This window comes from Semicossyphus pulcher, unplaced genomic scaffold (genome assembly GCF_022749685.1).
Source record: "Semicossyphus pulcher isolate SPU_LCO1_2020_fin unplaced genomic scaffold, fSemPul1.0.p SCAF_6, whole genome shotgun sequence".
NCBI lineage: Eukaryota > Metazoa > Chordata > Actinopteri > Labriformes > Labridae > Semicossyphus > Semicossyphus pulcher.
The window spans coordinates 25,648,842-25,790,570 of record NW_027211737.1 but is presented as its reverse complement, the minus strand read 5'-3'; the positions used below and the strand labels follow the sequence as shown (position 1 = coordinate 25,790,570).

At 43.2% G+C, this 141,729-nt stretch overlaps 6 protein-coding genes across 10 annotated transcripts in view; 3 read left to right on the top strand and 3 right to left on the bottom strand.

The window, feature by feature from the left end:
• The window catches only part of dock5 (dedicator of cytokinesis 5), a 40,218-nt gene extending 1,044 nt beyond the window's left edge, over window positions 1-39,174 (bottom strand). Inside the window, exons 1-51 of one of the 3 annotated variants that reach the window (XM_069682515.1) lie at window positions 39,052-39,174; window positions 30,365-30,448; window positions 30,107-30,147; window positions 29,967-30,022; window positions 29,619-29,715; window positions 29,338-29,486; window positions 29,083-29,218; window positions 28,822-28,979; window positions 28,421-28,502; window positions 27,753-27,882; window positions 27,051-27,123; window positions 24,250-24,392; window positions 23,964-24,089; window positions 23,703-23,827; window positions 21,267-21,365; window positions 20,951-21,023; window positions 20,756-20,859; window positions 20,351-20,528; window positions 19,428-19,525; window positions 19,242-19,331; window positions 17,863-17,963; window positions 17,586-17,720; window positions 17,383-17,494; window positions 16,962-17,032; window positions 16,621-16,727; window positions 16,312-16,448; window positions 14,422-14,517; window positions 14,109-14,207; window positions 13,647-13,817; window positions 13,422-13,522; window positions 13,283-13,341; window positions 12,878-13,032; window positions 12,644-12,729; window positions 12,160-12,316; window positions 11,980-12,020; window positions 11,809-11,899; window positions 11,584-11,703; window positions 11,179-11,268; window positions 10,556-10,660; window positions 10,139-10,280; window positions 8,231-8,312; window positions 8,035-8,119; window positions 6,170-6,256; window positions 5,878-6,054; window positions 3,977-4,060; window positions 3,752-3,889; window positions 3,348-3,520; window positions 3,006-3,150; window positions 1,788-1,917; window positions 1,472-1,590; window positions 1-1,348 (exon numbers count right to left, since the gene is read on the bottom strand). The exon at window positions 1-1,348 is cut by the window's left edge and continues 1,044 nt beyond it. In XM_069682515.1, coding sequence (XP_069538616.1) covers window positions 1,265-1,348; window positions 1,472-1,590; window positions 1,788-1,917; window positions 3,006-3,150; window positions 3,348-3,520; window positions 3,752-3,889; window positions 3,977-4,060; window positions 5,878-6,054; window positions 6,170-6,256; window positions 8,035-8,119; window positions 8,231-8,312; window positions 10,139-10,280; window positions 10,556-10,660; window positions 11,179-11,268; window positions 11,584-11,703; window positions 11,809-11,899; window positions 11,980-12,020; window positions 12,160-12,316; window positions 12,644-12,729; window positions 12,878-13,032; window positions 13,283-13,341; window positions 13,422-13,522; window positions 13,647-13,817; window positions 14,109-14,207; window positions 14,422-14,517; window positions 16,312-16,448; window positions 16,621-16,727; window positions 16,962-17,032; window positions 17,383-17,494; window positions 17,586-17,720; window positions 17,863-17,963; window positions 19,242-19,331; window positions 19,428-19,525; window positions 20,351-20,528; window positions 20,756-20,859; window positions 20,951-21,023; window positions 21,267-21,365; window positions 23,703-23,827; window positions 23,964-24,089; window positions 24,250-24,392; window positions 27,051-27,123; window positions 27,753-27,882; window positions 28,421-28,502; window positions 28,822-28,979; window positions 29,083-29,218; window positions 29,338-29,486; window positions 29,619-29,715; window positions 29,967-30,022; window positions 30,107-30,147; window positions 30,365-30,448; window positions 39,052-39,094 — 5,565 coding nt within the window. In that variant the 5' untranslated portion in view covers window positions 39,095-39,174 and the 3' untranslated portion in view covers window positions 1-1,264. Of the gene's footprint in view, window positions 1,349-1,471; window positions 1,591-1,787; window positions 1,918-3,005; window positions 3,151-3,347; window positions 3,521-3,751; window positions 3,890-3,976; window positions 4,061-5,877; window positions 6,055-6,169; window positions 6,257-8,034; window positions 8,120-8,230; window positions 8,313-10,138; window positions 10,281-10,555; window positions 10,661-11,178; window positions 11,269-11,583; window positions 11,704-11,808; window positions 11,900-11,979; window positions 12,021-12,159; window positions 12,317-12,643; window positions 12,730-12,877; window positions 13,033-13,282; window positions 13,342-13,421; window positions 13,523-13,646; window positions 13,818-14,108; window positions 14,208-14,421; window positions 14,518-16,311; window positions 16,449-16,620; window positions 16,728-16,961; window positions 17,033-17,382; window positions 17,495-17,585; window positions 17,721-17,862; window positions 17,964-19,241; window positions 19,332-19,427; window positions 19,526-20,350; window positions 20,529-20,755; window positions 20,860-20,950; window positions 21,024-21,266; window positions 21,366-23,702; window positions 23,828-23,963; window positions 24,090-24,249; window positions 24,393-27,050; window positions 27,124-27,752; window positions 27,883-28,420; window positions 28,503-28,821; window positions 28,980-29,082; window positions 29,219-29,337; window positions 29,487-29,618; window positions 29,716-29,966; window positions 30,023-30,106; window positions 30,148-30,364; window positions 30,449-39,051 lie in introns of those variants that run through there. The other 2 variants (XM_069682516.1, XM_069682517.1) reach the window with 2 other exon arrangements.
• Window positions 39,175-46,200: 7,026 nt separating this feature from the next.
• neflb (neurofilament light chain b) lies at window positions 46,201-48,644 on the bottom strand. Its single transcript, XM_069683667.1, has 4 exons — window positions 47,574-48,644; window positions 47,321-47,445; window positions 46,778-47,208; window positions 46,201-46,652 (listed from the first exon to the last, which is right to left on the bottom strand). Exons 1-4 carry the CDS (start codon window positions 48,642-48,644, stop codon window positions 46,489-46,491), a joined length of 1,791 nt encoding a protein of 596 aa, XP_069539768.1. The 3' UTR covers window positions 46,201-46,488.
• A 1,683-nt stretch (window positions 48,645-50,327) lies between these two features.
• On the top strand, window positions 50,328-94,850 carry cabin1 (calcineurin binding protein 1). Its single transcript, XM_069682545.1, has 39 exons — window positions 50,328-50,411; window positions 51,038-51,096; window positions 51,247-51,339; window positions 51,450-51,563; window positions 52,205-52,339; window positions 52,525-52,705; window positions 52,804-52,933; window positions 53,027-53,176; window positions 53,367-53,674; window positions 53,808-53,985; window positions 54,069-54,202; window positions 54,291-54,508; window positions 54,833-54,905; window positions 55,656-55,843; window positions 55,954-56,091; window positions 56,315-56,503; window positions 56,598-56,840; window positions 56,952-57,105; window positions 57,203-57,318; window positions 57,539-57,700; window positions 59,914-60,120; window positions 60,251-60,396; window positions 60,903-61,164; window positions 61,415-61,585; window positions 62,215-62,304; window positions 63,081-63,241; window positions 63,333-63,544; window positions 66,247-66,312; window positions 67,001-67,180; window positions 68,581-68,975; window positions 70,255-70,368; window positions 80,739-80,902; window positions 80,990-81,086; window positions 81,193-81,876; window positions 85,891-85,965; window positions 90,335-90,593; window positions 92,652-92,819; window positions 92,948-93,150; window positions 93,245-94,850. Exons 2-39 carry the CDS (start codon window positions 51,094-51,096, stop codon window positions 93,392-93,394), a joined length of 6,711 nt encoding a protein of 2,236 aa, XP_069538646.1. The 5' UTR covers window positions 50,328-50,411; window positions 51,038-51,093; the 3' UTR covers window positions 93,395-94,850.
• Window positions 94,851-94,915: 65 nt separating this feature from the next.
• On the top strand, window positions 94,916-103,302 carry tbx16 (T-box transcription factor 16). The gene is made up of 10 exons (XM_069682544.1): window positions 94,916-95,034; window positions 100,029-100,505; window positions 100,612-100,768; window positions 100,875-100,977; window positions 101,319-101,483; window positions 101,673-101,819; window positions 101,909-101,979; window positions 102,136-102,224; window positions 102,316-102,529; window positions 102,617-103,302. Exons 2-10 carry the CDS (start codon window positions 100,490-100,492, stop codon window positions 103,053-103,055), a joined length of 1,401 nt encoding a protein of 466 aa, XP_069538645.1. The 5' UTR covers window positions 94,916-95,034; window positions 100,029-100,489; the 3' UTR covers window positions 103,056-103,302.
• Window positions 103,303-109,025: 5,723 nt separating this feature from the next.
• Window positions 109,026-118,768, bottom strand: klhl22 (kelch-like family member 22). 3 transcript variants are annotated; one of them, XM_069682849.1, is made up of 8 exons: window positions 118,735-118,768; window positions 117,968-118,245; window positions 116,239-116,404; window positions 115,829-116,152; window positions 113,027-113,436; window positions 112,506-112,698; window positions 112,147-112,380; window positions 109,026-110,823 (listed from the first exon to the last, which is right to left on the bottom strand). In XM_069682849.1, exons 2-8 carry the CDS (start codon window positions 118,213-118,215, stop codon window positions 110,482-110,484), a joined length of 1,917 nt encoding a protein of 638 aa, XP_069538950.1. In that variant the 5' UTR covers window positions 118,216-118,245; window positions 118,735-118,768; the 3' UTR covers window positions 109,026-110,481. The 3 variants fall into 3 exon arrangements, with proteins under 3 accessions (XP_069538950.1, XP_069538949.1, XP_069538951.1); XM_069682848.1 differs by having other exon boundaries at window positions 117,968-118,762; XM_069682850.1 differs by having other exon boundaries at window positions 109,027-110,823; window positions 115,841-116,152; window positions 117,968-118,762.
• Window positions 118,769-135,090: 16,322 nt separating this feature from the next.
• Window positions 135,091-141,323, top strand: npy8br (neuropeptide Y receptor Y8b). Its single transcript, XM_069682899.1, has 2 exons — window positions 135,091-135,159; window positions 139,192-141,323. Exon 2 carries the CDS (start codon window positions 139,350-139,352, stop codon window positions 140,451-140,453), a length of 1,104 nt encoding a protein of 367 aa, XP_069539000.1. The 5' UTR covers window positions 135,091-135,159; window positions 139,192-139,349; the 3' UTR covers window positions 140,454-141,323.
• Window positions 141,324-141,729: the final 406 nt, after the last annotated feature.

Below are 141,729 nucleotides of genomic sequence, written 5' to 3'. Positions count from 1 at the left end.
GTTATGGTAGGAAAAAAAATGCTATTTCGCTCCGTGCCTTTGGAGGACACTATCCGCTTCTCCAATGGGCCCTGGAAAACCTCCGACAGACTATGTAAAACACGTCATCTGGTGGAGGCCAGGGAGCTTGCTAAACTACACTTCCTAAATCTACAACACCCGCCTCCGAAGTCATGACTCGTTCAAAATCGTCATCGTCGTATATTCTCGTTGTATTTCAGATTCTGAACCGCTCTGACCCATTGCCTGCAGCGATCAATGTCCTTGACTGGAAAAGTATTCCACTCCAGCGTCTCTCGCTGGGCCATTCCTTTCAAACGGAAGGGCGCAATGCACGCTGGGTGTTGTAGGAATATAGAATGGCGCCAATTTCCAATATAATTGCTTCTATCGATTACAGAGAACACCACAGGGGCCAATCGCTCCTCTAAGACATGAGAGTTGGATCGACCTTCTCAACTAACTCTCTGCAAAACACCATCGTTCCCAAAATGTTGAACTGTTCTTTAAAGGAAAAACTTGCTTCCACTGAACACCACCATCAATGTGATGCAGTTTGGAAGCATCAGTGACAGTATTCAGTTCATCCTCTACACATTCATTACTGCCATCCAGTGTCTCTAAAACATTGCTTAGTATAAAATTGGTTTGATCATTGTATCGTACGTAAAAACAGTTACATTCTGTACATTGTATTCCCTGCTCATAATCAAGTTTGTTGTGTATCTCATGCAGCTTGTTCTGTATAAAAATGTCGTTTGGAATGCCAGTCAACAGCTAAAAGGAAAATAAGTCATCCAGTGTCACTCCATCACATAAAAGCTAAAAATAACATTGCAGCATTGGTCATTTCTTTTCCCTGCGAGTGATAAAGTCTGTACAAAAACTTTTCAAGTAATGAAGCACCTAATGACTGTTTCATTACGGTTTAAAAAGGCACACTGGATCTGAGGCTGTAGTGACCTTATGTACCCAGACTCATACATTATTTCTGCAGTAGTACCCTCTTACAAAGAGAACGCCGCCCGGACTCTTCCTCACGGCTTTAAAAACAAAACAACAGCTAAAACTTGAAAACAAAAGACTGCTTGGAATTATTGGTGACTTGCATCAGAAAGATTGTTTTTTTTTGCAGAACATCCCACGTAGATGGTCCTGCATCTGTACCCAGCGGTGGCGTTTCCACAGTGCCACAATTAAAACTGAGGATTACTGAGAGTTTTAAGTCCTGTGTGTAGGTGCTACCTTAGTGCGGCGAGTGCTCCTATGCAGGGAACATTGACTTCCGCGTTTTTGGAGGCGGCGGCGGAGGCTTACTCTCGATTTTCATGGGTAAAGGAGGAGTGAACTGTGGGAGAAAAAGAAGAAAGCTCAGGGCTTCAACTGCAATAAAAAACAGAATATTTTAACGTTTACACGACATTAAATATGCATTAGTGAGGGGGTGCTTATTTTGTTGGAGCAGACGTACCTCTGAAGAGAACCCAGGGTTGTCAATCTCATGCGGGTGCTTCTTCGGAGGCATGGGTGGGGGGGTCCCTGGGGTGTCGACGGTATTGACATCATTGTCACTGAGGAGCGATGAATAGCCTACCACAGGGGAGAGAAAATAAGAGCTTTTCAGACCGCGAGCGTCAGTGAATAAGCGCGTGTGTGCGTGTGTGACCTCATTAGGTCTGTAAACGGGATGTGCTCTCACAAGGCTGGCATGTTATTCAACCTCGTCTGTGTGTAAGGAAGATTTTAGGGGATGACATGCAGAGCTGAAGAAGTTTTACGCTACATACTGGAGCTGCGTGGCGTGCGCGGCGTGTGTGGAGAGGCAGGTAGCTGAGATGAAACACCCTGGAACAGAGAGAGGGTGAGCCGCCGGTCTATTTGTAAACTCACGGGCCTCGGCTGCTTCTCTGGAGGAGTCTGGAATGAAAAACAGAGAACAGAAACATAAGCCTCCATGTAAAACACTTCGACAAAATAGAAAAAGTCCCAATTCACAGCTGAATAACAGAAACTTAATATCCGGATGATACAAGCTTGGAAACAGGTTGTATAATCTCAGCAACAGCGTTATGTAGAGGGAAAGGAAATAAAACATCTATATATTATCCATTTGTGTCCGGGCTCATACAGTGAAGACTTTGAAGATATTTAATAAAAGGTATTAAGTATATTTCTTGGCGAAACGTGGATGCTTCACACACAAACATCTTCAACCCGGCAGCACAGAAGATCTATACCATCACCACAGTTTCAAAGTGGGCACCAAAGATTCACTAATCACTAATTCAGTATCTGACCAAATGTGAATTATGATCACAGTCTCCCCTTCTGTTCTTCTGAGTCATGGCGTTGAATAAAGGCCAGAAAGGTGTTTTTGCAGAACATCATGTTGTCACAGTGAAGTTGACCCTTGACCTTTTGGGCATAAAATGTCATCACTTTTTCATCTTTATCCTATATTGTCATACAGTAATTAGCGTATGAATTCTTAAGTTATGGCCAAAGACGTGTTATGTGTAGTCACAGTGACCTTGACCTTTGATCTTTAACTACCAAAAACTAATCAGTTCATCCTTGAGTCGAAGTGGACGTTTGTGCCAAATTAGAAAAAATTCCTTCAAGGCGTTCCTAAGATATTGCGTCCAGAATGGGGTGGACGTGAGGTCACAGTGAACTTTGACCTTTGCCACCAAAATCTAATCAGATCATTCTTGAGTCCAAGAGGACGTTTGTGCCAACTTTTATCATAATTAGCGTAGAAATTCTTGAGAAATAACCCAAAACGTGTTTTGTGAGGTCACAGTGACCTTGACCTTTGGCCACCAAAATCTAATCAGTTCACCCTTGAGTCCGAGTGGACAGTTGTGCCAAATTAGAAGAAATTCCCTCAAGGCGTTTCTGAGATATTGTTTTCACAAGAATGGGACGTACAGACGTACACAATACAGCGTAACGTCCGGTCACGCCTGTCGCCGGCGCGGAGGCATAAAAACATCTGATCGTACCTCATCTGCATCTGACTGAGTCTCCAGCAGGACCTGGGATTTGCTCACGCTCCACTCCTTCCTGTTCTTCCGAGCGATCCTGTTGTCCTCTTCTGAGCGGGACAAAACGGAGGCCCTGCGATCACTGGGACGGGACAACAAGGAACTGCTTGTGAATAAACAGAGGCAGAGAAAAAAGAAGCAGAGATGTACAATCATAAAAACAAAGTGCTTTTTGATTTGAGCAAATACAACAATTAGAGTTGGATGAAAGCAGTCTCTGTCTTTTTCTATTGCCAGCGTCACAATATCAGCCAGGGGAAAGGTAGAGGAAGGAAGCAGGGAGAGGATGTAGGGACTGACTCGTGGGAGGAAATGCAGGATGGTCCATCTGAGGATGTGGAGCCGCTGGAGAGGCCTGAGGAGGCGTTGGAGAGGGTTGAGACAGTGGACATGCGTCGCAGGGTGGAGGACAGGATGTAGGGCATCACCATGGAGCCCACGCGACTCTTCTTCCTCTCAGTGAGAGAGCACGGCTGGGACACACAAATGGGATTAAGCATCATCGGGGGAATCTTGGCAGGGGAGGAGCACAATGACAAGCAAAACTCCAGGTTGCAATGGACTGGCTAAAGGAAGATTTATGGTCCTGCGCTAATATAATGTACACTGCTTTGAATGAGAAGCGTTTGATAGGAAGGCAAGAGGGCCAATAGCTTAAGTTGGCACCCTCTTACATTAAATTGAGTTTGCAGTTGGCAACTCACCAAGGTTATGACGCCATAATGCTTCTCCACTTTCTCCCGAAGGTCTTGGAAGCAAGTAACCATACGGTTGTGTAAGGGCTTCAGCTGCTCTGTCGTCTTCTCCCCGTGGATGCGAATCCCATCTGCCAACAGAGGGATCTGCAGGGGAAGAGGGACACTTAAGTGTAACAATACATGTTCTCCTCTGAGGCCAGAGTCAATGACAATAATGGTGAAGGGATGTACCTGCAGGGCGATGAGCTGTTTAAGGACCTCGATGCGCTCGTGGTCCTCTGGGTGCTCTTGGATGTAGGTGTCTGTAAAGAACGCCTGTGAAAGGATGAAAACAGGATAAATGCAGGGCAGTTTTTTAAACACACAAGCTGAAAATATAGCTGCGAGCAACAATGAACAGGTGTCCACAGCATGACAAAGAGGCCACAGCGGCTCTCTTATGAATTCAACTTTGCAGCTTATAAAGAGCTGGAGGCCAGGAGGACCACGCGATTTATCTGTTATTGGTGTAGTTTGGTGATGTTTGATAGCGGTGTATTCTTTTGCAAATCAGTTACTCTGGAGCCAACTGTGCACACTGCCTCAACCTGATCAAGCAAACAGCTCAAATCTAACAAATACAGTCAGTCTGTACGCAGTGGGACAATGACATGTTTTTGTGGGGCTCTGTAATCTTGCAAATTGGATTTGAGGCGTTTTTTTAGCACTTATTTCCATCCATACCAGCGTTATGGCTGTTTAGATGGCAATCATGCTCTGTTGGTCCAAGGCCGGATCTAGCCAAATTGGTGCCCAAGGCGGGATTATAATTCGGTGCCCCACTTCCCCACTACTTACCAGTAATTCAACATGCCTCTAAGTATGATCTGAATAGCAGCATTTCTGCTGCCCAGCATCATTTTTTATTTATTACATGTCATTTTGCAACACAGTAAGCCTGTACAGACCTCAGTTATTGATATGACACTTAAATATACATCAAGCTGCACATATCTGAAAAAAGGGACAATGAGAGAACTTTTTGTTCTGTGATATTTGTTGCGATATAAAAGAAAATACAGGAAATTATGCCAGATCAATGCAGTGTGTTTTTATGAAAAAGTACACATACATTTAATGATCATACCTTTTAACATTTAGGTTAGGGTTATCATCTGGTCTATTTTCTTTAAACAAAACAGAACCCTCTGAGACTCTGACACCCGCATGAAAAGTTAAGAAAGTTCAGGTGGAGCGACACGTTTCTTTATAAAATAAATACAAACAGACTTGTGGGCTGCTGGTGCGTTATTGATACGGTATGTCATCTACCATTTCTAACGATGTTCAAATGTACTATGTGTAATCAGCAGTACTCACTGTCTCCTGCTTCCTGTCGGCACACGCAACCTCACGCCGTGTGTGTGCTGCAGGTGCAGCCAAAAAAGTAAACCCTCCGCGGCACTGACTCACCAGCGTTAACGAACACCGGTATGAGTGCCGCTGATAACAGCAATACACACACTGAGAAGCCGCCACGCTTAACTAAAAGCTGCCTCGATCATCCCGCTAGCATGATCTGTGACGGCAGCAGTGTCGCGTGCATGTTTACAGTTTACAGTCAGGTGACGCACAGTCTCTGCAGCTCAGCGGACAGTTCAGTCTGTGCTCTAATGAAGCTCTCTCTCATGTCTCTGTGTGTTTCCTGTAAAGTGGTATTGACACACTATTAAGTTAAATTGTTTGTTTAGATGTTCCTTAAAAGGTATAATCTCTAATATTTCATTGTAAATAAATGAATGAATGAGGTAACACAATGGTGATTGAGCCTATGGCCCACTGATGAAAGCCTTTGCATTTGCAGTATTACAGACTGGGTGTCTGCGGCGACTTTCGCGGAGAAAATCACACAAGCAGCGCCCAGTTAGTGACATGTTTTCCATCAGCCAGCAGTGGTTGGTCTGCCAGAGAGGGTAGGCGGAGCTAAGCGTCTCTGCTGTCCTATCTAATAAAGGCAAAAAAGCCAGAAAATAATCTTCAAAAAAACAAACAAAAAAAACTTTAAGATCTCGGCACAAAAAGATAAACCAGCTAAATGATGCTGCCTATTTGTCCACATTTAATTGAAAGTCTCATTTAACAAAAAGTCAAACCTTCTCATAGTTGGAGAAGCCGCCCATGACAGCAGGGTCCACGATGCCACTAAGCATCATGGACAGCGGGTTGATGGACAGCGAGCGATCACAGGCCTGCTGCTGCACCAGGTTACTCAGCTTTTCATTGGCCATCTCCATCGTCTCCACAGCGTTCGCCAGAGGGCTGATCTCCTCCTGTCCAAAAGAAGGACATGAAGAAGGTAAATTTGATGAATTTATGAACCAAAAGAAGCTATGAAAAACATGAAAAAAATCTATTTTAGCATCAACTTGTTGACTTGTTTCTTACCACAGAGACAGACTTGACTTCAAACCACTTCAGGATCCCTGGGAAGTGATATGCAGAGATGTATGTTGTTCTCTCGATCCACATTGTCTATAGGGCAGAAAATAAAATATTAAAGAAATAAATGTGAGTAAATCTTGGCCAAAGTTCAACTAAGACGTCATCATGGATGTTAGGGAAGAACTGCATCGCAGCAGGAGTCCTGTTTATGCCTTTGAAATATGCTGTTTGGTGCATGAAGCCTTAAACCCGCACTCCCAAAAGCTCGAATGCGTGTTCATGATGCTCCGGGAGGGATCAATAACAACTTTTAGGACATTTTGATTTCAAAGTAGGGCAGGCCGTGCATTTTAAAAGCAGTCTCTTTACATCCTGACAGCAGTCAACAAACAAAATGCTCTGACAACATTAGTATTTGTAGTCTATGTGGGTTAATGTGTTTGGGGAGTTGCTTTAGCATTTTTTGGCTGATCGCCAGGGTCAGCCACACGGGTCTGTCTGTGACTGACTGACTGACTGACTGACTGACTGATGGTACTTTCAGAGCCATATAGAGAGAGAGTTGCGACATCACAATGGTGGATCATGGAGCATATTGGAGCTCCACTGACGCGACTCTCTGTCTATACGGCTCTGGCACTTAATACACAAGTGTGTTTGTTGTGTTAGCTCCGCCTATCCTCTCTGGTCCATTTCTCAAAAATTGTGCAGTGGTGTTCCATGGGTCGGGACTAAATGAAAACATATACAGACCAGGTGACAGTGCTGTCTCTCTTCTCTGCTCTATGTATGTCTGCAACAGACGCAACTGTTGCCTCTTTATTAGACGCCAAAAAGGACTTAACAAAATGCTGGTATTTGCCGACCTGTGAGTGTGAGCAGTAAAAGAGCTCCAGGTGTGCTGGAGGGCGGAGCAGACAGACACACACAGTCGACAGGATGAAGCACGACTTCGGCTGCAGACAAACTAAACTCTGTACCTTCCTGCGGGGTGAGCGAGTTAGTCGTTTAGAGTGTCTTATATTTTTCCATTTCACAGCTTTGTTTTCATTAACGGCGCTCGCTCTCTTCCCTTTCTGTCTATGTCACTCGACCACAGCTGCTCTCTCTCTTTGCTAGTGGCAGTTTTGGGTTGAAAATCTGACTACAGATCTGTTATCGCTTTAAAGCTTCGGTACCATTCGGTACTATCGAACGTAAAAATAACGGAGATTGTATCGTTTTAAACACGTGGCATCGAAAAAGTAGAGAAAATTTTGACAACCTCAGACCAGGAAGTCGGCCACTATTTCAAACTGGTTTGAAGGCCCGGCGCGCTTCCTAGTAGCTTCATCTTCATGCTCACTTCCTCTCTCTCTGTCTTCCTGCTCCAAACTTACTCACATTGGGGGTTTCACTTGTCATTTTACCCAATAACATTTCGCTGCGACCCTTGAGAGCCAATCATCTTATTGCTGTGAAAGTTTAAAGCTGTTCCTCTCTGCGCGCCTGTCACTTGCTATTTTAGGCGAATCAATGCAGCTCTTCTCCTCTCCGTTCATCTCCAATCCTCATCACCGTCAGCCTCGTCAGATGTTCTGCTCCACATTCATTCTCAAGCATTACCCTTCACCCCTTCATCAGCAGCAACGTCTAGACTCAGCAGAACATATTCTTTTTCATCTCGAGCATCTCTTCCCCCTTTTGATAAAAAATTATGTCTCGATAGCTTTACTGTGGTGTAAAGTCTTAACCAGCTGAAATGTCATTATTAATCTTCTGAGTTAAACACGTCAAAGTTTGGCTTGTTTTTCTTTATTTTAGAATTCATGGCTGTGGGCTGATGCATATTATTTTAGTGCTGAATAATAAATTCAAAAAGTGCTCACTGCAAATTCATTGTCTGGGTCCTTTTCACCTTTCCTGAAGGGCCGGGAATACTGGAACTGCTCCACTTCATTGGTCCTGTAATAGCTGCAAAAGCACAGGGAAGGACAGCGGTGAGTTAGTGGTTTGACCAGAGAACCATAAATCTCGGGGTATTCACGACAAAATAAATCAGCCTTTAAGTGTTCGCTTACGCACTTTAATATCTGCTCTGGAACCCCCTTGTCTTTAAACTGCTGCGGCACGGTAAGAACAGGCTTGACCGTAAAGCTCTGGATGTCTAGGAAGTTCAGCTAAGGATAAGACCAGGAACAGGTGTGGAGGTGCAGAAAAAGCAAAGTTGTACTGAATCAGTTTTTTTTGGCTGACAGCCGGGGTCAGCCCTACACACAGGTCTGTATGCGAGTAACTGACTGACTGACTGAGTGACGGTGCTTTCACAGCCGTAGAGAGAGGGAGAGTTGCGACATCGCAATGGTGGATCATGGAGCCCATTGGACCTCCACTGACGTGACTCTCTGTCTAAAGGGCTCTGGACACTTAATTCGGGGAGTAGGCGGGGCTGCTCCTCTGCTGCTCGTCCGCTGTCCTCACCTACGTCCGCAGAGCGCACCTGCTTTCAAACACGTTGCCATCGACCTCATAAGGACAGTCCTTGTAACACACTGCCCACAAAGGCGCACATTGACCTGATGTTAACAAAGTCAAACAGTTTACAGTCATGCCAGCAGCATGTACAGCTGTTAAGGCCTTCGAGCAAACAGCTTATGTTAAATGCTTACGTGCTCTCACTTAAAATGCTAACATGCTTATGTTAAGCAGGTATGTTTACTATGTTTACCATTTGAGTGCAGCTTATTAGCATGCAAATTTTTGCAAATTAGCATTAACAAAAAGTACTGCTGAAGCTAGAATAAATTAGCTTTGCAAGATTGAGTCATAAACAAAAGTATTTTACAAATTAACATACAGGCCTGTTGGTGTCCTTAAAAGGTTATGGAATAACAAGAGTTTGTAGAAGTTCATCCTAAAGGGGGATGTATCGTAACCGATTGTTGTCGAGTTCTGTCACTTCAAACTACAAATGTCTTCTTGTTAGAGCCATCCAGGCTTGGGGAGTAATTAAATACAGGTAACGGCATCACGTAATTACGATACCAAAAAAAAAAGGCAACTGTATTCTGTTACAGAAAAAAAGACTATTTATTAAAAATGGGGATTACTAGCAGGATCACAATTTTAAAACCTCTGCAGATGATCCAGAACGCAGCAGCACGACTGCTCTTCAATCAACCCAAAACAGCACATGTCACTCCACTGTTCATATCCCTCCACTGACTCGCATCAAATAAAAACCCTGTTGTAACATTGTAAAACACATTTTAAAATGAAGACAATAAAAAACCAAAGATGTTCTATAACATCTGCCGTCTCATCTCTAAACCGTCCATCCGACCGTCTCTGATAATATTAGCAGGACCTCCGCACACACCTTACAACACTTCACAACGCACAAGTCTCACAACAGCACTCCTCAAAGTTGCTATCAACAGTCTCTGGTTGCCGTGGCCTGTGGTGACAAAAATGCTTTCACTGGGTGGAAATGTGGCCTTCATTTAGTCTTCAAAGGAGAAAATGTGAGCAACATCGCAGAACAGTGCAAGTTCTGCCTTCCAGCTGTCGTTATCCAAGGACTCCACATCTAATTAAAAGAAACATTTGCAGGTAAAACCAACTGCTTACGCTAGCTGCACAGAATTCTGGTTAAAATGTTAGCTAACCTGTCGTCTTCTACTACTGCTGAAAAATAGTTTGTGACTCTGGTGATGGCCGCGGACGGGATGGTGTGAGTAAAAACACAAGCTCCAGACTGGAATGAGTTTATAGTGATTTTGTATTGAAGTAATCCAAAAGTAACTGAAAGTAATCAGTCACTTTAAAATTGTGATAAGGTTGGATTAGGTTACTGATTAGATTGTTTAACAGGTGATTAGTAACTGTATCAGAATGCATGTTTAAAGTAACACTCCCAACCCTGGAGCCATCCTGCTAACATGGCTAAAAATGTCGTTAACAAACAGCTGATGGCTTATAGAACAAGGATACACTGTCCAGCGGAGTTGCTGATGTTGTCTCCAGGGGGCGCTGTGCTGGTCATCCGTACTGCGTTTGGAAACTGAGAGAGCAGCTTTAAGCTGAAGTCTTCGAGCCACTCGTACTCTTTGCCTCGGTAGATAAACATTTTGTTCTGCAGGAGGAAAGTTCAGTTAGCAACAGAACAAATGAAACAATAAAAAGCTGCAGTTATGATCAGGCTGCTTTTCATAATTAATGAGCGCTGCGCTGATGACTGGACTCTTTTCATTTCCACATTATTTTGTATCATCAAAAAGCCAGCAACCTTTATCGACATTACTGCACACCGCCCCGAGAAATGTTTAAAAAAGTAAACTCATTTCATAAGCACGGTGCATGACGGTTTTACTAAATCTCTATTAATTGAACAGGTAATCATCATCTCACCCTGAGGAAGGAGGGGAATCCAAGGCCGTAATATCCCACAGCGAAATACTCTGGCTGCGGTCGCATGGCATGCATGATGTGTTCATAGAACTGGGCTTGTTTTTTCTGTAACAGAGGACAGAGAGGAGGGTAAACATGCAGAACATGCACAATCTGTCTGTTAGGGGACACAAAATCTAATCCGTTAAATCAGACTAATGCAGTTTTCCAATAACATCTTCAGTAAAAGAATGCGGCTACTCGCATTTTCTCTTACGAAATTATGAGAAAGATTATTGGAGCACAATCACACTAAACTACCAGGCTGAGAGACTTCATAAATTCTTTATAACACATTAAAACTCCGCTGCATCAGCAGACACTATCTGGGCTGAAATGAGTAACAGTAAACAGGTTAACACACAATTATCTCTCCCTCGCCTCTTGAAGTTGTTTTTCCAACCAACTGCACGCAGACTTGTAGGAACTGCACCGAATTCTAACCGACTATTACTCTTCAGACTTATGTCAATAGTCTTAATGAGGCAGTAACAATATTATTTATAGAGCTGCCTTTAAAAGAGGTTTTAGGAGTGATCGTGTTTTGTTTGCACGGCTGACTTAAAATGCATGGGTCCTCTCACCAGCAGCTGGCTCAGCTCCATGAAGTCGAACATGTGGCTCTCGTGCATCTTGGCGAGCTGCTTACCCAGCTCAATGGCTTTCTCCCACATCTGAGGAGACATGTGCGTTGTTCGGTTAAAAGAGGACATAACGCATAAAAACACAAGCGCACGAGTTAGCCATCTGGCTGTCACTGCTGCGCCCCACCTCACGGCTTCGAGGCAGAACAGTTGTTATGTAGCTGCTGGAAATCTAAACACAACAAAGAAACCTGTGGCTGCTGTGTGATTTCAAGTAACTTCCCCTTTAGTGTCACAACACAGAGAGCAGATTTCAGACGTTTGTTTGGGTAATTTGCGAAAAGAAAAAAAAGAAACAAACGGTACTTTTAACACCAGCCCACATGCAGAGCAGCTAATACTCACCTTGCCCTTGTCCAAGTAGCAGATGATCTCCTGGAAGAGCCTCTCTTTCAGCTCCTGCTGCGTCCACACATGATCCCCATCTCTAGGTATGAGATGAGGTGCGCAGGGCTTGTCAGACCACTGGGGAAGCAAATTACCGTGACATTTAGGTAAAGAAGCAGGGTCATGTGGGCAAAGTTATACAGCTCAGACATTAAAAATGTTATCTTGTTTAAGCTGCCAGACCTCCAGTAATTCAGCATGTAGCAGCAGGGTGTAGGCTGCCTCTGTGTAGTTCTCACAGTCCAGATGCAAATCTCGCAGCTTGTACAAGTACCTGGTAACAAGAGCACATCGATTAGACACAGTTATCTCCTTGGTCCAATACTAGAGGAGTCATGGGTGTGTGTGACTCACCGGATGTAAATGTCCTCCCTCTTTTTTTCTTTGTAGAAATTCTGTAAGAGAAGAATCGTTACGACATTTTCTCTGATTTCCTCTCAGGCAATTAGCAGAACAACACCGGCTTTGTTGTCTTGCTTTATGTACACGCACAAACAGAGCTAACCCTTTAGTAAACATAGGCTCGGGGCGTACCAGCACATTGACGGTGCAGCTCATGCGATGCTCGGGACTCTCGTCGTGTGTGATGGTGCGGTATGCCAGGAGATTCTCCAGCAGGCTGCTCAGCAGCAGAGCCAGCTCCTCTCCGGACTGTGACAGGTATCTGTGGCGTCTGCAGTGCTCCAGCAAACTGCACACACAAACAAATGTTCTTCACAGAGCGCTCGAAAGTGGTAAATGCCTATCAACAGTTTTCATCGCTCTTTCCTCCTGACGAGCATATTAAAATGTGTTTTTGTGATTGCTGTCAGTCCCCGAGGCCTTTCTATTGATTAGCGGTTACTTACAATTCTTACAGACTATCTTGTCCTTCTGGCTCCTTGAGGACTTTTTCAAAAAAACAAATCACTAAGGTCTTTGTTGTATCTTAGCAGCAACCCTGTGTGAATTCCCTATCACACAGAATTGAAGGATTTTTTAAGTTTTCAGAGAAAATGTGTCGTTTGATCTGCCTTACGTTTTCTCCAGCAGGACTTTGTACTGCTCATCCCCTCGGCCTCCTTCTACCTCTTGATCCAATTTTGTTATCAGTTCGTTCTCAAACTGCGAAGATAAGAGGTGAATTAAAAAACACACCACCACACGTAGCACAAATGTCATATTTAGCCAGGAGCAGATTCACTTCAAATTAAACAAAAAAAACCCATCAAAGCGCTGAACTTCTGAGGTCGCTCTTTTTTTTTTTTTTTACCGTTTCAAAGGTGCGACCGGGGTTGAAGTTGTGCTCGCACTGCATCATATCAAAGAAGATGGGGATGGTGGCTTTCCTCAGTTCGGGCTCAGGCACCAGTGTGACCTCCAGAATGGGCCCGACCATGGCGGGGATGAACTTCATTTTGTGTGGGCCTGAGGGACAACAAAACATTACCACACAGAAATATCATAGTATGATTTTAGAAGGCAATAAGCTGCACCTTCATTTCTCCACAAACAGAAGACAAATCTAATAATGTGGTAAACAAAACAACACACTGTGAAACCGGACAATAAAAAATATTGTCTTGTTGTTCCCCTTGAATTACTTGCAAGCGCTGGATAAACAATCCCTCAAACTCTGTGATAATAGCAGCTTTATCAGGCAGTGCAAGCGACTCACCCAGATTGTACCACATGTCTCTGATCTTAAAGCCAATCGTCTTCCTCATGTCTCCGTATCTGTGGAAGTTTTAAATCACACTGTTAAATGAAGTTCTCTTTATTTCAATCATCTTTTGATGAACTTTAAATGATCTCACTTGTTCAGTATCTTATTCCGTTTCTCTTGAGAGAACGATTCCAGCTGCAGTGTCGTGTGGGTGAGGAACGCCACCGTCAAATGAAAGTAGTTATTCCACAGCTGCGAGGGGAGTGAGGTTTTCAAATATTAATACCATAATTACCTTCTCATAACTCCGGCTTTTGATTTTGACTTTAATAAGAAATGTGACCTCTACAAAAGCAGGGGGAGGGGAGGGACACACCTGTAGTTCGAAATACGCCGGGTCCAGGAAGTACATGTTGAGGACATCTGAGTACTGGTTGATGGCTCTGAGGAAGACCTGCATCTGCACCAGGTTCATGATCATCCAGTCAGCGGGGAACACGTTTCCCATGAGGTCTTTAAACATGATGAACGTCTCCATGAGGAAGTCCTGCGGGCAGCAGAAGTATCAAATCTTTACTGTCGCTTTAAAGAAATACAATACCAGGCAAATCCAGAGCGGCAGTACATGCAACGACAACACTCTGCTTCATGTAATGCCCCCGTGGCTTAATGGATGCCCGCTGACATCCTCATCATGTCGGCCCAATCCATTGCATGAAATGTCTACAATCAATATTCTCTTAAGGAGCAGTAAGTGGCCAGGGTGGTTTAATGCCTGTTATTGATGATACGTTTCAAGACAAGATGTAGCCAACGGGGGAGGGACCAGGACACTTACAATGATATCCTGTCTTGTCTTGAAGGTGCCGATGTAGTGGGCGTAATGCATGTCATCCATTTGCTTCAGGATGGCCGTCATGCAGGCGAGATAGTGGCCCTGATGCAGAGGAGTTAACGGTTACTCACATGATTTCACATATTTGCATGCACATTTGTGAATGTTGTATTCGTGTTGTTGTGTCATGTTGTGGCTGTATGTTCAGGCCGTGCTCGTGTGTGTTGTTGCCGTCAGTGTGATTCATAATGAAAGAAACGCTGAGGAAGCAGCCTTCAAGGACATATTTCAGCAGTGACATTAGAGTGTGTCTTACAATGAGAGGGGAGGATCTGTCCATGCTGATGACAGTGCGATTAACCCTGCGAAGAAGCCGCTCCATTATCAGCTGAACGTGGCCTCTGGTGGGACCCTGCGCAGACAGAACAGCCTCAGGTACAAGCACAAACACGGAGACACAGACACGCTAGGGTCGGTTCACCCCAATTACAAAAAACAAGGGAGGAAAAAAACAGATTTCTGAAGATCATTTTGGTTTTATGTTTTAGAAACTTGTCTTTTTGATTTATCTCTCTCCCCTTTTTCTTTCTTGCTGCTCACAGTATTGAAAAATACATTAAAAAAATCCAGCAGCAGAGACACTCCTCCAGTTAAGATGCATAATCCTCTGTGTCACTCACTCAGTTTCTTTATGACTTCTTCAGTAAAAGGAAGAAACAAGCAGCTGACAAAGAGATGAAATAATTGGTCAATAAATCAGCTGCTTAAAGGGCCAGTTCGCTGATTTTCAACCTCAGTCCTATCGTGCCATTATGGTAGGAAAAAAATGCTCTTTGGCTCTGTGCCTTTGGAGGACGCTATCCACTTCTCCAATGGGCCCTGGGAAACCTCCACAAAACTACGTAAAACCTGTCTTCTGGCGGAGGCCAGGGAGCTCGCTAAACTACACTTCCTCAACCTAGGACGCCCGCCTCCAATGTCATGTCTCGTTCAGAATCGTCAGGTTTGAAATGTAAACTGCAGACCTGAAGGTTTTTTAGACGACCCACCGGTATATTTTGGATTCTGTACCGCTCTGAGCCGTTGCCTGCAGCGAAAACGGTGGCATTTCCCTCTAGCGTCTCTCGCTGGGCCGTTCCTTTCAGAGGGAGGGGTGCAATGCACGCTGGGTGTTGTAGGAATGTAGAATGGGCAAAATCACAAGCTGTTTGTACAAGTTTCTCCACAGCTATGGCGCCAATTTTAAGATATTATTGCTTTTATCGATTACAGAGAACACCAGCTTTGACTGGCTTTTTCCAGGGGTGAACTGCTCCTTTAAGTGACTGAAAATGAAAATACAACTACTCTGGTAGAAAGCAAGAAAAGCAAAACATTTCATGCATCCAGCCTCCAAACAGGAAGGCTTTTCTACTTTTCGTCATCCTAAAATATAGTCACCTAAATATATTCTTGTTTTGGATTGCTGCTCCAAAAAAATAAAGATTTCCTTTTGATGGAAATCACTTTTTTCTGATGTTTGAAAATGAAAAGTGTTGTCAGTTTTGAGGTTTACGGACTATTCACAGTAACTGGGACATCCCCTGTGAAAAGCCGTGTTGCTGCCATTCATTCAATGCTTTGAGCGTCACAAATGAAATCCACTGTATTGAGGTGTTGGCAGAAATCTCACAGACAGATATCTCAAACCCTTGGCAAATGAAAACCCAGACTGCCTGCGTGACCAGATGTTCTGACTCCATCCATTTATTTTACAGCACTTGTCTGGGTTCAGGTCACAGATGCGGCATGCTAAGCAGGGTGGCTCAGACGCTCCTCTCTTTAGCTCTCCAGCTCCTCCAGGGGGACAACGCTGATGCTAACAGGCCAGATGGGATATGTAATCCCTCCAGCATGCTCTGGGTCCGCCCTGAGGCTTCCTTTCAGTCGGCCATGCCCAGAAAACCTCTAAAGAGAGGCCCGAATCACCTCAACTGGCTCCTTTCGATGCAAAACAGCAGCGGCTTTAATCAGAGGTCCCCACAGATGTCTGAGCTCTTCACCCCTAACTCTCAGGTTGATCCCAGCTGCACCGTGGTGGAAACTCATTTCGTCTGCTTATATCCTCAATCTCATTCTGACTAGATGTCCCTTCCTGTAATTTGTGTGTACCGACCCTTTGAACCTTTAATCTCAGCGTGTTTAAAAGTGAATTCTGCCTCCTCACCACGTCCTTGCGGTCCAGGTTGTCCAGCACGGTGCTGAGCAGTTGGGCGCAGGCCTCATGGTCGGGTTTACTGGAGTGGTCGTCCAGCTGCCCACTTAGCTGGTCGGTAACGAGAGGCAGGAGCACGTCTCGACAATCTGCAGCGACAGAGCAGAGCTAAAATGTTCTCATTGGATCACACAGCACATTTCCTTTTAACGGAGCTGACCTGAAAAAACTCGTATGTTGGTGTAATGCAGAGCTTTTTTTTCCCCTCTTCGTTTTGTGTGAAAAGTCATTATGTGGTTTTTGAGCCCGGAGCACTCCTACCTGGCTGTCTGAAAAGGTCACTCTCCACCATTTTACACATGCAGCCCAGCTTCTGACGCACGAGCTGCGAGTCGGGTATGCTCTCAATGAACTTCGCTAAGAGGACGCTGAAAAGAGATTGAAAGGGAAAGGCCCAAAAGAGCAACAACATTAATGCTTTTCACATTTCACATCTTTTAATTATTGTCACCGAGGGTTAATGAGCAGCACACATGACGGGCTGATCTTACAGCAGCAAGAAGTGAGGATATCACCTCGTTTACACAGAAGTAAATATGATAATTTGCACTGAGACAAGGCAATTATCTCTTTCCTGCTGAACAAACCCTCAGGAGGGTTACCTGAGCTCCACGGGATCAAACACAGTCTGGATGTCATTAATGATGCTCGGCAGGTATTTCAATATCGCTCCCTGAAAAAGCAAAGAATCGGGTCTCATCAGACTGAAGTGTGGAGGTGGTTTTTGTTCTCTTTAAAACAAGCTTTTTATCAGAGCTTTTCTTTACCTTAGACTGAGACTACCCAACCGGGAGCCCACGTTTATTTTGCAGTTAATTTGCTCAACTTTTCAAATGTCCATAACAGAGAAACACAATTTAACAGCTGGACGACTGCAGGAATTTTACATGCAACACAATGAGCTAGAAAATTACAAATTGGTGTTATTTTAAAACATTCCTGATTGCTTCCAGTTCTATAACACAAAAACCACTAATACCACAAAACAGGAAACAAACAAAAACATCAAGTCATCTTCTTTACCTTTATCTTCACTCCCTCATCCAGCGGTCGGTCCATGAGCGTGTTGAAAGACAGGAAAAGGGTGCGAATGGAGTTAAAGAAAGCGTCCCCATCCTCACTGTTCCCGTAGAATCTGTGAATAAGGCCAGACATACCTTCATAAGTATCCATCCTTATAATTAAGGAGTGAAGAGTGGATTCTTGTGTGGAAGCGGCGCTTATACCTGAGATAGAGGACTCGGGACTGTACAATAAACCTGAACAGGTACTTGAGAGCTTTGAGTGCGGCGTAGAGCCTCTCAGTCAGGGCGGGCTCCTCGGCGTGGCCCACGTAGTAGTTAAGGACCCTGGTTAGCTTCCTGAGAAAGTGAAAGAGTCGGGCTTCATCAACTGATGGTAATTTGGGTGTGGGTGGAGAAGAAGAGCAAAAGAAGTGCTAAAAATAGCCCGTGTGAAGGGGCGGAAGCAATCAAAGGTGGTAAATACAGAATGGAGACTCACATATAAGCCAAAGTGGCACTGAAGTGCTTGTTGATGTAAGTTTCCAGGACTGGATTGAAGTGCTGGAATTTGATGTCGCCAATAAGTGTGATTATAAATACCTGGTTAGAAGAAAGAGGAAACGAGATCAGAACCGTGTCCAAGTAGACTCACAAACTTTTTCATTTCTATGCCATGAATTGAAGTTATAATCCTTCACATTTACATGAAATTAAAGCCTTATTTTGACACTATTTATGGTGTGCATGTTAATCTGCAAAAAGAAGTCAATATATAATGTTATGCAACTACTTCCCCTGTCCTAATGGTGTATTCAGAGCTGTGTAAAGTTTACTGCTAATGCAAACCGAACATAACACTGATGCCGCTTCACATAAAGCCAAGAAAGAACTAGTTCCTGCGATGTGTTGTCTGACCATGAGCAGAAGCAAGAGTATTCAAAGGTGTTGTGAGCAAATGCACCCGAAGGCCTAGTTAAAAGCCTCTCCTGGAAAGCGCTGATGTTGTTGCAGACATTTTTTTTTTTTTTAAAGGAAATGTGTGTAAAGAATGAAAACCAAGAAAAACCTGGCTTAGTTTCTCACCTCCGCACACCTGGCCAGATACAGTGGAAAGTGAGCGTTAATGTTGCATGTCTGGTTTGGAAAGTTACATAAATTCTGGGACCATGCAGCCCAAACTATGAAGTTAGAAAGGTGTCAGAGGAAGGAGTTTCCAAAGCTATTGTACATACACTGATAAGCCATAACATTATGACCACCTGGCTAATATTTTGTATGCCCCCCTTTGGCCACCAAAACAGCCCTGACCCATCGAGGCATGGACTCCGCTAGATCTCTGAAGGTGTGCTGAGGTATCTGGCGCCATGACGTTAGCAGCAGATTCTTTAAGTGCTGTAAGTTGCGAGGTGGGGCCTCTGTTGATCGGACTTGTTTGTCCAGCACATCCCACAGATGCTCGACTGGATTGAGATCTGGGGAATTTGGAGGCCAAGTCAACACCTCCTCACTGTGTTCCTCAAACCATTCCTGAACCATGTCTGCAGTGTGGCAGGGCGCATTATCCTGCTGAAAGAGGCCACTGCCATTAGGGAATACTGTTTCCATTAAGGCACTTGGTCTGCCTGTTGCCAGTTCACAGATTTTCCTTCCTTGGACCACTATTGGTAGGGCCTGCCCATTTTTTCTGCTTCCAATACATCAACTTTAAGGACAAATCATTTGTCATTTGCTGCCTAACATATCCCACTCACTGACAGGTGCCACTGTAGCGAGATAATCAATGTTATTCACTCGTCCTGTCAGTGCTTATGCACCGAAACTTCTGCACTGTATGGTAAAAGTCATCACCCACTGACAAACAACAACAAACAAACTAACCAGGGCGTTGAACACCGGGGTATCATATGTTTCCTTTTCTGACGTCTCCATCATGATGCTGAACAGGGCATCAAGAGTGTCCTGGAGAAACTGTGCAAAAAGAAACAGAAATTTTTTATAAAAATGTGTTAAAAAGGACGTTACACAACACCTATAACAACATGTATTTAATGCAGGGGAGCTCACTTTGACAATCTCCCCTCCCTCGACCTCCATCAGCCTCTGCAGATTCTGCTCCAGCGCTTCAGGGTTAGACCTCCAGTTCAACAGGCCAAGTAGATCCACTGGAAAAAACATAAACACACAAGAAAACACTCAGCAGGGGCAACAACTCCTCTGTTACAACATCAGATAATTCTGTTAAAATTCTCATTCAAACCTAATTAGATCTACATCACTCAACATCAACACATCAGCTAAATATTAGCGACACAGATGAGCCAAATTTCAACAAGCCACTGTCAGTCAAAGCTGGTGTTCTCTGTAATCCATAGAAGCAATAATATTTGAAATTGGCGCCATAGCTGTGGAGAAAGTTGTACTAACAGCTCGTGGTTTCGCCCATTCTACATTCCTACAACACCCAGCATGCATTGCGCTCCTCCCTCTGACAGGAACGGCCCAACAAGAGATGCTGGAGTGAGTACAGAATCTGAGATATACCGGTGGGTCGTCTAAAAATCTTCAGGTCTGCAGTCTACATTTAAAAACTGACGATTTTGAAAGAGTCATGACATCGGAGGCGGGCATCCTAGACTGAGGGAGTGTAGTTTAGCGAGCTCCCTGGCCTCCGCCAGATGAGGCGTTTTACGTAGTCTGGCGGAGGTCTTTCCAGGGCTCACTGGAGAAGCGGATAGCGCCCTCCAAAGGCACAGAGCGAAATTGTATTTTTTCCTACCATAATGGCATTAGCTCCCCATGACAGCATGATAGGACTGAGGTTGAAAATCGGCGAACTGGCCCTTTAAAGCAATTTGGGATGAAGACATGAAGGTGGCACTGCACCTCTATCCACTGAGTCACTTCTTAAAGAGGACTATAGACATGACTTTCTTTCATCTTATAATTATCGCAGAGTTTGGAAAAATAGAAAGTTTGCCCTGAGGTACCGTTCTGAGTGAGTTTAGTGGAGCAGGTGAGTGTGGCGAGCTGGAAGCTGTCTTTAGTCACAGGAATCACTGAATGGTGGAACTGCTTCCCCGTCTGCTTCTCCTTTTCCTCCACTTCATCCAAGGCTGCTGGCAAGGTGAGATAAACCTTTGCATCCTCTGCCTTTTTCACGTCAACCTAAAGGAATTCATAAAGTAGGGAATGCATCATAAAGCGTATTGATCGACAGGGATCTAATTTCATCTGTATTGATTGAGCTGAGATTCATGAATAATCCATCTACCAACTGTCAGATATTCAAGAGACCTGTTTTGGTGTTATTAGATAAAAGCTATCTTCTGCTTATTTCAAAGATAAGTGCTGTAAATTCAATACACACACAATAAATAATACAAAAACACTACCTTATAGACGATAAGTTCATGCCTGCCATCTTTCAGTGTGGTCCCATCCACCCTCATGAGCCGGACGAAGGCCATACCGAAGGGCTTCTCCGATTTGTCCCGAGCTGAAGGGTACAAAGGAGCATAAGCCGCATTTAACATGGTGGCAGGATTACACGCTGGTGTTTGTCATACAAATGAGGCACAGTCACTCACAGTCCTGAGAAGACCTGTGTCGAAACATCACCCTCAGGTGACAGCGACCGACGTCTTCAATGGGAATTGTCACCTTGTGGGAAGGAGAGAAAAGTCAGGGGAATTAAGGAGACTGTGAATAAAAGATTACACATATAGAATGGATGATATCTGGTGGGAGATTTGTATGAATAGTACATCCTGGGACCGTATTTTACTTGAAGATTACTTCATTGTACTGAGCTTAAGTAAATCCATTTGAAACACTAATTAGAGGACATGGGAGATTGCATTTGAAGCGCGGAGCCGCACATGTGGTCGTTGACATTAAGCTTACCTTGACTGTTTCATTCCAACAGGGCTGCTTCACCTGGTAGTAGATGACAGACTTGTACTCCGTGATACCATCATAACCGGCCCCGGGAAATATCGCTTTCTATGGAAATTGAAGGAGATCCGGTGACATAATAGGAACAATATAAGTTAGCTCTTTGATGCGTTGGCAGTCAGCTTTCACAAAAAGTACCAAAGTTACAACAGACGCATATCTTTGTTCCCACTTTCCTTTCTTAAGTTCGCAGGCTGAAATCCTCTCAATGTAACACATTAAGGAGACCTTTTAAAGGGCTGCATGTTTTTTTCTGTACACAAGATGTTCATTGTATGCTCTCCTTGTTCAATATATTGAAGCGACCCACCTACAGATATCAAATCATTATTCCTTTAAAACCTACGACCCTCAGATTTGCAGGCACAACAGTTTTTCTTTACTCTAATATTGATATCTCAACATTCAGGCTGAGCAGATTTTTACTATTCAAACTGAATTTGAAACCCTCATCTCCCTTTGTTCTTTTGAAATGTAAAGATCAAAGACAGCCCTCATCAATCTCCTACAGTGCTAGTGAAATAAAACTAGGAAAGACCCTGAAACAGCAATACTAATACTGAGAGTGTCAATCACACACATTTGTAAAGACTGACAGACAGAGAGAAACAGAACTAAATCTTAATAGCAGCTGTTTGAGGAGGGACTGTCCAAATGCTAAAGGTGACTGCACACTGCCCAGACCATGTCCAAGTCACCCCAACATTCTAAGGTCCAGTGTCCACATAGCGCCTTTTTCTCAGCGCTGGCGTCTTTTTTCAGTTGTACCAAATGAGGACAGAGCGTATGAGACTGCCTAGAGGAAGAGTGCCCTGCCTTTTTTGCGCGGCCGCTCTGAGGTTGAAATCTCTGAACTTTTCAGAAAGACGCCACCGCCTCTTTTTTCAGGCAACCAACCAAAAGGGGCACCACTCGTCACCCTGGTAACCATGGAGGAGCAAACTGTTTTAGTCGTTTCTGTCGGACTTGTACATATGACAAACAAACAGTATCACAACAGAGACCGAAAAGCCCGTTTGTGGGAGCAGATCGGCCGGACACTAAATGTTACTGATAAGTGTTGTGCTTTTCTCGCCCAACACGTTGTAAGCTTGTTGTTAGCTGTGTAGTATGTTACATGTATTGTTGTCATAGAAACAAAGCCGGCGTGCGCTATGTGGACACAGGGGCCTTAGGCTTGTGCGGTGAGAGGGTTTTGTTTCTATGACATTGTGATACCTTTTGTTTGCCATATCGTACGACAGAAACGGCCAAGACAAGTTGTTCCTCCATGTTTGGTGGTAACCAGGGTGACGAGTGTGGCCCCATCTGATTGGTTGCCTGATAAAAGCGGCGGTGTCGACACCAGTGCCTTTCTGAAAAGTTTGGATATTTTCAACTCAAAGCGCTCAGAGCTGCTGCACAAAAAAGGCAGAGCAGTCTAAAAAAAAGACGCTGGGTGCAGCGCTTTTTCTCTGGGCGGCCTCATATGCTCTGTCCTCATTGGGTACAACTGAAAAAAGACACTTGCGCTCAGAGAAAGACACTATGTGGACTGGGGGCCTAAATTTGGCAGTTGCTGGTCGCAGTCTTTAAAAGTTTCCAAAAACCAACTGCCAGCTCCACGCTGCCCAGACACGAGCTGACAGGACAGACTTTTGTCCTAACTTTGCCATCACTGGTCCGACTTTCCAAAACTGCACCAAACCCAACTGGACCTTTCAAACTCGAACAACTCCATCCGACAAACACCGAAAACACACTGACCCGACAGTTGGTGTTGGTTGGAGTTGGTCGGCGTTTGTCTGGGCAGTGTGCAGCCACCTTAACACTAGCATACTAATCTACTTATAATGACAACATCCAGATATAATAGCATGTTATATGCTAGCATGCTAACATTTTCTAATTAGCAGTAAACATACAACTGAGGCTGATGGGCATGTCATTAGTTTTGCAGGCTTTTAGCAATGAACTGAAGTATTAAGTAGCAATATTTTGCTTATTAAGTTGATATTTTCACCGGCTTAAAAAAAAAATCAGCAGATCATTACTCTTTTCACAATCCAGAGGGGCACGAATATGTGTCAAAAATGTTACCCATCCAAACGTTGATGAGATATTTTAATTAGAACCACAAAATTCGACCTTGGGGGAAAGCTACAGGAAAAGTTGGAAGGATCAGCAAAGTCAGAGAGATCCAAAATCTGAGAACATGAATGTCTGTAATATATCATAGGGCCAAAGAAGGGGACAGACCACCCTGCATTGTTATCTATTGTGAGCACAGCTAAAAAAGTACAATATTGACAGCAGATTAAAAAGATCATACAAGAAGATTGTATTACAGTGCGTCACACACAGCTTAATTAAGAGACCATTTGTTGCATCAGCAGATCTATTTACCTCCATGGGATTGCCTTCATTATCATGCACACTCAGTATAACCTCCACATTTTTCGGGGTCTTCTTTTTACCACGGTCAAACTCTCCCTGCAGCAAGGTTACGTAAATATCGTTCCTGACGTTTCCTGGAGAAAGGACAACAGACAATCAGGTGGATGTGCCAAGAATTTATGCAGCTTCCTCACGGCTTTGTAAGCAATTAAAATGAACATGACCACGGCATATGTAGAGCAAAGCCGTGCAACAAAGACTTCGACCCACCTGGGAGGATGATTTCTGGAAAGCCCATCTTCCTGACGATAGCCGTGCTGCGGTCCACAAAGTGGGGGTAGTCTTTCCTGACCTGGGCCAGATCCCCTGGGAGGAGCTTCAGGGTCACAAACAGCCCTGCCAGCAGACATGTAAAGAAATTCAATGAGGCAGACACCCAAAGCACACACCTCGTAGACCCCTCACACCTCATTTATTCACTTCAAAACAAAAAGTTCAATTTAGAGTGACCCTGAAATCACAGGGGAACACAGTGTCTGTGCGCACTTCACTTTACCCTGGCCTTTGTGATTGACCTCCCGCGTGGCAATCACTTTGTTGAAGACAGCGGTGAGCGGCTCGTTCTCTCCGATGACTCTAGAAGGGATGAGCGGAGACATGATGAGCTGCCTCTGACGGATGTAGGTTTCCATAGCTATCCTGGGAGAGAGGCATCAGAGTGAGTATAAGAAAAATCAGCTGCCAGCATCTCTGACAGCTGACAAACAAATGGACAGAGGAGCTGCAGAGGCAGCGTGAAGCCTTCTGGATCTCTTGACAAGATGCACCATTATCCCTCCACACACCACTCTTACCCCAAGTAGCGACCACAGAGAGAAAAAACAAGGTACTAGAACCATACAGAGCTTTATACAGTACAAGGCTAGTACTCTCCAAACACTGTGCAATACATAATTCCCTATTGTGTGTTCTTACAACAGCATATGAATTGTTGCTTTCATACTGAATTTAATGCACAGTGTAAGTGAGGATAACTTACATTGATCCAGTCTGTGGGCCTGCTAAAGGCTCTGTGAGGCTGTATTTTCAGCTAAATGCTAATGTTGGCATGGTAACATCCTGACACTACTAAAGTATTAACCACAGTCTACGTTTGGTGTGTTAGCATGCTAACATTTGCCAATTGCACTTACTGTAACATCATTATAATCCTAAATTTGTTAAGCAACTACTCAGGTTTTCTAATTTAGTTTACTGGGACAATTTGTGAAATGTCAAAGGAGCAATTCTCCCCTGGAAAAAGCCACTGTCAGTCAAAGCTGGTGTTCTCTGTAATCGATAGAAGCAATAATATTTGAAATTGGCGCCATAGCTGTGGAGAAACTTAGCTTGCTTTAAATGTAGTAATTAGTCGTAGTAACGTTAACTTTAGTAGTCAGCGGTGAGTTTGCAAAAATGACGATGACGGTTACAGCTGGCTCGCGCATCGCCAGAGTTGTTGCCATAGGTTACACATAATAAGCTTCACCCATCCATTAACGGGATTGGCTCCTTAGGTTTGTGATGTCTCAAACCTGCCAGTCTGAAAACGTGTTATTCAGCCTGTCCTTGGTACACTGCAGTTTAAAAGCAGACAGGCCCAGCCGTGGAGATGACTGCTCATGTTGTCCCTGATATGTCTTGTTGCACATGAAGAACACCACATGGAGATGTTTACAAGGTTAAACACTTGATTTTCACTGAAGGGGGTCTTTAAGTTTAGTGTGCTAGCATGCTAACATTTGCCAATTGCACTAACTCTAAGATTAATCTAATCCTAAACTTGTTAACTGCTCCTGTCTTCTAATTCAGTTTACTGGTACAATTTGGGAAATGTTAAAGAAATGATGCTCCATTTAGCTGTTTGGCACTCTTACTGAGTCTTGACGACAAAAAGCATCATCAAGGTACAACAAGTCACTTATAAGGAACTCTATGTAAAGTGTCGTGGTTAATTGGAGAGAGAGTGAGACAATACGGGAGGACAGAGGAGGAATATAGTTTACATTTTGCCTGTATGGATGTAACAGCAGAGATGTGAGGGGAAGGTTTCCCCGCACCAAAAGGGTTGTCTGTCTTCTACAGGCAAAATCAGATGTGAGGTGATTGAAATGAGAGTATCTGAAAAAGAGTATCTGATTAGCATAGAGATGTTGTACTGTTATAACTTCTTTACTGTGCCTGTTTTATTAGCTATCTTACATTACGGCTTCTTAGTATAGAGTTGCAGACAATCTCTTGGAGCTGGCATGTGATTAACATTAGCTATAAAAAGTGCAAGTAATTAATTTCCTAGTGATGAGCTCGCTGATGATGTTATTTACGTCTGATTGTTTGGATGGCCTTTAGCAGGTTAAATGAAGTTCACTGTATGCAGTGATGCGTTAATTACCCTTCATGTGCAGAGAACTGCTACAATGTTTGAGAAAAATGCTTCTGCAACTGAAAAAAAGTGTTAGGATGTTATTTCAATCCTTGCTATATGTATATTTCATAGGAAATTAATTTAGTATGACCTTTTTGTGATGAATGTGTAATCCTCCACTTCATGATTACCAGTGGCAAATAACTAAGTCAGGGTTAATTAATTATAAATGCATTTGTCAAGACTGAGAAGCTGAACAACTTCTGTGGTTAAGTTTGGTTTTTATCACGAACACGGTTGGGAAACGAGCATTTTTCAAGGACCAAAAAAATCACACGGGACGACTTTCTTCACTTGTAATGGGGGGGCAATACTCATGTGCAAAGAGAGACTATGCTGAAGTCTGGATTAGCATATAGCCTTCGGGTAAAATATGCAAAAGACTGTCATAAGATCAACATTTATTCTTTAAAAATATTCAACGACAACTATTTAATCCTACAGAAACAGTTTTTCTCTGTACCTCCTGGAAAAGACAGTGAACTGTGACACCTTAAAAAGAGACAAATGGAGGTTAAACCTCAGAAAAATTTGGTTTAGATGTTGAGAATCAGTCAAGATATTTTTAGGGCGCCTCCATCTAGGATCCCTGTGAACACATCATTGCCTCATCCGCTCATTGTGCAGGTGCTGTGAAAACGTGGCCTTGAAGTGTGTCTTTGAGGGGAGCTAACACATTCGGGATTACAAGAACTTTTTTGTTTTTGTCCTTGAAATGCAACATAGCAGAAATTGAACTGCAAAGTTAAACGAGATTTGATGAAACACAGTAAGCAAATTTAACTCCAGTCCTATTCTGATTCTTTTCCATTATTTGTGTTGAATTGTGCGACGCTGCCAAACAAGGTTGAGCCTGTTAGCGGTGTAGAAGTGTGACAAAACAAATGACTCACTGCTGAAAAGGGATGAAATGCTGTTTGTCCTCGTCGTCTGTTTTGCCGTGAGCGATATCTGTAACGTCCATCACTGCAATGACAAAGGCAACATCACAGTCAGCACAATGCTGTCAAGGATAAACTAATTTCCCAGATGCAATGTTTTCCACTGTTTTGTTCTTAAAGTTAATTCCCTCACTATAACTGCAAACTGCATTTTCTACTTTTAAAACAGAAGCTCTGTCAGGTGTTGGATATCATCACCTGTTGCGGGGCGGGGCAGACAGCCAGCCCACTGAAACAGATTGAGGGTTCTTGATCTCAGGCTTGCAAATGCCTCTGAAATGTTCATTCCACCCGGGCCGTTCTCTAAAGTGTTTTTCTTTCTCCTGGCTAAGAATGATGTTATTTCTTTCTCTCTCTGGTTTCAGTCCATTTGCTGGAACCGCAGAGGAAAGCATTTCTCATCAAATCCACTAATCATCTGGCCAAAAACAAAAAGACGATTGCTAAACCAATTTCCACCGGCTCCTTTGCCAAGGAGGGGTGGAGGAATTTTCTAGGTCAGGAAGCAGGTGTTCCCATTTCATTCAGCAGATGGATCCCTCATTTTTTACACCTCTGTGGAAATATTTGTGCAACCACAAAGGGGTGGAATTTTTCTTGATGGACTCAAAACAAATATTACAAATATAAGCAAATTTAGAGACGCAAACCCACCAGCCACACCGAACGGCCTCCTCAGTCCTCCGGTGTGTTTCTTGCCCTCTTTGAGCTCCATGCTGCCCACTCTGATGATCTGACACACCAGGAAGAGCCGCGGCCTCATCAAGTCACTGCTGCTCAGGTCCTGAACAACCACAGACATGTTTTAGTATGGCATACTGAGTGATGAGGGTAGTTGTACTCAATGTACTCATCACCAGCCAGTCTCTGTTTGCATTCATACGGCTGGAGCTGCTGACCAGATGGCAAGTGTTACAGGATGAAAGCATGCAGTAAAATCCTCAAACATATCGTCTTCCTGGCATCTTTATGTGTTTATGTTTCAGCTTTGAGGAAGTGACAAATAATGTTAAACTTTCAGCTCTTTGTTTTGATGAATGAGCTTTTATAAAGCTCTGGAGACACACGTGCGGGTGAACACATCGACCTGTTTGCGGGGACTGATGTCTGTTTCATTAGCAAAACCAGCAGGAAAATAATGGAGGCAAATGTATTCAAATTTTCAGAGATATGCCGTGAATGTGAGGCATTCAGGGAAACTTTGGGTAAATTAGGAGCGATCCAGGAGCAAATTGTCTCTTTTGTCACAGATTTCAGGCAGCGTTTTGAGTGTGTAAATCCGAAGCATTGGGAATACAGCCGGTGGGCTGGGATTCAGTTACCGTGAACAGCGCTGGCAAGTTGTTGAGCTTTTCAATTTCTTTAGGCATCCCCATACTGTCCCAGCGCACCAGGAAGTTCTCGCTGCATGGGTTTGAATAAAAATCACAGTTAGATGTCACATTGTCTCAGGCATCAGGAGAGATTTTAACAGTATCTAATGTAAAAGCTCTGCACTTCTGTTTCTGTTTTCTCAGAGTCAAAACCAGAGTTAAAAAATCTGACAAATTTCTTGTCACAACAAGAGTCTATTGATCCCAAAAGACCTTCACACTGCAGCATCCTCACTTGCCAAACACTTATTGTAAAAGTTCAAACTTCTATTTTTGTGCCCTTCAACTCCTCAAAGAGTTTCAAACCAGCAGAAAAACGTGTGGAATAAAGAGAAAAGATGAACTCAAACCTTATGAACTCAGACTGGTCAGGGTCGTACAGCGACATGAGTAGCTCAGCATCCTCCCCGATGTTACACACAAAGTTCTTCAGGTTCATGAGCAAACTGTACGTGTGCACCGTGCTGAACAGGGTCTGACGCCTCATTTCAAGGTTTTGTTGCCTCGTCTGTAGAAAAGCAAAGCCACCAGCAGTACATGGACACAGATATTATTTGAAATGGACAGGTAATGTGGAAAAAAGTGATATTATGAGCAACTCGAAATCATGCCTTCTCTTCTTGTATCCTGTCATCGACGCTGCGGGAGGCGGTCTCGTGTGCCCGGAAAAGACTGACCGTACTGGTGTGGGCAGGGTCCAGCGTGTTCCCTGCTTCATCTCGCACCACCAGGTCGAGTCCCAGAATCCTGAGCGGCACAGATGATCAAAGAGCACATGAGTTTAATCTCACAGCTATGACTCATGCAAATAAAAGTTTACAGCAGCTGTTATGTCACAAGGAGATTCATTGCAGCACGATTCATACCTGTTCCCATAATCAATCTTTGCTGTGACTTTCTTTTTGAGCTCCACAAGGTCGTCCTTAGGCAGCGTTCCCGACACTATCTGAGATCGATACTCGATGAGGCTGTAGGCCATCTGCTGAAGACTCCTGAATCGGGTTGTCTTGTTCGCCTGTCAGATAAACACTTTTAACAACAAATCCTGACGTCAAAGTGTTCAGTACGTCAGTGAATCAGAAAGCTGTAATGGACTGCGTGTACTCGAAACAGAGAGGCCGATAAGAGAGAGGGGATCTATACGTACCACGTAGAGCTTGTGCCATATCTGCGCCCATTCCCTCAGAGTTGCCCCGAGCTCCTGCACCAGGGGTAAATCTGCTGGAATAATTATTTCCTGCTGGCTGCCAGCCAAAAGGAAAGAAGAATAAGATATTGGGAAAGTGGTTCATAACTCACTGATCATGCCATATCATTTAAAGGGACTAGAGTGCATTTCTATACATGATAAATAGAGATGTTTTCCCTGCACAGCCAAGAACAGTATTACCAAGTCCTCACTTATGCTAATTACAAGTGCACTGCTATGTTATTGGCGCACCGAACGCAGAGAGGACGTCATCATGATGCCTTGTTTACTGATATGTGATCTCACCCTATTCCCTCAACTGTAGCCTCCTTTAAGTGGATGAAGGATGCTGGGAAAATGCCCTAAGGAGACAATGAGGTAAGATTAGTATATATATACATCAAGGCATAAGTTTCAGGGTGAGAAAGTGCTGATGCTGCCCTTACCTTCTGCGATTTCTTGCGTAGCGTGTAGCCCCGATACCAGCCTGGAGAGAGGAATAAAGACAGGGACACGTTACAGAGAGCGAGAGACAAGAGTGATGACAGTCCAGCCTGTCAGGAGGACAATGTGGTAAGACTCATTTACATGATTATGCGCAGCAGATTGAGTTCAACATTGTGTTTAAGTGCCTGTGCCAGCTTGCTTCAGAGATGGAAAAAGAGAGACGTGTCTGGGCCTGTTCCGTGTTCAGGCTCACTCACCTTCCAATTTCTCAAGTATGTGCACCGTGTCCCCCACCTGCAGACACAGCTCCTGCTCTCCACTCGGATCATAATTGTAGATTGCTGAAGGACAGAGAGGGGACGTCTCATTAGTAGGAACACGGACAACATTGGTAGATAAGTGTAAACAAAGAGAAGATTTCTGCAGACAGTGACAAACAAACAAGTTTTGTTCCTCCTCGAGGACCAGTGGATTAGAAAGACCCAAATCCCTTTTCAAATCACAGCTCTGTTTATAAGAAAGTTCTGGATCAGAGGCTGGCACTTTCTCCCAGGAAAAGGAAACCATTTCGCCCCTCTTGTCTCAGAACTTGAACTCAAATCCACTGAGGATCTTGATCTTTGATTTATTCCTCATCTTTCCAACAGCAGGCTGTGTGTGTTTGTGCAGCAGAACAGTGTGACTGAACCCTTTAGAGCATTCTGACGATTCTTAATTGGAACGAATGCCCTGAGGCCGTGTTTAACGTTGCAATAAATGGGACTGTGCCGCAGCAGGGAGCTTCAGTGTCAAAAGTCAGGGGCAGAGCCAGGAAGGAGATGGCATCACACCCTCTATTTTTCTGACATTATCTTAGCACTGTGGTCTTTGGTCAGTAGTTACACTCTGCAGGGTGTCCTTCCTGCCAGCTGGCTCACCTGTCAGCCCTGGCCCTGCCTACGCTCAGTTTATTAACCTAACAGCTTTCCTGGAGGAGACTCCTGTCTGTCCTTTGTAACTCTCTAACCAGGACACGTATGGGAGGGATCACACAAGAATACGTCTGTATTCACACACACGTCCGCACACACACCAAACCAGACAGTGGTTTCAAAAGAGAAACCTTGGCAAACAATACTGTAGCTGAGGACTTTGTCATGACTTGAGGGAGCTGCAATAGCGCACAGCCACTCATTCTCTTAGGGAAATAGAGGAAGTATGAGCAGAGCTCTGCCCTGACTTGCATGGTGATAATGCTTGTTGCTGGAGGCTAGATTTCACAGCACGCTTCAACTGGCTCAGCTTATCACACCTCAGTCTGAATACCAAAACTTGACTTGACTGAATGCGACTACCCTTCTCTCTCCATGACTTCCTCCTCGCTGATAGATTCTTCCAGCTTTCCATAAAAAAACATTTGCCCAGACAAAACATCTCCACAGGGAATCGCTTTTTATTCTTAGACGGTGTTTGTGTAACCAGCCCGTGGGCTTTTTTAAATATTAAGTTAGACCCACGCTGGTTAGTGTTGTCGGGATATCACCTGCGCAGGTTCATGTAAATGATGCCTTACTGCGAGATCATCCGGACCTCAGAAAGAAAAGCAAATACTGAAACCAAGACAAAACACTTCCTGAGTCTCTTTTTACCCTTTAAAGTTACATCTATAATCAGTCCCTTCAGGATTTCACAGGCTGCTTTGTGACTGTTGAGGCCTAAGATGGCTGATCTCAAAGCAACTTTTAAGTTGCGATCTTAAGAGGCTTTTTTGTGTGTAAAACGTGACACATCCACTGTGAGCAAACACTTCAGTAAAACCATTCACTGGCTGAGCGAGCTGTTTGTCTTCTGACCAAGGGTGTAACAAAGGTAAATTCCTCATCATGTTGCTTCACTATGTTATGTTTTGTCTGCAGTATTTTTATTTATAGATGCTCTTCATGTAATTTTGCATGCAACATAGGTCTACCCACCAGCAGACAAAAAAATTCAACCCGCAGCAACAATTCAAAAGGAGCCCTATTCCGAGGGAAATCTGCAAACCTGGCAACCGTGCACAGACCGGAGCGCTTCTTTGGCGAACATACTGGTGTGTGTTGGCTTTATTTGGCCGCAAGCAACACTGTACACTTGGGAGGGGTGTCACACACTTGTGTTTTCCTTAACAAATGGAAATAAACAGGAAATAAACAGTTGACAGTAACAGGGTGCAGACATGAGGACATATCTTCTACTGTAAATAACGTTATCCCTGTAAGCAACAGGAGATCTATACGTCACTTATGACATTTAGGATCGTCTACTTGTTTTTTCAGCTGCTGTGCTAAGATACATTGACTGATGAGAGAATGGAGGCATTACTATCTAATAGTACAATGACCCTTTGAGATCAGTGCTTACACACATCTGTAACAAAGCCTGTGGTTGGTGGAAAGTTAAGAACACAGCCTCTGATTGGTCTACAGACTCCACACAAGGCAGCAGGAAGTGGCTAAGTGGACGACTAACAGTTTTTAGCACAGAAACACGGATAGATAATTAGAAGAAGACATTAAGTGATGGATTTATAGATATGGATTCAGTGTATAAAAGACTCCAACAAGACACTGTAGTTTGAGGGCAGGTTTAAAAGCTCCTGAAAGAGAGACAACCGTACTTCTTTACAGCAAAGAGGAAAGATAGAAAGATATTATAGATACTAAGGGGATTACAGCTTTGAACATCAGAAAAGTGAAGAGGAAAAAGTTGTGGTGATTGGATGAAATTGCGAGGTCGCACAGAACGCACAGGGATCTGTCGGAGTCCTGACCTTCTTGATAGTCTGTTAGAATATTCTCACATCACCGCATCCCTTCTTCACAAACCTCAAGATGCGAACAGCACTTTCAGCCTTTTGGAACCAGCAAAGAAACACGCTGTGTTGTTTTATTGTTAAAAGAAACGACTGACACACTGAGTTCTGTTTTCAAAGACTGTTTGTCTTCACCAGGAAGTTGTTTATGCAGCCACAACAATATCGCATAAAACATGCACTGAAGAAATGACATCTGCCTCTGGTCACGCCGAGAGTGACAATGGTCCATTTACTAACTTGACACAGTGTGCGGCCCTGGCAACAGCATGGCAATTTGCCAATGGCAGGAGCCCAGTTGAGCGCGCTGTGATGCCACACTGTCCAAACTAAAGGCAACAGTCAGGCCTTGGCAGCACGGCTCATCTGTAACTCTGAGACACAATATCTCCTCTCCTCTTCAACACTCTCCGCCTGTAGCTTAATGTTGGAAATTCCAAGAAAGCCTCTATCTGCGAGGGTTCACGTTAGTGCGCATACTAATTCTAAATCAAAGTCAGCTTGATTCACTCTAAATGATTTATCATAGAAGTGGATTAGCCAACAATTAAAGAACAGCACGGCTGAACAGTTCGAGCAGCTGCTGGCAGCTCATCAAACTTAACGCTATTAAATGTGAATCTATTGTTCTCGTCGCTGACAGCAAAGCATAAACAACTCTTACAAGTTACAGCCAGGATATAACTCTCACACACGCGCAAAAATGATGCAACATACAAGCCACAAATCCTTGAACGCACAATGTTACAGAAAGACTGTTCCACTGAAATCTCGGCAGGAATTACTTTCAATCTAACACACGAGAGACATGAAATAATAAAGCTAGCATCGTGTCAGACATATACCGAGCTGTACAGAGGAGCGTTACATAAAGAGCGATTTGTTATGAATTTGTAAAGATCTTCAATAAGACATCATTCACTGAGGTATCATTTATCACCTCTTATGTAACTTGTCTTCAAGCACACTCATACTAAGAGGTAAAGCAGGGAGAGGTACAGTACCTCCACACAAAGTCATTAGGTAAAAGCAGGTCTATTAATGTCTGTTTTCCAGCCAACTCTCCTCAGGCAGGACGTTTCAGAAAGGCCTCCAGCAGAAAAAAGCCCTTTGCCTCCCGCCGGCCGTCTAGACAGCCAGAAACGATCTGTGGCTCTTAAACGGCGCTCCAGCTAATAAGTCCTTATAGGTTATCCATAAATCAAAAAGTTAATCCTCAAGTTCAAAGCTAATAGCGCAAAAAGGGATAGAATTAGGTCCAGAGAGGGTTCATCTTTTAAGTCTGGTTAAAGACCCTGCTGCAACATTTAACAGACAGAAATGACTACTGCCTTATCTTAAGGAGAAAAATGTCTTTCTACAGGTTTGTGAGGAATTCCTCTGACGGGTCAGTCGTCTGGTCAGTCCAACAAAAACCGAGAAGAAGGTCAGCATCTCACAGGAGGCAATCAGGTTTGACTTTGCAAGATAAACAAACAGGGCGAGCTGATTGTGATCTACGGAGGCTGCAGATTATAACCGCATTAGATTTATTTTGCAAATGAGACACACCCACAGAATATACAACACATGCAGAGCCGACAGCTCTAAGCTCCTCACTTTGTTGTGGGAAACTTTGCTGTCATTTATTGCACAATATCCAGAAGAGGAAGTTGTGGCAGAATAGTGAAACACTTCTCAGATGACCACAGAGAGTACACACATTAGGCAGCCTTTATGACTTCAGCGGCATGAATGGCAGAAAGTCGTTACAGAAAGTAATACAGCAGCGATGCTTGTAAGCAATTGTAAGGGGTCCTAATCATTGTGATTACATTGTATAGAGTAATCAATACAGTTACAACATGTAAACTCCAGAGGTTTGCGGCGGTTAATTAAATGAAGTAACGATTAAAGTCTGTGCAGACGCTGTGTGTTTTCACATTCATCTGATGTAGTGGGAAAGTGCGAGCATGATTTGTGACTTCTTAAAAAGCAAGTCATGACCCAATGTGTGACTTACACAAGCGTGATGTGGACACCTGCGCCTCCACTGCACATACAGTTAGAGTGTACCGCATATTCAACATTAATGGAGTTTCAGAACTGCTGTTTTCTGGACGTTTTGTGGGTGAAAAAAACCTTTCAGACGGTTAATATTTTGACAAAACAGTAGCTGCATGATAATTCTCCCACTTAGCCCTACCCCTCTGTTTTAAGTGCTCCCGCAAAGGATAGGGTGTCCTGTCAAGAGGTATTGGTGTTCTAACCCTCTAAATGGCCCTCCCAGTAGAGTGCTTTCAGATGCTGACTCGAAATGCAATGGTAGAAGGAAATTCCCATAATGCTTTGAGAACAGAGTCAGTGTAACATAGAAAGTGGTCACAGGTGCAGGGAAAGAATCAAGCTGGAGTTTTAAAAACTGTTGGAATATTTTTGTTTCATGTTGATGCAAAAAAAGTGGTGATCAGACTGTACTTATATAGAGCTTTTCTTGTCTTCAGACCACTCAAAGCTAGGGCTGATAAAACAATAACGATAATTATTGCGGTATAATTTTTCTCGATAGAGATGCAACAAATGTTTATTCAAACCTGTAATTACACCACCCAAACGCTAGTTGCCACCCACCATTTAAGAGAAGCAGAAGAAGACAGCCAGCCAAACATGTCGCAGGGATAGAGGTGCGTAAGCTCACAGACTTCTGGATCGGAATGAAAATACAGCCGAAATGAGTGACGGCAACACTGAAGAAAACGCAGTGCCTACCAGCTCAAAGCAGGGCGAAAACATCATCGACAAGAACAGCCGCTCAACTTCTGGAGTTTGGAGAAGTTTTGGCTCGCGCAGTCAAGGTGTTCACACCGGGTGCATGTCGGCTGCGGCTTCAGCTGGGCTGACAGCCCTGTCAGCCGTCTTTCTACATGAGTTTTACTCATAAACTGGAAATGTAACAAATGAAGTTTAAAGTTTACGGCCCTGGAAACACTTCAAAATCAAAGCATTGTGTATAAATGAGGGGAGTCAGAATGCCAGATCAGGCTTTTACTTTCATCATACCGGAGGTGTTGACGTGCTTTACTTTACATCCTCCTGACATATTCTACAGGAGGAGATGTTAATATTCCTGTCAGAGATCAATTGGACTGATCACATTTAATTTTCACTAGAACAGGAGGGAACATGTGACCTGTCACAGAGCAGCTTTGAAACCTGAGACTGTAGACAGACTTTTCTTTCTGGTCGGGTAATGGCCTTCATTGTTTTTTGACATTTTGACAGTTGACATTTTTCTTTAGTCTTTTATTTTGTTTACATTTTCAGACAGCTAAACACTTAAAAAATATAAGATTTGTTTGTCTAGTTATTGTTTTATTTAACATTATGTGGGTTGTTGAACTACCTCAGACTGTTCAGGTGTAGTTTGTCATGTTCTGACAATAAAGAATGATTAAACCACAAATCAGCCTTTAAACATGAAAGAAATAATGATTTGACATTTATCATGATAATTATCGATATCGTCTGATATGAAAAATGTTACCGTGATAACATTTTTGGACGTATCTCCCAGCCCTACTCAAAGCGCTTTTACACTACATCTTACATTCACCCTTTCACACACTGATGGCAAAGGCTAATCTAATCTCCAAAGTGACTATAGACAACCGACTCTACCACTGAACCACAGCCACCCTAGATGTCTGTATTAGATTAGTATAACAAGCACTTATAGAAAACTGCAAATCAAGATGTCAACAGACGTTTGTGTGCACTTGTGATTATTTGCGAGTGACAGCAAAGTTATTTCCATGTTTGAAGTTTAAAAAATATGACATAACAATTGGTGTCCCGTTTCACCAGGTACACATTTCAACCCTTGCACCTTTAAAAAGGATCAAAATCAATGCAGCAGGATTTCAGATACCGTCTTGTTTATCCAACACCTTGTCGAAACCTGGCACCGGCAGTACCCACGGTGCAACTCAACTGTTTCAAGTTCTGTCTGAGATTTTAGCGTTTTATCATAGTTCAGCTTATGTGACCTCTAGCGCATAGCCTCAAGCAGAGCTCTGGCTTCAATGACAAGAGGGCTAAAGGTCAGTTTACCTCAGATCTTTTGAGCTGCACAGCCCCAGATTTTCGTTTTCGTTTTCAAGCGTCGACGTCACAGGTGACATCAGTTATCAGATGTACAGCTCCGTCTCGAGCAACATGTTTACACAACCTTTTATCACTCATGCAGCCGAATTCAAGATCTGCAAGATCTGTAAACAGACTTTGATGTGTGAGTTCCCGTTTAACTCCCTGAGTTGAATTCAGTGAGGGAATCCGCTGGCAACACGTATGTAATGTTAACGTAAGCTGCTAATAAATATGGCCTTGTCTATCTGGGTTTTGTTCAAATTCATGTAGGCATTTAAATGGCACTCATTAAGGAGGCTTTATCCTGAAACATTATAGAGCAAAAGATGGAAATGATACAAAATGCAATAAATTAAACTAATGAGGGAGCGCACATGTTCGTCACCTGCTGATTTTCAATGCTTCATGAGCCTCCAGAGGATTGCCTCCCTTCAGCATGCAAAAATTAAGCAGCTATCCCATTAGGAGGTGCCACAAATTCACCATTAAAGATTGTGATATCTTAATCCCCATATTACCCGCGTTTCCTTGTTAGCTAGCACGATATCGCTGATATGATCAGAGACCCAGTGATCTCGTCTTTCATCCCAGAAGGTAGTTGCCTGTATTTGGGCACATCCTGGGTTTACTAATCGGATTAAAAATGTAAGACCTTGTACAGGGTCTGATGGCATTTTAAGGATTAAGTACAGTGTGGGTGACTTCTGCCCTGTTCCTGTGGCGAATGGCAGGAGAACGGCGCAGTCTACACCACCACGCAGGGCAACAATTTTGAACGCCATACTGGGATCTAAAGGGATTAACACAAAACATTCCTCGACATCAGCTGCTAAAACAAGGTTGTATATAATCAACAGAGGGAGTGTGTGTGTGCTTCTGAGATGCTGCCACACGCAAATTTGTGTGTTAAAAATGCTTTTAGTCAACAGAGCACGCAGCATGTTCTTTAAAACCTAAGATAGAGGGATCCAGGTCAGAGCACAAAGCCGAGGTATTTTCAGTCCTGGGCTGTGATTCACAAACACCGCAGAGAGACTACACACTGGGCGTTTTCACTATCACAACATGCAGGCTTTTCTTCAGGTGTAACACATCTGCTGCACACCAGGAAACACTGTCTGTAGCTTTAAGAACAGATTCAATGATGAGTCAGAAAGGTAACCAGTGACCAGCCAACCTGTGCTGACAATAAAGTCAAACAATAAAGTAATTACAGTTAAGCTGAAAGGAATTTATAATAGAGCCGACTAGTGGTGCAGATTTGCCTTGAGGGCGTGGAGGACTACCTGATAGCAGGAACATGCGTGTTCAGTGGTTTTCAGGCCGACAAACACACACTTTAGACAGGGCCACACCTTGTGGCAAAAAAGCAGTGAAAAGAACAAATGGCTTTAGCATAAAGTTTTAAGAAACGCAAAAGTACTTTATAGCCTAAAAAGACAGACTTATTTTTAGTTTTTGGTATCTGCAGCCAAACCTTACGTCTATGCAAATGCTACTCTCTTATCTGACATGCATACAGTACAGTCGCAGCAGTGGCTCCCATGTGGGGCCCTACAGGAGTCCTTCAGGGGTGCTTCAAGGGACCTTCCAGCAAAATGAGAATTCACTGAAGTTCACTTTAACTTCAACGAGTCAGCTCGGTGAGATTACGTACAAGAATGACTGGTATGCTCATTGAACTCTTGGCTCTATCCCACTTTTCCTCACCAACCTGTAAGGACAGTTACACAAGTTATTTCTCACTACAACCACCTATATACCGTCGCTAGGACGACAAGGAGAGTTGATACCGCGTTTTCTAGACTGAAAAAAAGTTTGTGGAACCCACCTGAGCTAATCATGCCCGACGTGTAGCAACAACAACAAAGTAACCACTAAAAGTTGTGTTTCCCAACTCCACAGTCCCCTCTCCCTTGAAGTTAGTTCAGTTGCTGGAAGTTTGCTCGGCGAGTAAAAAAACACACGCAGCAACATTTGAAGACTTACCGACTCCGTACTTCTCTTTTTTAGTGGGAATCCAGCGGGTCATTGTGGGGGAAGACGTAGAGCTGGCTGAATAAATAAATAACTATGTACAATTGCTGAACGAGGACGGGCGGTGCACTCCTGCTCGTCCTGGAGTCTACAGTTCCGCCATCATAGCTTGTGAGCGGGGAGGGGAGAGGAGGGCGCACACAGCGGGGCTGGGAGAGGAGAGAGGGTAGGCGTGAACCACGAGCCTCCTAAACTACAGTCTACCCCCACAATAACAACCCAAACATTCACACTACACCAAAGACTCTCATTTCTACGGAAGCCCTTTTCCGCCACTTGGATGGAGGAAAAAACGGTCTCGTAAGTCATGATATTGAGAGACTTGTCAATATTTTGACTTATTATCTCAGAATCATGACTTACTAACTAAATATTTCTGCTTAGTATCTCAATATTTTATCTCAATATTTTGACTTGGTATCTCATTATTTTTTCTCAATATTTTGACTTGGTATCTCAATATTTTATCTCAATATTTTGACTTAGTATCTCAACATAATGACTATTGAGATAATAAGTAAATATATTGAGATACTAAATCATAATATTGAGATAAGTCGAAATATTGAGATAATTAGTCATTATTTTGAGATACTAAGTCATTATATTCAGAAAGTATCTCAATATAATGACTTACAGGACCTTTATTTAATCCAAATGGCAGAAACAGGCTTCCATACAATTCAGCAAGGGTTTGCCTGCAGGAGCCAATTTCGAGGAGCTTTTTACTGAATCGATAGTGGTTACAATTCCTCATAAATCCTCAAATGAACCACAATTGAATTCTGGGATATTATAATAAGGCTGAACTATCCCTGCTTTAGTTTTCAAGGACTCCTCATGGTGTTGGCACTTCACTTTCAGTACTACTGGCACACCATTTGACAATCTTGTGCGTTATAAATCACTTATGCGTCATAAATAAATCATCACCTGCTTATTGTTTTTAATTTAAAATGAGACTGAGTTGCAAACTCCACACTGCTGCTCACATTAACTCATTTAGAGCCAATGTACTCTGAGTGAGCATGAATGGACTACACCGGGGACTGAATCATATCACATTAGGCTATATTTGGACTGACTGTGCAGACTACTTCATATAAGCAACCCAATTAAATGTTAGCAAAAGATTACGTGTGTACGGCCTTAACAACTGTGTTGAATTTCCGTTAATGAGGGTACTGTCTTTGATTTAAATGTCATTGCAACATGGCCAACATATTGCTAATGACGCCCAACACCTTCCGTCCTCGCCCTGTAAAGTCATTTACAGCTGCTGGTGGAGATCTAGTAGCCCACTTAGCCTTTTGTTTGCCCATCGTGTGTCTGTGTGTTAGTGTGAGTGTGTGTACTAGTGTATTTTCTGCTGCCTCCGGTCGGCCACATGGTGCTGTCAATAACGTTCAGCCATTCATCGCTTTTGTTGTTCCCTTTGACAGGATGATGTCCATTTATTTTCCATCCATTGTGATGCTGCTGCTTTTAAAAGCAGCTTGTGGCGACTGAGTACCAACACAGACTGATTGAAAGCTATAATTGAATCTTATTATTTTGTAACGGGCAAAGCTACTGAATAAGCGCAGTATAGCATTGTGAGAGGCTCTGCACTGGTTAAAACTATAATCATGAATACAGAAATTCCAATAATTATGCTTTGAGGTGATCACATATTTGTATTGATGCCATTTTTTATCACATAATCCTAAAGAGTAGAAACACAGGAGGCTAAATCTGTGATCTTTTTTTCTTTTTCAGGCCTTTTTCTTCGTGCTGTACGTCTAACAAACCTCACAATGCTGAAAGATTCAAACATATTGACCGAGCTCATCCTGGAAAATCGGGTAGGAGGGCTGTATTTTGCAGCTATATGAAGGATTTCCAAGGTTGTGGCTCGAGCTTTTACACATGAATAAAGTGACCTATTTTAGGCAGAGCTGTAGGTGCCTGCTGAGCTGTTCATTTTATTGTGAAAAGAGCCTGAATCTGCTCCTACTCTTTTCACCCCTGATTCTCTTTAAGCCTCCAGTAAACTCCCTCACACTCCTCATTAAAGGTGCAGAGTTGCTTTGGGTTATCAAAAGTTATAAAAAAAAAAACAATCAAATTTCCTAAAAGGAATACAATATTGCCATCACCTGACTGCTTTGTGCTATTGCATACAGTAGACTGTTAATCTAAGCTTTAAGATTGTGTCACATTTTGTTGTGACTTTGTAATTTTCCCCTCACAGAATCTGTTAAGAAAAATAGTTCAGAAGTTAGAGTTCTGGTCTGGGCTTGTGCGTGCGTGCATGTCTACCATTAGTGTGTGGGACATTTTGACAAGCACAGCTGAACTCTGGAGTTCATTTGGAGTTGAATGCTCCATAAGCAATAGGAGCAGACAGGTCGAGTCTTCACAGGAGATCCCCACTCCGCTCGTCCTCTAATTTGGATCAGACTGTGTTATGTCCCAGATAAACCTTCCTTTTTTCAACTCCCTGACTAGCTGCTGTAGTTTTTTAAGTGATAGTTGTTTAAAAGGGAAAAGAAAATCTATCACCCAGGCATGCGCAGATGTGCGAGGTAAATGGAAACAGGTGCACATGCGGATGCAGAGCCAGAAAAGCTGAACATAAAGACTGATTGCATTCACGTTCTGCATGAAAGTGAGGATGGGTTCTGGCTACAGCGGGCTGCAGTTATTTTGACTTAAAAAGCATCTTGTTTTTTTGTTTAGAAACAAGGCTTTCCCGTCTGTTTGCCTGAAGGCTTCTGAGTGCGTCCCCACACTATGAATGAGCATTTACCATGAATACAAAGGAGGAATAATACATATGTTCCCTATTTAGCTTCCAACTTCCTACACTCTGGAGGATTTGATGCTTCTTTGTCTGTGTGTGTACATGCTTGAGTGCATGTGCTCGTGTTTGTTTTATAGTTATGGGATACTGAAAGATGAAGCATCCACATGAAGGAGGTGTGCCGTTAAATAAGGCTCGACCTGACTTGACTCCACTTACTCAGCTGCTGACATTACTGAACTCAGTGAACTGTGATTTCTATGATGTCAATGCTTCAGAAGCTTCTGAGTGGAATAGGCTGTAAACGCTGGTCGTAGCCCCCACTGAGGTGTTCAGTTCCTCGGACAAAAGCAGACAAAAGGCCCTAATGGATTTATGGGGCTACTGCCAGGACCGCATGACGCCGGAGGCAGATTGGGCCTCGGATTCCACCTGTCTGTCTGGCAGCAGACTCAGGTAATAGCCTGGTCCTGCAATGCTGTGCAGATTGGTCAATGCTCTCTCTGTGCACGAACGCTCCAAATCTCTGCAGCAGTGTGTGATTTTGCAGCACGCTTCTGTTGCAGGTAAATCTAAAAATCTCCACTTTTACAGAATATCATCTAAAGGATCTTTGGCGCTTGCTGGATGATGCAAATCAGATCCTGCATGTGCATCACCATGGTCACTGATGCAAGCTGTCAATATTTATCTGTGCTAATAATGACACCTACATCATCCCTGAACATTCGCTCTGTTTGTGAGATAGCGTTCGATGTGTAAAAGGTTCCTGCAGGCCAGATAAGCTGTGTTATACCTGCAGCCCGGACTGGAGAAGCACAGACATGACAGCGGGAAATATATAGTGCTCATGCATGTGATCACAGAATCAGTCTTCTGCTGGTAAGTAAGGGCTAGCACATTTATAACCACAAGTCCAACATCTCATTCCTAGTCTGTGATGCATGAGGACGGATGTGCCCGGAGGCTCCCCCATTTGTCTCCATCTGACTCAGTGAAGCATCCTTTTGTAGCCCCTGTAGTGGCTACATAAGGCCGTCTACAAACTGTAGCTATGTATGCCAGGAGAAGGCCGTTTCTATTTTTAGCCTGAATATGACACATATTTAAACAAAATAGTCCCCCGTCTGCTGTCTTCCAGGCCAATTCCACAGAGCCTTTTAATTAGCCACTCTCTGGGATCAGTAGAGGGAGCCACAACTCTTATATGAGGCTTTCTTTTCTTTGTGGAGACAAAGCGTTGCTGTGTGACAACCCGAAAAAAGGCAGACTGCAACGTGACCACCCTCTTTGTCTGGTCTGGGGGCCTGAGCTGTCTGAGTGCGCACACACAGCTGCAATTTGGAAATCATAATGAGGAGTGTGTTTTCAAGGTGAATATGTCTACCTCATAGAGACGTGTGAAGCTTAATTCTGGGATTTTATTGCCTGAGTATTCATTACATTTAATGTAAATATGTGTTTTTTATTTTGCAGTAAAGTGCAGCATTTTACATCAGATTCAGTTTGAGCTTGAGTACCAACCATTTAAAACCACTGTTGCTCGAGTCTGCAGATTAAATTACTAACAGTGAGTCTCCTGCATCCTCCTGAAATGTAATATGCATTTGTTATAATGCAAAGCTGATACTCTCCTCCTCAAGGAGACAATGTTTCTTGAATCTGGGACGAAGCCAAGTCAAGACAACGATGTTCAAAACACATGTAAGATTAGTTATATTCAGGTGTTGTTCTTTTATTGTGTAAATATAAATGCTCCCTGCAATGCGATAATCTTTCATAAAACCGGAGTCAAACACAGAAACTTTTACCTTGAAAACTATCACATCTATTTCAGACTAACTGTAAAACCCCAACACATGCGTTTCATCTCTTTTACAGGAAAGTAGCTGCAGGCTGTGTCTCCTGCTGCCCCTTCAGCTCGTTGTTTTTCATCAAAGCATCTTGAGTCTGGGAGGTCTCTGTGGGCTTCAGTGATGGGCCGCTCTCCCTCTGACACACTGTTTGCCCACATGAGGCAGAGGGAGTTGTAAGATTTATATACCGCTCTCTTCGCAGCCCAAATGTGACAGATGAAACGGAGGATGAAACTCAATATGTGGAAGATGAAACTTGATATAAAAAGAATCATACAGCTTTGCTTTGATATGTTACTTTTATAGGGGATCTGTGTGTCACCATAACCTGAGACACACTGTACACACACACACAGCTTTGACACATGAGCACCTACCTACATCTATACTGTATGCTTTCTCAGGGCTCTATCACTCCTTGCAGGATGGTTTGTGTATTAAAACGCAGCAAGCAGTGCATCATAAGTGTACTTTTAATCAATATGAAAACATTAACAGTATTGCTATCTCTACGAGTGCAGAAAGGTGTGTGTAAGTGGAGCCAAATTCATTGCAAAGTAGAAATCGTAATGATTAAACGGAGTGCTTCTTTGGACCGGCTCTGAGCGCAACAGAAGGAGGATAATGTAGTTTAGCCCGGGGCGGGGTGAACTCGGGACAAGGAGGATGGAAAGGAAGAGACGATGAAGATTACATACAGTTTTGGGGCATTGCTTTGACACATAAAAGATCAGATAGAAACATATACCACAGCTCTAAAAGTGAAGCTAAGCACATGTGATAGGACGTTGCAATATTTCAAAGTGTGCTTCAGAGACATCAAACGGAAGCTCCGTCTTCACAACCACTCCTGTGTTGTCTAAATGCGTGTTTGAAGAGAAGAGCGAGACGGAGTGTGTGCGTATGTGTGTTTGGAGGTTCATTTGGGTGATTGCATCTCTGTAGATGCCTAAAGGAAGCCCCTGGTCTCTCAACCTCTTTGCTGGGTAAAAAAGAAAGCAGTCTGTCCTCTGTCAAGGTTTAATGCAGTGAGATATTTCTCTGCCTCTCCTCCATCTCTCCCTCCTCAATAAAATAATGAAATTCCCCTCTCTCTCCCTCTCTTCCTCTCTCTTCCTCCCTCTCTTGCTGTCCTGCGTGAGTTGACACTTGGCCAGATTCTTTGGTGCAGTAGACGAGCTGAGTCATAAAGGTTTCAGTGCGCCTTGATTTATGGACAGTGATGTGGATGAGGGTGAGGCAGCAGGAAAAACACCGGTGTCAGCTCACTGATCACACAGAGACCGTGTGAGACAACCTGCTGACTGGAGATAAAGACAGAAACTCCACTGTAACTCATTTCTTATAGACGCTGGGTTTCGCCGGGTCAAGAGAAAACTAATGAGTCTTTCTGATGGATCATGATGAGAAGGTGTTCTCGTGTCTGATACACTGTGATTGTTAACAAAGTTTTTTTTTAATGCGTTTTCACATCAAAGGTTGTATTTATGGCTTCTGCTGAAAGAACAACTCAGACTTGCTGACTGTGCAGCAGCCGTCTCTTCCATTTTACTGTGGTCTGATTTGTCAATAATGACAGAAGGGGCTCTTTGGCGGCCATCTTTGTAGTTTTTCCAATAACTTCTATTTACATTCTGTAAGAGCTCCAACATCTTGCCTGTTTTAAAGCCATATGATTTGACTGAAGTTGCCTCATTTGTGGCCTTCATTTTTAAATCTTAATCTCTTTGGCTTCCATCTTTGTAGTTTTTCCATTAACTTCTATTTACATTCTGTAAGAACTCCAACATCTTGCCTGTTTAAAGGCATATGTTTCAACTGAAGTTGCCTCATTTGTGGCCTTCATTTTTAAATCTTAATCTCTTTGGCGGCCATCTTTGTAGTTCTGCTATTAACTTCTATTTACATTCTGTAAGAACTCAGCCTGTTTTAAAGGCAAACTTTTTAACTTAAGTTGCCTCATTGTGTTTATTGATGTTATTGACTAATTTAAAATACATTTATCCTCTAACTGTTGTGTTTTTCTAATGTGCAAAATGATGTTAGTTGTTGACCTCATCTTTCTGTGACCCTTCACACCTGCCCTGTAACGCACTCCTGCAGGGCTGCATGTGTGAAGGGTGCTACATAAATAAAGTTGACTTGAGTTGATAATTTAGTTCCAAACCCTGAATGAAAATGGATCCCCGGGCTAATTAGCAAGTTAAAGTCCTCGCTTGTGAAAATGAGTCACAGAGCTTGAAAGTGCAGTGTGATATTTTCTGCTTTTTATTTGCTGTGGATGTTATTTTATTTGACACTTTCACTGCAACTGTTCCTGTTTCTAAGAAGTCCAAATAAAGAAAGACACCAGGATCAGATCTGAGTTGGCAAGGCTTCAAGGCTTTATTGGAGTTCAATGCAGCACATCATGGACTTAAAGTACTCAGTGAGGACTTTAGTAAGGCATTACAGTCTGGTTATTGCACATACAGACAGTTGTAGGCATGTATTGGTGAGAGTAAAGCACACGGGTGTTTGCAAACAAAGCAGAATTTCTACTCCAGTCACATCCTGTCCTCATCAATGTATTCATTAGCTTTATATTGATTTCATTTCTTTGCTGGTCAGAGTGCGTACATGCTGTGAGTCACTCAAATGTATCATACAGACAATTTGTTCAGATTTTTCGTTTGGTTTGAAAGAGAGAAACATCTCTGCACATGTAGAGCACCAGAGAAGACATCGTTAGCTACAAAGCTAGCAGGGTTAATCTTTTTTATCTGTTGATTTCCCCTTTTTCTCGTCAGCATCCTTCTCCTCCTCCTTCTCTTGTTTTTCAGCATCGTCATCACCCTTCTCTCCCTCTTCTTCCTCTCCTTCCTGCTCAGCATCATCTTCCTCTTGTTGTGGGCTCTCATCTCCTCCTTCCTCTTCGTCTCCTTTTTCTCCATCCTCTGCTTCACCCTCTTCATTTAACAACCATGTAAGTAGGGAGAGAAGTTAGTATATATTGACTGCGACAAACAGGAGCATTAAACAAAATCACCATACTTACCTCCTCCATCTGCTTCTTCCTCTCCCTCTTCCTTTTCTTCTGCCTCCTCCTCACCCTTCTCTTCCTCCCCCTCTTCTCCCTGATCTTCCTCCTCTGCCTCCTCCTCCTCCTCTTTCTCTTCTCCCTGTTCCTCCTCTTCTCCCTCCTCCTTATCTTCCTCTTCCACCTGCTCCTCCTCTTCCTCCTCTTCCTCTTGAGGAGGGCTGGCCTCGGCCTGCTTTGCTTGGCTCGCAGATATTACCTCCTCTGTCGGGAGAGATGAAGAGTAAAAGCGGCTGCTCAGCAGGTACGGAGATGCAGAGCTGAGCTGAGACTGCAGAGAGAACTGTGTTCTCCCGAAGGACGGAGCGGCGTACATGGCCTGGGAGTAAAGGCTGGTTGACCCCGAGCCCGCCACGTTTAGACGGTTCTCTTCTCCCTCAAGCAGCTTCCTAACAGAAAAAAACACACATCAGAAGTAGATGAGATGCTGAACTATTGGCAATGGTGAAACTGATCTTAAATCCCTCAACACATGATGCAAGACGCTGAAAGCACACTTACCTGTAGGCTGCAATTTCAATATCCAAGGCCATCTTCACATTCAAAAGGTCCTGATAATCTTTCAGGTAGCGAGCCATGTCATTCTTGTTTGCCCTCAGCTCATCCTCCAGTTGACTTATTGTATCCTGCAAAGAAAGGATAAAGTGTTAGAGGCACTTTAAGGGCTACATGAAAAATGCAGTTTATTTATCACATAAGGGAAAGACGGATTTGCAGCCGTGTTTCTGTATTTCAGTGACTGTCTGTGTCTCACCTGCATTGCAGAGATCTCCCCACTCTGCTTCTCCTCCACTTCCTGGAGCTGGTTTTCCAGAGCTTGATTCATCTCCCGGCAGGCATCAATCTCCAGCATCCTGGATTTGAGGAGCCGGCGGTATTCTCCAGCTTCATCCTTGGCACTGCGTGCGCTCTCCGTGTTCCGAGCAGAGCCCACTGTCATCACATTCATCTTGCTGCTGAACCAGTCCTCGGCTGATTGCAGGTTGTGGTGAGCCAGCTTCTCGTACTGGGCTCTGATGTCACGGAGAGCGGCGGATAGATCAGGTTTGGCGACCTCCATCTCCACGGACACCTGTGCGCTGTACTGTATCTGGGCCTGCAGCTCTGCGATCTCACTCTCACAGAGGCGCTTCAGGAAGGCCAGCTCATCCAGCAGGGTGCCAACTTGCTTCTCCAGCTCAGCCTGGCCAAGTGCAGCCTCATCCGCTCCCTTCCTGGCATCCATGAGCCTGCCCTCTGCGTCTTCTCTGCCCAGCACTTCATCCTCATAGCGCTTTTGCAGGTTCCTCAACACATCCTCCATCCCATCCCTGTGGTCCTCGGCTGCTTGCTTCTCATGGCGGGCGTCTTCTACTGCAGCACGGAGCTGGCGGATCTCATGCTCGTACAGGCCCCGGAGGTTGGATGGCTCCGTGTGCTTCTGCCTGAGCAGCAGGAGCTCAGTCTCCAGCAGCTTGTTCTGCTGCTCGAGCTCATGGACTCTTTCGATGAAGCTTGCAAAGCGATCATTCAGGTCCTGCAGCTCCGCCTTCTCCTGGGTCCTTATGGCTTTGAACTCGGAGCTGACCTGGGCTGCTTGGTCAAGGCGTAGCTCAGTGGCAGCTGCAGACAGTGGAGCAGAAAGCACAGAGGAGTAGCTGGAAACAGCTCTGCTTTGTGTTGGATAACTTCTGCGAGAAGATGCATAGGAAGTTATTGGGGCAGATTGGCTGAAGTAGGCGGACCTGGATCCTATTCCTCCACCAGATCCATATCCTGCATTGCGCACAACTACTCTCCTCTTGTAAGCAGATGGATAGTAAGGGTCAAAGCCGGAGGAAGCCATGACTTCAGAGACGGGATGCTCGATGTCTAGGAATGTGGCTGGTTGACTGCACTGTGTATCTGCATTACCCCGGCTTTTATAGAGCCAGTAATGACTGTGACGTAAGCTATTTTTTTCCAGCATGCTGACAGAAAGAATTGATAATGCTGCCAAGCAGCCACTCTCAGCCAAGGGAGAGATGGGGTGGGGTAAGGATAAGTGTGGGGGGTGGAGGAGAATGGGGAAAAGCAATAGAGCACCATGGGACTGCAACAGACAGGGTCACTGAGGACATTATCAGTATACTGTTACACCCAAAAACTGCAGAAGTTGTTTCAATTTGCAGCAAAAAATCCTGACAAAGAGATAATGTATCCGTCATGTAACTGCATAAAGTGCCTGATAGAATTGGGGGGAGGAGGACCTCCTTTTGTAAAAGGTAACTCAGCTTTGCACCAATATTGTTTTCATAAAAATATTAATGACTTAGTTAAGTGTCAAAATCAGGCCATGGAAAGCAAATCAACTGAGGATCAAAAAATTTGGAAGATCCAGTGAATATATAAAAAATACCTCAGTCTGAGAGGAAACATTGTACACAATTTTAAGATAAAAGTGTGCCCTCTAGTGGTTGTATGTTTACCATGCAGGTATGACATTACAAATGCAGACTGTAAATGTTTAGAGTATATGAAATCATTTATGTGTAGCCTTTCTTGTTTCCAGATTTATCCAACACTGCATGTCTAACAAACCCTAATGACTTAGAGACTATATTACGGATGTGCCCAGATGAAATAGATAGTTGTTGTTGCATTATTGAAAACTGAAGAGAAAGAGATATAATGTTTAGTTGATCAGAGAAAAACCTTCTTCTTTGCTTGAAGTTGGTTAAGGCTGTTGAAAAATTACATTTTACAAATAATTTTTGTTTAATATTTCCACTTCAAGCTGCTGAAAGGAACTCTTTGTTTGTGTTGAATTTGGCATCCCCTGTGGACAAAGCCGTAGCTCTTTATCTCTTGTCCTGTACATGCTGAAGTGGTGGTTTTTAATACAAAATCTCATCCTGCTTTCTTTATCAGTTTTTGCCCTGGAAAATGTAAACAAAGGCAGCGTGCAGTTAATCACTTCGTCTGACACCTACCCCCCACCAACAATTTCAGGCATTATAAATAACAATTTAAATAATCAATCTTGTCTCTGATGGTCTGGTTTGCTTTTGTAGCTTATTTAGAGTAATAAGAATTAATTTCATTCTGTTTCATAACCAGCAAAAAAATCCTCACAGGACCTTTAAGGTATAAAGGCAGTTTTGACAGGTTTGAGGAAAATGTAAAAAATATATTTTTTTACTAATTTCAATAATGATGTAGGTGTTTCTTATTTTTATTATAAATAAAATGCTTTTATTAAATAGAAAGCATCTACCTTTGTGGTAAATTACATTTCAGTGCTGTGTGTGTTGATCATAGACTCTATCAAAGGATATACATTCATTGGTATTGGTGGTTTGGCTTCACCTAACATCCCAATACACGATTGGTCACATGAATACACCCACAGATTATTGACCAATGAGCGAAGACTTTACTAATTGGCGGGTAGCAAATGTCACTCTGTGACGCAAACGGTCCTAACGTTAACAACAACAAAGGATGATGAATTAATGAAGTTTCAAACTCTCTTTTTGCTTTATGTCAAACAATGACGGGAACGAGTTATGGAGTTTTCTGTCCCTCTGTAGTAGTAGCAACGTTACAATTGCAGTTAAACCGGGAATGAACGGTAAGTCGGCCAGCTTTGCAAGTGATGGGCACCCGGTGAAACACAAGCTAACGTTAGCTTATACAATGTGTCTGCTAATGTCAGCTAGCTAGATGAGATGTAAGCTGCAAGCTAGCTGGTTGAAACTGCCAGGCATTCACGGGGATATAATGCCCACCTACTGTCAGGAATGCTTATAGTGTTTTTCCGCTATGAAGCTGTTCACTTACTCAGGACAAACTGCAACACCGCTGAGCTAAGCTAACCGGGCTAAGTTTTGAGTGGCGTTTTGGTGATGTTAGCGTGTCTGTCCGAAGCCCTTCTGGATTAGCAATTGTAACAAGCGACAGTATCCGACTATACCAGGCTGTCTTGCTCCTCTCTCCGCAGAGTTGGTGTTAATTTAGCCGGAGAAACTGTCACGTACACTCAACATTACATGAACTAAATGAATAACAGAAAAGATATGAAGATTATGCCATTGCCAACCTGCATTGGGGTAAATGCCTCATTCTGAGGCGTGAACCTTTGTCTGGTGACGAGCATGCAACATAGTGTGCTCTGTGTGTTTTTCACATAACGGAACATTTGCTTTTCTACTTTTTTATTTCTTTCTGTTTTTCTTTGGGTTTCATGTTTTTCTATAGATCCAGTAGAAAGCTGTAACCCGTGAAGGTGGAAGGTCTGCTTTACACACAGTAAAATGGTAAGCAGCTTGTTTATTGCATCCTTGGTAGCTGTGTTGTATTAATACATCTTGTGGTTGTGCAGACTACTCTGCTCTTGCTCGCTCTAACCGCATAGTTACATATCTGCTTGTTAAAGGTTTTGTCTCTTTCTTTGCTGGTCATTACAGATTCGCATAGCAGCACTAAATGCTGCTTCGACAGCTGCAGACGAGTCTCAAGATCCCTTGAGAAGTAACAAGAGTCAGACAAAAGAGGCTCAGGTATAATCTCCATAGATGAATCAGCATTATTAGGTATCCCGGCTGATGCAGATATTTTCCTCTGTAGACCTAAATAACTTGACTGATTTGTCTTTTAATTATGTCCGCAGGAAGCTGAGGCATTTGCTTTGTATCACAAAGCTTTAGATCTGCAAAAGCATGACAAGTTTGAGGACTCTGCCAAGGCCTATCATGAGCTTCTTAAAACCCCTCTGCTCAAAGAGGTACAATGTCACACAGTGTATTGTCCTGTCTGGGTTGTCAAAGAAATCTATGTTGATGTGATTGAAAGGAACACCCTAATGTACTGTATATCTGACACAAACGTGAGACCAGCTGATTGCTCTCTCATAGCTTGTGTTGGTACAGACCATATTCTGCATGTTATCCAGATGCTGCCAGCATTTATGATGTGAAATAACCTTATTTATCTTCATAATAATACAATTCACAACTGCAACATTTAGAATTGCACTCTTATTCAGAGCAGTTAAAATATTGATTTACATTTAAGACGATTCACACAGATTGCATATTGTGCTTTGGTTTTTAGGTCCACTGAACATGCGTTTATTTCAAAAATGGTGTTGGAATAGTTTTTGCTTGTGAAGGCTTGTTTGGATCTTGGTGAGACTGATAGAGGTGTTAATTAATTCTCAGTTTAGTAGTATTGTTAAAATATCCTGTCAAATATCCCAATTGTGTGCAGATCAACTGGATCCAAATAATTCTCTGCAATGCTGCGCCAAAATTGTTGTTAAATTTAGCCGTGTGGTAGCACAAACCCTGAACATGTACAGGCGAAGAATGAGTCTGCAGTGTTCTGTGTTTGGTGCCAAACATGAAGAATCCTCTCATATTTTAGGCTTTGCCCTCTGACGATCAGAGAGTGGGACTCAAGCATCCCGGGCTGATGTTGAAGTATTCTACATTTAAAAACTTGGCTAGTATGTCTGCATCACGGGATGACCTGGAGACAGCGATGGAGTTCTATTTGGAGGTACAAAAAAATAAAACCTTGCCAATTTGTTATCTCTCTGAGCAATGCACGGCTTTGTGCAGCTCAGCCTGCCTTCGTAAAGCACATAAATAACACTGTGTGGAGGGTTCATAAGATAGGATAATCCTTTATTGATCGCCAGGGGGGAAATTCGGGAACACGTCTTTTGCTTTGTTCTTTCTCAGGCAGTCATGTTGGATTCCACTGACGTGAACATGTGGTACAAAATCGGTCAGGTGGCCGTGCGACTGGTGCGCATTCCTCTGGCTCGACACGCTTTTGAGGAGGGACTAAACTGTAACCCAGACCACTGGCCCTGCCTGGACAACCTCATTACGATTCTCTACACACTCAGTGACTACACCTGTATGTCATACATCATCATAAGCTCGCTGCTCTGTATCCTCTCTCATTACTCGGGCATTAGTAGGATCATTAACTGTCATCTGCATATATTTTTCCAGGCTGTCTGTACTTCATTGCCAAAGCCCTACAGAGGGATCACTGTTACACTAAAGGCCTCGTGTTGAAGGAGAAAATCTTTAAGGAGCAGCCCTGTCTGAAGAGGGACACCATGCAGATGTTCACCAAATGGTGATGACACCTCCATCTGTTTAGAATGTGCTCTAGCTGCAGCTTCATACTTTCGCATCACTGACAAACCTCTGTGCTGTGGGTCTATTTCAGTGACATGTCTATTCACTACGTGGAAGTGGAGAAAGAGGAATGGGATTCTGTTGTGGAGGAGGCGCTGGAGATCCGGAGACGCAGACAGGCTCTCTCTCAATGTGAACCAAAACCTGACCTTGTCTTGACTCAGCCGGTCCGCGGCCTCTCGTGAGTGCTCCGTCTCTGTGAATCTTTTTCTGTCAGAGTGGTTTAGTATAAAATGGCTCGTATCTCATAAAAAATTATAGTGGTTAAGATTTGTGCTAATGTTATTTGTTTTTCTGATGATAGATCAATACTTGGTTGTTCCCAATTTTTTTCAGCAATGCATCACTGACGTCTCCTTTTTGTATTTCAGATGGAAGAACGTGGGCGAAAGCCTTCTTGCAATGTACAAACATCAGACCACGTGCGAGCCCCCACGCCCGAGTCTTGGCCGTAGAATTGACTTGTCAGAGTACCGTGACCTGAACTACCTCCAGAACCTTCCACAACCCAGCAGCCCTGTCAGTATAGTCCAGACCATAATAATGAGCAGCAGCCCAAGTTCGTCCCTGCCACCAATGGCCCTCGCTGAGCCACCGGTGCTGCCCCAACCCACAATTCAACCCCAGATTACCCCCAGCCAGACCACTGTGGAGATCACCACTTCTGCTCCCCCTGTCGGTAAGTTGTTTTTAAGGTAAATTTACCTGTATGCATATGATAATAAAACATGATTTGCTTTATTAGCATAGGTAAAAACATCTGTAAAACCTTTAGTTTGTTTTCTGATTTATATCTTACTGTGTGTTCACAGCTACAGCGATGGAAGTTTCACTGACGGATAAAGTGAAGAAAGCTCCAAAAAGGAAACGTACGGTGGAAGATAGCGGGGAGACGGCTAAGCGACGATCTGCTCGTGTTCGAAACACAAAGTGCAAAAAGGAAGAGAAAATAGATTTTCAGGAGCTGCTTTTTAAATACCTCCCTTCCAGGTAGATTGCATTCAATCTAAAACACATAAAGACATTATTTATTATAGTTTTCTCATGTAAACCATTTCCCCTGTTTGTGTTAGGCTGAAGAAGTTTGATCCTGATAATGATGATGAGAGTCTGAGTAATATGGAGACGCAGTGCGACGGGAAGGAGGATGCACAGCCTCTGCATGGGAGTGGCTTGCCTGTTGACTCAGTTGTTTTTATGGAGTCTGGTATGTCGTGCATGTTGGATATTTATGTACAATACACTGCTGTGCTGTCTTTCTGTCTTATTAACAACACTTTGCTTCCCTTCTGTAGAGCAACAGGATGTCCACAACTTCCTGCTCAATAATATGACCAATGGAGGCATACTGGATCTCATGCTGCGTTATCTGAAAGCAGTGGGTCAGAAGTTCCTGGAGGAGTGGCCCCGGGGGCTGACTGCTGTGGTGCTGGAGGTCTATCAGAACTGGAGGAAGCACAGCTGTGGTCTTCCCAACCCTCTGCTCCGGGACTGCAGCAACCAACACATGCGGGTAAGTTACAAGAGAGCAGATTATTGGCATGTTTACTGAACTTGAATTGGACTGCAGATGTTGATGGTTTAAGATCGATTCCTGCAGGTCAGAGACTCACGAAACAAAAAGTATCACTCTCTGCAATATGTCATGGATTAATATTCCCTTTGATTGTTTTTGCTTCATGTTGAAATATAAACATTGGTGTAGTTCAAGACATAAGACCTATATATATCTTAAGACACAGTCTGGATCCGGCTTTGGAAAAGTCTGCCCACAGCAGAGACGCAAGTTTAGTTTTTCATTGTCTCTTATTTTTGTTCATGTGTGCTTCATGTACAGGACATGTTGGCGATGAGCTTAGCGTGTATGGAGTTGCAGTTGGAGCAAAGGTTACACAACAAGCAGAAGACGGGTAAGTACCAGTGAACAAGTGGTAAGGACGTGGATATCCAGGACAAAGAGTGTTCTGGTTTCCATTTGTAGTACGCTTGTAGTCCGAGTAATATTGACCAATCACGTATCAGCCGGCCGTGGTGTACGCAGTAAAAAAAGACAGTGTGGAGAGCAAAAGCAGGCAGAACATAATCCACAGTAATGACATCCTGGCTAGATCTAAAATTCAACTTGAGATAAATTCCCTGAAGCTGTGTCACGAAAGCCGTTCAGCGTTCAGATTTCCAGACTTTCTTCAGTGCATCTGAAATGATCGATCCGACCTCCGTTCAACAAACGAGCATTTTAAAAGTAGTTTTCTTCTCCTCTTGAGGACAGACCTGACAAAGCTTCATTCTTACTTTTTACTAACCTGCAACCTGATGTTGAAATGTCTGCAAAGGTGAGACCCGTTAATTAAAGTAAATCACAAGAAAAACGGATTCTTTTTCTGTAAACAATGCAGCGCGTGGAGGAAGTCTTGACTGGTGCCGCTGGCTACACATGCCGCGCCATGTTCACTGTTGTCCTCAGAGGCTATATCGTCGTCAGATTATAACGGATCCGAGATTGGGCTCTATGTAAACCCAGCTATTGTTGCTTTTGTGCATTTCAAACAATGTCCTGATTGGCCTTGAGGGGGCGCTGCGACATACTGAATTTGTAACTATTGCAAAGTTGTTTCTGTTGTACAAACAATTTACACCCGTATCATTTATTTCTCTTCTAGTGTCACCAAGAAGAAGCAGCATTGGTCCCAGCAGTGACGCAGCTGAATCAGAATTCCCCGGGCAGCACTTTGAGGGTGACTTGTTCATCCTGGCTTTAGGTTCATCCCAGAAAGACATCTTTGAGGACGACTGGATAGATGTCATGGTGCGTGTCTACTGGCTCAAGGCCCGCTTCCTGGCCCTGCAGGTAAAGTTTATATTTAGTTTTTTTCTTTGCGTTTCCTTTCGTTTATGAATCCTTTCCACTCTGTTCAGCTAGATGTGATGGATACGTCTGGTTTTCTTATATTTGGTCAGGGAGACATGGAGTTGGCACAGGAGAGCTATGATGTCTGTGTAAGCCTGTTGCAGAGCAAACCAAAGACGGCAGAAGGGAAAGCTTACACCATCAACCTGCCAAACTTACGAGTGGATGCAGCGATCTCTGTGGAGGAGGTCAGTGTGCTGGCTCATAAAGTGTTCTTTCAATAAAATGTTTTTTATCATTGACTTAAAGTTTAAGTCCATAGTTTGGGATACCATTTAAGAATGTGTGATATATTTAATAGCTTAGTAGTAATAAAACTAAATAGTGAATCAAACTTAAAGGATATCCAGTTAAAGCTTCTGGCTGTTTTAAATGTGTATTTTTCTTGGATTGATCTATCCCCATGGGCAGATTGACAAACGGTTGAAGTCTCTGGAGCGCTGTCAGTCTTTGGAGGAGATCCAGCGTCTCTTTGAATCTGCAGACTATGGGTCTGTGGTGCGCCTGCTGCAGCCCACTCTTAATTACGGCAGCAGGAGTAAACCTCTGGAGTTTGTGAGCTCAGCACCCGAGCGGCCTGCTCAGCTGATGCTGCTGCAGGTTAGAGATGCTACAGCAGTATTGATTGACTCTATTTATCTTTTTAAAATGCGTGATCATTTCTTACTCTCTGAATTCAAACTCTTTGACCTAGAACTCCCTGCTGAAGCTTGAGGACTACCAGCAGTGTTTGGAGTGCAGCGAGCTGGCTCTGAATGAAGCCCTGCAGCAGCTCAACTCTGTTTCAAGCAGCGGTCCCCCGAGTAAGGAGGAGTGGGTCAGGACCATTGGAAAGTTGTTGGATGGCATCGAGGTCTGCTTCACCAAAGACTTGGCTCTTCTTAGCAATGTCCCTCACTACTCTAGTTTGGCTCGACTGTCAAACAACCTCATCCAGGTTAGAAGTGAATTCAAGACAACACAAGCTTTCTTAAAGAAACCGTTAAAAACAATAACATGAAACATTGTGGAATTTTAATTACTGTTTTTCCTGCTGTTGTGTTTTCAGCTGATTGATCTAAGCATGAGTGTTTCCGACGATCCCAAGGAGCCGTACTTCTTCTCCGTTCTGCCTTGGATCATCCTGTATCGCATTATCAAACACGAGGAGGCAGCTTTTGACTGTATGCTTCGACAGCATATGTCTGTAGGGGATGATGAAGGTTTGTTGACTTCTTGTTTTCATGCCTTCAGTTTACTCTCCGTGTTCATGCCACGGTAGTTGTTACACTGAGTGACCCCGTCAAGTCTCACTTTCAGATGACTCAGACACTCCCATGCTGCCCTCCTCCTTGATGCTTCTGAACACAGCCCATGAGTATCTTGGCCGTCGCTCCATGTGCTGCTACTCAAATGGTGCAATCCTCAAATTTTACGTGAGTTTGTTTGCAGACTTCTCTCTGCAAATACTGTGTGCCGAACAAGGTGATGTGTGACTGTGCAGCTTGCATTGAAAAGAAACGGAACTGCTTCAAATGCTTGCTGTCAAACATTTAATAAAGCAGTAGACCTAACATGTATTTCTTTGTGCCAGTGTGTAATTAGTATGGACCATTTGAACAGTTTGACAGAACTTTATTCTTATGTTTGCTGTAGGTGAATGTTTTGGAAAAAGAGTTTGCAGCCTCTCCCAGCCGTGAGTCTCATCCCTACAAAGAGGAGTTGGAGATGGCCTTGGAGCAGTGCTTCTTCTGCCTTTATTCCTACCCCAGCAAAAAGAGCAAGGCCCGCTACCTGGAGGACCACTCATCTCCACAGGTCCGTCTCTAGTCATGCCTTTCATTTAGGGGGAAATTCACTTCAGGATTGCTCGGCTTTTGCACCCGCTAAACCTGTGCAAACTACATAAAAACACTCCGCCACATTCTCGAAGCACAGTCAGAAGGTTTAATGCACCCCAAACTGCGCTGCAGAGCAAACAGCGTCTCTGTGCTCCGGTGCTGTTTGTGCGTATTTAAATGAGTGATCATGCAAACATTCGGGGCAAATTTGGCCCCTTTCTATGCAAACGAGCCTCGTGGCAAAAAGCACTGAATGCCAGCGCTAACCGCACCACACAGTTAAGGGGAATCTACACAGGCAACGTATTTGAAGCGTATTTTTGACACGCGTGTGCCGGGACAGAACCGCTCCAGTGTTGTTCAATGCTGCAATCTTCACCAGCCGCGTAAGCTGCGCATAATTATCTGCTGCTCCGTTCATTTTACCCGTCGTGTCTATTTTCCCCGCTGCTGCACATCACCCATTGATTCAAAGAATCCATGTTAAACCATGTGATCTCTTCATTTTGGCCAACTTCGATTTCAGTTTCCTGTTGAAGTTATTGATCGGCTAGAAGAGCAGGCAAGATTGATTTGAAAAAGCAATTAATGTGTACATTTCCTCAACATCTGGGTAAACAATCCTATTCATTCATTCTCATTAATTCTCATGGATACTTTTTAGTGTCACTGCCACCCCTATTTATGGCCAGGAATCACAACTACCATTGGCTAACTTTGAGACTCATGTTTGCTGTAGTCGCAGCCAGTGTAGATTGCAAAATAGATGCTGCCATGACACCTGTGTGTCGCGCACGCTGGTCTAAGGCTACAGTGTCGAAGTAGATTCACACTTGGTCCACGTGTGTGGAGCCGTTACGCAGGATGGGGATTATTATATGGACGAGCTGCTGTTATGCGCTTGTTTAATAAATTGAAGCTGCATTACAGACAGTGGAACTAGTAAACACCTGTTGAGTCTGGACTTTTACAATAAAGTGTTAAAAGAGATGCTCCCTCCTCTCCCTGCTCATCATCGATCTGTGCACGGAGTTGAGCTCCATCAGTGTGCGCTCGACTAATGCCAGAGAGCGCAGCATGGCGCAGCAGAGAGTGGAGGTGCAGACAGCTCCTCTTCACAATCCGACACAAAACAAGAGCAAACTGCACAGATCTGATAAGCTTTATTGGTGTGTTTGTGCTTGAATATCGTTAGTACAATTTGCTTTGTGAATCGGACCTTGAGACGGAGCAGACAGCGGTAGCATGTGAGGCGCATAAATTGTCGCCTGAACTTCCTATCATAACTTAAATTAAGTTACAAAGTACAAAAATCCATCTCCGCTGAGCTCACTTAAATATTTTTAAACATGTTGTGTAATTGAAAATGTTAAACAAAAACCTCCATATGTGGCCGAGCTGGTATTTAGACAATAGCTAAATGGTGTTGAGGAGGCGGTGAAATAGTGAAGAGGTGGTGAAAATGCCTCAAGGCTTTGACTAATTGGGATGAATTCTCACCTGTATTGGCAAACCCACAGAAGTGTTTGGACAGTAGCAGACTGCAGGATGACGCATGCATGTGGCCTCATTGACCCTCACAACACGGCGGAAGTCAGCTTAATCCATTATGTTGTTTTGTTGCCTCGCGAAGGTCCACATGTCTGCTGTCATTGAAATAAATTGAGGCTGTGAAGTAGCGTTAATGGCATAATAACGTTAATTCTCTGAATGAGAAATGAGAACACATTTAAACTGATGACAAACAAGGTAGGTGCATCGGATCTGCAGTGTTGTTTAATATTTCAACGCCCTTTTCTGTCATTTGAAGAGACTTTCCCTCTGCTAAGAAACGCCTAAGATACAAAGATCAGTGGCAAATTATGCATTTCCCAGGCTCTAAGTGAAATTAGTTGGAATTTAAAAACCAAACTCCGACGATAATGAATAAAAGAATGTGACAACTAGAGTGATAATGGTCCTCGGAAGCTTTAAAATACAACCTCTGCACTCATGTGTTTTTGTAATGCATGTCTCCAGCCACCAGGTGGGTGTCATTCCCGCATGCATCAGTGCATTCAGACGACTGATACACTGACTGTAAATACCAGAGTGCATGAGAAGCCTGCACTTGGAGACAACAGTCTGTTACACTCTTATACAATACACTCTGACACTAATGTTTCCACTTGAATTGCTCTGCGTTTGCAGGTCGAGCTGCTGTGGTGCGACGCCCTCTTCATGTTCAAATACTTCAAACCGAAGTCGCTGCCTGAGTTTGACAGCTACAAGACGAGCACGGTGTCTGCAGAGTTAGCCAATCTGCTGAGGAGGTTTTCTGGCATCGCCCCCACAAGCGACACCCCCACCCTCACCATGGATGAAGTGGCAGCCTACATTGAGTGCATGACAGAAAAGGTCAGTTGGTGGGCTCACGCTGAATGTGAACGCCACCAGTGAGTCAGACATGCTAAACAGTTTCACTTCATTTGCCCGGTTGTCACTGAGAAATGTGATAATTAAAGAAATGTATTTTGATCTCTTAAAGGCTCCGAGTCTTCCTGAGGGAAGTGCTCCTGCTCCTCCGATCATTGATGAGATCTACTACCTGCTGGCTGATTACCATTTCAAGAACAAGGAGCAGTCCAAAGCCATCAAGTTCTATATGCACGACATATGCGTGTGTCCCAACAGGTAGCTCTTTGCTCTATATGAGTGTCAATGCTGGCGGATGTTACAACACATCAACCTTTGAAGATAGAAATTTACTTGATTTATGTTATTAAAGCAGCAGTTCGTCCCTGGAAAAAGCCACTGTCAGTCAAAGCTGGTGTTCTGTGTAATCGATAGAAGCAATAATATTTGAAACTGGCGCCATAGCTGTGAAGAAAGTTGTACAAACAGCTTGTGGTTTCGCCCATTCTACATTCCTACAACACCCAGTGTGCATTGCACCCCTCCTTCCATTTTCCAGGGCCCATTGGAGAAGCATATAGCGTCCTCCAGAGGCACAGATCGAAATTGCTTTTTTTTCCTACCATAATGCCATTAGCTCCCCATAATAGCATGATAGGACTGAGGTTGAAAATCGGCGAACTAACCCTTTAATATTAGCCAGTAAATGTGTTTGTTTTTTTTTCATGCATTTTTTATATATATAAAGTGCAGTAACTTTACATGAATTATGTATGTCTCCCCAGGTTTGACTCCTGGGCAGGTATGGCTTTAGCCCGGGCCAGCCGTATCCAGGAGAAGCTCAACTCCAACGAGCTGAAAAGCGACGTTCCCATATGGAAACACTCCCAAGCAGTGCTGAACTGCTTTAAAAGGGCCCTGGAGATAGACAGCTCCAACCTGTCTCTGTGGATTGAGTATGGTACCATATCATACGCACTGCATTCATTTGCTTCACGGCAGCTCAAGCAGTGGCGCAACGAGCTGCCCCCAGAGGTGGTTAAACAGGTGAGACACTTGTTGACATGAGCACGTTATCTTGTTGCTCATCTGTTTCCCTGTCAGGTTATGTTAAGTCGGCTTGTATGTCAAATTCACCATGTAAGAGCTAAACAGATGTCACATCCTGTTACTTTAGCTTGTTCCACATGTGAATTCACTGAATTGATGTGTCGCCCTGGGCTAAATTCCTCATGAAGGCTCCACTTTGTGTGTGTGTGTGTGCTTGTGTGTGTGTGTGTGTTGTTGTTTTTTTTAGATGGAAGAAAGGAGAGACTCCATGTTGGAGACAGCGTTCCAGTGTTTCCAGGGTGCTTCGGGTTGTGAGTGTGACAGTGATGAAGAAGAGTGGCTCATTCACTACATGCTGGGGAAGATTGCAGAGAAACGCAAACAGTCCCCAGTGGAATTCCTGCAGGTCTACAAAAAGGTAAACAGCTTCAGGTTAGGAGTTGAAGTTCTGCCTGACTGTCAGCCAATCTTTTATGTTTGATAATTAACAGCAGTTGTCGTATAAATTCTGCTGTCATAGGGAAAATAAAGGAACGCAGGGTTCAATTTCTGAGTACTTCAGTTCATAGACAGATATTTCATAGTCAGTGTAGTAAGCACAGAACGTTTCAATATATTTGTCATGCTGTTAAAAAGCATCTAAATTAAACCTTAGTTCAAGTAATTGGAATAATCCTCGCGTTGTAAACTCATGGCGGACCTTTTTCTTGCTCTCCACGGAGTTGTTTCATAATCCGCCTACAGAAACAAAGACCGCTGCCCTTCCACCCGCGCAAGATGCTTTTTCCTAGAGACAATGTATGGAGTTAGTCATAGCTCTGTTGTTGTGATTAGATCAGTGGAGGCAGATGGACCTGTATGAAACACAGTGTAATGGAGGTCAGCAGAGAAAGAGGAGGGTTAGTGTGAACACTGTGAACACTGTGAACCATGATGTCATCACAAATCACAGTCTTCTCCTCCTTATTGCACTCCTCCATTCCTCTACTTTACTTGTTTATTTATGATCATGTTGCGTCTGTTACTCTCTGCTCTCTGGGTTTATAGGCGGCGCACTATCTGCATGAAGAAGCTGCCAGGTACCCCCGCAAAATCCACTACCACAACCCCCCTGACCTGGCCATGGAGGCCCTGGAGGTAAACTACCTGTGGCTGGTAGCTCAGCTTTTTTCATCTTGTATCACATTGATTGTGTATAAGGATGCACGTTATCGGTATCAGCAGATAATGGCTTGAAAATGACATAAAGGCATCGGCAGATGTATGTAATTTTTTTGCCGATATTTTCCGCCAATCAAACAATGCCTTAATTCTGCCTAAATGCTCGATAATACCCTAAAAAAAATACCCTACAACATTAACTCGCCACGAGTTTGCCTGTGCCAAGTTGTCGACAATATACAAATGAAGACTAAAAAGTCACAGAAACTCGAGCCAGTGAACAGAAGTTAAACAACTTTCACAACTCTTAACTAGCTCACAGTTCGCTCACATTCTTGTCATTTTACCAGACTTAACAACATCAAAAACACACACATGTTGCATTCAGGTGCGCTCAGAAACGTGAGTGATCAGACACGTGACCTTTTGTTGCCTCTTCTGTCAGGCATGAAGAAGGGTGCAAGATGTCTGCTTTCTGGCAGTTTTTGGCCACTACAATAAGAGTAGGCCTGATATCAACTCCACTACAGGGGAGACTTGATGCTCTCTGCAATTAGGTGGAAAAAAATATGCGACTAATATATCGGTATCGAAATCGTCAATCGGTAAAAAGGGTTTGAAAATATCGGCAAAAAATCCAATCTCGTGCATCCTAATTGTATTACATAACAGTTTGAAAGCATTCACATTTGAAGACATTGTTCACGTGCCTGTAGAGCATTTAATGAATTATTCCGACTTCTGTCTTCTAGTTGCATTTCCGTCTCAGTGCCACCATCCTTAAACTACTCGAGGCTGATAAGCCTGATCTGGAACATGAGCTCTTGTTCAATTTGCTGGTTGAGGCTGCCACTGGGCCGTTTGCCAGGGGGGAAGAGAAGAGTATGCCAAGCATGCCCAGGTCCAATGAAAAGTAAGCTTATAAAGCAGCAGGAATGAAGAAAAAAAGAATTCAATCTTATGGCTGAACATTCATTCTGAACTCTACTCATGGTTCGTTGCAGGGAGAAACCCCCCTCCATGATGGATGAAGACTTTAACTGCTCGTCGGTGTGCATTGGGAACACGCTCAGCTCCTCCCTTCCATCAGCTGCCACCCCAGGTCTCACATCCCCTCCTTATGTGGCCACGCCGTTTGACCACGATTACGCCAAACGCAAAACACTCCGACGGCAGCAGTGGCAGCAGCAGCGGCATGAGGAGCAGCAGGCTGATGGTACAGTCCCAGTCCTAGACACTGTCTCTGGGGTTGGGCTCTTTGCCCTTTCTGCTCTGGGACAGGAAGCCCACTGGGGAGTGCTCAGATCGCTAATCACCATGCTTAATGGCTTTGGTTTCAGTTACAATGATCCCCATGCACCGGGTGATTGGGATGTGGTGAAATGGGCAATATGGCTGCTGATTATTTGACTAATTTGCTCTGCCTGACAAAGCAGCGGCGTTAAAACAAATGGATTTGAAGATTACATTTTGCAGAGAGCGTTAAGGCCTGTGCGTTTGCATACGTGTACATGTTTGTGTGTGCGCATGTGTACATATTTGTATGTGCGGAAATAACATCCATTTCTAGTTGCTGCTCTGTCGCTGGTCTTAACGTCTTTCCTTACCTTATCATCTTGCCTCTGCTAATATTTGACAATTGTTGCTTTGTTGTAACGATCTTAAGCCTGTGACGTCATGGAGAAATCTGCGCAGCATTGACGGTTTGTGTGTTTTTAGCCTTAATCAGCTGCTGTCGATTGGTAACACACCACACAAGCTGCTGATTCTCAGTGATCCCTGTTGTTTCTTCACAGTGTGTTTAGTGTACTTGGTTAAACACAGTATGGTTTATTGTCAGAAATTACAGGTTCTAATCCAGACTGCAATGTACCAGTAATAATTAAGTCTTGGGAACTCACCTTTTTCCTTTACTAATGTAGAAGATTTTCTTTGCAAGAGAAGCCTATGTAGAGCAGAATTTATTTAGAGATACAAACCAAGAAGCCAGCAGCACACACAAGCACTTACAGTATGTGACACAAAGAGCCTCAGAAGCACATCTATAAAAACGGGCAAACTTAAATTTGTAACATTTTATGCAATTCTATTAATTGATTGTCTTCCAAAGTTCAGTATATATTTCTAGTGTTTTACAATCCACCTTTTGGATTCATGCTCATTCGTCATATTTTATTTAAAAGATATAATCTCGAAGATGCGGGTGCATACGTCCCAGATAACCAGACGTCTACATTGGCTCCTTTTGTCACAGTTGTAACTCTTTATTTTCCTCGCTGACGGTTGCTTTCTTTATTTTTGAAGTTGTATCTGTAGTCATCGATCTTTTCTTTATTTGTCCAGCCATAGTAGATTACTGTTTACTCGCAACACTTGCAGAGACCAGAAAAGCAGCCGCTTAGCTCCGCCGACCCTCTCTGGCAGACCAACCACTGCTGGCTGATGGAAAACTAAATCACTAACTGGGCGCCGCTTGGGATTTTTTTCCGTGAAAGTTGCCACAGACACCCAGTCTGTAATAATACTATACACTGCAAATGCAAAGGCTTTCATCAGTGGGCCATAGGCTCAATCACCATTGTGTTACCACATGCAGCGATAGAGACTTAACAGACATTAATTTAAATGAAAATCTTCGAGATTATCACTTTAAGCTCTGGTACTGGCAGCATTGCAGTCACTGTGTTTGAATTTCATTTTATTCCTTTTTTTTGTCACAAGACGTCAGAATAACAAGAAAACAGCCCAAACAAACAGACATCGAGTATGAAGCTGAGGTTAAGCAACCTGGATTTCACTTTCAGGAATTGGAGTCAACATTGCCTTAGTTTTGTGAAACTGAAGATGCTGTTTGGATAAAACAGTCCTGGTCTTTCTGTAACATCTGTCCACCCCCCGTGTGTCATGTTCAGCTGTCCAAATAACGCAGCCATATTGCCCATGTTGCCAGTTTTGTCGCCCTTTCCAGACTCCTTCCTACCTACCTACCTGCCTGCTACCTCTTTGCCTGCTTGCTTTTACCACCTGCTTTGCCATTGATATGCATGTAGTTTATATGGGGTGAATGTCTTCACGAACGGGACAGAGTCAGTCCTTTTTATCACAACTCACGAAACTGTCTGGTGGATCATGTGGTCACATTTGTTTCAGTTTGGTGTTGGCCTAATTTGACGGAGAGTCAAACTCCCTGGAGCTATTTCAAATTCTTACTCTAATCATGTGTTTGCTCTTTTCCACTAATTGGATATAATTTCCAATTATGGACAATTATTTTGAAAATGCCAAGTCAGGACGAATGTGGCCGGCCTCTTACTGGCACACAACTGAGACTGAAGTCAGAAAATACCCCGCTATGCACATGTTTGCTTGTAGGTGTCCAATTTTTCTGGCTGAGTCCTGCTAAGAGCTTATCAAGGTGACAAGACTGTACGGCCTGATTCAGACACGCCTCTAGCAGATCATTATCAGGGAAAATGCTCCTTTTATGATCTCATGTTCCCTGTCGTCTTGCTAGATTTTAACCATGCGTTGTTTTTAATGTTGCTGCTCTATTAGCAGTTAAATAGATCAGCTGTGTCTTAGCTGCGTTGCTAATGAGGCAGCTCTAGGTTTCACTCATTGGTCACATCAGAGGCCTTTTTATTAAGATTACGGGGGACAAATTAATCTGATATCTACATGATGATGTTTAAGAATATGTAAAAACGGATGTCAACACTTTCGCACTGCACTTTTTGTGTGGTCCCAGATATCTGTGTCTGAATCAGGCTCTACGTTTTCATGGGGAGTGGCACTAAATCTGTACTCACTTGTCACTAAAGGTAAATGATTCAAAACTGTAGATATTTTACAGTATAAATTTAGACGTACAGCTTTTGTTGATTATATTTTAAAACCAGCTCCCCGTATCTTCAACAGCCTCACCAGACTTTGACCATGATTACTGCCTGCCCAGGTCTGCAATGTGGCTGGCTTCCCTGAATGGTACTGCTCTCCAAACCCACCAAACTCGTTTTTTAATCAGTAATGAAGTGCACTTTTGTTAGAAGCACTGAATACACAGTGGTCAGTTTACACAAATCTCACAGTACTGTACTAACTTTGCTGGTAACTCATGTCTGTGATTCTTTTGAAAAGTCCCCTGTGAGCGTTAGTCACTGAAATAGCAAAAGCTCGTTGCCCTCCTGATTGTGATATTTACTGTTCCCTGCCAAGGACTTTTTTTTTCCTTTTTGCTGAGGCTGCACAACAAGGCAATTAGGAGGACTGCTGGCATTTTGATTCTGGACCACTTACAAAAACAAACCCTCTCTCCTTTATAACAATGTGTCATTAGGGATCCACTAATAAGGATTTCTGGCTCATGACCTATTTTTCATAATTGTATTATTCCCCCCACACACACACAGATAACGGAGTGTTTGGCATTTAAACACAGGCACCTACCGACAGCTTGTAAGGCCTACACAACATGCGGTTAAAATATGCAACAACACATGGTGGAAAATTGGTTTAAATTCATACAATACAGTAATCTCAATTTATTGACCGATGAAACATTGTCCCACTTTATGTTAAAAAAGAAGTACATGAACCCCACCTAGTCATGTGTCTTGATCTGGGTCCATGCAGCTAGCAGCATGACCCATCATGTTTCTTTTTCTTTCTGCAGAGCGCAGTCAGGACAGTGAGGTGGTGATGCTCTCTGACTCCAACTCCACCCAGGACGCCTTCACAGACCCCGCCAGCTCACAAGACAGCAGCCACAAGCCTGTGTCTGTGAAAGCTTGTTCATCTTCATCCGAGAGCACAACTCCTGTGAAGGAGGGGCAGTCTGCATTCGACGACACAGGTACACACCAGATTATATATGTGCTCTGTATCACTGCAATCAGTTCACATAACCACACACAACAAGTATTTAAAGAGAGAGTTCGGATTTTTGGACGCCAAGTTGTATGTGGATGCCAAGCTTGTCCCGTTGTCGGAGTTCTGGACGGTTCCGAACGTAGAAGAAGTAGTTCCGGTGAGATGCCAGGGTCGTGAAACCAAAAAGTTTTACCCTACAAAAACAACACGCAGGCGATGGTGATCCATTTTCAACACAAAATCTTCATCCTAGGATTTCATATACTGTGCCGTTCTTTTGGCACTATTTATCACTACGCCTGCGGCAGGCTGGTTTCTCAGGTGACGTGATCGTCAGCTGTTTCTAAGGGAACACGCTGGAATTGGTAACTTGGGAGATGACCTTTGTTGTTTGTTCTGGAAAATACATGTCTAAATGGTGTCAATTTGTAATTTTCCTGGCTGTAGTAATAGAAATATTACACCGCACATATTTCATTGTTTCCCTGACATGGATCGCGCCCTTTGAGAACTTTGGCTTGTTGCAGTCAGTTTGAGCAAAGTTACCAAGGCGATGAGTGGTAAAGTGAGCACCGCAAATGCAAGTTTCTTTTACCAAAGACGCAGACCCAAGCAGATGCGCTGGCTTCCTCTGAGATTGAGAGATCTTGCAACTGCGGCATGACCAGCTCCCATTCCCGACAGCAGTAGCTCTCCAACTCTGTGGGCATTGGCTGGTACTTCCCTCAAGTGCACCATCAGTTTTCGTGCAGGCCATCTCTCCTTCCAGCAGCTGCTTGAACAGCTTCTCTCTCTCTCGCTCTCTTTTCTCTCTCTGCCCGTTCTATGTCCATCTGATGAAGTCCAGCGTCAGGTTTATACAGATGTCCCGTTGGATCCGTTGTTAAAGGTAAATCTTCCTCATCACTTTCATAGTCCGACATGTTCATTTCAACAATGACGCCAACCAGTCAGACTCAACTTGAAACAGCTACTAGGTCGGCTTACCTGAGGAACCGGCCTGTTGCAGGCGTAGTGATACTTGATTTGATAAGAGAGAAAATAGTGCCAAAAGAACGGCGCCGTGTATGAAATCCTAGGATGATGATTATGCGTTGAAAATGGATCACCATTGCCTGCGGGTGGTTTTTGTAAGGTAAAACTTTTTGGTTTCATGACCCTGGCATCTCGTCGGACCACTACTTATTCTACGTTCGGAACCGGCCAGAACTCCGACCACGGGACTCTGTGAGTAAGCTAATAGCTTTGCATCCACTACACTACTAGCAAGTATTTCATACAACCAAACTATCCCCTCAAATGTGTTTCATGTTCCAAATTAAATACTCAGCTGCTGCATCAACTACAAAATTCTGAAAGTCTTTCATTTAAATCCTACTTCAGCGTCTCATGGAGAACATTCTGGCATCCAGACAGAAGAAAAAGTCATCCAGGAAGTAGTCGAATCTGTGGTGGTGACGCTCCCTGAGTCTGCAGCCCCCAAAGTCTCTGCAGACCCGTGTCCTCTTCCTCTGCCTGTCCCAGCCACCCCTCCAAAGCCAGCCCCCTCTTCACAGTCTGCTCCTCAAACCCCGGCCAGTGAGGGAAAGAGGAAGCCGGAGCCCCCCATTGAGGTGATCGAGGTGCCAAAAGCTCTTCCTGCAGAACATGTCGAGCAGAGACGAATGCTGGTGGACATGTGCGTCCGCGCTCTCTTCCTCTGCCTCGGCCGCTTCCCTCAGCACTACAAGAGCCTCTACCGCCTGGCTTTCTTCTACAGCAACAGCAAGACCCATCAGGTCAGTTCAACCCTGTCGACTGATGGCAGCAGTCCATTCTCATTGTGTTTCAAAGGTTAAGTCATCCATTAAACCTTAGCCATACACCTATAATCGCTATCCCCTGTCGTTAATGGTGACATTTACAGAAGATGGGGCTTGCTAAGTGTTCCTGTAACTGCCTCTAAAATCTTCTGGACCTTTTGCATGCTTAAATAACTCCAATGCATCAGAGCTTACGAAGGCTATTGTTTTTTTTTTTTTGTCTTGGATTCTGTGGTGGGTCCATGAGCTCGGCAGCGACACACGAGTTGCTGAAACAGCCTGTGCTGGCTCTGAGGCTCTGTGGGCAGAGGTGTGCGTGGGTGGTAGCACAGTGCTCTCTCAGCCAGTTTGGCACAGGGAGCTTGCGTTGAGCTTCACTGTGGTGGCATCCTTCTGTCAGCTCTCAGTTTGTCGGACCTTTTTAATGTCGCCTTTGTCCATAAAAAGGGCGAATTGTGCGTAAAAAGGTCCTTTTTTCTTTATTTGTCGAGGCTTTCTGTGTGCAGCATCTCTGGGTTTCATGCCTTCCTGCATTAAGGTCTTCCTAATGTTCAAAGAGACTGAACAAATCTTTAATTGCTGTCTTTTTTAAATTATTAACAGTCACAAGCAGTAAGATTAATAAGTTCAATAAAGATAATTTCCCTGAGGCTCAATTAAATGTGGAACTTTGCAGGCAGTAAGGTTTGTACCTCATGTGGAGTCACCAGCAGCCTGCATGAAAGTGAACGCACCCTGGCAGTGATGATGACACAGTCGGTTGATGTGATGCTGTTGACACAGGTTGCTTAGCTGCCCTTAAAACCTGACACATCCAGTGTTAAAAGCCTCTGTACCCCCTTTTGTTCTGGGGAAAAACCTCTCCGCTCGCATTGACTGGCCAGCTTTATCCTCACTCCAGGAGAGGGAGCCTGTAATTTCATGCTATAGGCTGCTGGGTTTGAGAGGGATAACGTGAAGTGGCGTTAGCATGCTATCTTTTCAAACAGGGCACTGGTGTAAGACACTGATTTGTGAGTCACCGCACTGTGAAAGGACCTCTGCGTTTTCCTGATTGCAAATGAGAATAATTTTCTCCTATTCCTGTCAGCAGATATGAAATACTGCCGGCTCACATGCATCTGTTTATCTCTCCTGTCAATCTACTCTGATCAGGGAGGGATATCCCCTCGGTTTTCTCATACAAGCCTCTGTTGTGTAAAAGTGGACAAATGCATGTACGTGTTTTTTTTTATTTATTTATTTCCCTCCACAGAACCTACAGTGGGCCCGAGATGTGTTGCTAGGAAGCAGTGTCCCATGGCAACAGCTGAAGCACATGCCAGCACAAGGACTTTTCTGTGAACGTAACAAGACAAACCTGTTCAATGTAAGTCACACGTCACCCTGCCTGTTTTTCTCCTTGTTGTCATCATGTTGCCACACATTACTTAATACATTCTAAAGGCACCTGTCAACACTGAGTTTATTGGCTTCCAATTATAGCAACAACAAAATTATTAACGTGTCATTATAATCTTTTACATCAGTAACCGACAGAGTTTTAATTGACTTACTTGTGACATAAACAAAGTTGTTTCTCTAACTGACTTGGTTATGTGATGTAAGTTTAGACATGCCTGAACGAATGCACCTGCAGCTTCTACTCGTGATCTGAATTAATGCATATCGGTTGTAAGGTTACTTGATAGGCTAAACATCAAACATCAAAAAGCTAGGACGTCTGCTACAAAGAAAAGAGAGATTCGTTTCGGGCTGTCCCCTAAAAGACAGTGATTATCAGTCAGGAGTCAGTCGACTCATATTTTGTCACTCGGATCCCTGCAATTAGATTTTTAAGCCGCCTCATTGTACATTGAGCCATGCAGAAAAAACACATGGTGGTTTATGAAGTTTACAGCCCGAGCCTGAAAATGACCAAAAACCACATAACATGCTGCTTGACACAGAGATGGGTGGCAGAAAAGGAGGGCAGCGTTACATCAGACAGCGTGAGGTAAAGAAGAACCAGACGCTCTGTGCTGTGGTGATGACTGTCTGTGAACCAGACTGTGGTACAACCTCGTTTACTGCTGTTCACTCTGATTGACTCTGTGGCTCTCATGTTGTCAGCAGCTGGTCAGTAGTAGGATTGAACCTAATGATTATTTTTTTATCGATAAATCGATTGATTCTTTTTTTGATTCATCGATTAATTTAATTAATTAATTAATTTAATTTAATTTATTGATTATTCTAAAGATTTTTTTAAGATGAATTTTTTTTGTGTCCAACTTCCACGTCACTGTGTTATGATATTAATAATGATCAATTAATAAGTATACTAACTGGTAATAATAATAGACTATTTCTGGACCTCAAATTCAAAAGGATTGCTATGACACACAGATTAATGTAATCACTGTATGTCAAAGCATCCCTTTCCCTGAACAGGAGAATCAGTAGGGTGAGCTAATTACACAACAGACATAAATCAACAATGTTTGAGAAATTACTACTGAGGCCAAATTCAATATTAAAACATCGAGTTTGAGTTTTTCCCACCTGGACCTGAATGCATCTCTCCTCTCCTCTCTCGTTGTAACTTGTGTCATGAAGTGCGCATTGAGTGAGTGGTCGAGCAAGTACAAGAGAGAGAGCGGCAGAGTGACAGTATAAATACGAGCAGAGAAGAGAGAAAGAGCTTATATTTAACATCATACCGGGGCTTCATTCTAAACGTTTGTGTCTCAAGTCAGCGCTCCTCAGAACGTGACGTCCTAGGAGGCCAGCCGCGATGAATGACAAGATCTGTTTCTGCGCACACATAACTTAACTGTGCTCCAGCTCGTTAGCATGTTATGCAAATCAACGTATATACGTAATCGATGACGTCGATTTGCGGTCTGTTTGCAGTGCGTTTGTAGTCCCAAGTTGTATTAACCAATCACGTATCAGCAGGCTTTGGTGTATACAGGAAAAACAATCCATGTGAAGAGCAATATGGGCAGATCACAATCCGCCATAATGCCATCCTGGTTCCCATCGGCGGTTATCTGACGACGATTTAGCTTTATAAATCGCTATAAAAAAACATTTGCAGATATGTGACAATAACAATCCACTCTTAGACGTCGTATTTCAAGTTACTGGTCAGACTGTAAACAATGCAGCACCTCGAAAAGGAAGTCTTGGCCGTTAGTCCTTTATCGCTTACTGCTGACACCGGGAGCCCAGAAAGGTTGTCTGACGCTCCCAGAGGCTATATCATCATCAGACGATAGCCAGTGGGCTCCAAGGCTACGAGGGCTGTCACTTTTGGGGGTGTTGTTGTTATGTGTTACTGTTCAATAAAATTCCAACTTGATTTATGGGAAAGTGACAGTATTTAAGACTACCTGCTACATAACGCTGTCTGTGTTATTATCACCTGGGCTAAGCTAACGTTGCTGGGAATATGTGTTTCCTTCTACCAGGTATTTTTCTTTTTATCACCTCCAGCTTTCAATGCACAGATGTAGAATGATTTCACAGCTTGCAAAGGGTTGTTAAAAAATACTTCTGTATGTGTCGTCTTCTCACTCTAAAGTTTACCTTCACCACATAACAGCACAGTAGCAGCTAATGGGGACTCCCAGAGGAGGAACCCTGGTAGTGTGTCCTCACGTTTGTGACTAATGAGCTGTCTGTGTGTTTGCTGTGAGGGGATGATTGGCGTGATACTCGGAGGTTCACTCTTTTCGCACATATTATTCACATAATTCAATTGGATGCACAAAAATCCGCCCTAAATGCGGATCAGCAGATACATGCGCTGCTATAAATGGAGCCGCACAGCAGGAGATTGATGAATTATCTGCCTCTCAGAATTACAAGGCCTCTGTTGGGTTCCACTGGAGGAGATTACTGTCTGACTCTGTCATCTGTTCTGCATGTCAGATTATTTACCTCTTTTCACTTGAAGCAGATATTATGTCTCTTCAATGCCTGCAGAAATTGGCTTACTTTTTGATTTGTTCCTTGTGTGATCTGTCAAAGCCTTAAAGCTCTCACTTTTGTTGCAGAGCAGATAATATAAGCAGAATGTCACACCTCATATCAGTCAGTTGTCAGGGTACATTTTGGCGGTGCACACTATCTTAAACATAGTTGATGGTGTAAGCTGTAGAGTCAAACGCTGACTCCAGAGGGCTTCTGGTAACAGACTGTAGGAGCGATGTGGGCCAGGTCTGAGCTGGAGGAGAGCTCTGCAACGCTCTGGCTCCCACTGGGTTCCTCACAGAGCCCCTTCTGGAGGCAAACCTGCCACCCTGGCACACCAACTGTCGGAGCTTTACTGTTCCCTTCAAACCAAGCCATCTCTCTCTCCAACACAGGACAATGCAAACCCTTCTAAATATTGATCAAACATACCCGTTTTCATTGTTTCGAGGTTCTGAGCAGTTAGCATATTAGCGAAAAAGTAGCTGAAACACATTTTATAGCCTGTTTTTCAACCTTTATTTTGTTAGCTTCAGCAGCAACACACTATTCTCGCCTGGTGAGGATTTTTAACCAGAATGCTACAATCCAGCTTTTCTAAGTTGTATACTTTTCTCAGCTGACATCTAAACTCTACATTTAAGACCTATCTCTGTCGGTGTGTGATAAGTATATTACATCTCAATTAGTGGCCCTCAGACTCTTCGTTCTCTAAGTGGAGACGTAACTTCATCACAGAAAGTGTTGATCACGTCAAACATATGGCTCAGTGCATGGCACCCTGATGTCAAGGAGACTTGACACCCAGCTGAGTACGCACCTCATTGAGCCTGTTGGTGAATACAAACTTCCCTAATGTAGGTCATGATGCCCTACTTTTCCTCCTTGCTTTGGCTGGGTTACATTAACTGGGGCCTGCATAAGGTAACCTATATACTGCTGTTTAGAAATGATCCAGATGAGGCTGTGTTGCATAATTTATTGGTGTGGTTGTCAGCGTGAGTGCTTTCGAGGAGAGCGAGCTTACTTCTGAACCAATTATGAACTTGTAGTAATGTAGTTATTATTAATTATTATTAATTTGAATGAAGTAGAGTGAGTCTAGATTTGTATTTCCAGAGTTACAAATATGGTGATGTTGCATAATTGATACACAGATTTGTACTGTGGCGCTTGGTTTGTGACACTGAGGACAAAGTTTCCTCCTTTTACTGCACACATTTGGACTCCGAGCTGTTCTTAATGATGGCGGGCGTGTTTGTTTACAATCCTGTGTGTGTCCATTTTTAAAGCTGACACAGACATTAGAAAAAAATAATACCATCATCACCAATAATCCATAAGTGAATTTTGTGCTGGAGTGACCTTTTTTACGTGGATTGTGCACTGATTTTGAATCGACACGACTCTGCAAAGGTACTCAAAAGGCTGCTTTCTTAATCCGCTTTCCCACAGGTCAAAAAACCCACTAACACCCGGCTTATTTGCTTAGTGGGAAAGGTTACAATCGGCATTCAGACACTGGTCAAATGACTCTGCAGTAGACCCAGGTAATTATTGCCTCGGCTTTGATTGGCATTGATGGGAACACAAAAACCGTGTCGACACGCTAATGTCCGCCCCCTTTCCAGCGTGATGCTATGCTCCATCGGTAACTTCTGTGACTCCTTGTCATCTCAGCTACAAATTTCGCCCACCTCCGTCCGAGCAGCGCTCGAACATTATTCCAAATTCGGAAGCGCTGAGTTTGATACACAGACTGAATGAGTAATCGATACAATGAAGACCTAATCACTGAAACATCTTCACTGTTTGCTAACCCTGTTTTTGGCGCGTTTTTGACATCAGACAGAAAGCAGCAGAAAAGAGACCAAAAAACACATCAGAAAACATCAACACTATCAATATATCTGTGAACATCTGCTTCAGACCAACACAAGAAGCTGTTCTGCTATTAAATATGTCGATGTGCAGGATCTTTGCTGTTTATTCGGTAAGTTAAGTGTGTGTTTTGGTCAGTGGAAGTGGCTACAGTGGCTCCACCCGCCGATCTGTACTGCGCAGCTCTGGCTCCAAACAACGTCACCATCGCAAGATGACAGCGCCCGTCACGGGGGCTGTTTTGGCTTCAATTTCATACAATGGGAGCAGATGGAGACGCGTCGTCCATCTTTGTATACAGTCATTGGTGAATATAAAGAGTAGTTAATTTCCTCTTTTTGAAATAAATCTTCCTTTAATGCTGCAAATCTTCTTGTAAGAAATTGCTGGGGGTTTATCTTCCTTTTAAATAACACAAAATTGTTATGTGACACGTCTGGCTAACTATGTCAAATAGCAAACTCACCTTGTGTTATAATAATGTTTAATTGTGGGCACATTATTGTAATGAAAGAAACACAGTAATTTGCAGCCCATTTTAACAGCAAATTGAGGCTGAGTCTTGTCACACTGGGTATAATGCAGCTGTAACATCAGGCCCTCTGGCTGCTCAGTCAGGACTACTCTTCAGTGATCGTGAGGAGTCTCTGCGTGTTCACTCAGGCAACGTGTTACCCAACTCCACACACCGCACACACTCACACTCTTGCTTACATATTCTTCCTCCCACTCACATGTTCGCTCTCTACGAAGCTCCACAGAAAATGGATGTTCTTGAGTCGCATTTCAGAAAAAGCCAGATCCGTTCTGGTCTTTTTACTTCTCAGGGAACGTGTTTTGAGCGTGTTTTGTCTTTTCAGAACGAGTGTTCATGTTTTTTTTTGACGGCTCGAGTGTAACTTTGCTTATAGGCAGGCCCCTGTGTCTTGTTAGGTTAGATTATATCAGCTGAGGTTATTAGGTCTTCCTTGGAAGCAGTTACAAATCTTGCCTGGGTCTGATGCATGACTCAAACACTTGTGTGTTCAGCTGTGCAATGTGCTGTAGGTGGAGCTCCACTCAGGAGAACCTTGTTTTTCTTTTTTTTCTTAGGGGAGGAGTATTGGCCGAATGAATACATCTTGTAGAAGTTGATATTTTGATTTGCATGTTGGAGGGTTTAGTCTGGCTGCCAGCATGTTTTCCATTGCCTTCTTCTGCTCTCACTTCAGTTCAGCTTGACATTTTTCTGCAGTGTTTTTTCCCTCACTCACGCTACAGGAAGCAGGAAAAACAAGGTGTGTTTGCCTAATATGTTTATGGTGGCCAGCTGGAGAGACACGACCAGAGTTGAAAGAGAGGAGAGGAAGAAGGTGAGGGCTGTTACTGCTGGCTGAGGAAACACTGAGTGTGTGTGCGTGTGTGGGCAACAGAGTCTTATCTGTTCAGGCAGCTCTGTGTTTTCTGCGGTTATCGGGGGGCTTTTCTTACACAACCCTTTCCTTTCCCTTACTCAGGTTTTGTGGTTCGTTTTCACTATTGTTGTGCAAGTCCTTGATGCCTCCCTCTGCATTTAAGTGGAAGCACTAAGTTCATTTTTCAGCCAGTGTATATTCTCTTGTTCTTTTCCTGTTGCGCCGTCTTCAGGGTGATCACGCTCTACCCCTCCCCCTGGCTCTTATTCGCCCTACTCATCTGCTCTCTCTGTTGCACTCTTCTGTTTCCTCATTACTCTCTCTCTCTCCCTCTCACTCCTCTGTTTGTGTGTGTATTGTGTGGGTGTGCACTAATGGGCGGGAGTTTCTCCGCTGGCCTCCGATTGGCTGGCAGAGGCCTGCGAGGATTGGCTGTACGCTGTGTATAGTGCGAGAGAAAGGAAGGGAGGAGGGGGGAGAACTCCAGCAGGCTGGGGTCAGGGGAGAGCGGAGCTAGAGTGCGTGGGTGTTTTTGTTTTGAGATGGCAGGGTTTGAAAGCAGGAGAGAAACGAGTCGGGTTGTCTGTCAGTGGCATACTGAGCTCGTAGGCCCTGACTCCAGCGACGTTCCTCCTTTTGCAAAGGTAGCTGCCATTCTCCTCCTCCTCTGTTCCTGCTCTGCCGTGTGCAGCTGTGCTTCCCTCTTCTTCTCTCCTGCAGCTCTCGCTGCCCCAGCACCCAAATGCAGCCCACCCTTTGCTCTCTGAGCGTGAGCCTCTTTCAGGGTGGAGGCGCTGCCAGGGCTGCTGGTGCTGCTACCGCCAGCAGGAAACTGTCCAAAAGAATACTAACACAGGCGCCGTGGAGTAGCTTTCTTTGGTGATGGTGAGTCCCCTCTCTCTGACTTTAACTCAATTAAGCACGGGCTGGTGTTGATCTCTGTGAGCTGAATTCCTGTGTCATACTGTGAGAGTTCCTCTTATACTTTTAGTGTTGTGTTTTTGTCAGCGGTACTCTGGAAGGGCAAAGGAAAAATGCATGTACTCTTTCTGGGGGTCTCTGAATTCTGCTTGTCAGAATTGTAGAATGATGTAAAGTAACACCTCCCACCTGCTAAATGCTGGGAGCATTCGTCCAGCTGCCTTGGACTGCCCCTGCCATCGTACAATCTTTAAGTTGCTGTTGGCGGGTAAAATAGTGACTTGTTGTAACCAGTAGGCTGCCTGCTGGTTGCTACAAGAACAGTTTGTGCAACTTCCCTGCAGGTATTAAGTTTTACTATTAGTTATATGTTGGCTCTGTGCCTTTCCTCTCACTGCTGACATGAACAGATAAAGTAAATACGACAACATGTTGAGGTTTTTCCTCCAAATGTTGTTAGGTGGACAACCGCTACTTTGTTTTGACTCCGGCTATTACACATGGAAGTAGAGGGAACATCAGCACTTGGTCCCTGCTCCAGCTGTTGGTCCCCAGAGTTTGAAATGAACTAAGAAGAAAAGCTTTTAAATGCACCGTCCCCGCCCCCTGGAGTAATGTAAAGAAGGACCTGACGCCGTCAGTGATCACGACTTGTGGCGGAATTGAAGTCAGTTTGAAAGCATCCAGAACAAAAGTTCTCTTGCTCACTTTTATTGCTTCAAACTTTTTTACTCAAGTCGTTTCAGAAGATTGCAGCTGATTTCTGTCCTCGGTCTTGTGTTTCATACTACCTGAAGATGGCTTTACTTTGTCGTAGTTTGTGACAGGTGTATTTGTCTGTATTGTTTGTGTTTAGCTGCTCTCTCGGCAGATCACTCTGGAAAAGAGGAAGTAAATCTTATTGAGCTTTTACCTAGTAAAATAAAAGATGGATGTGTATCCTCTTTTTGCCCTTTTGTGTCGTGCTGCTAAAATGCTCCTTCAGGTTGCTGTTTGTAAACCTTGAAAATGTGACATAACGTCAACATTATAATATCACGTGTCCAATGTCTCCTCATCCTCTCCATCGTAACAAAAGAACCCTTAAGAACCTGATTATGGTCTGCAGAAAGGTCTGATTTCATTTGTACCAAATCATTCTTCCTGCATGTATTTGTCTCTTGTTTGATGCGTCTTAATCTCTGTCTCATTTCTGTGTCATGTATCGGCCACATGTGCCAAAGCTGTCGCTCCAGATATCAAGCAGTGGTCATATTTTTCTCTCGCATAAAAAAAAAAAATGAAAAAAAGATGCTTAAAATCATTGCAGTTAAAGTCTTACAAATCTGCTTTAGCTGTTGTGCTACAGCGTAATCTGTGTAAAGCCATGGCTCTGCTTCCCCTAAACAGATTTGCTTTGGTCGGATGGATCTCTGATGAAGAACAACTCTCCTCCATTAGAGATGTTTTTCTAAGTGAGCGGAGCCCACCCCCTCATCGGACTTGCCCCGCTCCTGTTGGAGGCTTTTGGTAATCTGTGCATTGAGAGGTTAAAACCTTTCCGAGCCTGATTGCGCCACGTGATGATAATAAATCTTCTCGTTTTCACAGAGGCATCAGAGCCATACGTTTGTTCTTCCGGGTTTATTGTTGAACATCAGATCTGATTTGGGATCCTTTCGTCTGTTGAATCGGATCCTACACCATCATTTTAGAGATTTAGTCCTAAATTCATCATCACAGTTGCCTTTTACCAATAATTTAGTAGCCCAGATGAGCTAAAATTGCAGCCCTGATCATGATCGAATAACACTCAAACGCAGTGGGTAGGATGACTTTCTAAACCACATTAAGGCTGGCTATATTTGACCATTTCTAAGTGAGCAGGCTATAAGTCTATCTCCAGGAATGTAATTTGTTTTGATGGGTTTATTTTTCCCCGCTTTCCTGCTTTGTTCCTCTCCAGCGGCTTTGAAAATGTCATCTGACAATCTGGAGCTGTCTGTGAGGAGGAGCAGCACGCTCCCCCGGTGCCTTCAGCGGCTGATAGAGCCGTCTCATTTGTTCTGTTCCGTCCTGATATGGTCATCTTTGTTTAGTCTCGCACACATTCTCTGAGGCCACAAGCTGTACTCTGTGCCATGTGCTTCATGACTGTACGCGGCCTAGGCCACCATCTGCACTCGCGTCAGTAGCTTCAGAGAGCAGAACCTCGCCTCGCTCCACCTGCTGGGAGGACATGTGCTCACCGAGGAAAAAGGTGGACTCCTCCATCAAAAAGCAGCTCATTTCGCTTTCTGCAAAGGAGCGACTGTGTTTGCTGGCAGCCGGTTTTGCTGGTCTGTTGCATTGCTTGGACAGAGCTGAGCACTAATGAGGCTTCCTATCATGTGTGCCCAGAGAGAAAGCCCCCTCAATCCCTCCCTTCCCACCTCCTACATGGCCAGCCAGTCCGAAAGATCTCTTCTGCCGCCTTTCCATCCCCTCATTAGGGCTTTCTTCTTTGAATGCCATGTTTTTAACTCCCATTAATTCCCCTGGCTTTCTCTGCTACTTTCTTTCCTTTTAGTGTTTCCATGTTAATTGTTTCCATATGCCTTTGAAAAACTAAAGTAGCAGCAGAGAGTCATAAACACATAAACTTTCAGAATTCACAAATCAGCCTGTTGGCTTTTTGTCCAGTCGAATGTGAGCCAGTTTCATGTAGGCAGCTCCTCCTTTACAGCGATTGGCGTCTACCTCTGATAAATGTTTGTAGCTGAATTCTGTGTTAAAATCAAGTTACTATATTTGTGTTAACTGTTTATATTTCAGTCTAAGGAAGCTAGATATTATCAGCATGTTATCAGTATCAGCAGATTATGGCTTGAAAATGACATATCAGCAGCAGAAGATATGTCATTTTTCCGCCGATAAAACGCTTTAATTTTGCCTAAATGCTCAATGATTCCCTAAAAAAGCTTGTCCTAATGCTACAACATTAACTCAGCGTAAAGTTATCAACAATGTACAAATAAAGGCTAACTTCTGTGCATTGGCTTGAGTTTCCGTGGCTTTTTAAGTAACATTCAGAACTCTTAACTAGCTAACAGTTAGCTCACATTCTCGCCATTATAACGGACTTAACAAGATCAAACACACGGCTCGCGGCCAAAGCCGACGCTAACAGAGTGTAACATAATCATCACTGCAAAACTAACTTGCATATTCATGGACACACACACGATAAAAAGAGTCCCTCCGTGATCACTGATGTCTCCGTAGTAGGTGCAGTAAACAAGCCCGGACATGTCTCCCTCACTGCCGTGTGTAGGGGGCATTCAGGTGCGCTCAGAAACAGGAGTGATCAGACATGACTTTTGTACAACGCCTCTTCCATCAAGCGTGAAGAAGTGTGCAAGATGTCTGCTTTGTGGCAGTTTTTGGCCACTATAATGAGAGTAGGCATGATATCAATTCCACTACACACTTGATGTTCTCTGCTATTAGGTGGAAAATAAACATGCAACTAATATATCGGTACCAAAATCGGCAAAAAATCCAATATTGTGCATCCTTATCTCAGTCACACTTCATGATTCTGCTTCTTCTTTTGTCTCTCCAGGGCATCTGGCGTATTCCAGTAGATGAGATTGATCGCCCAGGGAGTTTTGCATCTCATATGAACCGATCCATTGTCCTCTTGCTGGAGGTGCTGTCTCAGCTCAAGGATCACGATACTTTGCTAAAAGTCTCTTTCATGCTGCAGAGAACCCCCGACCAGGGAAAGTAAGAATCAGCCTTGTTTGATGCTGCTTTTCTGTGATGTGTTATGTATTTGCTCCATAACATCTCTCTTCTTTCTCTCCCATGAAGGAAGTATTTACGGGATGTTGATCGCCAGGTTTTGGCCAAGAGAGCATTTTTCCTAACTGTAAAAGTCCTGGAGGACAATCTCAACAGTCTCTCAGGGGTAAGGAAGCGCAAATCTTTACACACACTCGCTGAGAGACGCAGTGTGTTTTTAGATGTCTGGCATGCACCCGCTTCATGTTTTGACATTTTCTGTTCTCTTTCAGGTGTCCGAGCAGCTTCACAAAGCGCCTGCGCCCTCAATGGGGGAGATGACCACAACCGACGCATCCAACAGGCCCAGTTCAGAGGACAGCAAGCATGCACTGCCGAAGAAGCCTGGGCTCACAGAGGGGGTCTGTACCGTTGACACAGGGCCAAGGGAGGCCGCCCAGGCACAAGTCATCACTCTGCTGCCATCCATAGATAAAGGGAGTAAGCTTCAGGAGAGTTACCTTGGGAAGGTGGAGACTGCTGGGAGTGAGGGGCACAAAGCAGGGCCAGAGGAACCCATGGAGCTGGACTCTGGCAACTGGAGGAGGCCCTCTACAGCCACAGATTCTCAGGGCAACCAAACAGAGACTGAGACCTCCCTGAGCACCGTGGAGCCCCAGCAGAAAGTGACTGACAGCGGACGGACACCAGAGCTGTCTCTGGAGGAATTAAGTATCAGTTCCAGGCAACAGCAGCTCCAAGCCTCAGTACCCAAGGTCGCTGTGTCAGTCAGTGGTACCGATCAGGGGTCAGTACGGAGGCCAAACAGGAAGAGGAAGCTTCTTGAGGATGTGGAGTCTGGAAAAACCTTACTGCTTGATGCCTACAGAGTGTGGCAGCAAGGCCAGAAAGTCATGACCTATGACCTGGGACGCATTGAGAAGATCATGTCCGAGACTTACATGCTCATTAAACAGGTAAGCTTCTTCATGACACACAGTGCACCTCTGCTGTGCACATTAGAGTCGTTAATCACAAGTTTCTTATGGTACAATATTATATTTCATTGGACATCAATATCATTTTTGCCGATATCTGGAAGTTTACCACACTACAACTTTGATTCAATTGAAAGGAGCAATTCTCCCCTGGAAAAAGCCACTGTCAGTCAAAGCTGGTGTACACCCAGCGTGCGTTGCGTCCCTCCCTCTGAAAGGAACGGTGAAAGTGAAATACTACCGTTTTCGCTGCAGACAACGGCTCAGAGCGGTACAGAATCCAATATACGACGAGAATATAACGGTGGGTCGTCTAAAAAATCTTCAGGTCTGCAGTCTACATTTTAAACCTGACGATTTTGAACGAGACATGACGACGGAGGCGGGCTTTCTAGATTGAGGAAGTGTCGTTTAGCGAGCTCCCTGGCCTCCACCAGATGACGCGTTTTATGTAGTCTGGTGGAGGGTTTCCAGGGCTCATTGGAGAAGCAGATAGCGTCCTCCAAAGGCACAGAGCGAAATTGCCTTTTTTTCTACCATAATGGCATTAGCTCCCCATAATAGCACGATAGGACTGAGGTTGAAAATCGGCCAACTAGTCCTTTAATTCAGGGCACTATCAATATGAGACATCATAAGCCCATTTATTACAATCAGTTACATTTATGTCAGCTCCCCAAATCTACATTTCATTACTGAAGTCCATCACACATTTAAATTAAAAACAATCAGTTCCTTAGACCGTCTGTTGTGCACTATATAGCGTCACATTTGCCGTGTATTAATCTAAATGCAAGCGTTGTTATGACATTGTTTACATGCTGCCTGTGCTTTGTCTGTTGTTTACTTTAAAATCCAAAATATTTGCCACACAGCTAATTTATCCCCAAGAGAGGAGTTAATTATCTGGCTTGCCATTATGTAGCCGGCTCTTGATGGTGCTCTTTGATGGAAACGGTGACAAAACCTTACCATGGGAATTTCAAAGTAAAGGCGTATTTTAAAGTGATGTTGTTTTCACTTTGAATCAATGTTACTGAATTGTTGATAATTGAATCGATAATTTGTCCATGTCGATGGATTGTTATAACCCTAGCGCACACACAGATAAAGATATGTTGCGATGACTATTTGCCATATGTGGGATGTATTGGAGAACATTCCTCTGAAAGTTGCAAAACTTGAAAGTTATGCATGAAGCTAAAAAACTTCCGGGTATGAAATTACCCGCTCCTAAAGTAGCTTCATCATCGGTGGCCAATAAAGCCACCTTCCTGTCACCCTGCCTACCAAACACTTCATCATGCCTAAAATAAGATTCTAGATTCTAGTCAATTTTGCAATGTCTATGACAAAATGATTAAATGAAGGCTTATTAAAGACTAAGGTCTGCCGTTTGATTTAGAACATCTTTATGCCTGTTTGTATATCTTGTATCCATAAGATATCTGTTAATGTGCAGGCCTGTAACGATGCACTACACTTAACCCCAAATACAGTCTCATCCTGCACCATAATTGAAGCGGTGCATGCCCCTGGTGTTTGGGGGACTGCGTGTAAACAGATTAGGGATGCACGATATTGGGTTTTTTCGCCGATATGACGATATTTTCCAACCCTTTTTGCCGATTGCGATACCAACATATTAGGGACATGTTTTTTTTTCCACTTAATTGCAGAGAACATCTAGTCTCCCCTGTAGTGGAATTGATATCATGCCTACTCTTCTTGTAGTGGCCCACTGGCAGAAATAACATAATACAGTGCTTTTTAAAATGTGCACATTCACTGGGCAATGTAAGAAAACTGCTTAAATTTAGGTTATGTACAAAATGCCATATTTATTTCTATGGAACATTTTCTTTCAAATAAAACTAATATTTATACAACTTAGACAGGCTTGGATGATAAGATTTGGCCCCTCCTCGCATGACTGATTCTGAGCTGATGATTAAAGTGTTGTTCTGTCTGCAGAAAAATGACATATTTGCCGATACGTCATTTTCAAGTCATAATCTGTAGTTACCGATAACGTACCGATAAAGTCTTTCCTAAAATGCACGGTAAAAAAATCAGTTTTGGCCAGTGTGCGTCATGTGACAGACCTGGAAGTTGTCGTTAAAATCAATTGGCTTCAAAACCCACTTTCTTCTTGGGGGCTTGGCACTTTTTGTTTTACCTGCAAATTGTAGTCATTTTGCAAGTCATGCATGCTTCATATGAACCCTCTTACAATCATTTGGGCTCAGGAAACCCCTTTTTAACTTAACAAGAAAATAACACCCACTAGAACAAAGGGACTTTCCCTCTTTTCGTTTGAAAACACTGAAACAGTCATTTCACAAAGTGCGGTTTTTACTTTACTCTATAACCCTAATTCAACCTCTTTCACTCACTTTGTTCTTTCGGATGTTTTTCCAGAAAGAGGTGGCTGACTCTAAAAGTGGTAGTATTTTTCAAACGATTAGGGACTTTTTCACACCATCTGACCAGTGGGAGGGGATTTTTTCTGTTTTTTCCAATTAAACGCCTCAAATTGATGCATCTAATCATGACTTGCCATAGCTAATTAATTGCATTGATTCGCTCTTGGATTTTGAATGCATGAGCTGAACACTTTTTGCTCCCATTCAAAGACTATTTAATCTTCTGTCGTGTGTGTAGTGACTGTAGAACTGGGTAAAATGTGTAGTGCTAACACAGAGACCTTGAGACATTTCTCTTTGTGTCTCTTGAGAGCAAATGTTCTTTAGCTTTTGGAAGTTAGTCCAACTTCACTGCTTTCTTTAGAGTTGATGATACATTTTCAGAACAGCCCACTTCAGCTTATACAGCGATATCGAGCTGAAGATCAATGCTGGCCCTACAGGAGCTGCCATGTCACTGGCTGTGTAAAGCAAGAGAGGCTGAGGCTGGAGTGGGAGGGCAGTAGGCGAGGGACAGCTGCAGAAGAAGAAGCAGAAGAGATCGGAGGAAAGCGGCCAGCTTCAGCAGCTTTCTGCGTTGTTTTTAAGGGCTCAGGTTGCAGCTACGATTCTTCCTTTTGCTCTTAAAGCAGCTGCAAAGTGAATATTTTCTCAGACACACCCATTAGAGACAGAAGCCAGAACCAGCCCCGACATGTTTCCTGTCACCGAATCAGTTATGTAATCAATCACAAGATGCTTGTCTTTCAGAAGCATCTTGTGATTGTGCACCTACTTGCACCAACTGCAGACGCTTTGTGGTTTAATGGTCTGCTGCGTTGCACAGCTGCACGTAGTTACAGATTACAACTCTTCCTCTTTATTCCTGTTTCATGTCTTAAATTCTGCATATTTCAATGAGATATTCTTCTTTATTTTATTCTTACTTTAAGCTCACTCTTGACGTGATAAGACATGACATGTTGAAATTTGCCTCATTGTCATGATAATTATTATGTGATATTGATAAGTCATAATTGAGAGCTGTATGTGGTGTGCAGCGAGCTCGACATGAATTGAAAGCAGAGAGCTGTGATGCGCTGAAGCTCGACTCAGTCCATTTAACAATTGGCACATTTGAAAAGTAGAATGAGGCTGCAGCAAGAAAAAAAAACATTTCCCTTTGGGGGTCCCTGAACTGATGCATACAACAGGCTGCTGGAGGGAACAGAACAGCTGTGTGAGCAAGATTACTGCTAAGTGTGTGATGCAGGGCTGTAGCTTAGCTCGCCGACTCCCACACATCCATCCACACTAGCTGCACTGGGCCTTAATGTGAGCCGCTGCTGCTGTGATCAGAGGCAGTAGATCCGCAGACATCCTACTGCCTCTGATACAGAATCAGAAGATGTTGGTTTGGCTTTAGTCTGGAGACACAGTGAGGAATTAATAGGACACATCACAGAAATAATACATGAAGAGTAATAGTTTAGTTTGAAAAGATTAAACACTGTGTGGAATCAAATATCCGTATATGAGGATGTTTCTCTGCCCTAACGTCCTCTTTCTGCCTCTTTTCCTCTTTCAGGTCGACGAGGATGTAGCTCTGGATCAAGCTGTGAAGTTCTGCCAGATACAGTTGGCCACTTCTGCCCAAAGACAGGTAAAACTGTGTAACTCAGCATGCTTATCTGCCATCATGCTGCTACCTCTACAGTGTGTACTCTGTACGTACTCCTATTGAAACCAAGTGTTTGTCTTGCCCTCATGCTTCAGTGATTTATGACGTTACTCAAAGCAGGTTTATGATACAGCTGCAGAATTTCAGTGACCTCATGAGCACATGTTTTGTTACTTTACACTAATGGCAGAAGAAACTGTCCAGTCAGGAAGTTATTATAACATTATTTTTATGATAACAGCAAGCATAGGAAGATGCCTACGCTGCCGACATTGTTGCACTGAACTGACACATGGTTAATTCAAGGTATAATTAGTAGGATCTTTCCTTGTATTTTGTCAACAACACATTCAAACTAGGCCCCTCCTCCTGGGCTCTTCATCACCAGAAGCTCACTCTCACTCTCTCGTGCGAGAACACGCCCACCCCGCTGAGCTAACACCGACAGCATCACGGTTACCGTTGCGCTAGCAAGCAATATGAACATTCCAATGTAAAAAAACCTTCCGCCTCTCTGTATCACTCCGCTACACCAAACATGTGCGCCTATTTTGCAACTGGTGTGTGCGGCGCAGCCGTTGTGCGATGCGCCTCTCTGCAGCATCGAGGCAAAGAGAGAGAGAGAGGAGAGATGCTGTTGATTCCAAAAAGTTCACTGTATTGCTGGCAAAATGTTCAAATGCTACTAAAGTTCTCATTATAGTTATGATTCTTGATGTGGACCACCTTTTTACCTCTAGGTGTTGGAGCTTAGTGCTACTGTTAGCTGTTAGCGTAAGAGCTACCAGTACCTGTCAAGAAGGAACGGGGCGATCGCTTTGCTCGTCAGCCCCCCACACTCCCACTCGTCTGATCCCTCTTTTTATTTAGGGCTCTCTTTGTAGTTTCCTTCTTTTTGCTTCTTGAGCAGTATATGCTCATTTTACTTACGACACACACGAGGAATGTGACTGGATTTTCTTCATTGCTCTCGAAGTACTCGCTCAGGAGTGAACAACTAAGGACAAAAACAAAGCTGAATAGGTAAAAGTAGTAGATGGGACTGTTATGTGGGCAGGTATCCTGCAGCCTCTGTAGTAAAATCTTCATAGTAACATGGTATTTCCCACAGTTGCTGCTTCAGCCTGCAGGAACCATAAATAGGCGTGTAGCTCGGTGTGAATGCTCCCTGTTGTCCCTTCAGCCTCACACTGTAGTTGCCCAACTTCATCATTTTCAGTTTGGCCTTCACATGCATGTTGCCTATTTACACCAGCAATGTGATTATGGAGCACAAGACTAATTGCCACACAGTCGTATCTAAATATATTATAAGTTTGTCTAACTGTATTTAATCTGATGGGTTCATCTACAGCTGACCCAGCTATAAACACAGCTTTCTCTAATTGCTCATATTCCTCATCGACTCATGAGCTGCTCTGTCTCGCCCTGTGTCGGTCTGGACTGACTCCCCCTTCCTCACATCCCTCCTCCTGCCGACACAGTCAACAAGGGTCCCTCTGCCCACATCCTGTTGTCACGGTGATGTTCCCCTCAGCATCACGAGACGTAGCTGTGGGCAAAATAAGTCTGTTTTCCTCGTTGGCTGATCCTATCATCCTCTTTTCTTTTTGTTGTCTTTGTTCGTTTTGTCTGTGCCTTCGTTTGTTGGGTGTAAATGCGAGATAATTAGACATCGAGATAATAATGACGATGCAGCACGGAGCTGCAAGCCTGAAGAAAAAGACAGACACATAAACAGTAGTGTTTTGGGAAACAGAAGCTGAAGGGGCTCTTAAAGAATAGGGACAGATGTTTAATATAAATAGAAATATAATGATAATGCCCGGCTGTCTTATAATTGAAGTAGATGATATTGGCTGACAGTCTTATAGCAATAATATATATTATAATCCTTTAATAAATCAAATCCTGGATTTTACTGGAAGCGTATTTTACTGAAGCAGCTGTTTGGGCACTTTACAAATCAGTTTCTATTTTTGTTCATTATATATAAATATATATATATATATATATATATATATATATATATATATATATATATATATATATATATATATATATATATATATATATATATAAATCTCTATGATATCTTGATGCACGTCAAGTCTACTCTAATGTTTTCAATGGATTACAAATCAAATTGTCTTTAACTTCCGTGAAATAAAACGTCACCTTGAAATTAAAAACCATTTTTAAAATGACTTTCTGCAGCGTCACCGGAAAATTCAAACCGTTAAATGGACATTTGTGGCGATAAAATAAATTAGATGTTAGGTAAGAAAATGTAAATCATGTTTCATCAAATTTGAAAACTTGATTTTGTTTAATTATAACCATTTGTTGTTAAATTATTAACATAAAACCTCATGTGTGGAGTCTTAAGCAGACTGTCTCCTGTCCTCTGCTGCCTGTCTGAATGTGATGCCTGTTGTAATCGTCACAGCGTACTTGTTAACCTGTTACACGTTTGGATAATTAGCCTGTTTGCATTGTAGTCTCAATAAGACGGGAGGCTGCTGCACTCTCTTGTGCTGCAGTCTAACCTCGCTGCTGTTTTGTGTAATTAGCGTGCCAGCAGCTCCTGTCGTGGTTTTCCTTCGTATGTCGTGGGAGATGTGAGTAGGCACCTTGAAAGCTCTCCGCTCGAGGACATGAAAAAGTTGTTGCCTGCCTCTCACAGATTCACACATTCCTTCAAGCCCCCACAAGTGCAGAGCGAGATCTGCCCGTGTTGTGCTGAGCCAGAAAATCGGCTGTTTTGTAATCTGTGTATTGTTTGCTTCTTCGGTTTGATGCCTCATCAGAGGGAAAACAAGTCAAGGATAAATGACCTGTGATCTCTGTTACTGTCAATCAACGCAGGTCTGATGTGTGCTTCTTTTTGGTTTTTACTCTCCTCTTCTCGGGGACGTTATTTGAGAGACTTGACGGAGTTACCTCTTTAAACACTCCAGTCTCTGCACCTTAATGTGCCCTAGCAGACTTGGAAGTATGTCAAGGTGTTGCACGACGAATAATACGGACATTTGGCGCTCCAGTGCCAGTCCCATTTGTGCAGGCAATTTAATTAAAATGTTCGGTTGGCCGGTCTTTCAATTGTGTTGAAGAGATGACCAAACCCGTACACGACATCTACAGCTGCTCTAATCTGATTTAAAGCCCAATCTCGATAATTGCAAAGAACCATCTTTCAGTTCACATCGTGGGACCTCGGTTTGCCTGACAGACAGACACAGCGAACCCTCCAGGAGGCGTCATAGCGGCTGCATGCTATGTGCTGCAATTTTCTCAGGTACAGTGTTTCTCTTATGCGCACGGTCCAGCTGACTTGTTGGTGTCTTTGTTGCCGATGTTTAATTCATGAGATATGAATCATCAAAGCTGGCTGTGGAGCTGCTGCATGCTCGGAGCTGCTGTGGCGCTCGGCGTAGAGCTGAAGGATCTGTTGCTGTCTAAGCTTTTGGAAGGCTACTCTGTTTGATTTGCCTGCTCGCTGCTGTGTGAATCCCCCCAGGGACCTTCATCATACACGGCTCTGATTCAGAGCACAATTTGACTTCAACTCCCAGCAGAGCGTCTGAGAAAAAAATGGCATCTTGAGAGCTCTGTTGTTGCCAAATGATCTTGTGCTAACATACTGTATCTGTCAGACCCGCTCGTCTTGTGTAACATGGCGCTCCGGGGTTTGAGATCTTTACAAAACTGTTAATCATCAAATTTACCCCTGACTTAAAAGCTCTCTGCAAATCTGACATCATATTTACTTTTTAACATGCCTTTATAATTAATGCAATGTGTGTGTAGCCGTCTGCTGGATGTAGGAATCATTATTTCTTATATATATTTTACAGTTCTGAAGATGTGGATTTTCAGGCGTATAAAGTCTCGTTCTCCTCCAACCTTTCATCCATTTTAAATTGAAAACTAGAGAAGGTGTATTTATTTCTTTTAACTCTGCTCCTCTGTGTTGCCATGACAGCGGCTCTAGGAGCAGGGCGGCTGTTGTCACAGGTTGTTTGTGCAGCTCTTGTGTTTATAAGTGGTCCTCTAAAGGACACGCATGAAAGTGGCTCAGAGGGATGTAGTGCGCTGTGGAGTCGTGCTCCTCGTCAGCACCCAACACAGAGTCCGGCACACACAGTGAGCCTCTGAACACCGGGGGGACGACATTGCGGCTTTATGGAGGATTTCATTACTTCTTATGTGAGAGGCTAACACTGCTGATGTGTGGTGTTTGAAAAGAGTCTGAGCAGACTCTGCAGGCAGAGGATGCACACCTCTGAGAAATCCACGCTGCAGATGGAGCTCCTCCTCACGACCACTGCTCTTCTTCTCTCTCCATCAGTCTGCAGGCGACGCCCCCACAACGCCCAAGTACACCAAGGAGCACAGAGACATCTTCTTCCCCGCCTCCCTGCCCACACCCGTCCTGCTCAGCCACACCGCCTGCCACCCGCTCTCCACCCAGGACGGCCAAGCCAAAGTGCTGTACGAGCCGCTGAGCAAGCTGCCCCGACCTCAGGCCTCAGGCTTCCACGACCAGCCGCAGCACAGGAGAGCAGCGAGCCACCCTGCTGCCGCCATGGCCTTCCTACCACACACAGGTACTTAAACACATCACTACATGTTTAGTATCTTGACACAATGTAATGGACTCATATCTTGATAGAATAATGCTGCTGTCGTCTAGAACTACTGCTGAGGTGAACCTTTGCAGATGTCAGCTCAGTTTGTAAATATCTCTGGATGCTTTAGTCCATGCGACCAGCAGGGGGCGTCTGTGGCCTTCCACAGATCTGTTACATAACAACTCTGGCCTGCTTATATTCTGCCTTTTGGGTTTTTGTCAGGCCTCCAAGAAGAGTTTTAGAAATCAGCGTCCTCCAGATTGTGACTCTTTTTCTGCCTGCATGAGCTTCCGGAGGGGTTTGGCATCATCAACCTCATTATGAATATCCTGGCTGATAGATTTGCACTTATATCTGAATATGTCAGTCCTACACACGGTGTCTTTCGCCTCAAGTCCCCTTATAATGCAAACTCACCCGCATGTAGTATTTTGTTGTTTTCTTCTGAATATTTGAACTCTTTGTTCGAGTTATAAATCCTTTATGATGTTCTGATAATGATGTGATTGCTGTGTGAGGCCAGCAGAGACATTAGAGGGCAGTAAGAGCATTCAGAGGCACTTACAACAGCCCTCCTGTTATTGAGGCAGCTTTCCTGCTTTTCAGTCTGACAAGTGCTCAATCAGTAGAGACGTAAGATTGGCTTTCATCCAGATGACTCTTTTATTTTTGTTCATTTTAAGAGGATTTCTAATGCATGTCTGAAAATATATCTTAATTGTTCACTCTTTCAAATCTGAGAAATGCTATAAGTTGGAGATGTATGAACACAAGAAGTGTTACATTACATGGACATGAAGTTAATATCATTTGATGGTTTTTGAGTCCAGTCCAAAGACCTGCAACCAGCAGTTTTGAGACACGCGTGTTAAGTTACTTATTTAAAAGACACGTTGTGTTCACATACATTACTACAAAGTTAATACACAACTCATATTGAGTCACTTTGATGCATTCCCCATTCTCCTACACATACTCGTATCAAGGTAAACATTACTGATGAAAAGGCAAAATTCTACAACAGCAGAAAAAGTCGATACGTATTTTTGTTAACAACATTATATGTTGACTATTTCACGTGAAGCCAACATTTTCTTTACATTAAGATACATTTTTAACTGTAGTCTTGATAAAAACCACTCAGTTAAAAATGTATTATAATAATACAATGTCATTATTAACTCTTTAAAAGCACATGCTTGGTTTGATGTGGCTTTGCTTATCAATTTAAAATTCTATTTTTAGATTTTTGTGATTGTAAAATCTCCAACATTTAATTAATGATCTGTCAGGCAGAGTTTCTCCAACATCAGGAATCATCTTATTTTCCTTGTTAATTGAAAAAACCTACAACGCTGCTTCACAGCAAACTATTATCAGCTATTACATCTTCACTGAGGGAAATACAGCTCGACTGATCAGAAGATGTGATCAGGTCAAACCTGTCGGCCTTCTGGCTTCAAAAAGAGAGAGAGTTCCATCTGTAAACACTGATCACACTGCTGACTTATATACTGAACATCACTGCATCAGGAGCTACAAGTTATGAAAGTTTGATGACATCAGAAGTTGTTTCAGAGACATTCAGAAGGGTTTGCATACACATATATGAACATGCACACACACACACACACACAGGTTAGCATCAAGCAACACTGCAGAGCTATGTATTATGTAACGGTTTCCTAGGCAACACTAGTGTGAGAGAGTGTTAGATCATTTTTGTTTTCATTGGTGTCCGAGCTGCAGGAGGACAATGTGAGTTCATACATGCTCACTTTGTCTGAAGGGAACTTCATGGTGACCTTTTTCACGCTTGTTCCGTTTTTTGTCAGGATCATAACAAAATCTAAACATGAAGGAGAAATGTGGCCAGTTTATTCACTGAAAAACTCAAATAGTTAGATGTTAAAGGATCCATTTAGATCATTGATTATGTGTTTTAAGAAGTCAAGATATTGTAGAACTGCCAAACAGCCAGAGGTTCCGATGCTGATGGTGGAGATTTATTATGCATTTTGTTTTTCCCAACAGAGGAGCGAGAGGAGCCCGCAGAGGGGCTTTCGTACCGGCAGCAGGAGTCCCACCTTTGTCAGCAGATGAAACTCGCCACTGTCTCCCAGGGACAAGAGTCAGCAGCAGCATCAGCAGGCTGGTTTCAAGAGGAAACGGCCACATGTAGCACAGCACAACCCTGCACAGGTCAGAGAGACAGCAAAGGTCACATCAGGATACACTGATGAATTCTAAGTCTGTCTAACAGAACCTTCAGTGACTTAATTAGCCTTGAAAATGTTCTATTATTTATAAATGTCGTTTTTGTCTCTTAGACCAGCAGCAGTACGCCAGCAATGACCAGTCAAAGCTTCCAGACCCTAACCGAATCCGCTCTCGAGTCCCGCCCAACATGCCAAAGCTTTTCATCCCTTCCATCGTTACCAAGTTTCCTCCAGAAATCACAGTAACTCCACCGACACCCACGCTCCTCTCCCCAAAAGGCAGCATCTCAGAGGAAACCAAACAAAGACTCAAGGTATGCAGTTAGCCTCTGAATATGTGCTTCTGTGCCACTGTGTGCATAACCATTTAAGACTCAACAGTGCCCCCTGCTGTCTCCTCCCGCACAGAACGTCATCCTGTCATCTCAGTCTGCAGCCACGGTCAAAAAGGACACTCTGAGTCAGCCGGCGCTGGAGGTGCAGGAGACGTCCAGCCAGGAGTCGTCTCTGGAGAGCGAGTCGGACGAGGAGGAGGAGGACGACTACATGGACATCTGAGCGTCTGAAGGCTCCGCGCGCTCGCTGAAACTGAACTAGGCCGACGTTCTGTCGCCTCACTCTGCCAAACCCCCTGCCCCCTGTCTTACAAAAGAGGAATGGTACACGTCACTGCAGCTGTCTTTGTCGATGCTATTGTCCCGTCACGTGCATTACAAAATAAAATGCAGTATTCTCATCGCCTGTCATGTCACCGCCTTGCTCTGCTGAGGGTGCACATGACAGGCGACGATGGCTTTACTCCCTCAGCATGTCTGTAATGTGCCATTTATGCATATCACACATCAGCTTATGGAGCTCTCCTGCACCCAACTGGACCAGGCAACGAAGACTTTCAGCCTTTACAGCCGAGCCGTCCAGTGTTTATGCATCTATTTTTTTATGTTTGCTAATCGAACCTCCGAGCTGCAGCTACACCCTCGTTTGAGAACTCGCCAATCTGAGGTGCCTCAGTCTGGACTCATCAGCATGAACCTGCTGTCCTCCACCGAACTTTTACTTTGGCATGAGAATTCCATCATCGCAGTGGTACATAATATATATTTCAATGAACACGGAGGTGAATACGGACAATCGGCTGCACTCGAGGCGCGTCTTTGGAGCTAACCGTCCACGCAGCCTCACAACCTGTAGCAGATTGAAAATGTTTACACTTAACATTCGGGATGTTTTTCAGTTAGCACCAAACTTTGTGCTATTTTTGTACTCACTGTATTTCTTGTAATATTCTGTCCTCTCTATATTTTTCTTTTCTTCGGTGTACATTTGTAGCTAAGAGGAACAGTTCTTACCAGGCAGACGTCCTGTCACCAGCACTGACCTGAATGATGCAGAAAGAGGTTTCAGTTCTTCTAAATTAGCTTTTGTACACGTCATGCTCCAACATGTTGGGCTTTAACGGGTGGAGTATTAAGCCGGAGAAGTGTGCGCATGTGTGAGAAGGTGAGGGTCGCTTCGATTTCAATCAACTCAGGACGCGACTTGCCGTTAGCAGACGCTTCACGCGATCTCTCCTGAGTTCAGTGGGATTGAAGCGCGCGACGAGGACTTTGATGCCTTTCCATTGAAACCGTTTTGCTAAATTTGTCTGGATTCTAGCTAAACTCAGAGAAAAGACAACCGAATGTTTTTTACAGATTGTTTTCTATATAGAAAAGATATTTACTGACTGTGTTTCTTGAGAGCTGTCTAAAGATAATTTTTAAAAGGAACACGTTAATAATTGTAAAATCACCCTTGATAAAAAGAAATGGTTTTGTATTTTGGTTGTTTTTGTTTATTTTTCTGGTGTAAGATGTTTTCTATTGTTCTGCTGAGCTTCTGGGAATGTAACACAGCTGAAGAGGTGAGCGGGTTGAAGCCCCCCCCGGCTCAGGCTGCTGGAGGGGAACTGTTCTCTATGTCTGACTGAATGCATTATAGATGTCAAACCAAAAATATATTTGAGAAACACTCACTTGTTCTGTGTGCTGCTTAAGAGACCATCAAGATGTGCAGAAGATATTATCCACAGGGTCCTCGCGTCAGGTGAGGAGGTCGTTTCGTCTGTTTGAAGTTACAGCGCAGAGCTCGACCTCCTGCAGGGGCCCGTTTGGTTACTGTGCTGTATTATAGGACACCTGAACACATCACTTCCTCCAGTGAGTACTGTTATAATGCATCATGATGCTCTTATGTGCTGTGAGTTAACATGTTATAATTCATGTCAGTCAAATCCTAACATAAGACACATAAAGTGGTTTATTAACAATAATAAAAATAATAACTTTATTTGTAGAGCACCTTCACGCAAAGATGCAACCCAAAGTGGTTAACAAAACAGGGTCAGAATCAAACATTAACACAAATATGTAATACATGAAAAAAAAGAATAGCAACAGAAAACAACCAAATCAACGTCATAAAAATAAACAATTACATATTATCAAAGACTTAGTAAAGTGGATCCTAATTAAAAGCCGCATTAAAAAGATAAGTCTGTCATTTCTTTTTAAAAGTTCCAACTGAGTTTGCCGTCCTAAGATCCGGGGGGAGGGCGTTCTGCAATTTCGGGCCGTAAAGACTAAAAGCCACCTCACCAGAACTCTTGTGGAGTACTCTAGGAACTTCAATCCACAAACAAACACTGAATATTGTTATAATGAACTATGAGTGCATTTAAAACCTAAGTGGTCACCTAATAAGTCCCATTACGTGAGGTTGAAATGGGATCAGTTGCAAACAGTAGCAGGAAAATGACAGTAAAGTAAATACATTCTAGGTTATATTTAAAGGTTATATTTTATTAATATGTCATTTTTGCCTTCTGCATTTCACCTTTGTTCACTGCTTTAATGCTGTAGTTGGAAAATACTCCTTTATTGAAGAAGAACACATGCATTGGTAATTATTGAATCAAATGTTTCCTTATTTAAAAGGATATAAAGACACGAGAGTCCAAGAGGCAGCAACAATATTTACAATACAGGCAACTTTTACAGGCCGGGATAACCGTCAATCTGCAGAAGAGTGTAAAGAAAATCAGGTTAAGATGCATAAACTTTACTTTGTCAAATTGCTTTTTAGAATTACAGGACTGTAACACATCTAATGAGGTTATATGTTCATTTTGTTTTAAATTAGTTTAAGAAGTCGTCAGGGGGAGTCATCGACAAGCTTGGTCAGACTTGTGCTGCCAGGAAGGAAACCAGAGAGAGGAGGATCGTCGAGTCTGTGAGGAGGAAGGTGATGGTTCCTCGTTAAAACACACAGCAGTCATTTCTGTCACCAGGAAAGGCCACACAAGATTTGAACAGTGGCAGACACAGCTAACGACACAGCTAACGTCACAGTCAAGTTTTTTTTTAAAGTGTTCAAAACTGAAACTATTTCATCAGTTACGAACTTAAATGATTTTCCTGTTGGCTGCTAAAAAAGAACAACATTTACATTCTTACCGATCAAACTTTGCCAGTGATAAAAACCAACCAGATTAAGTTTAAAACCAACTCGTGTTTTATTGCAGGACAATTTTTTAAAGTCAGTTTTAATGATATGCCTCAAAAGCAAAGGTTTTCCTCAAAGGGCTTCACCGTGTGTACAGAATAAAACCTCTTCTCCCTTCTTACCATCACTTATTAAAAGGGTCAAACTCCTCCCTGAAGATAAAGTGCTTCTTTTCATTTAAGATATGAAATAATTCATGTTTAAAAGTATCTTCTTCAATCCGCCGTGCTTTTTCCGGTGAAGCTGTGTGGACTCCTGCGGCCGGCGGACCACCCCGCTGACCACATTGACTTTGTGGTCAAAGGGCTTGTACGCTGGTGTGAAGTCTGCGACACGAGGGAAGTCATTAGTCTTCATTAGCAACTTCCAGGAGTTTCTTATGAAGTGCTGTGAAGTTGTCATTTGCCCCCTTTGCCAGGCAAGCTAGATGTGAGGTTTGTTTTCTTATGTGGTCGACCAAATGTGAGCTCGGCCGGCCCCAAGTTTGGTGCATGTGAGATCCCGAGCAGGAGTTCGGATATAGGCGGTATAGTTTTATCTATTTCTGTTCTTGTTATGTGTGAATTGGGATTTAATTGAGTACAATCTGACATATCTGTTCTGCATAAAACATCAGGATTTGCAGCGTTTTCTAGGTTGCAACGTTATTTGCATGTAGACGATCAGATAAAAGCGCTTTCCTGTGATCTTTACACACAAATAAAACCAGATAAAGTCTAATTACAATATCTATTTGAACATGTGAAGGCATGTCTTTCCCTGTGAGTCTGTGTTGTTTCCAGCCATCAGAGCTGCTATCTCTACAAACCCCTCAAAGTGGCCAATTAAGCATCAAAAGGGCATGCTGCATGGCTAATGTGAGCGAAAGGTGTGAGATTTCTCGTCAGTCCACTCCGGGGGCTCTTTATTGGGCTGCTAGAGAGCCGTCTGATCCCCGGGCCCTGGCTGTATATTGGCAGCTGTTAACTGAGGAGCACAAGGGGATCTGTGCAGTTAAAGCAAATGGCCAAAGACTGACACCTGGGAGGTGGAACATCACTGCTAAAAACGGCGATCTGGGAGTAAAGACAGACTTAAGATGGGGGGTTCGATTTGTCCATAAGGCTTCCTTCTGTCCAGGAAAAAGCTTTAAAGCAGCTACATTCCTGCAGTAAATTTAGGTCCCCCATTTTTTTCTCTGGCTGCAATCCCTATCAGTCCTCTCCACATCGCCTCCCTGATGTGTCATCCCGTCCCAAATCGCCCTCAGGCTGCCTGTTACACATCCCGTTAAGGCCTCTCTGCGCCTGACTTGTGTCCCCAGGCCGTGCACCCACGCAGCTTTTACCAGTCACACCTGCCACCTCCAGACGCAGTCCATAATGAGATTGACGCTGCCGCTGCTGAAATGTACACCTAGGCTCTGACACTCACACACACTCTGCTGCTGCTGGAGCTGAAAACCTGCAGAGGCTTTCCCCCCTTCAAATTCTCTTTGTTCTCGCAGCATCTTTCTTCTGAACCATCACCGTCTGCGTGACCTCTCTGCAACCCCAAAACAGCTCCCAAAGCAGGGATGAGCGCAAAGTGAGGAGAGCCACGCCGAACCTGTGATTAATAACTCCTCGACAACATCTGGCTTCACGTGAGGAGGAGAGAAATACGTCGCGCTTCCTCAAGGCCAATGTTGGTTCCGCAGAGCGTGGGGAGGAGTGCTGCATCAGGGCCTTTAACATGTGCAACCGATTCTTCAGAGACGCCTGTGTCTTTAAGTGCTTCATTACAAGCTGAGTGTTGTTATCCTTTTTATTCTGCATCGACCTCCGCACACAAGCGTTAAAGAAGAGAGTCAATATTTTCACAGGGAAGACTTTTAAGGAGTGAAAACCTCTTTCGTGCTGATTCTGCAGAGTGCTGCCTTTAAACTGCGGGAAATGTTCGATGATTCAAACTGCTTTTAAAATGATAGATCATTAACTGTACATCCCAGTGATTCCCAGATTGTTTAATAACTAATATAAAGTATCACTCCTCACTTTGGGAGAGGCTGCTGTATGGTTATAGCATCTCATCTGTTCTCCATACAGTAACACCAAAGCAAAATGTGTGCTGTGTGCGTGGGCCTCACACAGCCGAGCCTACAGAAGCCATTGTATGCAGCACGCAGACACCAGAATACAATGAGAAGTGGAAGTGGTGTGTTTATGCTAGGACGGAGGTTGAATGAGACGTGAAATATTCGTGCCTGTATTTTGCTCCTCTATGCTAACGCCTGCAGTGTTTAGCATCTGTGTCGCCTGTTAAACACGGTACAATACAGGCGGAGACGGGCCCTGCCGATGACACCCAACCAGTGCATTCTGCCTGGATGTGGATGGTGGGAGGACGGTCGGGGTTGTTGGTGCAGGTCTTTATTCTCAGACCCCTCCTGTCCCATTCAGGCCTGACTTGGGCATGTGGTGCTAACTGGCTGTTAATTGCCTGCCTTTACACGGGGCTTTCTCCACATGCAGAAACCGTCCCCTTCAAGGGAAACTAGCCTAATGAGATTATCTATCAGAGCATGGGCCTGTCTAGACACCCCAATACACAACACCCCCCTCTCCCACATCACCACAGCCTGCAGGCATGAGAGGGGGACGCCCTCAGGTAAAAGTTACCTGCAGAAAGAGTGCGTGTTGTCATTACGCCATTATGGGTTTACACAGAGATTCCCTCCCACCGCGTCATTTCTCTGATGGAGGAAAATGAGAAAGTGAAAAGGGATCATATATATGCTGTCGGGCTCTTTTTAAATGAATAGTGCTGCTCTCCTTAGCTTCAGGTTTGAGAGACTTTACTTGAGCATTCTTATTTCCTGCTACTTTATACTTCTGCTTCACTTCAACTCATACTATTTACTGCATTCGTCTAGCAGCTTTAGTAACTACTGTAATGATTCAGATTCACAATTCAATATAAAATCAATAAAGTCATATTTTTATACAAACAGGGCTCTACTTAAGTTATATATTTCTTTACATACTGTTAGCAAGATAAGATAAGATTAAATAAGATAAAACAGAACTTTAGTAATCCAGAAGGAAAGTATAGTGCTTGATGTCTCCAAAAATGCAGGACAAATTAGATAATTAACTCAAATATAAGTGAAAATATAAAATATAAAGTGTGTGAGTTATTGCAAAAGAGACGGTGCCTGATATAAAAACAGTATGCTGCACATGATACTACAGGTATGTAAAGAAATATGTATAAAAAACATATAAATACATTATAATAGCTCGACGTTATGCAGCTGCAACATTAAAGCAATGAACATGTTGATGCATCAGTATTTATAATCCAATAATAGAATGTATTTTATTTTGAAAGGGGTGATTCTGCATAATAAGGACTTTTACTTTTTAATTTTAATGCAAATACTTTTATACTTTTACTTAAGTGACATTTTCAATGCATGAATTTTCATTGTGGTTTGACTACTTTAATGAGCTACATTTACTCTCATACTTTAGTACAGAGTATTCTTGAAAATGCTGCTCTCACTGCTGTCATTTAAATGTGTCATCCGATGTATTTCTATCAGCCGTGTTAAATGTAATATACAGAGTATTTAGCACATCTCACACGCAGTCTAAATGCTGTTTCCGTGTGTGCGATATTTACACAGGCTGTGGTGCCGCCGCAGCCCCGATCTGCAGCAGGGAAGTGCGTCCATATTTGTTTTAAAGTCTCTTAGCAGTTAATAAAGATGCATTTCCTCCGTCCCCCTTCCTGTGGGGACGGTATCAAGGCTCTGTTAAGTCTCTTTGATTTCCAGCAGCCTCCAATCACAGCGGGGCCCTGACTCATCATTGTGCCACTTCAAAGCCTGGGAATGGCTCTCCTGACCCCGCCCACTCTCAGGGTCCCCTTAAAAGTCATGGTCACCTCTTCCTGCAGGACTCAAGATCTGTGAACAGGACCTGGCTGACCTTCTGACTGCCTGCTGCTGGATTTCTTTTACACATGAGGACGGGACCTAAGAGGAGCTGAGCTGAAACACTTGGATATCCCACTCTTGGATTTCTCTTTGGCCCTCGGTGCATGACCTTTATCAAGATTTTCCTGTTCTCCTACCGAACCTGAAGCATGCAGTCCATCAGAGGTGAGTGTAAATTGCCTTTCAATGCATTCCCTTCAGATTTGTCTTTCCCTTCCTCATCCATGCCTCATTTTGCAAAGCACAATTTTAAGAATCTTTTCACTTGTAGACTTGAAGCCCAACTTCAGCGGCCCCCCTCCCTCCTCCATGGCTGCCGGACCAGACGCTTATCTCCAGGGGAACATTAGGTTGACTCTGGAGGACCCTGAACTCTGGAGGACCTTTCATGAGTTAGGGACAGAGATGATCATCACTAAACCCGGCAGGTAAGACGAGAGAATAAAAACATGTCATGCAAAATGTTTGGAAAGTCCTCTTGCTGGTTCTGCAAGTTTCTTCCTGCACACTCATGTGTTCACTCATTTCCTGCAGGAGGATGTTCCCACACTGTAAAGTGAATCTGTCCGGCCTCATCCCCTGTGCAAAGTACATCTTACTGGTGGACATGGTGCCTGAGGATGGATTCAGGTACAAGGTAAGATAACTTTCAGTTTTATCTGCTTCAATTAAAAGTAGCCTTGACTTAGCACAGCCATGGCTTTGGCTCAGTGGTCTCCAGTATCTCCAGACACGACACCCCCCGTTTATCACCCCCCCTCCTCTCCTGACATCATACATCAAAGGGCGCTATCTCTTCCTGTTTTTCTATCCCCTGCTGGGAGCCCACTGTACTACCCCCTGTCTCTGTGGGTGGCTGCCGGGCCAAGCAGTCACTCTGCCACTCTGTCGTCCTCTCGCACCATGGGGAAGAAGCAGGAAGATGAAGCCGCTTTCTCCGTGACACATTTTACTGACTGATCTGTCTCCTTCTCACAGTGGAATAAAGAGAAATGGGAGGTGGCAGGAAAAGCGGAGCCCCAGCCACCCTGCAGGACTTACCTCCACCCCGACTCTCCGGCCCCGGGGAGCCACTGGATGAAGCAGTCTGTGTCTTTCCTGAAGCTCAAGCTCACCAACAACACGCTCGACCAGCACGGACATGTGAGTGAGAGCACCCAGAGAGGGGCGCTTAACAATAACTCTGTTTACCAATTATGATCCACATTGGGATGTTGGTTAATTAAGTCCTTGGGGGTCAAACTAGTGACACTTAAAATGGATACCTGTGAAATTAAGCTTAAAAAGTATTTTAAAATGGAAAATAATTTAAATCTCTCTTCTTCTCTGCAGATTATTTTGCACTCCATGCACCGCTACCACCCGCGCTTCCACATCGTCCAGGCAGACGACCTGTTCAGCGTCCGCTGGAGTGTTTTCCAGACCTTCACCTTCCCTGAGACATCCTTCACAGCGGTCACAGCCTACCAGAACACTAAGGTCAGTTTCCATCTCTGCAAACCAAAGAAAACCGCTGGTAGACAACACAAAATATTGAGATTTAACTGGTTTTATTTTCCCACCTACAGATCACAAAGCTGAAGATCGATCACAACCCGTTTGCAAAAGGTTTCCGGGAGGAAGGCACCAACAAGAAAAGGTTAGTATCACACTATTATTCCATCTCGTGAAGGGCTCATTGCATGGATAGAACATGTGTTGCATTGTGTTTAAGGTAATACATGCTTTGAACTGAGATAAGGATTAAAAGTAATGTATGTAGTTCTGTTTTACTGACCCTGATGTGTTTTTGCAGGCGTGCAAACAAGAGCCCCGCTCTCCTTGAGAAACGAGCCAAGATGTCAGACATGTTGAGCCGGGACTCTGAGGACGACAGCCCACCAGGTAGATTATTGCACACTCTCTTCCTCTCTGTGATGTTTTCACTTTCTTCTCCTGGACTCTAAAGTTAATGTGATAATTTCTGTCTTCTCAGATTTCTGCAGGACATCATTTGAGGGTTACGACGGAGAGGAAGGAGACCTGCCCAAAAGGAAAGAGGGAGAGGCGGTGAAAGAGGAGCGTTACTCCCCGTGGGCTGCAGAGAGGGAGCACAGTGTGAGGACTGAGTCTCCTGCTGGAGCTGACCACAGAGACATGTACAACACAGAGCAGATGGTTCCTGCTCCTGCTTCCTACCAGCCGTACAGGTAGATACTGATGAAGTTATGCAGCACACTAAAGCTTGATTATGTCTCGATGAACTGAGCGCTGATCACTTTGCTTTTTGTCTTCAGGTTCCACGAGTACGGGAAGTCCCCCTCTCCGTCCTCCAGCGTGGGCAGCAGCAGCAGCGGCTCAGGGCGCAGCAGCTTTGAGTCCAGAGTCCCCGACGTCGCCACCGTCCCCGATCACGACTCCTCAAAGCCCCGCACGCAGGAGATCGTTCCCTCAGCTTGTGGCCCGCAGCACCTCCCGGCCCCGCAGGACTACACGGGGGTCCTCAACATGAGCATGAGCCAGGCGGGGAAGCCCGGGGTCATCGGACACCACATCTACAGCCCGTACGGAGCCGAGCAGCCGCTGGGCCAGTGGAGCGGCCCCGGTCCCGCTCAGTACCCCCCTCCTCACCACCTGACAGCCGACTACACCACGCAGGCCGTGCACCACGGCTATCACCATGGCAACGTGGCTGAGTGGAGCCAGTACCCCCTGTTCTCTTATTCCTGCTGGTGAAGGGATGAAGTGACTGAGGAGGACTTTAGAGTTTGCATGCTCAGACAAACAGAGGCAAAACACGAACACTGAGACCTGAGCTGAAGGAGCCGCCTGTCTGCTGCTCAAACCGACGTGTGCTACTCCATGTTGATCGTTTTATTGGGTTGTGTATTTATTTAGTATTTCATCTCATCTGCAAGTGTAAAGATTATTTTTATAAAGAAAGAGAATAAAAGTTAAGTGTGCAATTAAAGTCTGTGTTAAACTGTGATGTGATCAGAAATAAAAACCTAAAAGTGACATGATTTGATGTCTCGTGGCTTTCTCTTTCTCTGTCCCTAACGAAGGCAAGTCAGAATCAGGTTTAGTGCTAAGGAGGTTTACACATAGAAGACATTTGTCTTGATGTGTTGATGCAAAATAATTAAGACAGAATGAGAATAAAGAACTACAAAGCTAGTAAACAGCAGAATTCCTGTCAATGGTCTTAAACGTTGAAAAAACAGCCCTACTAGAAATAAACCAAATTGTATTATATTGAGCAAAACAAAAATAAGCCAACGTGTGAAGCCAATTTTGCTTGTCTAGAATTCTTAAAACCAGCATAAAAGTCTAGCGACTACAACGAGCGCAATGGGTCTAAAAACGAGACAAAAATGAACAAATTTAAGGAAACTGTGTTTATTACAAACAATGAAAACTGTTACTTAAAGCTGCCGTGAGGAACTTTGGACAAAACTGTACCTCTTATCTCTTGGCTGATTTTGTCCTGTAAATGCTAAAGTGGAAGTTTTTAACGATACATCTCATCCTGCTTTCTTTAACTTAAATTTTTAAGTTTACTTTTTTTTAAAAAATGTAAACAAAGGCAGCGTGCAGTTAATCGTTTCGTCTGATACCTACCCCCCCACCAGCCATTTCAGGCATTAACAATAACTATATAGAAATAATCAATGTTGTCGCTGATGGTCTGGTTTGTTTTTGTAAGTCATATAGAGTCATCAGAATTAATTTCAGTCTGTTTCATAACCAGTGCAAATCTCCTCTCAGGAGCTTTAAGACAGACTTTCTTAAAATAAGTGTTTGGTCTCTTCATTGGGCCGACTTTAAGAATGAATATCTTAATTTAAGATGAATAATTCTTATTCTTAAAACAAGTAAACAATCTTGTTCCTCTGCTGGGGTATTATGCTAACCATAGTTGTGGCTTGTTGCTGTTTAAATGTTGCTCAATACGAGCTCAAATATCTTATTCAGACAAAGTAAGATATATTTTCTTTCAAAAAATTACCAACACACAAGTTTTTTTTCACTTTCTTTTAACTTCCTTTTTTGCAGTGAATAACAAATATTATATATATGTATATATATATATATGAACAATAGGACAGGGGAAGTTTATTAAAAAAGCCCCATTCATACATAGATTAATTCTAAGGAGCATTATGACAGGCATAAAATACAGAATACAAAATAAAGTAAAATATAAAAACAGGTCCGGTCAGAACAGCGCAGCAGTATTTGCTTCTACTTAATTAAAACTTGTCAGTTATCATTTTTCTTAGTCTTTATAATTCCCAGAATTATTTTCTCATGCGTCCCAGAATCCTTTATTTCTCAACCTATAACCCTGTAGTATTACCCAGTACTGGTACTAATGAAGAGCTGTTCGGTGTGTGCAGGAAGGTGCAGGTTGATGGTTGAGTCCAAAAAAGCTTACAGCAGACAATATGGATACAGTGAGCGATGCAAACACACTATAGTCCAGTGTGGCTAACATGACGCATAAAGTCAGCTCTCTGAGGCTTAGCTTTATTTAACATAGACTGATGGCATGTTTAATACTGTAGCAAGAACTTTTAGCAGTTACCCAGTATGATTTTATTCAAACAAAGTAAGATAATCATTCCTAACAGGCCTTTATAACTTCCTCTGACCTCACTGCAGCCATGAAGCTGCACATGTCCTCTCTGTGTTTCATTTTAAAGTGATGCTCTGCAGGTTTATTAAAAGCCTGAGTGTCTGCCTGTGAACATCTGCATGCTCTGCACCCGGCCGGCTCGAAAAAGCAGCACATCCTCTCGTTGTGTTTGTTTGTATTCCTCTTTGTTGATCTAATGAGCGGCCCTCTGTAGTTTCGACAGGCCCAGCATGCATTAAAGACTCTGTGTTACTGTGGCTGCGGCTCACCTGCTGATGTTTACCCAGCAGCATCATAAAGCATCGCACGGCTCTCGCTCTGCATCTCAATGAGCCTTAAAAAGCATGAAAATGGGGGCTGTTGGCCCCTTTTCACAGCTGAAAAACACAGGCAGGGCCCATCGCCTCCGCCCTGGGTGGATATGAGCCGCTAATGACTGTTGTAAAGTACAGGGGGGAGGTGGAGGAGGGGGAGGAGGGGGAGGAGGAGGAGGGGGAGATCATCCTTTAGGAACTCCTCTGGCATGGTTTGGGTTTTATTCAGCAATATTCATTATCCTAGAGGTTTCTCTGACCAGTACGTCCACGCTCAGACTTCAGCCGTGTGTTTCACACAGTTCATTTACTCTCTTTAATGAGGAGGAGAAGAGAGAAGTCTTTGCTTTACTGCTGAGAGAGAAGGTCAGAGTGATGAGGCTCACACTCACAGAATTATTATGAGATTAAAACTCCCAGGAGACTTTTTTTTTATCACTAAAACCCTCTGAAAAATAAAAACCATACTGAGAGGAAGTGGGAAAATAAAACCCTGACATTAAAGAGTTGTTGCCCACAGGATCATCTGTAATAATACATGAGGGGATTGTTCCCATATCCTTATTGCATATATTTATCTCAGCATTCACAGGCACACAAAACAAGCTCTAATCTGTCAGTGTGCACAATATGAAGCAGTGACTTCGCAGGAACAGTAAGGTCATAAAGACTTTACTAGAACAAGATGTCACTGTACCTTACGTCATACTGAGGTGGCATGAGTGAAAATATACTTCGGAAAATGATGGGTGTCTTACATTATAAATAATCAACAAATAAAATGAGAAAAGTTTGTTAATTTCCAGTTTGAAATGTAACATCAGTATTTTGATATGATCACATTTTTTATGTTTGTACAACTACTTTTCCTATGAGTGTATATGTTATTCTCTAATAACATCATGCTTGTCTTTTGTTTGTAGTGTCCCCTGTTCCCCTGACACTGCATTTATCTAAATATTATGTCATATGTTTAATCAAAAAAAGTCTGCAGAACAGTCAGAAGGTTAATTTATGATTGTTTATTTGAAGGCATTTAACCAGGAACAGCCTCAGCGAGATTAAAAATCTCAATCATAAAACAAATAACAATTACAAACACTAGTCAACGTAGCTGGGTCACATAGTGGAAAGCCAAGTCAGAGCATCTACATCCTGATGCATCTTCATCCAGCGCCTCTAATCGACTAATAAAAACACCCAGACTAAAATCCTCCTGCAGCAGATTCCACGCAGCAGCAGCAGCGTACCTGAAACACCTTTTCAAGACGCACCGTGGGGACAAAACTAAGTCTTGCGAGTGGGTCACAGAGCGAAGGCTGCAGCTTCCAGCATTTTTCAGATGAATAAAATTACATAAGTAAAAGGGATGGAAGTTAAGAATTGCCTTTTAAATACAGACGTGCAGTGATTTTGTCTACAGGTGGACGATGCAGGCCAGCCAACTCGAGCGTACGATGAGTGAAGGCCTTAAGATTTGTAATAAACCTCAATGCTCCGTGGTGTACAGCGTCCACAGAGTGAAGGCATTGAGAAGGTGCATGCAAATAAAAAAGCATCAATCAGGGGCAGAAAAGCAGCAGCAGCAAGTTGTCTTTTTGCAGCAGAAGAAAGACATGTTTTGTTTGTTAAATGAAACCCCTTCCGCAACTTAACTTCTTAACAGGCTGCTGAACATGAAGCTTAAAAGATTGTGAATCATAAATGAAGAATCCCAGGTATTTATAAGAAGATACAGATGGAGGCAAAGGAAACCTACGATGTCCAAAAGCTACTTTTTGCCACAACTGTTTTTTTCCAAGCACACATCCGCGACCCACTGAACACATCTCCGCGGCCCACTTTTGGGTCCCGACCCACCAGTTGAGAACCAAGGCTTTAGCGTGAATACACAGTGCTGCTAAATGTGTTGCACTGTTCATGTCATGTCTGCAAAAACGTGTTTTAATCTAAAGACACAGCTGCTGTATGTTCCAGGGTCTGCAGAGCAGCCAACCTGCTCAATACGTCATGTTTAATGTACACACACGCGCACACACGCGCATAGTAAAAGGGAAAACTCTGTCAACAGGTGACTCTCTTTGTTCTCTTGTGACTTATTACTAGACGTTCTGCCTGAAGACCTCCTCCTCCTCTCCTCCTCCTCCACCGCAGGAGAAACAAAAACGAAAGTGAGCACTTAGTCAAATTCCCCCGACACACATCCACCGCTCCTCTGGGTTTAATCTGCATAGCTCCACATCAATGGCAGATTCGGCCCTTTTAATTGCTCTGGTAATGGTCGAGCAAAGAGCGGCGGATCGACCTGCACTCAGAGGCCCTTAAAGGCCACTGATGCGTTTAAGTGCATGACATATGTCTCAAGAATCCCCCGGGTAGTACTGCGGCTACAGAAAGAAAAGAGTGACGCTTAAACGCAGCAGATTGTTGGTGCTGGACGTCCAGCGCTGCTGTCAGCAGGTCCCAGCAGACGACATGACGGGGGCTGGCACTACAGTGTGAAACAAAGCGGGGAGGGGGGGCGCTCACTCAGGGCTAGTGGGGGGTAACAGATGTAGATGAAACAGCCTCAGAGAGGAAAGCAGCAGTCAGCCTTCATAAAGCTGATGGAGTGAGGGGACAAATGGAGAGGAACTGGAAGAGACAGGGAGGGATAAAGGGCACGAGGGCGCAGACGTGCTTCAAACAAGATGGAGATTTTGTTTTACATTTATTATATAAGACCTGAACTTTTATTGGAGACAAAGGCTCACGACCTAAACGAGGGCCGAAGTTAGGATTAATCTAAATGACACTGAGGTCAAATTGTGCTTTTTAAATTTGATGTTGTAGTCTGTTGGATTGAATTTCTCTGAGTCGAGCAGCTGTCAAAGACATTCATTCAACAGTTCAAACTAAACTCTCAGAGCTGTTTGTATTTTCTCGGGCTGCAACTGAGGATAATTACTAATTATTTTCATGCTTAATCGATTTATTTAGTCAAAAAACAGTGTGAAGAACACCCGTCACAATTTCAGCTGAAAGTGACTCCCTTTAAATATCTTCTTTATCCAGCAACAGTCCAAAACCCAAATTCTCTTTATTCTCTTTATATATGCGAAGGAAAAACAACTAATCCTCTGTAGCCAGCAAATGCTAAACATTTTAGCTTGAAACAACTCAAAAGATGAATTGACTATCAAAATAGTTGACAATTAATTGTCCTTGATGATAGCAGCTCTACTGTTTGACCTATAAGAATTAGCAGATATAGGTACCAGGAACATGTTCAGGCAATGATTAGGAACCACCTGTAAAGTGAAGTGTTGGCATTTTTCTATTCTCCAATTTTCTATAAATGCTTTAAATGCTGCGGCACCTTATGGCTATAAACGGTAATAGCGGGAGCACACTTCCCAGATATCCAGACAGTGTTGCATGTGTGACGTCCACGGTTGGCTCCGGTTGTAACTCTTGATTTTCCTCGCTGACGGTCGCTTTTCTTTTCAGTTTGCCTTCATCTGAGCGTCCAATTTGTTTCTTTTTCTTTGTATTTTCACTTATTTTTGAAGTTGTATCTGTAGTCATCCATCTTTTCTTTGTTTGTTCAGCCATAGTAGATTACTGTTTACTCGCAACACTTGCAGAGACCGGAAAAGCAGCCGCTTAACTCCGCCTACCCTCTCTGGCAGACCAAACCACTGTGACGCGCATTGAAGTTGCGGCTGCTGTCGCGTAAATACAGAAGAACAACAGCGAATTTGTTCTTTGTTTCGTGCAAGATGCTGCATCACTGGCACGACAGCGAGGTGAGAGAGCTTCTTCTGATCCGAGGGGAAGTTTGTTGTTCGGCCCCGTTTCCGGTGCGTTTGTGACGTCACGCGGTGACGCAGCAGAAAAGAGGCCGACAGGAGTGTACTCCACTGGCAATGGGAAAAGAGACAATCGGCATTTGTTAGCTGGTCTTCCCGGGTCTGAAAAACCCTGCGTCTTTCCCACCAAAATTAGTGCGTTGACGAGAAAGGGGTATTAGTGTATAGACGGTATTTTTTTTCTCAGGTTAATGCCATACACTTCTGTAGGACACGACCTCAGTCGTAACTACAGCCCTGACCCCGGCTAACACTCAGACACAAGTTATATATATATTACTATGTTTATTAAATTCCAACTGAAGATGAACAGGATACTAAATTTGCATATCTTGTGGGACCTTCTTTTCCAGTACAGAGTATTTCCTCTTATAACTTTCATCCAATGATAAAGAAAAGTTCTTCTCAAAACAGATTTGTTCCTGGAGTTTTTCAGCGACAGAAATTAAGATTACATAGTACAGTGTGTTTCATTAAACCTCTTAAACGCTCACATTAAACATTGAAACTGCTAACTGAGGCAACAAGCGCAGCTCGACGTCAGTGTGCTCTTTGGGTTGAGTCGTGGAATAACTTAAACAGTATGTAAGAAGAAAGAACAAAACGACTAGAATTGTTTGGTTTTCAGACGTGTGGCTCATAAATCATTCACAGACATGAAAACATAATGTGAGCTCAAGTCTACAACCTGTAGCACCAGTGCCTCGAACTTCAGGGACAAACACAAACAAACTTTGATATCAGAGGCACAAAACCAGAGGCTCGTCTCCGTCCTCAGAACGCACTCAAACGTTAAAATGAACATAAATGTTGAGCATGCAACCACAGAAACAAGGCACAATGTTCAAACCAAACAGATTTATAATCACTCAGTAGTTTGGATGTGATGATAATAGGCTCAAAATCTCAGAAATTAACATTTAGCTTAACTCAGTGGAAGCATTACGACAGCTAGCTGCTCCGTATAAGTCTCTTAAGTCTAAACCCAGTATCAGAGGATCCTATTGAAATAATTATTACATGAAAACTCCTACACACACTCCATATCACCTTGTTATTGCATAGCCAGTCGCCTTCTTTACTTCTATTTAATGAATAATGCAGAGAGAAATAATGAGGCATCAGCAGCAAACATTAGCATTAGCATGTGAGCAGGCAGGGAGTCATGGAAGGAGAGCGATTATCTAAGAAAAAGTGTGCAAAGGTCCTGAATGACACTTTGGTTCGGAGGCACTCGAAGTGGTCGACGTGCAACAACGACACGGAAAAAATCCCCAGGGTACTTAAACGCAACATGCAGTGGAAGAAAAGTGCATGAACCTCTCCAGTGCTCGGACATTCAGTTCATCGCGGCTGCTTCAGTCCTCACTAGAGTCCTCTGAGTTGTCCATGTCCACGTCTTCCCATGATGCCTTGCTGCGCTGCTCCCAGCTCCGGGCCTGTGCGATCACAGAGTGGGGCATGAGCACCACGCAGGCTGCCAGGCCGGAGACTCGCTCCTTGAAGTCGGTGCCGTTCTCCCACTCGTCTGCGTCCGTGTTGTACACGTGGACGTACTTCATCCGTTTGCCTTTGTCGTGAGAGCGTCCTCCCAGGATGTAGATGCGGTTCTCCAGCACGGCTACGCCGGGTTCTCCGTGTCCAGCAGGGAGGGGGGTCATTAGAGACCAAGAGTTGGCTTCAGGGTCGAAGCAGGCCACCTGAAAAAAAGGGAAATCATTAACTCTCTATTTTTCTTCTGGTTTTTTAAAGATAATTTTTTGGCTTTTGCCTTTATTTACAGGACAGCTGAAGAGAGACAGGAAATGCTGGGAGGAGAGAGTGGGGGATGATATGCACCAAATGATCGGCAGACCGGGAGTCGAACCTGCGATCAGAGCGTTGAGGACTGTAGCCTCTGTATATTGTACTCTGTAATTCTGCCACAGCAGCGTAACGAAGCTTTGCCGTTATGCCAACTTATGCCACAGTGTTCCAGAAGCAGAAAGTGTGCGCGGTGTAAACAAACAGCGTGCTTCACATACACACACAAACGCTGTTCCGCCATGCAGGCTACGCAGTTTATGCCGCTTTGCCTCTATTACTACCTCCTATGACGGCTCAGAGGCAGAACTGTAGAAGGTACATAAGGTTATTAAAATAACTGATATGACATGATAATAAGTTATTAAGTTATTTAAACCACATTTAATATTTAAATTTCGTATTTTTAAGGCACCATGAACAACAATGGTCAAAGTGAGTTGTTTTTAAATGTGCTTTATAAATAAATCTGACTTGACTATACACTATCAACTGAAAGGCAATACCATTCAAATATATGTTTGTTATGGTGTTTATGACTGCATCAAGTCAGTTATGAGATCAGATGACACAAAAAACAACAACATGGATTTACAGTTAAAATTTGGCAGCAAAGCTAGACGTGATGAAAAAAGAGCGTAAAAAATACACAGATTGAATCCTCCACATTTGAATTAAACACAAGATACCTGTGCCCTAATGACGAGGTTAAGTGCTCAGTGAGCACACCCCCACCCTAATACTTATAATCAACCTACCACATGACCCTTAGTGGTCACCGCACCCCAAACAGCACTGCCAACTTTAACAGACCCGAAACTTTTACTGTTTTTGCGGGGAGAAATTAACAAAAGTTTCATAATCTGTTTTTCAGTTACAAGGTTTCCGTTCGGTAAATAAGTCATGATGGCACAAAGCTGTGTTGAATATGCTGTTTTTTTGTAATAAAAATATACTTGTCTGAAAATAATATTTCAAAGGGGGTACATTATTAAAAAATAAGTTGAGAGAAGAAAGAAAGAAAGAAAGAAGAAAGAAAAATGTACTTACATTTTTAAGACAGAGGAGTACGGGGATATGAAGAAGTTGGGACAAACTTTACTGTTACATACAGAATACTAATGAACATCTCTGTGCGTGTAGAACAGAGATGAAGAGTCTTTTTTGTGTGACTGAAGTCTATAAGTGTAAAAACACCACTAAGACTTTAGACTTTGTACCTTCAGGACGTCTCTCCGGTATCTGCACTCATCGTTGCTTCCACCAATGACATAAATGCGCCCATTGACTGCCGCCATGCCGTGCCACGCCCGCTCCACCGGCCCCTCAGCGCAAGCTGTCCAGTGATTGGCCACGGGGTCGAAACAGTAGGTCTCTCTGAGGTACGCCATCCCTCTGCGCCCACACGTTATGTACATCTTCCCCTCCAACACGGCTCCAGCGTGGGCGTAAACCTGGAGGAGAGGTGAGAGCAGTGTTAGAGGGAAACCCCATTAAGAGCACGCAGGTGTGTGTGTGTGTAGCACCATCATGTGGATGTTCACAGTATTACATGCATTCATTTCATCTGTTCTCTCACCTCTCTCTTAAGGGGCGACACAAACTCCCACTTGTTGGTGTGCGGGTCGTAGCGCTCCACTGTGTCCAGCTCGTTGCTGTAGTCTCGGCCTCCAATCGCATAAATATGGTCGCCCAACACGCAGACACAGTGGTCAGCGTGCTGCTGCTGCAGGGGCTGGATGGAGCACCAGCTGTTGTGACGAGGGTCGTACCTGAAAAATGGAGAAAATATGAGTTTAAAGAATTCAATCAGCGGAAAGAAATCTGTGCTTAAAATACAGATCGACTGAACTATAAATCAACATGAGTGTGAGTTCTCAATCAGGACACACAAGATCTGTATTTTTTATACTGTGTATTTAGCTGGTTAAGCCAAATCACCACTATATTTAGTTTAATATTTCAAAGGCAAAGAAAATACAACTGCACAAAATGCAACTACAACATTTGCAAATAACTCAAGGAATGATTCTATTATCAGCATTAAACATTATGAAATGATTTGAGAAAAGTAACAGACTAGATGGACTGAGACCTCACCTCCAGCAGCGGGTCTCTGCTCTAAACCCACCGGTGTTCTTGTCTCCTCCGATGAGATAAATAAAGTTGTTGAGCACAGCGATGCCCTGATTAGACATTCGGGGGGCGTGAGCGGCAGTGAGCGTCCTCCACTCCCTCCAGCTCGGGTGGAACACCTGAAACAAGTGCTCGCTTTCTGTGAGGGAGTTGGAGGTGAACATCCCCCCGAAGCCCACAATGCAGTGGTAGGTGGAGCGCGGCTGCGTGAGCGGACTCTGCAGGACGGGCTGCCAGATCTCCTGCTCGTGGTACTGCAGGGCCGCGGACACAGACTCCTTCAGCGGACACTGGCTCAGTCTGCCAAAGAGCCGCTGCAACACTTGTTTCTCGATCAGGCAGAAACGTACGGCATCGAGCATCTTCAGATTGTCCTTTGGGTCAGAGAGATTAAACAAGGAGTTGATTAGATTAAATTCAGGCAGGTAAAGCTTTGACAAGTGTGAGTCAAACTAAAGAAAGGTCAATAACTGATTCCTCCTAGGGCTGGGCGATATGACAAAAAATATATGATCGCATTCATTTTTTCTATGTCAACATCGATATTAATCACCATGTATAGTAACTTCTGCCAGTGAGAGGAGTATCATGAAACAGAGGGTTCATTATTTTTGACCGGTTAACCAACACTCTTAAGGGTTAATAACCGGTTAACCGACACTCTAAAGGGTTAATTACCGGTTAACCGACACTCTTAAGGGTTAATAACTGGTTAACGGACACTCTTAAGGGTTAATAACCGGTTAACTGACACTCTTAAGGGTTAATAACCGGTTAACCGACACTCTTAAGGGTTAATAACCGGTTAACCCACACTCTAAAGGGTTAATTACCGGTTAACCGACACTCTTAAGGGTTAATAACCGGTTAACCGACACTCTTAAGGGTTAATAACTGGTTAACGGACACTCTTAAGGGTTAATAACCGGTTAACGGACACTCTAAAGGGTTAATAACCGGTAAACTGACATTCTAAAGGGTTAATAACTGGTTAACCAAACTTTCAGAAAGGCACTGGTGTCGTCACTGCTGCTTTTTTCAGGCAACCAATTAGATGGGGCGCCACTTGTCACCCTGGTTACCACCAAACATGGAGAAACTTGTTTGGGCTATTTCTGTCTACCCGGAGCTGTACATTTGTACCTTTGTGGGAGCAGATCGGCCGGACACTAAATGTTGCTGTTAAGTGTTGTGCTTTTATCGCCCTACGCGTTGCAAGCTTGTTGTTAGCTGCGTAGTAAGTTAAACTTATTGTTGTCACAGAAACAAAACCCGTGTGCAGCGTTTTTTCTCTCACCTAACAAGCGGTACATCCCAGCGCTCCCTCTCTTCCTGCAAAAAAAGGCTCTATGTGGACATCTTGATGGGATTTGGTAATTAGGCTCGATTTAGCTCAGTAGCTCCTGAAACACCTCGCCACTGACCGCACTGACAGGCAAAATAACCTTCTCTACCATTAAACAGATTCTCTGCGTTATCCCCTCAGACCGTCGGTCGGGATGCTTGTGCATGCTTGCATATGGTATTGCATTGTGCTTGTACCACCGCTGTATTTAAGTAATGCACTGCATAATTTACATTGTCGTCTTATTGGTCGAAATAGTCCAACACGCTGCTTTTTTTCCCTGTTTCATGTTTCTCTCCTCTCAGGCTCAGCTCAGCTAACAACAACAAAACATGTGTTTCCCAAATATATATGTATATTAAATAAACTTTATTTAACCGTTTAACTGGTAATATTGACCAGTTAAAATTCTTAACGGTCAGTTAACTGGTTGAAGTGCACATCCCTAGTTTGTACGTCAGGCCTGTGTGTGTGAAGCATGTTTGTAAAACATTGAATTTCCCCTCAGGGATTAATAAAGTATGTCTTCTTCTTCGAAACATGCTGAAGTTGTTTGTTTGTCACACATTCTTACTCTGTGTTCTTTTTTATAGATAATTAAAACTGGTAAAAACACTGAACAGTGTGTCTCTGACGCTCTTCTCTGAGCACAGCATGACTGGGGGGGCTGCAGTTAACACTAACTCAGTTTGTTTCTAGGACCTCAGTTTGTGTGACTAAGGACTCCTTCAGTGTTAATCACTCACAAGGTTTTTAACAGGAGCCAAATCATACACACAGTCCTCCTTTTCAAAACAACCAGAGCCAGTGATAAAAATAAACACTTTAAAAAACACAAAATAAAAGAGATTCTTTAAATAAATTAAATTATTTTAAAGTAGCTCGGCGTCTTTTTTAGGTTAGATCTCCTTCAGTGTTCACAGCTCAAGAGGTTTTAATGGGACAAGTAAGTTCCTCCTTTTTAAAGCAAAAAGAGACGGTATTTAAAACAAATAAAAACATTACATAAAACAGGTTCAGGTACAAAATCAGAAGGCTAACTGACAACATGTAAGCTTTTTTTGTCAACAATTTCCTCATCTTCGGAGAGTAGAGGGAGTTCACTTTCAGTGTCTCTTTCATGCCTCTGTACCACTCCTGTTTTTTTCACTTGGTGTTTACTGGCAGCTCAAACTATGCTCTGATGTGGGAGGTTCACATGAACCCTGCCGTTTACTTCACATGCGTGCAAAAAATGTAGACCAACTGGCTGTTCCTGCGTTGTAATAGGCTGTAAAATCTATCCGTCATTGTTGACATAAATGTTATCGCGATCCCCTATCAACATGTTGATTTAGCGCCCAGCCCCTTATTCCTGTCTAGTTAAGAATACATGTTTTATCTGATGGAGCTGGAGAGAGGAGTACAAAAAGCAGACACACCTTGTGACTGACCTGCAAGTACACCTGGTCAGTTTCCACCTGCTCAGGACTGTAGTGGTAGTGCAGAGCCGCCTCGTACACCTCGTTCTCGCTGTTCACCTGCAGCTCGTCGCTGCTCAGCGCCCTGAAGACTTGATCTTGGGGGAGTTTTCGGTACACGTCGGTTCGAGAGAGAGTCTGAATGTTCCTGAGCAGGAAGGAGTGGACCCTGGCAGTAAGTTGCTGCAGCCCGTAGACATCGGCCAGATTATGAACTTCTAAAATGTTGCTTTCGTCCATCCAGGAGAAAAGGAAGTCGCAGCAGAAGCCGATGACAATCTCAAGCTGTAGAACACAAAAGGACACGAGTTAGCCGAAATGATGACTCAATAAACAACATAGATAAATCAAAAGAACATGGTAGAGCTCACCTGTACGAGCGTGGCAGCGATCAGGACCTCCTGCACACACTCCAGGTCTAACTCAATCTGAGAGGTGTAGATGTAGTCCAGTATTTTCTTCATGGCCATGTAAGACACTCCATGAATGGGGATCTCCTTTTGCTGCGTCTCCCTAAGGCCTCCTGCAAACATTCCCCTGGTGGAAAACGATGACATTTTGTTAAATGGCTTAAGTCGGATAAACCTGGAGGCTCAGTGAACGCCAATTATCCACCATGGCACCAGTTTGAATTCTACCAGTTACACTTGGTGTGTGATACCCATCTCTTTTTATAAGATAAGATAGAACTTTATTAATCCCCAAGTACAGTACAATTGAGAGACACGCAAAAAACAGCTCAAATATAAGTTAAAATATAAAGTGTAAATGCAAAAGAGACAGAGCCTGATATAAAAACAATATTACAATAGTCATCTATAAAAGTAGGCAGGAAGTAATGGTGGTGTAATGGTTACATAATAAGAACTTCTTCTATTGCACAAGTTTATGGTATAGTGATTGAGAGTACTAATAAATAAGCGGAAGTATTGCACATGATTATGCTTTCTATAAATATCAACATGAATACAAATATGAATGTGGCCAGAAAAATATTATTGCACATAATGAACATAATACAGCCAGATAGAGAAAAGTAATATTGCACAATTCTGTATCCGGCTATATTTTGTTCATTATGTGCAATAATCTACAGGTTCCTTGAAAATGTTCTACTGATGACAAACATGCAAAAAAAAATACTTTTATTATATAAAACTTCACCTGAACAGTGAGATCAGCCATCACAGAAACATCAAATGCTTTCAATTAAGCCTTTGTTGTCCAGCATGTGCACTAAGTGCCTTATCTTAACCTACTTTTAGCATTATACTGGGGTTACTGAATTACACTTGGGCTCTGGTTTACTGGAACAATCCTCCACTCTACACAGTAAAAGTTACGTGCCAACTCTTGTATAGTTATGGAATGTAACACAATACATGTTTAAGCACTGTGTATAAGTACAAATTTGAATTAAATTCTACTTTACACTTTGACACAATGTCAATATTTAATGGACTTTTTTACTCTTCCAGCATGTGTTTACTCTTTGTCATGTTTACTGCTGGCTGAGTGGATATCAGTGATTGTTTTATTGTCAACAAAAGCTCAAGGTTCATTACGGTTATTATGCAAGATGACGAGTAAACACACACAGATATCACAAGTAAATACAAACTACAAGTAGAGCTATGTGCATACCAATACTGAACATATGACAACGTTGATAAGACGGAGTGAATGGTGCACAAAGGTGGAAACTTTGTTTAAGCTGGTCTCTGATCCAACACTTGTTCTTGTCTTGTGACATACGCTGCTTACATACACCTGACCCATTTGTGTGTGATATTGTGTATGTAAATGTAGACAGGAATAAAAACAAGTTGTGAGAAAAAGCTCGCCTGAGGATATATTTATTTGCCTGCAGGCCTCTGGCTATTTGGTCACAGTCAATGGTATGCATGACCACTGCCTGTTCACTGAATGTTCACTGAATGTCTCTTAATCTATACTGTAAGATTGTATTGACTGGTATCTGCATGGCTTGATACATGAGTGAGGGTCGCATCGTGCACATTTAATGACACAAAGAAAGAAAAAGTGAAAGTTAATGAAGAAAGTGAAAGTAAAGCAACAAGGTGACCTGCTGAGTTTTACCTAAAATAATCGCAAGATGCAGCCAGAAGTATTCGGTGGGCTTGGATAGGTCGACCCTCCACAAGCAGCACCACATCGAACAGGATACCTCCTTGTCTGAGAGCTAGCAGGCCGTCCAGAAGGCTGCGGAAGTGGGCTGAACTTCTGTAGATCTGTCGGCCCAGGCGGCCCGATGAGCCGGCGCGTCCTCCCATTGGACTCAGCTCTCCATCCTCAGCCATGGCAGGGCACTGATGTTCAGGCTTCATCACTTTTATTTATCTAGTGCCAGCATATCACTGAGTATTCCGTCACATAATAGTAATATATTAATGCCACAGCTACTGTCTGCACGCAGAGAACAAAAATACACACAAACAGGGCAGCTAGCGGCTAAAGAAGGAAGGTTACGGCTGCACAGGCAGTATTACGTTACAGCTCTATATCGAGTTATATACACGATTCATACGATAGTTTAAACCTCTGAACTATAAGAAAGAAGTTAAAGTATATTGTGTCGTTCATACGCCCACGTCCGACCTACTGATGGCTGCCAAAACGCTGTTAAGCCGTCAGCTAATGTTAAGTTAGTTTAAAGCGAAGAACGTCAGCTAGCAAGCTAGCAGGTGGCTAGCCTGCCTACGCTACACTATAATAACAGCAGGTTAGACAATTAAAAGCTGAAGCACAGCAACTTCACGAATGATGTCTTCGTGGTCGTCCGAAACGAACTCTTTAAAATTGCGAGTTAACTTAAAATGAAAACAAATCTTTAGTGAAGTGCCTACCACAGGAGCCTGACTTCTGACAGATCAAAACAAGTCTGTTTACTTTTTGGTGTCAGGCGGTGAGCTCAAACACGATTGGTCGTTGTCGTTGTATGGACCCGCCCACCTTCTAAGAAAGAGACAATCGTAGACGTATGTCGTATGGCAGGCAAAAAATATGATAGTTTCACTTTGTCTTTCAAAATAATGAGGTCTTTATGATGTACAAGAAATTGTCATCCTATTATATTGTTCTCTTTTAGTTTTTTCTCATTTATATTGATAAAATTAGTACTTCGTTTTTCAATACTGCGATTCTTTCTGTTAAACACAAGAGGATGCTGTTTTCTTCATAAATGTTTGAAGCCCATTTCTAAAGTGGCTCTATGTGTGTGCTGTCACTGCATGTAATACAAGTATATCAGCACTTAGAGGTTGAAAGAAGTCCAGAGTATATTTACTCTCTACTCTGCTAAGATACAGTGTGGGGTACTGGTTCTGAACTTAAGTAGACTATTTGCATTTTTATTTAATTTGACATTTTTGCACTTCAGGGGTAATAATGTCTATTCTTTGCTTTATTGCATGGTTCATAAAACAACTTAGGCTGAGGGACACCTGAACCTGCTACATCAAAATAATACTTAAATATTACTGCATAAATAATTGAACACTTTAGAAGGCGCCTTTCTTTGTCATTTCTACTTTTACCTGAGACCCTCAAATCAAGTTGAACATACTTCAATTCTTTATTTACTTTTACTTGTAATTGAGTGTAATGCAGTATGGCCTCTTCCTTCGTTCACTTACTGGAACATTCACCTATTTCAAAAACAAAAAGTTGGAGCAAAACCCACTTTTATCAAAAGTTTATTTAAAAAATAAATACACAAAATATCTCATCTTGGGTTTCTCAGGTTCTCTAAATATTAGGTTTATGTGACAGAGTAAATCAAATCGTAAGGTGATAATAAATGGAAGAACATTGATGTGTCAAGACTAAAATATGTCTCTATCCTTCTTGCCAACTATTTGTTGTATTTATCATTTTCTCTCCTCCAGTATTCGCTCCTCATCTGATCAAACTCTTTCCAGATTGATTTTCCAGCGTCTGATAACTGCACGAGCTGCCAGAAAGATTTTATATGGCCGCCAGTCATGATGCTCTTTTTATAAAACCTCCATATTGCTTGGGTTTTACAGTCTCATTCGTCTTCTGCCGAGGTTTCAATTTGCATATATCATTTCCTGACATGAAGAGTAAAGATTTTTCCTCTCGCAAAAAACGCTGTTGGAAAAATCCATCAGTTGATTTATTTTCCAGTCAAATATATGTTGCAGTGCAGCGCACAGGGGGAACTGAGGGGGGGAAAGCCTGTCTGGCTTTTTGTCTTGAGTGCAGAAATGTCCTTTTCAAAAAACAAACCATAACTCTCTTTTGAAAATTAGAAGGACATACAAACACATTTAATGACATCCTCCTTGTGTAGGGCATTTGTCACAATTTTCTTCAAATCTGGTCTCCACGGCTATAAGCCTAGATGTTCATGTATATAATATGATATGCAAGGCGTCCTACAATCCCTTATCCCTATCCTAATATATATTTTTAAATTTATTTTAAACATGTAACTGTGCAGCCCTCCTGTCAGTCATTAGGCATGGGGCCACACGAGCGGGCCTGCTTGCACCTCTGACTGTGAACTACTATTTATTGTCTGTTGCTGTGAATGTACATGTGGTCTGGGTGGACTGTAAAAACTGAATTGCCACTGGGGTTAAAAAAAGTTGTCTAAATCTGACTTGGAATACAACATGTTTATGTTCTTTTACTTTTTATTTATGAACATTTTAATATAGTACAATGACAACAGGTATTAGACATACAGAAAATGAAATAAAATACAAAAGGACAAGGAAAACATGAGGTCATGGAGTGATCAATGAAGGCAAAAAAAATGACCCTCATTCAAGTGAGATATTGGCTAAATAAACCATTTTTTACAGTTCTCCTTGGAGCTTTATGGAGTAGGTCATCTATTCTAACAGATGTAGGTGTTTAACAATAATAGGTCAGCAGTAGGGCAGTTTTTCTGAAGCCAATATTTTGTAATGGCCTTTTTGCTTGATGCCAGCAGAATCTTTAGGAGGTAGGCATCGTCTTTACTCAGTCCATTGGGGATCTGTCCGTGATAAAGGGAGTGAATGTGAATGTTGTGCTCATAGTGAAACTCAAAGTTTTTAAAATAATTGTTGCTACTTCCTTCCAGAAAGGCTAAAGTAAAGGGGCAGGACCAAAAAATATGAGCATGGTCTGTCATGAGTCATTCTAGTTTAGTTATGTTGTTTTGTATTTTGGTGTTTAGATATTATTTCCTGTTTTCCTTTGTCACTTTGTCTCTTCTTGTCTTGAGTTCTTGTTGTTTAGTTTTGTATTTAGTTTATAGTGTTCCTGTCTTGCCTAGTTTGGTTTAGTTGTGCATTTCTTCAAGAGAATTTCCTGTTTTATTTTGTAGTTCTTGCCCCTTGTATGTCATGTCTTGTTTTACTTCCTTCCTTTGTTCTGTTTCCCGCCTTTTAGATTGTGTGCCCTGCACTTATTGTGTTCACCTGTGTTAATTAGTCTCACCTGTCCCTGATTGGCCTGTGTGTATTTAGTCTCTGTGTTCCTACCCTTCTGTGCCAGTTCATTGTTGTCCTTCCTGTGGAGTTTAGTCTACGTCCGTGACCTGTACTTTGTTCCTTGTGTTTCTACCCTGGATATTCTTCGTGCTTTCCCTGACTCCTCGTGTTCCCTTGGATTACCTGTTCCCTGGTTTTGTTGTAAGTATTTTGCTCTGCCTTTGGTTTTCCTTTTTTGTCTTTTGTTGGATTTTAGATTTTGTCTTTGCATTTTGTTTATTAAATCATGTCAAAGTCTAGATCTGGGTCCTCAACCTTCTTGTTTAAAATCCAAACTGTGACATGGTCAACCATAACTTCTCCACATGCCCTCCAGCCGAAGAGTTAAGTGCCACTTTGTTTGGACTTTAGGAGTGATGAAGTGTATCAAGTTAAATTTCTATTACGCATTATTGGTTTAATAGAAAGATTAATCTTGATTACAGATTTTTATTTTGAAATTTCCTTTTGTCATTCTACTGATATGCTTAATTTTTTTTTTTTTTTAACCTTGCTGTGTTACATCTTCTCAGCAGTGACATCACACACAGACACATATGAACATCACACACAGACACACATGCTACTTTAAGTGTTTCTCATTGGATGCTTTTAAGGTGATCTTGAATCACTTGGAGGCAGGCACATCTGGCTGTAGATGCTCTGCTTGATATATTTATTATTGTGGCCAATTTTAGACAAAGTTTCACTTGTTATGTCATGTCTTTTATTGTATTATAGTCATGTATCTTGTGTTGTGTTTGTATGCTGGCTGCTCATTGTTTGCCAAAACATGCTGGAAAAAGAGATTTTAAAGGTTAAATAAAAAATAATTTGAAATATGTTCACACAATAACTGCTGATCAGGGTGACATCATCACATTATAAGTTATAAATAATATATTTTTAAGGATCGTCTACGTGCCTTTGTTTTCTGTGACGTCAGTAAATGTCACAGACTGGAAGCTTTGTTGGACCTTCCTGGAGGTCAAAGAGATCCCGGGCTGCCATTATTGAGAGTGCAGCATTCCTGTACATCAGCAGCAGACCGTCTTATCTCATCACGAGGAGGTTGTGCAGCCGGCACGCCACGGGACGGATGAAGAAATGACAAAGAAATGAAAACAAAGCGGGCCGCATTTACAGAATTAGCTGTCAGGATTTTAAAATTGATGTTCGCTACAGCGGAAACACGACATCCCATAATCTTTGACCTTCAGCTTTCATGAAGGTCAAAGATGCATCCCTGTTGCACAAAACAACAACTGTTAAGAGGCGTAACCTTCATTCAAATAATTGCTGAAGGGGGCCATCTTACGGCGCCATTACTGGCCCTCCTATGATGAGGAGGGTTGATGAGGAGGGATGTGTGTGTGTGTGTGTGCGTACCACAGGCACAAAGGGCTCTAATAAGCAGCGGTGAGTGCAGCAGGTTGATGGAAAAAAGAAGTGAATGCTGCAACAACTGCCACCAGCAGACCAGAGGACAATGCAGCTGATTAGTTTGGGACAGCAGAGCTCCAGCGGTGCCATTCATCGGTGCCAGAACCACATCTACTGTAAGCCCATTTCCATGCAAACTCACCGCCATCTTTAGTGCGACACAGGAGATTGGACTGGCACAGAAAGTCTACTTTTGATTAGAATATATTCATGATGCAATACAGCTTAAATCTTAATGAGCAGCGGATATATTTATCAATTGATTCATGCATTTCCCTGTAGAGTTTGTGTAAGAGCTCACGTCAGAATTGAAGATTGGACAGCGCATAGAGGACTGACAGCAGCGTGAAACGAACTGTGTCTGCTGCTTTATACGCGCTCTCTCCGCTCTGTGATTCATAAGCTGAATAGACGGCTGTAAAGTGGCTGAGGTGCGGCTCTGGCAGGTGCAATTTTGCAGTGGCTGCTCGGTGATTGGGAGGCGAGCGATCAATTTTCCTCTGCACCAAAAATCCTGTAACACAACAACTTCCAGCGCTGCCCGTTTGATGAAGCCTGCCAGCCGTGTTAGCGAGGCAGCCGCTGGGTGATACATAACTCTGCTCCAGTGATGAACAGCGGGGGGTCGTTTACACCGACACAGGATTTGGACGGTTTATTTTGTTGTGATTATGAATCATTTCTCCATGGCACGACACAGTGTGATTGTTTGATGCATGTTTTATTCTGCAATCAGTGAGGAATCGGAGTGATTATGATTACACATTAAAATATTGACATTTATTGTTTGACCATAAATCCAGCCCCCTCCTGTGGCGTCTCTTTTCTTCCTCTGTTTTTTCTTCCACTGAGGTCTTGAAAAAGGCTGGGAGCTTTCCCCGCCTCATTAGGGACTTAAAGAAAACAAACCCATGTTACTGAAATATTCAAGCATCCCATGAGTATGTGCTGCTCTGCATGATGCAAGCATTGTCAGTGAGCGTTAGCATAAAAGAAGGAAAGACGACGCAGTTTCAACAAGTTTCATCAAGTCGATCCACTTTCTCGTCTGTCCCTGCTTCTTCAGAGTCTTTGCAACAACTTCACTGCTTCTTGTAAAGAAAGACAGATCACTTTTTCTTACTGTGTGGCCTGCACGTGAAAGGAAACTGGCATTTCCCGGTGGAGAGTGTTATACAAGAAAGCAAGCAGAGACTTGACCGCATCAGGGAGCTCGGCTGGCCTGTGCTTGACAGCTGCCCTCATAGGAGAGGCTCGGTCTGCGTCAGTGTGCACACACTGCTGATAGAATATCAAACATGATGGAAATAGCTTTATGTCACTGGTGCATCAAATTCTACTTTTTCATTATTCTCAATAGGGTGATGCATTAAAGGTACACTGTGATCCTTGTTGTACATGACATTGTTGGCCGTTGAGTGAACTGAACTACCTTTTTGCACGTGCTGATGTTATCCACTCAACGGTAATTTGCTACGTTGGCTAACTGGCGAATCTTCTGCGATAGCAAACGGGCTTACGTTTGCTTGTTTTGCTAACGGTAGCTTGTTGCCAGCTTACAGGTAGCTGGCTAACCTTAGCCTAGGCAGATAATGCAACGATGTTGGCTAATAGAAAACAGTCGGTAGTTATTCATATTTGCTTTGTTGTGCAACTTAATTTACGTTTAACTGGCGACGTTATTTGTCAAGCTAGATAACTGACATACACACTTTTTGGTAGTCATAATGTTAGCGAGCATGCTAAGTTAGCCAACTAGCTCTAACATAAATGACTCCAGCATTGTGCTTCGTAAACAAACAGCCAGCTAAAACTACAATATCACAATGATATATATTTCACATGCTTTGCAGCGATGTCCGCTTACCTGTCCAATAGCAAGAAAGCCAGTTCTGGGTCTGTTCTGATCCCCAGAAGTAATCGAATCTCCATGATTCGCACGCCCTGCTGACGTTGAGTTTTTGTTTCATATTCTTGTGTGTTGTTCGAGTTGTTGTTGTGGGTGCCGGTCATTTGTTGGCATTATCCGTCTCCATTTCTCAGCTTGCGTCGTCTCGTGTTGCACACTGTTGAGCTCTAGGCAGCGAGGCGAGGAAAGCACGCATTTATACGTCACATCCTCTTCTTTTCACGAACAATCGGCCCGAGTGCTTTACATAAAAATCTGCCCACAGGCTGTTAGAGGCAATGAAGGAAGTTGAGGAAGGTCTCAATTTTTCAGTCCCTCTACTATCCCTTCACACATGGGCAATATAAAATGATATACACAGTGCACTTTTAAGTGGAAGATGCACAATAAACAGCACATACAGCAACCCTGTTTAACACCTGCACAGAGGCCAAGAATGGGAGTGATGGTGGATCACGTTTAATTTAGATCTAAACATCAGCAAAGAGCCTTAGCAGGGGGTCATATCTGCCATGTGTCAGTGGTTATAGACTCATATTGAGGTTTTTAAAGATCAATATCAACCCTCAGTCCTCTTTTTATCACATTTTCTGTCTCTGAATTTAGTTTTCACCTCTTGCTATCAGGATGACGCCTATTCTGGGGTGTGACATCCACCGTCTCATTCGCTGTGACAACGTTAGTGTAAATTCTGAATCATAAGCCGACGCAGGAATGCTGAGGGGATAAAAAAGCAGGAGTAACGTCTGCAGCTGAGGAGAATACTTACGTGGCTTTAAAAGGCAAGAAGGACATGCAGGACATTTATATGAATTAAAGGAGGGGGGGGTCAGCAGGTCTAATGCACACTGGATTGATTTGACCATTTGGTCCGCTAATGCGATTGTGTTTTAATAAACCTCAATCTCAGGCTCCCCTCCAGTCCTTCTCTCTCTCTTCTCCCCGTCTCTGCTGCTCCTCCCTCCTTCCAATACTTCAAATCACTTTAGTCCACTACAGCGAATGTGATTGTTGAGGTAGGAACGTAGAAAGATTGAAATCAATTTATTTTCTTTACTTTTTTTTCATTTCATACTGTGCAGACTTTATGGTCCAAAACCAGAACACTCAGTTTCCCTTTTAGAACATATAAGGGATGAATGTGAAGTAAATTGTATACAGTACATTTTCACACAAGGCCTTTTTATTCTCTTAGTTTCCCTTGTTCTGCATGGTGCATCATTATTTATTGCACCATTGTCTGAATAAATCATTAGCCTTGAGTCTCTCAGGTTACCCTGGGTTATTTTTGCTGCTCATCCCTGCTGAACCAACACAATCAAGCTCAGACTCTCTCTGAGGTGGCCTTGTCTCAACCGCTCCCATAGGCCCACATTGGCCTTGCTATTCAACCAATTAGAAGTAACAAGTGGCAGATGCAATTTACTTTGCTTTACAGTACAGTTTGGTTGTAATATGTAGTCGTCTAAGAACGTCTAAGAACGTCCAGGAGTCGTATACTAGCATGGCTGATGTCTGGTACGGGAGGATAATGTTAAAGAGCAACTTGCAGGTTACATATTTTACTACATTATTACTCAATTTTGTCTGAAAATGTCTGTGGAAAATTGTATAATGTGAAAGAAAAGTGTTAGTATAAAAACATCTTTTTTTTTTCAACATCGTGTCGTAACAAGAGTGAGTTGCGGTGTCCGACTCCTTAGCTCAACGTGCACACGTAGATGGTAGTGAGTCTGAGCAGTCGTATCGTATTCTGTAGATATTATTTCGGTAGTCTAACTTTGTTTGATAGGTGCTTGTGTGTCCCTTCCCGAAGTCCTGTCTCTTCACCTGCACAAAAACGCACCCAGGCACAAAAGCTAGCTCTGTTCCTGTTCCTGTCAGGAGAATGGTGGGCTCGATGTCAAGCTAGAATTTGTGCAACCGGCACACGCAAAAGTTAACCTTCATAAGAACTGGTGAAATGCAATGTATCAGGAAATTGTCATCATTCTCTCTCCCTCTCTGTTTCTCTCTCTCACACAAACACCGCTGTGGCAGCGTAAAAACGGAGTACAGATAAATCATTTTCCTACACATTGATTCACTGCAAATTGGTCTTTAAGGCCGCATAAACGGCCGTGTATAACTATCTCTTCAGGACTCCAGAGAACATCCAAGCTATGAGAAACTCCTCGCAGATTTATTTCACATGCAGAAATTTGAGGAGTGATGAGATAATATCTTTAACCCCCTAGCCGGAGCCTGCAGGTGGATGCTGGTGGGTGGTGGAGGGGCTGAGAAGTATGAGCCTCAGTGCTGGTGCAGGCCAGCGGTGGCAATGACAGAGCAGAGGGAGAGACTGGAAATGTTGCAGCTTAAATGGAAATTAAATTGGGAGGAGGTGTTTGTCAGGTGATTGTGGAGAATGACGCATGTCAAAGTGAAATCAGGGCAGCTTGAGTTGCCTGCCTGAGCTTGTCGCAGGAGTCGCTCCATTAAATGTTCTGTGATTCGTCTGATTATTAATAATTCTATATATACTGCCAGCCTGTGTTGTCTAATTAGGTTATCATAGGCCAATGTATAGCAATAAAATTGATTATTGTGAGGGCCCCTGGCTGTCTGTGCTCCTCCTGCTGTCCTGAGTTTCTTTATCTTGCAGGTAGAGGTGGGCGGGGCTAGTTACCCTGATGTCTTGCACCTGGTCAGGCTGGACCTGGTGTATTTAAGCTGGCTTCTCAGCCTCATTCTCTCGCTCTCTCTCGGTCTCTCTACCCTTTGGTTTCTTGTCTTTGTTTCGCCTCCACAACACAACACATACATTCATCACTGCAGTCACCACTGATTTACAGTCTGCAGACACATTTCCAAGGTTGTCTTTGTATTAGTTTCAATAAATTATAAAGTACTTTAAAACAGTCTGGTCTTCGTCTTTGTCCAGCTCACTGAGCCTGGGCTGTGACACTATCAACTAGCTTTACTGCATATCTCATAGGGTCGTGGAGGGCTGGATCTCAGCTGAATTCCAGCTGATGTTGGGCGAGAGGCGGAGTAGTGGACAGATAACAAGTCAGTCAAGGGCGGACACAGAGAGACCGTCACAAGATGGCAGCGCCCGTCACAGGGCTATTTTGGCATCAATTCCGTACAATGAGAGCAGATGAAGACATGTCGTCCTTCTATGTATACAGTCATTGGTTTAAATAGGGTATAGATGGTTTGTTTGCTAATTAATAACATAATCATTTTCATTGTCTAATTAGAGACAAAGTATGTCTGTCCTGAAGTAACCCGTTGTACCTCTGTTATGTCTCATTTCTTTGACCAGACAAAACCTACACAGTTTGTCACCTTCATCCTTTTGTCTATGCTTAGCAGCCCCTTTGTGTATATCTCACAGGAATGATTGTGTCCATCTGACTCTTGGCAAGAAAGTTAATTAACAACATAAGCAGATTTCCCCAAATGTTGAACTTTCCCTGAAACACAATTATTTTCAGTAGACACATTTTTAACCTGCAATAGTTGATTTTTTTGGTCACTTGGGTGCTGCAGAAACAACCCACGAACACAACCCATAGATAATAAGTTGATATAAACAACATGAAATCAAACAGTTGTTTATATGGCTGCATGTCCAGCAGATATAGGGAGTTTAATCTCATGTAAACGCATGAAATGACACAATGGCAGTACGTGGTATTGGATTATACAGTAATGTGCCATGGAAACAACTTAATTGCAAAGTGTCAGGCAACAGTCAGGCCATTATTACAGGTGACTGATGCTGCGAATAGTCATCGTTTTATTAGGATCATTCATCAAAGCTGATGCTTATGTTTAGCCAGTAAAACTCTTGGGTAGGTGTAGAAAAATGTTGTGGATTGTGGACAAAATAGGCATTCATGTCTTCAACGGTTATGTATGTATCTTTTTTGTTTGTTTTAAGGACCATTTTTTTGGCTGTTGCCCCTATCTGATAGGACAGCTGAAGAGAGCCACGAGATGTGGGGAGGAGAGAGCGGGGAGAGACATGCAGCAAATGATCGGCAGACTGGGAGTCGAACCCACGATCCGTGTGTCGAGGACTGCAGCCTCTGTACATGGAGCCAAACCAGCGCTCCTGAACATGTCATTTTAACTATAGACTGTGTTTAAAAAAAGGACAACATGACCGCTCCCTAAAAGTGAAGCCAAACCCTCTCTAGCGCCCCCTGCTGACTGGCTGCAGTATAGGTCATAAAGCCCGCCTCCTCCATGTTAACAGATGGGACATGAGTCAAACTATAAAATCAAAATACAAGTCAAATAAATTTTTCTCAAACATGGGTTCTGTCATTATAATAAGTTCTTATCATGCTGATATACGTCCACGTGTTCATTTTTCTGACAAGTTTATTTATGATCTTTTTATACCAACACTATAGGTGCACTGTAAACAGGATAAACGGGACAGACCTTGACCTCATTATGTAGCAACACGTGAAATTTACATACAAATTGGTAGCCTTGTTATGATCTAATTTATTGCTCACCTTAAGACGTCCGGAAATAGTAATATCCTGTTACATTAATCATTGTTTCACACTTTCTGGCCTTATTCCCACATTTATGTGCACTATAAAAGTAATACATCTTTTATGTCTCATCACAGGACCAATCAGGACTGAGCTCATATAGTAAGGCTCAATGGCACAGCATCTACAACAGGTGTCACTAAGAGGAGCATCAGGTGAGTTTGTGAGCATAACTCAAACAGTCAAAATTAATGTTTTTTTTTTCCTTCTGTTTTATTTTGTATTCATTTTATTGCCATCTAACCTTGTTATATGGGTTCAGACCACTACTGTATAAAAAGATGGACGACATGACAGCTCCCTAAAAGTGAAGCCAAAACACGTCTAGCGCCCCCTGCTGACTGGCTGCAGTATAGGTCTTAAAGCCCGCCTCCTCCATGTTAACAGATGGGACATGAGTCAAACTATAAAATCAAAATACACGCCAAATACATTTTTCTCAAACATGGTTTCTGTCATTATAGTTAGTTCTTATCATGCTGATTTACGTCCAAGTGTTCAGTTCTATTTTGAATTAGTTATTTGATGCTGTAAAAAGGATGATTGACAGCTCTGTTGACAAATCCGGCTCCTGCAGCCGATCTGTTCCTGATTAGCAGAGTAGAGGAGGAACGGCGAGAGGAAACGTAACTAACACCAACACTACAGTCATTGAAGTTTACATATCTGTGAACGTCTGCGTCAGACCAACACAAGAAGCTGTTCTGCTGTTAAATATGCCGACATGTGGCATTGCCTGCCTCGGGGATATTTTGACTTTAAATATGTACGAGTGTAGATCGAGATGTGTCGTCCATCTTTATATTCAGTCATTGATTTTAACACTTGCCGCCGCTACGTATTGTCGTGTAAAGAAATCCTGTAATTCTGCCTCACTTGACATTGAGTAAATGTAGCACTTATTTGGAGTTGGAAATCTAATATAAACTCTCCTTTTGGCTTCACTGTTGGTCTCCACTAACTCCTGAGGGAAATGTTTTGAACTTCAGCTGCTAAATTCCTGACTTTCTTTCTCAGTTAGCGTCTAGTCAGCTTGTCACACAGCCTTTTTTCTTCTTCTTTTGTTTTAGCTGTAAGCAGCTGCCTGCTGTGAATGAAAAGGGTTGATGAGAGCGGGCAGACTCAACCACAACAGTGAGTTGGAGGCCAGAAATAACAAAACAATGAGCTAAAGACGGTAAAATGATGAGGGGAACTGCAGATGATTGATTATTCTGTGTGAGTTTGTCACCATAAACATCACCTTTAGACACTTTATATAACTGCTGACTGTTTACTCTCTACACAGATCAAAACAAGACAAGTGAAAATACAAACTACTTGGCTTTAGTTACAGTGCATGACAGTATGAATTGAGGTTTTCAGCCATATGTGCTGCTCCCAAAAGTCCCAAACAGGAGAGCATCAGGGTGAGCTCTGCGTCACATGTGATCTGTGCAGCTGATGGGGGTTGTTTGTCATCCAGGAGTACCTGAGGCATTGTGGCATTTGTTCTTGGCTGGGGTTATTTACAGCCTCGGGGGATTTGTAGGCCCGTGTTGCAGTGATGGTGTCAAGGATCACTTCGGCTGGGTTCCTGTAAGGGGCCGCAGTACTGCAGGGGAGATTGTGCTCCGCTCAATGAGCAGCTTCCTGTACACAATGCGTATGGATTAAAGGTCGCAATGAGAGAGGAGGTGAAGGAAAAAATCAAGCAACATGATCAATATGTTTTGTGTGTTTGATTTTAGATGATGAAAAGACTTCAGCCTGGAGTGAATTTAGTCTGACCTGAAAAAACATCAAAACCATCAATAGAGCCAAAGAGAGTACACAGAGTACACAATAAACAAGATATAAAATGATCAAACACCCATCGCATGTGCTTGTTTTGCAGAATCCTGCAGGAGTGTTTGATTTATTAGTTGCTCTCTATCTCATTCAATCTGTCCATACATGTATGCATAAGGCTCCTTATCACCGCCTGACATATGGGTATATTTGTGCGAGCTAATATACGACCGGCACTATAACTTGTTGGCATCAATGTGGCATTAGTGTTAGAGGAAGTGACTGTAAATCTCTCCATTATGATCTTTTTATACCAACACTATAGGTGCACTGTAAACAGGATAAACGGGACAGACCTTGACCTCATTATGTAGCAACACGTGAAATTTACATACAAATTGGTAGCCTTGTTTTGATCTAATTTATTGCTCACCTTAAGACGTCCGGAAATAGTAATATCCTGTTACATTAATCATTGTTTCACACTTTCTGGCCTTATTCCCACATTTATGTGCACTATAAAAGTAATTAATCTTTTATGTCTCATCACAGGACCAATCAGGACTGAGCTCATATAGTAAGGCTCAATGTCACAGCATCTACAACAGGTGACACTAAGAGGAGCATCAGGTGAGTTTGTGAGCATAACTCAAACAGTCAAAATGAATGTTTTTTTTTCCCCTTCTGTTTTATTTTGTATTCATTTTATTGCCATCTAACCTTGTTATATTGGTTCAGACCATTACTGTATAAAAAGATGGACAACATGACGGCTCCCTAAAAGTGAAGCCAAAACACGTCTAGCGCCCCCTGCTGACTGGCTGCAGTATAGGTCATAAAGCCCGCCACCTCCATGTTAACAGATGGGACATGAGTCAAACTATAAAATCAAAATACTCCTGCAGCCGATCTGTTTTGGATTAGCAGAGTAGAGGACGAACGGCGAGAGGAGACGCAACTAAAACAATCACTACAGTCATTGAAGTTTCCATATCTGTGAACGACTGCTTCAGACCAACAGAAAAGCTGTTCTGCTGTTAAATACGCTGATGTGCGGGATCCTTGCTGTTTTTTCGGTAAGTGGCTACAGCGGCTCCACCCACATATCTCTACCGCACAGACTCTGGCTCCAAATTACGCCTCCATCGCAAGATGGCAGCGCCTATCACTGGGGCTATTTTTGCTTCAATTTCATATAATGCGAGCAGATGGAGACGCGTCGTCCATCTTTATCTACAGTCATTGGTTCAGACCTTTGACAATAAAACTCACGATATCCCCAATGGAAAAAATAAATATTTAGCTATTGAAGAAATGAAACTAATTCCATAAATGCTTCTTCAATAACACAATTTCACAGGTACTTATAATCACCTTAAGAAGTTTTATTAATACTTTTCACTGCTTTCCGTGACTCATTAAAAGTTAGAAATGTGCAACTTCCTGGCAAGCAAGTTAGTGCTCTTCTTTCTTTTGTTCTACCATTGCCTCATTTTTTAGCTCAATAAAATGCCTATAACGAACTTTTCCATCCATCCATCCATTATCTATACCGCTCATCCTGTTAGAGGTCGCGGGGGTCTGGAGCCTATCCCAGCTGTCATTGGGTGAGCGGCGGGGTACACCCTGGACTGAGACAGTCAATCACAGGGCTGACACACAGAGACAGACAAACTTGCACACTCACATTCACACCTACGGGCAATTTTAGTGTCACCAATGAAGCTAATGAGCATGTCTTTGGATTGTTGGAGGAAGCCGGAGTACATGTAGGGAAGCCACGCATGCACGGGGAGAACATGCAGACTTGAACTAGCAACCTTCTAGCTGAAAATATGCAAAATATTTTTTACGATTTTACGATTTATGATTAAGAGACGAAATAGGAACAGAATCATGTGGTTCTTTGGTGCTGCAGTTTCTTTCTTTTCTTTGTTCTTTCTTTCTTTCTGCACCTCCTTAAAACACGACTGCACAAAGTGTGAAGTCACAGAGTCACATTTTCTTTCTCTGTTTTTTGCTGCCTGGTGTTAAAATCTATTTAACAGTCCCAAGTGCACCGCAGAGGATCATTTAAGTCTGGAGAGTTTTTTGACAATGCAAATAAATCAAACACTAACAGCCGACGTGCTTTAAAGTACAGAGTGATGATTGCTGCCTGAATACCATCAAACGCCGATATGTGGACCTACAGCAGGGTAACTATTCACGGTTAATGGGGCTCAGAATTGTATTGATTTAAACTGGCAGGGACTCATAAAACTATAACAATTTCCCCACAAGAATTGCATACAATTACCTTATGTAACACAAGTCTCTCCCTGGATCTTTATATGTTTCCTTTTCCATGGGAGGCATTCTTCCTCTCTAGCTCCTCTGATCACACTTCAGAGCTGCATGTCCTCGAGCACACCAACTTGTCACTTATCAATCTAAAATAAACTAAAGGACACACTGTCAGAAACACAATTTCATGTCACCTAACAGTGCCAGATTGCCTTGACATTTAAGACTTACTTTAAAAAAAGAACAGGCAATTGAAGGAAAGTCTAAGGGGCAGGTACAACAATGGTTCCACCTCTCAATATATTGAATACTTTCTAATTAAAGGAGACAAACTCCCGTCCCTGCAGTTCTGTTCAGCCAGCCTTTGTCAGCAATATGTGCATAGATTAATTGTCTTGAGTGACTTGACACCCGTGTCTCTGTGTCGAGTAAACACCCACAGAGCTGTCGTTGTTGGCAAGTCATCTCGGCGCTCTGCCTCTCAGACAAACAGCTATTACTGTTCTCTCATGCAGCCTCCTCTTCAAACAGGAGTGTGTGGGGACTGTGTGAAGAAGCAGTTAACAATCTTCTCCACAAGCGAGAGAGGTGCAAAAAGAAGGGTTTAAAATAGTTCGAGGTGTTATCTGCGGAGGGATCTGCGCAGGGGGGTTCAGGCTGATGATGTTTTAGATTGTATGGACGTGGGAAATTATGCCGAGGTACACGTGCGGAGAACGTGACAAACGGGTGGTTAATTTTGGGTGTGAACTGCAGAGCGTTCGTCAATCTGAGTTCTTTGGTTTGAAATGCACTCTGGCCCATATAGGGACACGACGGGAAGAGCATGTGGAAAGTTAACCCTGAGCAACCTCTCTCTGCAACACATCACTTTTATGCTTTTTAAAACTGCATCGTCCCTATCTAATATTATCATCCTGCATTTATACATGGTTAATAGTCTTTTCAACAGCTAGAAAGAAGTCATTTTAAAGCCTTAACTGCATGCACATATAAGCAGAAATTCAGCAGTATCAATAAATACTCAATACTGAATTCAGGCAGCAGGAAATTATTTTGTATGTTTTAAGATTTATGCATCACGGTGGCTTTAGTGACAAAACATACCTCAATGAAATAAGAACACAAGATTCTGTGTTTGTCCTCTTTAACCAACACACTATTTACGCAGAACTTTACAACCACAGACTCTCACATAATTTTAAAATATGGCTCTGAATTTCTCTGAACAGCCTTGTTTTTCTGTTTTACTACCACATAATACTCTCTAATCCTGATTTCAAATGCTCCCCATGTGGAAAAAACACAATCCTATATTTCACAGGCACGATCCTGCACAGTATATAGACATTGTTAAACACATAAAGCCCTATAGGATATTTACACATTGCACAACACTATCATATATCAATATTACATTAGAGTGATATTAGGCTACAATAATTTCTCATGTATTACTCTCGCCTCATTACGTGAAGGATCAGCACGTCCCTTTACAAGAGTCTAAATGAATCATCTAATGTCACTAATACATTTGAGCGAAACAGTCCGTGTGTACACATTTCAAATAACTCAATTTCCCCACTGGCCCCTGAGTGGGCGCGTGCCTGCGCGCGCGTGTACACGGAGAAATTATTATGTAACATGTTCCCAATCGCATCCCAGCCTGAGTGTGAGGCATAAGGTCGCTTTAAGAGATATCTCGGCTCCTATCAGAGCTCCTGGCAGGACGCCTCCTACCTTCCCATCGACCAAAACTCGGCTGAGTCTCACCTGATGCAAAGCAGCGCGTGGAGCCCAACGAGGAAGAATATTTCGGTAAGAAAAAATGGCTAATTTGACAGCTAATTAAAAGCGACATTCTTTGCTAGCAGATAACTCTTTTTAGTTGATGCAGGGTTGCTTGAAAGTAAGAAATTATATTTTTCTATATGGTCGGGTTTTCTTAATATGCTGGGATGAAGCTCTAATGACTTTAGTATTTCAGTCTTATATTTATAACAGTTTTTAAGCCGCGTTTAACGAGTTTTCTTAAATCGCACGCGCTCGTATTTTCAATTTCTTGTTGTAGCTATGCTGATGGGATTTATAGTTTTCGTCTTACATGCCTCTAGCCGGACTTTCCTCAGGTAAAAGTGTAAGTTAGTAGCTGTTTAGTGGACGTTCAGCAGGTTTCCAGAGGGAAATGTGTGATGGGTTTCCCCCACACAGGAGACAGGAGAACAGTGAGCAACACAGGGCGGTGCACGGGAGGAAAGCGGAGTCCCCTCCACCTGTCCGGAGCTGAGAAAGCCCCCCCTCAGCGCGAGCAGACACACATCTGCAGACAGGGCAGCTGCAGAGAGCCAGGGTAGGATAAACATACAGTAACCGGTGCGTCATTTTGGCAGGAGCCAACCCGGACTTGTGGCTGTTATGTGTCATGTCAAAGTTGACTAATGCTGATGACTAGAGAGGGGTGATGTGAGGAATATATTGAAAATCTTATTCAAAATTCACAATCATCATTTTTCATTAAATCCCTCATGAGCTGTGATTTGTTGGTGTGTTTTCTGCAGGGACTTCACGGTTCTTCCTATATTGTGTGTATTCATTTTTTTTGCAGGCTCTTTCTGGTTGTGTAACATGCAGATGATCTGCATAGTTAATAATTTACGTCAGGTCCAATATTAATTATTATCCTTGTAAATTTCCTTGTAACATTCCTTGCACCGTCCTCCAGCATACACAACACGAAGCAATGCTTCACTTTAAGTGTCAAAAAGCTGCCATAAATAATCAGCATCAAGGCTGCAGCATGGGTACAATATGCGAGCCACATATCTGGAAACCCAGCCAGGTTGAGTCAGGTTGACATCAGGGAGAGGATTAATTATCCAGACGTTGGAGCAGAGGAGACTGTGTCCCACAAAGGAATTTAAGAGGTATTACTGCACTTAGCTCCAGGTACCAGCCTTACTTTGTTATGAATACTCTGGCTTTGTTTGTGATCCCCACGGAGGAAACAGCTTAGTATAATAGGACTTTTCCGCTCATAATAGAGACAGCCACAAGCAATTAATGTCCTACCTGTAAGCATTTATCATCGTTAGGGAGTCCTCAATTAAAAATGATAAATCCTGCAGCTTTTATTCTGTTAGCAGAGCTGTGTTGCACTTTCTGGGGGATTGAGCCGACGGCAGAACCTCTCAGTTAATCAGTGCTGTTTTGACTGCTGCGGAACACATAAAAATATTCATACACACACTCTATTCAGATGTTCCTGGTATAACAAAATTGTCTTTCTGCTCCGTGTTGCAGTGCATTAATTTGCTGAAGATTGTGAAACCACATGTGCTTCAGAATCTGAGAAGCGATTGTGACAATCAGAGGTGTCTGCTCCTTTATGGACAGAAACAGAATCAATTCCTGCTGTCAGAAGGAGAGAAAACAGTGAGAGCAAATCAATGCTCTCAACGAGCAGTCATTATCACCGTCATTGTGATGGAAATTTAAATCAGCGTGCCATGATAGCCATGAACACTTGATGTGTGCTGTTTTCTTGATGATATGCCATCAGCGCATCATTTATTCTTACAGCCAGTCCTCGAGGAGATGGAAGGTCTGCTCGCTGCCAACAGACCCATGATATCTTCATACCAACATTAATTATACCCCTCATAAATCTCTGCTTTTGTAATATTAAATTCACTGCCAGAGTGTACAAAGGGGAAATTTGAACACTTAAGATGTCTCAGCTCCACAAAGACACTTGTGGAATTACACGGAGGAGCACTTTGAATTTGAAAAAAACCTCCCCTGCAGCGAGGGAATCAGTTTCTGCCACATGCTGTCATTCAAAACAAGAAATGATGAAATGAGCTCTCGCAGCATGCGAGGGTCAATTTTGTTTCATGCTGCAGTTTTAACGGAAGCTACACTTCAAACAGAGGAAAAAACAAACCTCTGGTAACCACTGGAAACCAAAATCCACCATAGCCTTCTAACAAAATAGTATTAACTAGTAGTGGTTGTAGCATTTATAAGGCTTGGGCGGTATCACGGTATACCGGGGTATTAAGAAATCCCAACGGTATTAATTTCAATACCGTCAAAAACAATACGTCACCCTATCTACAGAAAGTTATATCGTGATACAATTATCACTACGCTTCCTTCTTCTCCACCATATGTTAGAGTTTGTTCATAAAACCACTTTAATCTGCTCACCTTGCTCCCCTTCAGTTATTTCTCCCCACACACCTTTACCGGTCTGATAAAACTGCACACCGCAGCTCTTTCTGTTTCTCCCTCCTTCCATGCCTCTGATCCGTTGACATTCATCGTGAGCCGTACGTTTTCCAAAGTCGCTAAAATAACACAGCTCGCGTTTTGAGTTTTTCCAGTCGCAATCTCGTTTTCACAGCAGCAGGTGAGCCGCCCGTGAAGGAGGCTCGTCGTTAAGGAGACTGACACGTTACATCTGCACTTAAACAGAATAAAAAGGTCAATATTGAACAGGAGACATTGCACCTCAATCAATGCATTGGAAGGAGGGACGCACTAGCGGACGTGTGTGTGGAGCATGTGTGGAGACGCTGCTTCAGGTATTGGAGAGAGAGTGTCCAGATAGCTCATCGATTGTGGATGACGATCTTTTTGACAGATAAAAAAAGAAACATGATAAAATTAGTCTCCAAATACACACTTTGGCTCTCACAGAGAGTTAGAGCCAGAGGGCGCCCTGGAAACCTGAAACGGGCAAGCGCAGTGACCCAGAGAGCGGAGAGAAAAGGAAAGAGATCAGCGACCAATTACGCTGTTATTTCTGTGTGTGTGCGTCCTTGAGATCTGCAAGTCGTATAATTTATATTGGCATTCATATAATCCTGTGTTGTGTAGCAAGACATGTCCAAGTAATTGCATAACCATGTCACACGTGTGACAGCAACATCCCCCTTCAACCAGCCGCTCCACAGTTTTACAGCACTGTTCAAATATACCTTATACCCCGGTATTATGGTAAGAAGGTATTAAAATGAAAGATGAAAAAATGGATACCGCCCGAGCCTAGTAGTTATAAAAGTAAGCATCTAAAATCATGAAAAGTTAGTTTCAATCCAAATTTGGAATATATTAAGAGTTTTGTAAACTTTTCAGATACAGGGTTTGAATGGGGTGTAGCTTCACTCTGATATTTATTTTGGAATTGATGCAGTAAGTCTCCGAACTACAACTATAGGAAGAAACACAGCAGCTATTTAGCTGTTTACACGAAGCGCTAGCATCGTCCATAAGCCCACTTAAGATGGATGTGGGTGTTGACTGTCGACTGTGGTTGTCTTTTTTGGGCTGCAGGAGTTAAGTGCGGCCCGATGATGATCAGTTTTCACCTGCAGGTGTTGAGTGTCTGCGGGGGGAAGATTTGCTCTGTAATGATATAACTTTGACTCACACTACGGAGTCATCATTTAGCATTGCATTCATAGCTTAGAGAACAAAAAGGGCAACTCACCATTACATTTATATAATTACTTACTATATAAGTTTGACATGAATAGCAAAGTATTTTGTAACTCAACATCAATTGAATTGGATAATTTTCAGATGGTTGGGCGTCATCTTCCTCCGCTGATTCTGACTTTGATTATCACATGTGCTATTGCTGTTTGCTGAGCCTTAGAGATGGCAGTCAAAATATGATCTGCAACTCCCACTCTCCCACACATTGCTTGAAAAATTGTCTTTACAGCAAAATGAGCTGTTTTTTTAATCTAGTTTTTTATTGTTATGAAAGATAGTTTCCACTCTGAATTTCGTGACTGAGAATTTGTACAAGATTACTCATGCCCCTTTCTTCTTTCTTTCCAGGCTGCTAATGAAGACTTCTGTTCAGACTGCCGAAGGTTAAGGATGATGGAAAGCTGTAAACAATGCAAATATTATTCATGAAGTGATTACAGCAGGTGTGATACGACCAATTAGCACAATTAAACCCCGGCCTTTGAAGTGAGCCCAGGAAAACCATCATGGAGCTGCAGCACAGCACCAACCACAACAACGCCTTGTGGAAAGAGATACCGTGGGACTTCACAGAGGACTGCTCGCTCTCCGTGAGCGGCACCACTTTTCTCATCATCGCTTACAGTACGATGATGGCGGTGGGTCTCATTGGGAACTCTTGCCTGGTGTTTGTCATCACAAGGCACAAGGAGATGCACAACGTCACCAACATCTTCATCGCCAACCTTTCGTGTTCTGACATCCTCATGTGCGTCGTTTGCCTCCCTGTCACTATTATCTACACCCTGATGGACCGCTGGATCCTCGGAGAGGCCCTCTGTAAGCTCACACCCTTCATCCAGTGCATATCTGTTACTGTCTCCATCTTCTCCCTCGTCCTCATCGCCATGGAGCGCTACCAGCTCATCGTCCACCCGACCGGATGGAAACCCGTGGTGGGTCAGTCCTACTTGGCCGTGGCTATCACCTGGATCGTGGCCTGTCTGATCTCAGTGCCTTTCCTCTCCTACAGCGTCCTCACCTTGCCTTTCCAGAACCTGAGCATCCCCTTCCCAGTCGGCGACCATCTTGTTTGTATGGAGCGTTGGCCTTCAGTTCAAGAACGGCGAGCTTACACCACCTCTCTGCTCGTCTTCCAGTACTTCCTGCCTCTCGTCCTCATCATGGTCTGCTACCTGCACGTCTACCTGCGCCTCAGGCGGAGGAAGGACATGGTGGAGCGTGGAAGGAACACCACCCAAAAGAAAAACAAGGGCTCCACGAGGATCAACGCCATGTTGATCTCCATCGTGGTGGCGTTCGCTCTCTCCTGGCTCCCCCTCAACGTCTTCAACACTGTGTTCGACTGGAACCATGAGGCCATCCCGTCCTGTGGGCATGACGTCATCTTCTCGTTCTGCCACCTCACAGCCATGGCCTCCACCTGCGTCAACCCCATCATCTACGGTTTCCTTAACAGCAATTTCCAGAAACAGCTCAAGTCAACCCTGTTGCGCTGTCGCTGCTGGGGGGTGGTGGAGAGGTACGAAAGTGTCCCTCTCTCCACTGTCAGCACAGAGGTCACCAAGGGGTCAACCCTGAGCAACGGATCTACCAGCATAAATACTTAAATCCAAGCCTTTTCAGTCAAAGACAAAGAAACTACTGGGGCCTCTTCTGCCCTCATTGTGTCATCCTTTTGGCGCTTTTTCCTGCTTCATTGGGTCCAAAAGGAGGGTTGACATTTTCAAAGTTAAAACTTCTCAATAGCAGTCCAGTGGGAGCTGACAGAGGACACTTCAACGGCATGGCGCGGTGCCCTCAGTTCAGCATGCTGTTCACATGAAAGAGGAAGTAGATAACAAAATGATGGTACAAAGGTTGGACAAGTTTAAGTATTGTAGGGCAGCTGAAGGCACTTTACATGAGCACTTTTGCAACTAAAGTCTGTATAGTCTATCCCGCATGTGCTTTGGACACAAAGAGACAGCATTTAATCTGGACAATCTGTCACGTTTTCTATTAAAGCACTGGGATGTACTCAGAAGGGGGTTTTCCACATACCTGCTGAATGTGAGCAGTGGGACCACCAGAGAGCGTTGGACGGACAAAGGGGTGGGGGCGCTGCAAATGCTCTTTTCAATTTTGCTGTTTTATGTTAATAGTATTGATGAAAATATTCTGGGATTGTGAACTATGACGTGATAATGATTATCGACAGAGTGGCTTATGGAGGAGCGAGCATTAGTGCATTACATGTGGCTGCAGGCATTTATTAGACGGTTTGCTAACATCATCTTAATGCTTTTCTTATCACCTAAAATCCTCACAAACGATGTAATAATCTTTTTCAGAGAACCTTGGAAGGAGCTATATACATTTAATGCTTTCACCAAGGTCTGCGCTGCAGTGTATTGTGTGTGCGTTCTTTTTCCTCATAAAATGTGCCATACAATAACCGTATATCAAGTGCCGTAAAACAAAATAAAAGTGTCAGTGAAGGACTTTTGTCAGAGCCGGGTTCTTTTGCTGTATATAACATGACTGAATACATATGAGGCGGATGTGAGACAGTTTATGGTGGTGTCAGGGAGAAAGAGCACTGTGTAGCATTGTAGATATCTCTAATACTTACCTGTTATTAGACATTACTCTTTGTGAGATTGAAGTGATTAAAACATTTACTATTATATTTCATGATTACGTCTATGCTGTAATATTTGGTTTGGCAAACTGGTTTCCAAATGTTTGTTACTGTTAACACAATATCGATTGTTCGCTGCCACCTTGCAGGTCAGTTCCTTCACGTCATTCTCGGCTTTTAACCTTTAAACAAATAATTGATTTGAAGTCTCATGTTGAAGGCTCCCTGAGACCAGCCTGCACCACTTTACATAACCGTGCTGA

Excerpts from the sequence above, each read along its gene's own strand:
- tbx16 (XM_069682544.1), top strand. Across the intron at positions 101,980-102,135 it reads GAAGGCACCAACAAGAAAAG|GCGTGCAAACAAGAGCCCCG; the intron begins GTTAGTATCACA and ends GTGTTTTTGCAG. Across the intron at positions 102,530-102,616 it reads GCTTCCTACCAGCCGTACAG|GTTCCACGAGTACGGGAAGT; the intron begins GTAGATACTGAT and ends TTTTGTCTTCAG.
- neflb (XM_069683667.1), bottom strand. The coding sequence starts at position 48,644 with ATGGCTTCCTCCGGCTTTGACCCTTACTATCCATCTGCTTACAAGAGG. Across the intron at positions 47,446-47,573 it reads GGGAGATCTCTGCAATGCAG|GATACAATAAGTCAACTGGA; the intron begins GTGAGACACAGA and ends CTTTCTTTGCAG. Across the intron at positions 46,653-46,777 it reads GGAAGAAGCAGATGGAGGAG|AGGAAGGAGGAGATGAGAGC; the intron begins GTAAGTATGGTG and ends AAGGAGACGAAG.
- npy8br (XM_069682899.1), top strand. The coding sequence starts at position 139,350 with ATGGAGCTGCAGCACAGCACCAACCACAACAACGCCTTGTGGAAAGAG.
- klhl22 (XM_069682849.1), bottom strand. The coding sequence starts at position 118,215 with ATGAAGCCTGAACATCAGTGCCCTGCCATGGCTGAGGATGGAGAGCTG. Across the intron at positions 112,381-112,505 it reads TGTCGCCCCTTAAGAGAGAG|GTTTACGCCCACGCTGGAGC; the intron begins GTGAGAGAACAG and ends CCTCTCCTCCAG. Across the intron at positions 110,824-112,146 it reads ACCGGAGAGACGTCCTGAAG|GTGGCCTGCTTCGACCCTGA; the intron begins GTACAAAGTCTA and ends CCTTTTTTTCAG.
- cabin1 (XM_069682545.1), top strand. Across the intron at positions 80,903-80,989 it reads AGAACCCCCGACCAGGGAAA|GAAGTATTTACGGGATGTTG; the intron begins GTAAGAATCAGC and ends TCTCCCATGAAG. Across the intron at positions 85,966-90,334 it reads CCACTTCTGCCCAAAGACAG|TCTGCAGGCGACGCCCCCAC; the intron begins GTAAAACTGTGT and ends TCTCTCCATCAG.